General features: G+C 48.4%; 6 protein-coding genes and 1 long non-coding RNA gene across 14 annotated transcripts; 2 read left to right on the forward strand and 5 right to left on the reverse strand.

Annotated features, from left to right (window-relative positions):
- Window positions 1-4,901: 4,901 nt before the first annotated feature.
- On the forward strand, window positions 4,902-23,063 carry HMGCL (3-hydroxy-3-methylglutaryl-CoA lyase). Of its 3 annotated transcripts, XM_027520514.1 has the most exons (10): window positions 4,940-5,010; window positions 9,014-9,097; window positions 10,942-11,031; window positions 11,163-11,270; window positions 11,938-12,033; window positions 14,004-14,152; window positions 16,666-16,729; window positions 19,808-19,996; window positions 21,272-21,397; window positions 22,388-23,063. In XM_027520514.1, the coding sequence occupies exons 4-10, from the start codon at window positions 11,202-11,204 to the stop codon at window positions 22,487-22,489; spliced, it is 795 nt and encodes a 264-aa protein (XP_027376315.1). In that variant the 5' UTR covers window positions 4,940-5,010; window positions 9,014-9,097; window positions 10,942-11,031; window positions 11,163-11,201; the 3' UTR covers window positions 22,490-23,063. The 3 variants fall into 3 exon arrangements, with proteins under 3 accessions (XP_027376307.1, XP_027376324.1, XP_027376315.1); XM_027520506.1 differs by lacking the exon at window positions 10,942-11,031 and having other exon boundaries at window positions 4,902-5,010; XM_027520523.1 differs by lacking the exons at window positions 10,942-11,031; window positions 19,808-19,996 and having other exon boundaries at window positions 4,902-5,010.
- Window positions 23,064-24,610: 1,547 nt separating this feature from the next.
- GALE (UDP-galactose-4-epimerase) lies at window positions 24,611-29,223 on the forward strand. 3 transcript variants are annotated; one of them, XM_027520535.1, is made up of 11 exons: window positions 24,611-24,707; window positions 26,362-26,576; window positions 26,735-26,850; window positions 26,939-27,052; window positions 27,262-27,438; window positions 27,716-27,829; window positions 27,907-27,973; window positions 28,066-28,151; window positions 28,262-28,339; window positions 28,555-28,669; window positions 28,840-29,223. In XM_027520535.1, the coding sequence occupies exons 2-11, from the start codon at window positions 26,456-26,458 to the stop codon at window positions 28,896-28,898; spliced, it is 1,047 nt and encodes a 348-aa protein (XP_027376336.1). In that variant the 5' UTR covers window positions 24,611-24,707; window positions 26,362-26,455; the 3' UTR covers window positions 28,899-29,223. The 3 variants fall into 3 exon arrangements, with proteins under 3 accessions (XP_027376336.1, XP_027376330.1, XP_027376344.1); XM_027520529.1 differs by having other exon boundaries at window positions 24,631-24,731; XM_027520543.1 differs by having other exon boundaries at window positions 24,631-24,718.
- Window positions 29,224-29,276: 53 nt separating this feature from the next.
- LYPLA2 (lysophospholipase 2) lies at window positions 29,277-33,718 on the reverse strand. Of its 3 annotated transcripts, none has more exons than XM_027520570.1 (10): window positions 33,601-33,714; window positions 32,025-32,128; window positions 31,750-31,781; window positions 31,591-31,656; window positions 31,063-31,110; window positions 30,906-30,976; window positions 30,691-30,764; window positions 30,508-30,609; window positions 30,234-30,407; window positions 29,277-30,154 (listed from the first exon to the last, which is right to left on the reverse strand). In XM_027520570.1, the coding sequence occupies exons 2-10, from the start codon at window positions 32,100-32,102 to the stop codon at window positions 30,104-30,106; spliced, it is 696 nt and encodes a 231-aa protein (XP_027376371.1). In that variant the 5' UTR covers window positions 32,103-32,128; window positions 33,601-33,714; the 3' UTR covers window positions 29,277-30,103. The 3 variants fall into 3 exon arrangements, with proteins under 3 accessions (XP_027376371.1, XP_027376363.1, XP_027376357.1); XM_027520562.1 differs by having other exon boundaries at window positions 32,025-32,181; XM_027520556.1 differs by having other exon boundaries at window positions 30,691-30,976; window positions 33,601-33,718.
- A 2,570-nt stretch (window positions 33,719-36,288) lies between these two features.
- Window positions 36,289-44,032, reverse strand: PITHD1 (PITH domain containing 1). The gene is made up of 6 exons (XM_027520582.1): window positions 43,725-44,032; window positions 42,987-43,030; window positions 42,538-42,615; window positions 38,733-38,837; window positions 37,980-38,088; window positions 36,289-37,216 (listed from the first exon to the last, which is right to left on the reverse strand). Exons 1-6 carry the CDS (start codon window positions 43,920-43,922, stop codon window positions 37,115-37,117), a joined length of 636 nt encoding a protein of 211 aa, XP_027376383.1. The 5' UTR covers window positions 43,923-44,032; the 3' UTR covers window positions 36,289-37,114.
- Window positions 44,033-44,534: 502 nt separating this feature from the next.
- Window positions 44,535-52,046, reverse strand: LOC113879264. The gene is made up of 4 exons (XR_003507256.1): window positions 51,901-52,046; window positions 50,455-51,392; window positions 44,932-45,946; window positions 44,535-44,698 (listed from the first exon to the last, which is right to left on the reverse strand). It is a non-coding gene; the product is annotated as an uncharacterized LOC113879264 (long non-coding RNA).
- Window positions 52,047-52,848: 802 nt separating this feature from the next.
- Window positions 52,849-70,425, reverse strand: ELOA (elongin A). Its single transcript, XM_027520603.1, has 11 exons — window positions 69,238-70,425; window positions 63,087-63,143; window positions 61,991-62,097; window positions 60,136-61,321; window positions 59,675-59,789; window positions 58,507-58,662; window positions 58,316-58,413; window positions 57,317-57,497; window positions 56,904-57,015; window positions 56,177-56,358; window positions 52,849-55,267 (listed from the first exon to the last, which is right to left on the reverse strand). The coding sequence occupies exons 1-11, from the start codon at window positions 69,388-69,390 to the stop codon at window positions 55,206-55,208; spliced, it is 2,409 nt and encodes an 802-aa protein (XP_027376404.1). The 5' UTR covers window positions 69,391-70,425; the 3' UTR covers window positions 52,849-55,205.
- A 37,079-nt stretch (window positions 70,426-107,504) lies between these two features.
- On the reverse strand, window positions 107,505-111,327 carry RPL11 (ribosomal protein L11). Of its 2 annotated transcripts, XM_027520613.1 has the most exons (6): window positions 111,250-111,323; window positions 110,308-110,458; window positions 109,471-109,577; window positions 109,125-109,256; window positions 108,005-108,115; window positions 107,505-107,583 (listed from the first exon to the last, which is right to left on the reverse strand). In XM_027520613.1, exons 1-6 carry the CDS (start codon window positions 111,253-111,255, stop codon window positions 107,554-107,556), a joined length of 537 nt encoding a protein of 178 aa, XP_027376414.1. In that variant the 5' UTR covers window positions 111,256-111,323; the 3' UTR covers window positions 107,505-107,553. The 2 variants fall into 2 exon arrangements, with proteins under 2 accessions (XP_027376414.1, XP_027376413.1); XM_027520612.1 differs by lacking the exon at window positions 107,505-107,583 and having other exon boundaries at window positions 107,585-108,115; window positions 111,250-111,327.
- Window positions 111,328-139,918: the final 28,591 nt, after the last annotated feature.

A 139,918-nucleotide genomic window follows, 5' to 3' on the forward strand; every position in this document is an offset into this window, starting at 1 on the left:
CACTCTGTCCTCTTGTTTTATTCATGCTTTTTGTTGTGTGACCAATGTGGTCACATAATGTTGTCAGTTTTATTGGTCTCAAAGAGCCAGTATTCTTTTCTTGTTTTTTTAATTGGATGATCCTCTCTCAACTGTAATATTTTTCCTACGTCATTCAAATTTCTACCTTCTATTTTGTCCTTCATTCTACTTAAGAGTTTTCCAGTTGTTCTTTTTCTACATCTTGAATAAAAATAAGATTCTTCCTCACTCACTTCCCACAAACACTCCTTCTAGAACCCTGGTTGAAATGAGGCTTTTTGAAATATGGCTTAATAGAACAAAATCCATAAGAGATTTGACAGTACAGCATGGTATTGCCTTGTGGCTTATGTACCATAAATAAGGAATCTATAGAAACTTCTATATATAAAACAGATGATAAGTACCTACTGTACAGCACAGGGAACTCAATACTCTGCAGTGACCTATATGGGAAAAGAATCTAAAAAAAGAGTTGGTAGATGTATCTATATTACTGATTCACTTTGCTGTATACCTGAAACTAACGCAGCATTGTAAATCAACTGTACGCCAACAAAATGTATAAAAGTTTAAAAAGTGATAAAAAATAAAATGGTTCCAACTGCTAGTGACCCTAGACAGATTCTCATACATTTGCTAGTATTACTCTTAGGGTAAATAGTTAATGCTAACCATGTACCTGGTATTATGTATTCCACAGTGAATAATAGCCAGTTAAAGTCTTTGATCCATTTTGAGTTAATTTCTGTATATGGCGTCAGGAAAGAAGTCAACTTCATTTTTTTGCATGTGGTTATCCAACCTTCTCAGCAAAATTTGTTGAAAAGACTCTTTCCCTATTGAATGGTTTTGGCATTCTTGTTGAAAATTTTCTATCATATACGCAAGGGCTAATTTCTGAGCTTTCTAACCCCTTCCATTGGTCTGTATGTCATTTATGCCAGTATTACATTGTTTGAATTAATACAGGAAGTTTTGAAATCAGGAATTGTGAGTCTTTCAACTTAGTTCTTTTAAAGAACGTGTTGGCTATTCTGGGTCCTTGAGATCCCTTACAAATTGTTGTTATTGTTGTTCAGTCTCTCAGTCATGTCTGACTCTTTGCAACCCCATGGACTACAACACGCCAGGCTTCCCTGTCCTTCACTGTCTCCCAGAGTTTGCTCAAACTTATTCTAATAAATCAATAATGCCATACAACCATCTCATCCTCTGTCATCCCCTCCTCCTTCTGCCCTCAATCTTTCCCAGCATCACAATCTTTTCCAATGAGTCGGGTCTTCCCATCAGATAGCCAAAATATTGGAGCTTCAGCTTCAGCATTAGTCCTTCCAATGAATATTCAGTGTTAATTTCCTTTAGTATTGACTGGTTTGATCTCCTTGCTGTCCAAGGAGATTAAGAATTGTAGGATTTTTTTTTTTTCTGTTTCTGCCAAAATCATCACTGGGATTTAAATAGGGTGAATCTGTGTTCACCTTTGGGTAGTATTAACACCATGACAATATTAAATCTAATTCATGAACACAGATATCTTTTCATTTATTTATGTCTTCTTCAATTTCAGCAATGGTTTGTAGTTTTCAGTGTACAGGTCTTGAAAGTCATATTTATTTTATGAAAGTCATATTTATTTTATGAAAGTCATTTATTTTATGAAAGTCATATTTATTTTATGAAAGTCATATTTATTTTATGAAAGTCATTTATTTTATGAAAGTCGTATTTATTTTATGAAAGTCATATTTATTTTATGACTTTCAAGACCTGTACACTGAAAACTACAAACCATTGCTGAAATTGAAGAAGACATAAATAAATGAAAAGATATCTGTTTTCATGAATTAGAAGATTTAATATTGTCATGGTGTTAATACTACCCAAAGGTGATACACGGATTCACCCTATTTAAATCCCAGTGATGATTTTGGCAGAAATAGAAAAAAAAAAAAAAATCCTACAATTCTTAATCTCCTTGGACAGCAAGGAGATCAAACCAGTCAATACTAAAGGAAATTAACACTGAATATTCATTGGAAGGACTAATCAAGTGGGCCTTAGAAAGCATCACTACGAACAAAGCTAGTGGAGGTGATGGAATTCCAGTTGAACTATTCCAAATCCTGAAAAATGATGCTGTGAAAGTGCTGCACTCAATATGCCAGCAAGTTGGAAAACTCAGTAGTGGCCACAGGACTGGAAAAGGGCAGTTTTCATTCCAATCCCAAAGAAAGGCAATTCCAAAGAATGCTCAAACTACCGCACAATTGCACTCATCTCACACGCTAGTAAAGTAATGCTCAAAATTCTCCAAGCCAGGCTTCAGCAATATGTGAACTGTGAACTTCCTGATGTTCAAGCTGGTTTTAGAAAAGGCAGAGGAACCAGAGATCAAATTGCCAACATCCGCTGGATCATAGAAAAAGCAAGAGAGTTCCCGAAAAACATCTATTTCTGCTTTATTGACTATGCCAAAGCCTTTGACTGTGTGGATCACAATCAACTGTGGAAAATTCTGAAAGAGATGGGAATACCAGACCACCTGATCTGCCTCTTGAGAAATTTGTATGCAGGTCAGGAAGCAACAATTAGAACTGGACATGGAACAACAGACTGGTTCCAAATAGGAAAAGGAGTTTGTCAAGGCTGTATATTGTCACCCTGTTTATTTAACTTATATGCAGAGTACATCATGAGAAACGCTGGACTGGAAGAAACACAAACTGGAATCAAGATTTCCAGGAGAAATATCAATAACCTCATATATGCAGATGACACCACCCTTATGGCAGAAAGTGAAGAGGAACTCAAAAGCCTCTTGATGAAAGTGAAAGAGGAGAGTGAAAAAGTTGGCTTAAAGCTCAACATTCAGAAAACGAAGATCATGGCATCCGGTCCCATCACTTCATGGGAAATAGATGGGGAAACAGTGGAAACAGTGTCAGACTTTATTTTTGGGGGCTCCAAAATCACTGCAGATGGTGACTGCAGCCATGAAATTAAAAGACGCTTACTCCTTGGAAGGAAAGTTATGATCAACCTAGATAGCATATTCAAAAGCAGAGACATTACTTTGCCAACAAAAGTTCGTCTAGTCAAGGCTATGGTTTTTCCAGTGGTCATGGATGGATGTGAGAGTTGGACTGTGAAGAAGGCTGAGCACCAAAGAATTGATGCTTTTGAACTGTGGTGTTGGAGAAGACTCTTGAGAGTCCCTTGGACTGCAAGGAGATCCAACCAGTCCATTCTGAAGGAGATCAGCCCTGGGATTTCTTTGGAAGGACTGATGCTAAAGCTGAAACTCCAGTACTTTGGCCACCTCATTCGAAGAGTTGATTCATTGGAAAAGACCCTGATGCTGGGAGGGATTGGGGGCAGGAGGAGAAGGGGACGACAGAGGATGAGATGGCCGGATGGCATCACTGACTCGATGGACGTGAGTCTCAGTGGACTCCCGGAGTTGGTGATGGACAGGGAGGCCTGGCGTGCTGCAATTCATGGGGTCGCAAAGAGTCGGACACGACTGAGCGACTGATCTGATCTGATCTGATCTGACTTTGGGGTCTCAGACAGTAAAGAATCTGCCTGCAATGCAGGAGACCTAGGTTTGATCCCTGGGTGGGGAAGATCCCCTGGAGAAGGGAATGACTACCCACTCCAGTATTCTTGACTGGAGAATTCCATGGATAGGGAAGCCTGGCAGGCTACAGTCCTTAGGGTTGAAAAGAGTCAGACAGGACTGAGTGACTAACACTTTTCACTCTCAGCCTCTAGCTGCAGGCTTGAGGATTCTGGCAGTTCTCTAACTGCTATGATGGAGGAAATTTGGGGGGCTGTGGAAGCATAACTAAACACTTATCATGCCTTGTTTTCTCCTTAGCTAAAATCTGAGTCCCTTGAAAACAAGGACAGTGCCTTCTCTGCCTCCCCCAAGAATGCCAGTCAGTGAGCGTTCTTACCCAGCCAGGAGCCTCAGTGCCTGTTTGCACAATGTGTATCTTCCTGCTTAAAATCCTTCCAATGCGTTGCTATTAAGATAGCTGTTATTAAGGAGTTAGCCAAAGCCCTGTGGTATAGTCCCTGCCAGTATCTCCCATCTGAGTAGGAAGACCTCTTCTTTCTGCCTGCTCTCTAGTCATTCTGGCCTTTTTTTCATCTTTCTAAAACAATGTTTTCAAACATTTCTAATTGCAGCGTACAGTAAGAAATGTATTTTACAGTGAAACCAAGTTTGTTTTGTAATGACAAACAGAGGCTCTGTAAAGCATTACTTAGCTTTCCTGCTTATACAAGGCACTCTGATATTTTGTTTCTTTTAAAAAGTACCGACTAAATTGATATTATTTTGAAAAACACCGCTCTTACGCATTCAATTTCTTTGCTTCGGGGCCTTTGCGTACACTGTGCTCTCTCTGAAAAGTTTTTCCTGTATCCTCTTTACCTGGGTAGAGTTTACTTATTCTTCAAGGTATGTAATCAAAGGATGCTTCTCTCTCCGGAGTCGACCGCCTGCATTTAAGTCCTTAAGACTGTGATGAATGAGTTAATACATGCAAATATCTCAGAACAGCGCATGGCAAAATAGTAATGCTTGGTCTCATTATTGCAGAAGGTGCGTGTGATTGTTCACATCTGTCTTTCCACACCTCCCAGATTACAAAAACTCATTAAGTCAGAGACTGTGGTGAATTTTTGTTCATCTTTATAGAGTCCTCACTTGCCCTTCGCACACAAAAAGCGCTCATAAATGAGGGCTAAGGAAACTGCCGAGAAGGAATAGAAACGTCGACAGGCTGGGGGCGGAGCCACCGCATGGCGTCACTACGGCGCTCCAGAGGCCCCGCCCCGTGGGCGGGGCTACGCCCACCTAGCCGTCAGTGTCACGTGGGACTCCGCTGAAGCGGCCGCATTGGAAGCTGGGCGGAGATGGCGACAGTGAAGAAGGTGCTCCCGCGGAGGCTGGTGGGCTTGGCGACCCTCCGGGCTGTAAGTGCCCCGTCACGTCCAGGGCCGGTCTTGAAGGCACCGTGAGGGTCAGGGTCTAGGACTTGGCCCCTAGCGGCTGCTCCCGTAGAGGCAGAGCCTAGGACTTCCCTGGTGGTTCAGCGGGTTAAGACTCCGCGCTGCCAGTGCGGGGTGCAAGGGTTTGATCCCTGGTGGGGCAACTGAGATCCCACGGGCAGTTCTGGGCAACCAAATGATTAAAAAAAAAAATCGATACCATTTCTCTGAGAGGCAAAGCCGGACAGCTCTTTAGGCCAGAGTTGGGAGGTCTTTGAAGTCTTGGACACCACTCTCTGACTCGCCCAGATGCCTTGAGAGGCATGGGAAACTGACCCTCAGAGAAGGGGAGCGACTCTCCCGGGTCGTGGAGACTTGGAACGCCATCCTAGGCGTCCTGCTTCCCTGGCTAGGGCTCTTCTTGCGGACCCTGGCATTTTTCTATCATAGGGCTTCAGACTTCTTGAAGTTCCTCCTTAATGAAAGTCATGAATACTCAAGAATACCCTGCCAGTTCGAGTGGAAAAAGCCAGGACATCCCCCTCTGTTGTTCTCCATTTCTAGTTCTTGTTGCGTTTGGGGACACTTGGTCCCAGCTAGATGAGCAGGACTTGGATCGCGTGTTGCTGGATGTGATTCCCCTGGAGTTGTACTTTGGGCTAGTTCGATCCTGATGTTCCGCCTTCTCTCCCATGCTCAGTGAGTGGAGGGAAAGTGTAGGAGGCCTAACTGGGTAAAGAGTTGAATACATTGTGTTGGTTAAAGCTCAAGCTGTGATGCCCCAGCGGTTCTGAAGCTACTTTTTAGGTTGAGTGACAAATCTCTAAATTCCAGTCATATTGACCTTTAACATGGAAAAAAAGAAAATCCTCAGGGTTGGTTTGGAGGTTCAGGAAAATGGAACTAAAGCATTTGACATTTTTCTAGCTCTTAGTAAGTGATAGGTCAGTTGTTGCTTTAGAGTTTAGAAGGAGTTAAAACTGTGTGCTGCTGCTACTGCTAAGTCACTTCAGTCGTGTCCGACTCTGTGTGACCCCATAGACGGCAGCCCACCAGGCTCCCCCGTCCCTGGGATTCTCCAGGCAAGAACACTGGAGTGGGTTGCCATTTCCTTCTCCAATGCATGAAAGTGAAAAGTGAAAGTGAAGTCACTCAGTCATGCCCGACCCTCAGCGACCCCATGGACTTCAGCCCACCAGGCTCCTCCGTCCATGGGATTTTCCAGGCAAGAGTACTGGAGTGGGGTGCCATTGCCTTCTCCGTAAAACTGTGTAGTGGTAAAAATTACATTGTCTTGGCAGTGGGGAAGTGGGTAGGGGGCTCTCAAAAAGCCACTTCAGTGTCTACTGGACCACCCTCCCCCGCCAGTTGCTCATTGCAAATAAATCCGTGAAGTCCAACTTGAAAAGTTAAGAAAATTAAATGAGATGGTGAATGTCAGTGTTTGAAAAAACTCCTCTTGCAATGAGATGGTAGTGGTAGGCATTCCATGGAGTTACTAGCATAGACTTGATATGAGAACCAGACAGTTAAGTGCAAACTTCCTCACTTCTAGCTGTGTGATTTGGGGTCCTTCTGAGGTCATTTCTTCCCCTGTGGAGTCGGGAGAGTAATACATGATAGTCCCTCATCGTATTGAAGCGACTTAGCAGCAGCAGCAGCATCATAGCATCATATAAGGACTAAAGGAAGTGCTGATGGCTGCAGCGCTGGCCTTTAGCCAGTGTTAGCTGTTGACATAGGTACCATAGCTCAGGAGGCTGTGGCTCAGGATTTGTGTGGTTAGAGGGGATTATTTCTATGCAGAACTGTACAAAGGGAATTAACTAGGTGTTTAACCCAGGCAACCCAGAGTAGCTCAAACTGTAAAGGATGTGCCTGCAATGCGGGAGACCTGGGTTTGGTCCCTGGGTTGGGAAGATCCCCTGAAGAGCAACCCATTCCGCTATTCTTGCCTGGAGAACTCCATGGACAGAGGAGCCTGGTGAGCTACAGTCCATGGGGTCACAAAGAGTCAGATACAGCTGAGCAATAGCACTTAACCCAGGCAAGAGAAAACGGGGGGGACCAGAGGGTGGCAGAGATAATGTGGCCTAGGGGTTAAGAGCGTGCATTCTAGATCCACACTGCTGGGTTCAGATATGGGCTCAGTAACTAGCTAACCATGTGACCTTGGGAAAATTACTTAATCTTCTTGAACTTCATATCTCTCATAGTAAAATGGGGACTTTAACAGTTCCTACCTAATAAGGTGTTGAGAGGATCGTATGGGTTAATATGTAAAAGGCTCTTTTATGTGCCTAAAAAATAGTAGATGCTTCATAAATGTGAATTGTTTTGTTAGTATATGAAGAGTTGTTATGAAGAAGTGTGTTATAGAATCAAGTTGATTCTGTTCTCATAAAAGGAACTTGAAACAATTCTTTCAACAACATTTACCAGTTATTTATTGAGTCCCTGTTAGGTCTCAGGGCCTCAGGGAAATATAACAATTAATAAAACAGAGTTCCTGCCTCTTGGAGCTTACATTCCAGTGGGATCCTTTTAGGGTAATGTACCAGCAGAAGCTGAACATCCCAACTGGAGGGAGATTCAGTTTGCAGGGACCTTCCAACCTAGCCTGTTGACTTCATGAAATTCAGTGGCTCATCACCTTAGCCTCTAGGAAGCTTTGTTGGCTAAAACCAAGGCCAGTTTGGGCAAGTTAAGTTCCGGCTGTTTGATAGCCAGGAATATTTCCTTCCTTAAGGGTTTTGGGAATGGGGATCCTTAGCAGATTGCTAGGGTCTTCCCTCATAGCTCAGTCAGTAAAGAATCTGCCTGCAATGCAGGAGACCTGGGTTCAATTCCTGGGTCAGGAAGATCCTCTAGAGAAGGAAATGGCAACCGACTCCAGTACTCTTGCCTGAAGAATCCCATGGACTGAGAAGCCAGGTGGGCTACAGTCCGTGGGGTCGCAAGAGTTTGGGCACAACTTAGCAACTAAGCCTCCACCACTAAGTAGATTGCCGGTACCCCTGCCCCTTGCCCTCCTGCAGTGTGTTCATCCAGATTAAATCTGGTGAAATGAAATTAATTTCAACAGTAATAAGTAGTACTAAGAACAATAGAGGAAAGGGAGAAAAAAGCCTTGTATTACTTGGTGGTGAGGAGGGGAAGATTTTCTATAGAAGACTATATATAGGGCAGACTTTATACAGAGGCGACTCCAGGCCGTTGTTTTAATATCTTCAAATGCTGAAGGTTTCATCTCCTCTCAGACTCACTCCCCTTGTCACCACCCACCCTGTAATCATAACAGAGCAGAGCCTCTTCCATCCCTGCCACCCCACATAGTCCAAGACGACTCCTCTCCACACTTGGCAGTTGTCCTCCTCTGGGGCAGCTGTGCCCCGGGTGTGTGTGCTAAGTCACTTCAGTCGTGGCCGACTCCGTGCGACCCTGTGGACTGTAGCTCACCAGGCTCCTCTGTCCACGGGATTCTCCAGGCAAGAGTACTGGAGTGGGCTGCCGTTTCCTTCTCCAGCAGATTTTCCTGACCCAGGGATCGAACCACGTCTTTTAGGTCTCCTGCATTGATTGGCAGGGTTCTTAACCACGGGAAGGGTTCAGTACCACCTGGGAAGGTTCAAGTTAAACTAGGCTTTAGGAGAAATCAGTTCTGTTTGGGGACTTCTAAGTTTGAGAAGTACAAATAGGTTTGTTTAAAGAACAGTCTAAATGCCCAGTTGCCAGGTGGTTGGAAATGAGTCTGGATTTCAGGGGAGTTGCAAATGGTCCATACTGCAAGCATGAATCTCTTACTCTGTTCTTAAGTGAAATGTTCTTTTTGTTCTTGATTCTAAAACAGAGCAAATATGGATTAAAGGGTGAGAAATACTGCTTCTAGTCTCAGTATTGAGGATGGATACATTCTTTCTGATTTGTCCCCATGGAGAACTGTGACACTCTCTTCCTGTTACTTTTTGTTCCCTCTTTTAAACCACAGGTCAGCACCTCATCTGTGGGTACGTTCCCAAAGCAAGTGAAAATTGTGGAAGTTGGTCCTCGAGACGGACTACAAAATGAAAAGGTAAACGTGGAAATCAACCAAAAGATATTTCACAGGTACTGAGCGCTCCATGTCACTGATGCCGAGCTGTGCCTGACTTTGGGCCCGTCTGGGAGGCCAGGCAGGCACCTGTGACAGTTCAGCCCCAAGTGTTGTGATCCTGGGTCCCTCTCAAGGGCCTGTGGGGCGGGGTGGATGGTGAGAGCTGCAGGAGTGAGGGGGAAAGGTGAGGGCGTGCCTCATCCAGCAGCGACACGTCAGGGGATTCGGCCAGAGGAAGTTATGAAGGTCACATGCCAAGATTTAGCTTGGGAATGTCCCTTACAACCCTGGTGTAAGAGCAGGACAGTTGCAAATAACCAACATGTTCAGTATGAGGAAAAGTAGATCAAATACATTAATGACTTCATAAAATGTAATACTGTGAAGCTGTTAATGATATAGGAGTATATTAAGTGATGTAAGCAGATTATACAATACTGTATATATAATTACATACGTATTTATATATTAATATACATTTAATCTTATATATAAACAAAAAAGTTTGTATATGTGTGGAAGCATCTTCCGAGAAAAGGATCTTAGAACAGTGCTGTGTGATAGAACTTTCTATGAAGATGGAAATGTTGTAGATTTGAGCTGTCCCATACAGTAGCCACTAGATACATGTGGCTGTTAAGCACTTGAATTGTGGCTTGTATGGCTGGGGAATTGAATTTTTAAAATGTAGTTTCAGTTAGTTTAAATTTAAATAACCACATATGGCTCATGTGTAATGTACTGGACTGCACAGATCTAAAAAGTTACCTACCAGGGTATTAAGAGTGTTATCTCTGGCAGGTGTTAGGGTGGTTTTCTTTTGTTTGGGGTGTGTTTTTCTGAAATAATCATGTGTTAATTATTTTTTAAATTAAAAAAAAAACCTTAAAATCTTAAAACATGCTTGCTGCTGCTGCTAAGTCGCTTCAGTCGTGTCCGACTCTGTGCAACCCCATAGACGGCAGCCCACCAGGCTCCCCCGTCCCTGGGATTCTCCAGGCAAGAACACTGGAGTGGGTTGCCATTTCCTTCTCCAATGCATGAAACTGAAAAGTGAACGTGAAGACACTCAGTCATGTCCGACTCTTAGCGACCCCATGGACTGCAGCCCACCAGGCTCCTCTGTCCGTGGGATTTTCCTGGCAAGAGTACTGGAGCATGCTTAGTCTACCTTTAATAATGAATGTTGGTTGTAAAAGACAGTTGTAAGGTCTCTGAGGGCAGGATCGTGTCTGTTCTGCTCACCACTGTATCTGTAGCTCCTAGCACATTCCTTGGAGCAGGGTGAGCCCTTCAATGGATTAAATTAAAACAGAGGGAGAGAAATTGGGGGTGGAAGAGGCTGGTGAGAAGGATTTGGGAGTTTTAGGATTTTGGACCCAATCTTGTAAGGACTAGGCAGCCAGGGGAAGCTTTTGAGCAGGAGGGTGAGATAATAGAGACTGTGTTTTAGAAGGATTCCTGTGTGGGATGAATTGGTAGAGGAAGATCATGGCGTAATAGACATGGGATGATAGTAGATTTGGAAATAGGAATCCACAGAGGCTGGTGAGCAGCCAGACAGGGTGTGGCGGGGGGAGAAAGAAGTAGTGGAGCATGTGAGGATGAGATCCTGTGCCACCTGAGACGGAAGGAGGAAGGTGTGGCCTGTTGGAGGCCATGTCTCATAGGATCCAGAGGGTTAGTCATCTCCGCCCTTTCAGGCCATGGCTCACTGGTCTCAATCTGTTTTTGATGGGGTCATAAAGTAACAGAGCTTTAGTTTAAAAGCCCGTATGACGGGCAAATACTGTTTCCATTGTAAGTATTAACTCCTTTTCAAGTGAGAAACTGCTTTCACTGCAAAATGCTCTCTGTGGAACTGGAAGACAAGCCTGTACTGCACCTATTGGCAGGATTACATGTGAATTCAGGTTAGTGTCTGACAGTGGAGACAGTGAAGCGGGTGCTGTAGAAAAAGCTTTGAACTGACTGCATTCTGAGACCATTTCGTGACTCACTTGGCCAGCCTGTCTTTTTCTGGTGTTTTCTCTTTGCATTACAGAATATTGTACCTACTCCAGTGAAAATCAAGCTAATAGACATGCTTTCCGAAGCAGGACTCCCTGTGGTAGAAGCCACCAGCTTCGTGTCTCCCAAATGGGTTCCACAGGTGAGCCCCGGCCTGCAGGCACATCTCAGATGCATTGGAAGTAAGTGGAGGTCAGGATGTAGGTTTCCAGGTCCTCACTTTTGTGAGCTCTCAGTGCTTCATAGTAACATGTACAGCAAAGGAGGGTGACTTGGGAGGAAGACTCGGTCTTGGCTGTGCCCTGCCTTGCCTGGTGAGGCCTTCCCCTCCCCAGGTTCAAGGTGATGTCTCTGGCTCTAGAAGCCTAGAATCTCTAGGCCTGTCTAGAGATGTGGCTTCTGTGTTTGTCGAAAGGGGAAGCTGGACAGCTCCTGCATCACAGAGACAGCCAAATGGGAAGAAAGATCCTGGTCCAGCTGAGTGTTAGGTGACAGGGAGCTGAGCCCAGGGTCGGACTCAGAGCACGTTCTCAACCAGTGGCTAGAAGTATCATTGCTGCTGGTGCGGCTCATGTAGAGTCGACAGTGTTAGCCACATGGAGAAACTGGGGTTCTCACCCATGCTAGGGAGCCTTCTGGCTCATCAGCCGTCAAACAAGTAGTGAAAGCCTTGGGGAGACTCAGCTCTGCAAAAGGCCTCTTTTCTCCAAGGGTCCTGGAGAACAGAGATTTTGTGCTAAAAAGGCTTTCTCTACCTGAGCTCTCTGCCGCCTTGGTGGTGAATTGGCAATGTCTCCTTTGGCTCCCAGATGGCTGACCATGCTGAAGTCTTGAAAGGCATCCAGAAATTTCCTGGCGTCAACTACCCAGTCCTGACCCCAAACTTCAAAGGCTTCCAGGCAGCGGTAAGAGACTCATTTTTGGTTGGGGAGTGCCCCTGAAAAGAGATGGATGGCATGGGCCCCTGTCTTGTCCCTGAGCCTCAGTCTCTGTCCCAGGATTCTGTCCGAACGACTTGTCTCCAGCGGTGGTGGGCATCGTCAGACAGACCCGGGGAGGGGGTCCTGGCCCCGCCACTCTCAGCTCTCTGATTTGACAAGCTGTTAAACCTCTTTGAGCCTCAGGTTCTGCCCATGAAATAAGGTTAATGGTAGTACCTACCATTGTGAGGATTTCAGAGGACAGGATGCACATAAATTGCTTAGTAAGAGCCTGGTAGAAGGTGAGTACTTAATAAATGTTCACTCCTGTTCCTGTCGCCCATCTCCTCTTGAGAGGTAAGCAAGCTGTCCACAAATTTAGAGGTAGTTGCTAGTATCTAACTTTTTTATCATTTCAGATGAGAATTTCTTTGGAGATGTTGATTCTGAATTTAGGCCACAAGGGACTTCCGGGGTGGTGCCGGCAGCAGCACTGTGGGTCCTTGGGGGAAGGCCAAGGCTTCTTTGTTTGGGGATATGATTCACTGTATTAATTTCCTACGGCTGCCATTACACGATACCAAACACTCGGTGAAAGGTGAAAGAGAACAGAAACGTTCTCTCTCCCAGTCAGCAGGCTGCAAGTCCGCACAGGGTGGCAGCAGGTTCCTTCGGAGGGCCCTGAGAGGGCGGCGTTCCCGCCTCTCGGCCGGTTTCCGGCGATGATTAGCAGTCCTCAGCGTTCCTCAGCCTGTGGGCGCATCACTTCAGGGTCCACCTCTACCTTTGCCGGCCTTTCCTCTATCTTCACACGAGCGCCTTCTTATTTCGGAGTGGAGACCAATGTGACCTCATCTTAACCCTATACATCTATCTACAGTGATCCTGCTATCAAACAGGGTCACATTCTGAGGTTCTGGGGGTTGTTGTTGTTGTTCAGTCACCCAGTCGTGTCCAACTCTTTGTGACCCCATGGACTGCAGCACATCAGGCCTCCCTGTCCCTCACCATCTCCTGAAGTTTGTCCAAGTTCATGTCCATTGCATCAGTGATGCCATCCAGCTGTCTCATCCTCTGACGCCCTGTTCTTCTGCCCTCAGTCTTTCCCAGCATCAGGGACTTTTCCAGTGAGTCTGCTGTTCGCATCAAATGACTAAAATCCTGGAGCTTCAGCTTCCACATCAGTCCTTCCAGTGACTATTAAGATTGACTAGTTTGATCTCCTTGCTGTCCAGGGGACTTGCAGGAGTCTCCTCCAGCACCACAGTTTGAAGGCATCAATTCTTTGGCGTTCTGCCTTCTTACAGTCCAGCTCTCACAACTGTACATGACCACTGGGAAGACCATAGCCTTGACTATACGGACCTCTGTTGGCAGAATAATGTCTCTGCTTTTGAACATACTGTCTAGGCCTGTCATGGCTTTCCTGCCAAGAAGCAATCATCTTCTGACTTAATGGCTGCAGTCACCATCTGCAGTGACTTTAGAGCCCAAGAAGAGGAAATCCGTCACTACTTCCACCTTTTCCCCTTCTATTTGCCATGCAGTCATGGGGCTGGATGCCATGATCTTATTTTTTTTAATTTAGTTTTAGGCCGGCTCTTTCACTCTCCTTCATGCTCATCAAAAGGCTCTTTAGTTCCTTTTCGCTTTCTGCCATTAGAGTGGTATCATCCGCAGATCTGAGGTTATTGGTGTTTCTCCCGCCTATCTTAAGACTTTAAGCATGACCTTCCTCACATGGGAGATGAGTTCAATTGTCCAGTGGTTAACACATTCTTTTAGTACTACCCTTTTTGGGAATTGGGTTGAGGATTGACCTTTTCCAGGATAGTACTGGGGGTAGGAGGGACACAGTTCAACTTATAGTAGTACTCATATGTCATAAAATTCACTCTGGGTGGGTATTCCATCAAGAGAAAATCGCTGAAAGGAATTCACCTGGCTGTTGGCAGGTTGCTGCCGGAGCCAAGGAAGTGGCCATCTTTGGAGCCGCCTCTGAACTCTTCACCAAGAAGAACATCAACTGCTCCATAGATGAGAGTTTGCAGCGGTTTGATGAAATCTTGAAGGCAGCTCGGGCAGCCGGTATCTCTGTGCGGGGGTGAGTCTGGCTACGCTGGTGCTGCCTCCTTTCCTCAGAGCATTCTGGAACAGGGCCAGCCTCTGACTCCAGCGACCTCCCTCACAGGCTCCTTATCCTGGGTGCAGGGAGCCAGAGCTCCACACCCAGACGTCTTTTCCCAAGTAAAACAGGGTCAGAAGAAATCCTGGCAAGTGCTTTCTCCAAACCTGATTTTTGGATCCTTTCACCCCACGAATCTAGCAGGACAGGGTCCTAAACAGGGCTTGTGGAGGTCAGCGTAACCCTGGCTCCACCACCAGCTCGTCACACGTCCCTGAGGAATCCCCTCGGCCTTTGAGGTGTCTCCAGCATCACATCTTTAATGGCAGCAGTGCCAGGTGTTGTCCACATATTATCTGAAGGTAGCCTCTCAGGCACCCAGCACGGAGGGCACTCTCCCCGCTTCCAGGTGATGAAACTGAGGCTCCAGAAGGATGAAGAGTCTGCTGTAAAGTCACAACCGACTGCAGCCAGAATACGCATCCGATCACATCGCCGCCTGGTTGAACGTCTGCCAGTGCTCGTCAACTGCAGACTTCAGCGGGTTTACAGCCCCTGCGCAGCTCAGCCCCTGCCGCTCTCTGCAGCTCACGTCTCCCCTCTGGCCCCGTCTCCTCTGCACACTGCATTCAGCCAGTGGAAACCTCTTTCCGTCTGTCACACGGGCCAGTTCTCTCCTGCCCCTGGGCCTTTGCATGTGCTTTCCGTAGACTCAGACCACCCTTCCTTCTACATCCTACTTGCCAGGGCTCACTCCTGCTCACCTTCAGATCCTCTCCTGGTGCCAGTTTCTCCAAGAAGCTTGCTTCTCTTCCCTCAGGTGGAGTTGGCGCCCCTTCTCTGGGCTCCCAGAGTCCCCTGGACATCCTCTGACATAGCACTTACCGCTTGTTACATTCTCCGCTGCCTCCCACCTCCCACTAGACTCTGTGTTCTGTGAAGGCAGAGCCCACATCTCCGTCGGTCCCTGGCATGTGCTGTCTCCCGTCTCTGGGCCTAGCACATAGTAGGTGCTCAGAAACCGATGGGCAGATGGATGGATGGGAAAGCAAGGACGTGTCAGGTCTGCCTGACTCCCAAGTCTGTGCTCTTTCCTCAGGATTTCTTTTAGCTTTTCCATGCTCAGCAGTGATTGGAGAGTAAGGAGAATGAAGATGGCAAAATACACTGAGTTGTTTGAGTCTGAAATTATTTATCCAGCAAACATTTATTCTGCCTCTTAATATGCAGCATCATTTGTTAGACTCTAAAAGATTTAATGGAGCCTCTGCCTCAGTGGGATGAGTGGGCTCAGAAAGCATCTAAACTCAAGATCCAGACTCCTCACCACAGCTCAACGAGCCCCCATGATCAGGATGGTGGCCGCCTCTCCAGCCCCCTGTTGTAGCCCTTTGCCCCTTGCTCCCCACACCTGTTTTTCTGTCCTTTGTTGTATGTTTTGAGCACACCTCCTCTTTCATCGGACTTCCCTGGTGGCTCAGTGGTGGAGAATCTGCCTGCCAGTGCAGGAGCTGCAGGTTCAATCTCTGGGTCAGGAAGATCCCCTGGAGAAGGAAATGACCACCCACTCCAGTATTCTTGCCTGGAGAATCCCAAGGACAGAGGAACCTGGCAGGCTACAGTCCATGGGGTCGCAAAGAGTCAGACATAACTGAGCGACTGAACAGCTCTTCCACCTTGGGGCCTCTGCACTGGTCCTTTGCCTGGAATGTGGCTGTCCCCGCCACCTCAGTCAAGTGTCACATCCTCACAAGATCTACCTGGGCCATCCTAGCTGCGGTTGGCCTCCGGTGCTCCTGCCACACTTCCCTTGTCTCTCCTTCACAGCACATCACTTTCTGAGATTACCTCCTTTCCCTACTAGATCTGATTTATCATCTGTCTCCCTAACTTGAAACCTTAAGCTCTGTGGCGGTGGGGACCTGCTTGGCCTTGCTCACTGCCCTTCTCCAGTGCCTGGCGCACTGTGGGCAGCTCAGTAAACCTCAGTCGAATAAATGAGTGTATGCGCCCCCTGGCAGCCCGCCAGTGCCACTGACCCCTCGGGCCTCAGGCCAGCCCAGCTTTCTTGTGCCCGCTTCAGTTTCATGTACCCTTCCTTGGTTCTTTCCTGAGGGGAGCCCCACCCGGGCCCACGTTCTGCTCTCCTCACCCCGTGCAGTCAGCTGGCTGCTCATAGAGCTCCTCCTCCTCCGTGGCTGGTCTCTGGTTGCCTCTCCTGAGACCTGGGCATCATTGGCCTCCTCACCCACAGGCCTGTTGGCTTCTTCCCTTCCCTGCGTGGCGCTGCACTGCCCACTCCTGGCGCTGAGCGGCACTGCCATCGTCTGGCTCACCAGCATGGAATTAGCCTTTGCCCCGGGCCCTCAGCCTCCTGCCCGGCCTCAGGTTTGGGTGGGGCTGACCAGGGCGATGTGTCAAACAGCCAACCTGCCCCAGCCCTGTTAGCCAGAGAGCCCAGGTGCACTGACACCATTCCTGTTTTCCCACAGGTACGTCTCCTGTGTGCTTGGATGTCCCTACGAAGGGAAGATCTCCCCGGCTAAAGTCGCTGAGGTCTGTGTGTGTGTGTGTCCGGCAGGGGAGGGCCGGGTTCACGAGGTTTGGCTTCCATGCCGGTCCCTGAGTGTGCAGGTTACTCTCGCCACCCTTTCCTGGTGGGTCACTGATTTCATTTGTTAACTCAGCTCCTTCCTTAAGACCCTGTGAGAGCACAGCCCTGCACTCACCCCAGTGGGGGGCCACTCCTAGCCTGGCAAGGAGTCTCTGAAGCCCCTGCCCTCTACCCCAGAGCAGAAGCCTCTGACTCAGTTCCCAGGCTGGTCAGTGAAAGGTGATGACTGAGGTGAGGATCCTCTGCAGAGGGCTCCCTTCTTGTGCTTGGGGAGACATCCTGGAATGCGAAGTCAAGTGGGCCTTAGAAAGCACTGCTACGAACAAAGCTAGTGGAGGTGATGGAATTCCAGTTGAGCTATTTCAAATCTTAAAAGATGATGCTGTGAAAGTGCTGCACTCAGTACGTCAGCAAATTTGGAAAACTCAGCAGTGGCCACAGGACAGGAAAAGGTCAATTTTCATTCCAATCCCAAAGAAAGGCAATGCCAAAGAATGTTCAAACTACTGCACAATTGCACTCATCTCACACACTAGCAAAGTAATGCTCAAAATTCTCCAAGCCAGGCTTCAACAGTACACAAACTGTGAACTTCCAGATGTTCAAGCTGGTTTTAGAAAAGGCAGAGGAACCAGAGATCAAATTGCCAACATCTGTTGGATCATTGAAAAAACAAGAGAGTTCCAGAAAAACATCTACTTCTGTTTTATTGACTATGCCAAAGCTTTGTGTAGATCACCACAAACTGTGGGAAATTCTTCAAGAGATGGGAATTCCAGACCACCTGACCTGCCTCCTGAGAAATCTGTATGCAGGTCAAGAAGCAACAGTTATAACTGGACATGGAACAACAGACTGGTTCCAAATTGGGAAAGGAGTACATCAAGGCTATATATTGACACCCTGCTTATTTAACTTATATGCAGAGTACCTCATGCGAAATGCTGGGCTGGATGAAGCACAAGCTGGAATCAAGATTTCCAGGAAAAATATTAATAACCTCAGATATGCAGATGATACCACCCTTATGGCAGAAAGCTAAGATGAACTAAAGAGCCTCTTGATGAAAGTGGAAGAGGAGAGTGAAAAAGTTGGCTTAAAACTCAACATTCAGAAAACTAAGATCATGGCATTCAGTCCCATCACTTCATGGCAAATAGATGGGGAAACAATGGAAACAGTGAGAGACTTTATTTTGGGGGCTCCAAAATCACTGCAGATGGTGACTGCAGCCATGAAATTAAAAGATGCTTGCTCCTTGGAAGAAAAGTTATGACCAACCTAGATGGCATATTAAGAAGCAGAGACATTACTTTGCCAATAAAAGTCCATCTAGTCAAAGCTATGGTTTTTCCAGTAGTCATGTATGGATGTGAGAGTTGAACTATAAAGAAAGCTGAGTGCCAAAAAATTGATGCTTTTGAACTGTGGTGTTGGAGAAGACTCTTCAGAGTCCCTTGGACTGCAAGGAGATCCAACTAGTCCATCCTAAAGGAAATCGGTCCTGAATATTCATTGGAAGGACTGATGTTGAAGCTGCAACTCCAGTACTTTGGCCACCTGATGTGAAGAACTGACTCAATGGAAAAGACCCTGCTGCTGGGAAAGACTGAAGGTGGGAGGAGAAGAAGATGACAGAGGATGAGATGGTTGGATGGCATCACCAACTTGATGGACATGAGTTTGAGCAAGCTCTGGGAGTTGGTGATGGACAGGGAAGCCTGGCATCTTGCAGTCCATGGTGTCACAAAGAGTCAGGACACGACTGAGCAATTGAACTGAGAAGAACACAGGGCAGGAAATGAGTTCGAGCAGCCCAAGAGCTTGTGTCATTTTGTCCTCAAAGCCACCCTGCAGGAAATTCCTTGGTTAGAACTCTATGCTCTCAATGCCATGGGCCCAGGGTTCGATCCCTGGTTGGGGAACTAAGATCCTGCATGTGGCACAGAGCGGCCAAAACAAAACAAACAGATCACCCTGCACTTCTGGAGTTCTTGTTATTCCAATTTACGGTTAAGGAAACTGACACTGACTGACTTGCATGCAGGTTGCATGTGGAGAAAGCAGGTCTCAGCCCATGTCTGTCTGCCTCCAGTGCCCTCCTGCTCTTCCTGCACGCCAGGTAGCAGCCAGAAACGAGTGGTGGCTAACAGGAGCCACTGCTTCCTGAGAGTGGCCGCTGCAGTCCAGACCTTAGCCTCCTATTCCCCCAGTCCTCCCCAAAGGCTCGTCCTCATTTTTCAGGAGCAGAGATTGAAGCTCAGGAAAGTGAGGTCCGCTGCCAAGGTTCCCCAGCCAGTGAGCAGCAGGACTGGGGCATTACTTCAGCATCATGTCACTCCGCCACCCGCCGCCTTTGCTGCATCCTCTCCCGCCCACTGGCTGCCACGGGCTCCTTGTCACCCTGCCTGCGTGGGCAGTGGAGGAGGGGCCCACCATTTCCTTCATCCCACAGACCACTGTTGAGTATCGAGTATCGTTTCCGTCCTTGGCCCTGCCACATCCTTCCTCCCCCTTCTCCCCAGAGCAGTGGAGGGCAGCATCTCATGGAGCAGATCCCGCTCTGGTTCTGCCATGATCTTAGCAGTTTATGGACGGGCTTCTGAATTTTTCATAGCCAGGTCCTTCTCTTAAAAATAGAGAACTAGCACTTCAGACCCCTGACTTCACACATCTGCTTACCAAGGATAGAGCCACGTGAAGGGAATCTGTTCTCCTGATTCCCGCCCCAGGTCTGACACCGTGGGTGAAGGTGGTAAGGGAAGGATCAGCTGGAGTCTGAGACCCTCGGAGGAAAGCCGCAGGGGTTAGAGCCCGGGGCCTGCACCGATGGCCAGCGCTGCTCCTCACGTCTGTCTCCCAGTGAGCAGAGTGAGGAATCAGTCCCACTCACAGAGTTAGTTGTAAGGAGTCTCTGGTCCAAGAGGAGCTTGGTGCCTCGGACATGGAGGTGTTCTGCGGAGGCCAAGGACCCCGGCTTGAGGAATCCGGGTCCTCCAAGAGCCTGCTTGTCTCCCCAGGTCACCAAGAAGCTGTACTCCATGGGCTGCTACGAGATCTCCCTGGGGGACACCATCGGCGTGGGCACCCCTGGGGCCATGAAGGACATGCTGTCTGCTGTCCTGCAGGAGGTGCCAGTGACAGCCCTGGCCGTCCACTGCCATGACACCTACGGCCAGGCCCTGGCCAACACCTTGACGGCCCTGCAGGTAATCAGGGCATGTCCTCGGATAGAGGCACACGTCCATTCTCCCACAGGGCAGGGCAGCAGGACAGCTGTGTTTCGTTTATTCTTTGAGCAAGCCTTCACTGTGTGCCCACACCTGTGTGCCAGGCCCCGGGCTGGCCACGGTGGACACAGACATGCCACCCTGCCCTGAAAGTGCCTGCATCTGTCTGTCAGGAAAGACAGTGGAGAGTTAGGTGACAATCCTAACGCACTGTGACAATGTCATGGGGACTGAGGATGGTCCCCATCCCAGCTGGGGGTGGGGGAGGGCAGAGAGGATTCGCCAGAGAAGGCCTCAGCGAGGCTTGAAGGACATGAAGCTGAGCAGTTGAAAAAGGGAAGCAGAAAGGTGACCAGGCAGCACTGCATTGTAAACAAGACTAAGGCGGGCTCAGGAGGACTGGGGTGCGCTGGCCCCACCACGGCATGCAGGGCTGTGAGTGCGAATGCGTGCACCAGTGAGGGGTGGGGGGGATCCTTTGATGCTCTTTGCCCAAAGACTGGACCAAGACCTCAGACTGAGTTTCTCTTGAGGTTAGCTTCTTGTGGGTTGGCCCAGAACAAGGGTCCAATGGCCCAAGAGTCCCTTAGAAAGTTCTGCGTGTCTGACCACAGGCTGCCTTGCTGCAGGAAGTCTAGTGTAGTGTTTAGGTTAGTAGAGCAACCCTGCGCCGTCTTTTTTTACCCATTTTTATCTCTCACGTTACCTCCTTGAGGCTCATGTCTTTAATCCAAATGATTCTATGACTTTCTGGGTCTTATTTTCTCAGAGTTGAGGCTTAAGGAGAGAGAAAATGAAACAGTCATCTCGGAAAGTGGGAGCAACTGATCGAGAGAAGTGGGATCAATCCAGAGAAGCGACCTTGGGGTCAGAGGCCTGACGTGGGGTGCAGGAGAGGGGGTGGTAAACGAGTACAGGAAAACAACGGGGGTCTGAAACCTCAGCAGTTGGGAGGAGTTACTTTAGGTGAGCCATCAGGAAGGGCGTCTCTGAGGAGGTGGCTTTTAGGCTGAGAAGGAGAAGTTGAGGAGCCAACCATGAAAGGAAGGAGGAAAGATTCCTGGCAGAGGAAACTGTAGTAAAAAAGACTCACACTGTTTTAGGAACCAAAAAGAGGAACAGTTTCTTTCAGTGGGATTTTCATAAACTGAAGGAATGAATAATTTGAGTGGAATTTCAGGCAGCCACTGAGAGGGAGTTGGTAGGCTCAGACCCCCCACAGTGACAGCCATATTCCACCATCCTTGTTTTCAGATGGGAGTGAGTGTCATGGACTCTTCCGTGGCAGGACTGGGAGGCTGTCCCTATGCACAGGGGGCGTCGGGAAACTTGGCCACCGAGGACCTGGTCTACATGCTGGCCGGCCTGGGCATTCACACGGTAAGCCCGCCTGCCCCCTGGTGGTGACGGCCCCGAGCTGACCGGAGCTCTGCCTGAAGCCGGAGCTGCTGGGTTTGTTCTGGGTTTTTGTGGTGGCGTTGGTGCAGTTAGGAGGAGAAGGGCGCCACGGGACTAAGGCTTTTCTGTCATATGATTTGAGATAACAGAGCGTGGTCGATGGGGGCTATGAGAAGGCCAGGCCCTTGGCGCGGGTTTGAGAGTTCCATCTGAGGCGGCACCAAGAGCCCTGGAAGGGGCAAGGCCATGGCCTGAAATGAGTCGGTTCTCTCTGGACCTTTGTTTTCTCCTCTGGAAAAAATGAGGGCAATAGAACTGCACGCCCTCCCCTCCCGCTCCCTGGGCTCTGCCAGAGTCAGTGAGGGCCCGCAGCGTGGGCTGGAAACACTATAGCATCTGTGCTTTGAGATCAGACAGACTGGGTTTAAAACCTAGTCCTGCCACTCAGGCTGTGTGACCTGACAGATGACTTCAGCACTTTGGGCCTTAAGAAATGGGAATAAATAATAGCACTTATCTCATAGGATAAGAAAGAAAATGTAGCCCAGAGCTAAGCAAATAGTACACAGCAGTAAATAGGAGCTTGTTGTTAATATAAAGAGGTTTCAGTGTGGCCTTTTTAGCTGGTGTTTCTACCCCTGCTGCTCTGCCTTCGTTACCCTGACTTCATACGCAGCGTTTCACCACTGTGGGCCCAGCCTGTGCTAGACCCTGGAGTACCGAACAGGACTACTGGCTCCCTTCTGGGGTGCGGCACCTCAAACCATGTCACACACTGAGGGCAGTCAGAGGGGAACCCCATGTGCCAGGAGGACACCACCTCACAGACAGCCGGCAGTTGTTTTAGGGGAACAAGAGCATGATTGTCTTCACCTTCACTTTCTCAGCAGCAGTTTTCTGTCCAGTCGGATGTTTCCCTGGGTGTTGAAGGCAGGTTGTGACTTAACGCATCCTCTGACTTGTTTCTCAAAGGGTGTGAACCTCCAGAAGCTCCTAGAAGCTGGGGCCTTCATCTGTCAAGCCCTGAACAGAAGAACCAACTCCAAAGTGGCTCAGGCTACCTGTAAACTGTGAGCCACTGGGTCCCTGAGCCCTGGGGACCGTGTGGGAATAGGGACAGCTGTGGATGAATCATGGATGGGCACGTGGAAATGGGAATGCAGTTAACCGGAGCAGGCACTTCACTGTCAGCTCTGCACGTGGGTCTCTCCTGGAAGGAAGGAGGTGGACAGGAGTTGCCTGGCTGCAGGCCCTCCCTGCCTGACCTGAGTATGAGTGAGAGGTTTGGGTAGCTGGAGGTCTCCTTCCACCTGGACCCAAAGGCCCAGGAGTTGAAAGCCTGAGGGCTCTTGGGAACCCAATTCTCTGGCCTGGGTTGATCCTCAAGTCTCATCTCTGGGTGAAACCTGCCAGCTGGCCACTCTCCACAACTTGCTGCTGTCATATTCTTGAGGGCCATCGCTCTGACTTTGTAGGGCAAAGGGGCCTGGAGGAATTTTTCCCTCAGCTGGCAGAGGGCACTTGGTGAAGGGGTGAGGGCTGAGCAGCTGTGGTGGCCACCTGCCAACTCCAGCACCTCTGCAAAACCTCCACTTTGAACATGATTGTTGAAAACAGATGACATAATTAAAGGTTTAATGACAACCATTCCAGTGTTCTCTTGTGCAGGTGTGTGTATACATGAGACGGAGCGGAAAGCATCTTTACATTTCCTCTGAGAGGAAAATGGAGGCTTCAGTTTATTAACCTCTGAGTTTTCTCTCTCCTCCTCCTCAGAATTGGGGAAATCGGTGGTAATGACTTACTCAGCACTGACCAGGGAACCCTGGAGAGGTTGTTTTTGAGGCTGTTGGCTCTGTGACCAGGACTGTTTGTGGCACAAGGTCCTCTGGGCCAGGGCAGGCGGAGCTCTAGGCGCCCTGGGGACCAGGGGACCAGTCAGCATCCCTGGTGGACTCCAGCAGGCCCAGGGCACTCCAGGCTGTGGGACGCCCATGTGCCTTTCTTCCTCTGCTCCGGTTTCCTCATTCAGTATGTGTGTATGTTAGTGGCTCTGCTGCTGCTGCTGCTGCTAAGTCACTTCAGTCGTGTCCGACTCTGTGCGACCTCAGAGATGGCAGCCCACCAGGCTCCCCCGCCCCTGGGATTCTCCAGGCAAGAACACTGGAGTGGGTTGCCATTTCCTTCTCCAATGCATATAAGTGAAAAGTGAAAGGGAAGTCGCTCAGTCGTGTCCAACTCTTAGCGACCCCATGGACTGCAGCCCACCAGGCTCCTCCATCCATGGGATTTTCCAGGCAAGAGTACTGGACTGGGATGCCATTGCCTTCTCCTAATGTTAGTGGCTCAGTCGTGTCCAGTCGTGTCCAACTCTGCAACCCCACGGACTGCAGGCCACCAGGTTCCTCTGTCCATCAAAGAATACTGGAGTGGGTTGCCATATCCTTTTCCAGGAGAGTCTTCCCGACCCAGGGATGGAAATGGGGTCTCCTGAATTGCAGGCAGATTCTTTACCATCTGAGCCACCAGGGAAGCTCCTCATTCAGTATGTCACACCTTTATACCCACCATTCCTTAGCCCTCCCTTTATTTTAGAGAAACAGAACACTATTTTCTAGCCTACTATGGTAGGCAAGGTACAAACCGTTCCGCGAGGTTGGGGGCCACGGTGTGCGTGAAGGCTGAGCGCAGTCGGCGCTGTAATTCGTGTTTTAGTCTCAGGGCTCCCTCCAGCCCTTTGGCGGGGTTTTTAAACTAGATTTTCCAGAACGGCAGCCTATGAGAGACCCCGACCCACTGTTTTCCATCGGCGCCGCCCCTCCTGCCTCTCCCTTAAAGGGAGCCATCTACTTCACGCCAGGCTTACTAACAAAAGGTGGGAAACCTGGGGCGAGCGTGGAGCTGCGGTCTTCCGCGCCGCGCCCGGCTGTGGCTCCCACTGCAGGATGGCTGCCGGGCACCGCCGACGAGCCGCATCTCCCGAGGCGCAGCGCCTGCTTCCAGGGATCGGGACGGGGGAGCACGCCAGGTCTCGAGGGCCCGGGTGCCGACCGCGCCTTCCTCCGCCCACCGCCCGGGCACCGGTCACTACCGTCCTCTGCGGACTGTGCCGCGCAAGCGTCCTGGAGCCGCGGCGCTCTTGGTCCACCCGGCTCCCCGTACTGCCGGCTCCCGACCGACACGTTTCTTGGGGGCGTGACGGGGGTCGGGTCCAGGGCGGAGCGTCGGCTCTTAAAGGGACCGGTCACGGAGCACGGGAGGCGGCGCCGTTCGAGACTGCGCGGGGCGCGTGGTGCGGAGCAGGTTTGGGAAGCTGGTGAGGGGTGGGGCCGAGCGGGTTTGCGAGGGGCCGGGTGGTCCGCTGGGAGCGAGGGGGGAGTCTCGGGGGTCCGGGCTGCGTTCTGGGCAGAGTTCCGCCTACGCGGGCTCGCGCCCGCGGCTCCTAGCTCTCGCTGCCTTGGCCGGGGCGGCTAGGATTCATTCATTCCCGGCCGGGGGCCTCCTAGTTCTGCCCCCATTCAGCCACCGCCCGAATCCCCGGCCTGAGACTCTAGGGCACTCGAGCGCCCAAGGCCCTGCGCCCCCTCCCTTCCATTTTACGGATGGGGAAGACTGAGGCGACAGCTGACCATAGATCACCCCCGCGTGTCGGAGGGAGAGCAACCTCATTGGCCTTCCTGCCTCCCTGGAGGCCCCCGCCACCATTTTCGGGGGGCTTGCACACTGCTGGGTGCTCGGTGGGGCGGGGGCGGGGGCGGCTTCAAAGCCTAGGGCAAAGTCCGGCGGGAACCAGTGGGGGCAGGGGGCGAACTGCTCGGGGAGGGGCGGGACTAGGTCCAGATTCTAAACCCGCCGTCACTGGCTATGTGACTTACGCGTTACTTAACCTCTCTGACCTTAGTATCCTTCTCTGTAAACTAGCAGTAATAACACCTGCCTCTTTAGGACGTTGGAGGAATTCAGGGAGATAATGCAAAAGTGCCCAATACAGAGCCTGGCACGTAGCGGGATGAGTTCAGTCTAGTGGGTTAGGAGCTGTATGAACCCAGAACAGGATTAAGGCTGCTTGGAGGAAGGCGGCTGCGGGCCAGGCGGCCCCAGTGAAAGGCCTCACTGTCTGGACTTCCTCCCCTGCCAATCCCCCCCCCACCCCGCCCACCGTCTCTGCCCGCAGTTTGTTCAGGGCGGCGGTGCACACCTGGCAGTGAAATCTGGGGCCAAAGCCACGTCTACACCACCGTGTTGAGTGCCGCCTACAATTAGGCGGGATTCTTACCGCCAGGCCAGGAGTGGCATCCGCACTGGCTAAACCAGCCTGACCGACCTGGGGGTGGGGCCCACTCCAGGACTACAGTGCTGCAACCCCAGAGCTGGGCTCAGCCGCCGGGCAGAGGACCTACCCTGAGGCCATCTGCTGTATTTCCTGCCTCTCCCAGTTGACCTTTGTGGGAGAGGGTGCTTGGGGGGGGGGAGGGGGGCGTTGGGCAGGGAAAGCTGCTTACCCCAGGAGGTGTTAGTCACTGAACCAAGGAGCCAGTTTGTACCCAGTGGTGGCAGAGGGACTGGGGAGGTCTGGGTCTGAGCAGACAGACCTCTTCCTGGGCTCTTGCGAGTCCACTGCTGCTACCTCGATTCCTTCTGTCCAGAATTGTCCCATCTCCAGACGCCTCAGGGGAGCAATGTGGAGACTCGGGTTCCACCTTCCCAACCCCCAGTTAGGGCTGGAAGTTATGGCGCCTGTGCGTCCATCTCCACCTGTACCACAGGACGGACCTTTAGAATCTCGTCTGACCCGTACACGACCACATACTCATACAGCTATAAACTCCCTGTTACAGAGACGGAAACTAGGGCCAGGAGAGAACTGGTCTCCGAGGCCTAAGGCCAGAAAGTGATGCTCTCTGACCTTGGACCAGGGCTGACTCCAGACCCACCCTATTAACTAGGACACACCAGTCTCGGACGCCAGTTTCCAGGTTGAAGGAGGCTCTGAGCAGACAGCATCGGCCACTTCTGAGTCTCTCTCCTGAGCCAGGCATAATGGCAGAGAAGGTGCTGGTAACAGGTGGGGCTGGCTACATTGGCAGCCACACCGTCCTGGAGCTGCTGGAGGCGGGCTATTCGCCCATGGTCATTGACAACTTTCATAACGCCATTCGTGGTAAGTGGGGCAATGGGAGGGGGCCTGGGGCTCCAGGGCGGATGGAAGGGAAACCCTGGTTTCTAAATCCACCTCCAAGGGGTGTATGCCTGGCCAGTCCCTTGGGAACCCAGCTCCCCATCGCCTCTGATTTTGATGGCCTCCGTGTGCCCAACCAGGAGGGGGCTCCATGCCTGAGAGCCTGCGGCGGGTTCAGGATCTGACAGGCCGCTCTGTGGAGTTTGAGGAGATGGACATCTTGGACCAGGCAGCTCTACAACGTCTCTTTAAGAAGGTGGGCGCTTGGCAGGAAGGCAAGCAGTGAGCATTTCCAAGGGCCGGGCCTGTAAGCCACATCTGATCCCAGCTTTGCCACCCTGCAGCACAGCTTCATGGCAGTCATCCACTTTGCGGGGCTCAAGGCTGTGGGTGAGTCAGTGCAGAAGCCCCTGGATTATTACAGAGTCAACCTGACAGGAACCATCCAGCTTCTGGAGGTGAGACCTGGGCCAGGGCCAGACCCCGGGAGGGCCCGGGGCCAGGCAGGCAGTACCAAACACGGTAGCAGAGTCCAAGCTGGCTCACACACTGGACACGTCTTCAGCTCTCAGCCACAGTCTCCCCTTCTGTAAACGGGAACTTACACCTCAGCCCCCTCCACGTGTGGGGCAGGCAGGGGCCACTGACACCTCTCCTCTGTGGGCAGATCATGAGGGCCCATGGGGTGAAGAACCTGGTGTTCAGCAGCTCGGCCACCGTGTACGGGAACCCCCAATACCTGCCCCTGGACGAGGCCCACCCCACAGGTGGCTGTACCAACCCCTATGGCAAGTCCAAGTTCTTCATCGAGGAAATGATCCGGGACCTGTGCCAGGCAGACAAGGTAAGGGCCCCTTTTGCCTCAGCCTGGGCCCCACTCTTGGGCCCCTCACAGCCTGCCCCCTGAGCCCGAGGATGGGGTCCTGAGCCACCCTCCCTGAGGCCAAAGCTGGGGCTCAGGAAGCAGTGGTGACTTCAGGCCTTTTGGGGAGGGCTGGATCCCCTGCTCCTTTCTAAGGACAGAGAACGAGCAAGGTGGGGAGGTGGGGGAGGCAGCTCTGGATTCAGGTGGGCCATACAGCTTGCACCCCAATCCCGTCTGCCTGACTTGCATCCCACAGGCCTGGAATGCAGTGCTGCTGCGGTATTTCAACCCCATAGGCGCCCATGCCTCAGGCTGTATCGGCGAGGATCCGCAGGGCATCCCCAATAACCTCATGCCCTACGTCTCCCAGGTAAGGGAGAAGGGAAAGGAAGTGGGTGGGCTCCAGGGGTGAGGGCCAGGGAAGGGCTAACCTGACCTCCACCCCAGGTGGCAATTGGGCGACGGGAGGTACTGAATGTCTTTGGCAACGACTATGACACGGAGGATGGCACAGGTGAGTCCAGGAGCCGGAGGAGCCATGAGGGAGGCTGAGGTGGGACAGAGACTGTAATGGACCCCTCCCTGCAACCACTTCCTCCTCTGCAGGCGTCCGGGATTACATCCACGTCGTGGATCTGGCCAAAGGCCACATCGCAGCCTTGAGGAAGCTGAAGGAGCAGTGTGGCTGCCGGGTAGGGGAGAAGGGAAAAGTGGGGGAGACGAGACAGAGGCCAGGACCGATGGGGCCCAGAGGGAAGTCCGTCCACCCCCACCACAATCTCTGCCCTCCTTTCCTGGGCAGATCTACAACCTGGGCACGGGCACAGGCTATTCGGTGCTACAGATGGTCCAGGCCATGGAGAAGGCCTCTGGGAAGAAGGTAGGCTGGCAGCCCACCCTGCCCCACCCCCAGCCCCTCACACTGACATACCTGATGGGCACCTGAGTCCCGCTGTCTACTCGAGCCTGCCTGAGGCCTTGACGCCTGAGAGCGAGACCCTGCTCCACGCCTCCATTTCTGGAGGGCTGGTCAGCAACTTGGTGGCTTATGCCAGGGCTGGTTCAGCTAGGCTACACCCGCCCCCTCTCCTGCAGATCCCGTACAAGGTGGTGGCCCGGCGTGAAGGCGATGTGGCTGCCTGTTATGCCAACCCCAGCCTAGCCCTCAAGGAGCTGGGCTGGTCAGCAGCCCTAGGGCTGGACAGGATGTGTGAGTGCTCGCCCTAATCCCCGACCCTGGGTGCTTACCTGACCGCCGGGAGAGACTCGGGGGCCAGGAAAGGGCTACTGGGGTCCGGGCTGGCCCATCCTGGGCTGCCCAAGACGCTGCGGGCCCTGCACTCAGTGTGGCCCCTGAGTACGGACCTCGTCCCGTTCCAGGTGAAGATCTATGGCGCTGGCAGAAGCAGAATCCTTCAGGCTTTGGCACGCAGGCCTGAGACCCTGGCCTCCCACGGACCAGAAAAGGGAGAGAAGCAACTGCCTGCTCTCTAGCCTCTGGCAGGAACCCGGGGGCCCCAGAGGCTCCGCTACCTCGGACCCCAGCTGGGTCCACTGAGCCCGCCAGGCACAAGGCCAAGGTCTCCACTGACCAGGTATTGGGTCTATGTGCCACAGGGGCCAGGAACCCATGCAGACCACCAAGGCTGAGCGGTGTCAGCAGAGCCTTAAGACACGCCGAAGCCCCTCCTCCCAGGCGCTAATTTATACTGCTATGAAGGAGCATCCCAAAGTATTTAAAATAAACAGTTTTCTTACACTGGAGCAGATACTTGCACGTGGTCACACTCTACCCCTTGGATAGAATCGCCCAGGCCTGAGAGTTGAAGCAGTTTCTTTAATTTTATCGGAATCCAGGACACGACCAGAAAAACACCCGAAACTACATGGAGACAGAAGACGAGACACAAGACTCCTCCCAGCTCCCCAGACCTAGCGTGGGGACAACGTGGGGTGAAGCGGCTGGGGCAGACCTTGAGCCCCAGTCCAGCCCGGCAGGCTCCAGGCCCGCAGGTGGCAGAGGGTAATGGGGAGGCAGGGCCCAGCCCCCACATCAGAACGGCTGAGGGGAGGCCCCCTCGAAAGACTTGGCCCCGTCACCCACACTCCTGCGCAGGGGCAGGGAGCCCACAGCGGCCAGGGGTTGGGTCATGGACACATTCATGATTGAGAAGCAGCTAAAGTGGAGGCAGGAGACACACGATTATCTGGGCAGAATCAGTTGGGGAGAGGTGGAAGGAGGTGGGGCCTGGGAGGGCCCCATGGGCCAAACCCTGAGGTCACCGGAGGGGGCCCAAAGCGGGGCTAGTGAGTGAGGTCCTGAGTGAGTGGGTCAGCGGCTGGGTCCCTTTCTCCCGCTGCCTACAGCCCCTCCAATACTGCTGCCCGGGGGGTGGCCCCCACCTCCAGGGAAATGGGATAAGAAAGCAGCCCAGCCCCTGCAGCAGACAGCCAGGGGTCTGAAGCCAGGAAGGAGGGCCTGGCCAGGCTTTGGCCTGTCTGCCCCAGAGGCCTGTGAGAAGAGGGGATGGGTCCAGGAGGGTGAGAAAGGGGCTCGACCGGCTCAGATCCAAGATGGTGCCACGCGTGCCAAGTCCCCCCGCCCCGTGAGCGGGGGGACTGTGCTGGGGGACAGCAACTCTGGTTAGACAGGAGGCAGCAGCTTCTCGAGAAACTCCTTCACAGCTGCCATCTCCTGGGGGTGAGGAGGACTATGAGATGCGCCTGGCCAGAGGGAGATGGGCAGGGAGAGGAAGGAGCCCCTGCACACTGACCTGGGGACAGGAGCTGTGCATGACCCCTGGGTACGTCTTGAACTGGACCCTGGCAGGTGTGACAACGGACCGCAGCTTCTCGGCTGTCAGGGCCCCAAACCGTACAGGAACCATGGGGTCCAGCTCCCCATGGCACTGAAGGATGGTCAGGTCCTTGGCACTGCCGTTGGCTGCCTGTGGGCCAGACAGGAGGGCAAAATCCGGGGCTTGGGCACGATCCCCTCCCCAGCCCCAAGGAGACAGAGGGCAGGAACAGGGTCGTGGAGACACTCACCTGGGGGAAGGCCCGATGCAGAGGTAGCCAACAGCTCAATGCCACGATGCCAGCTAGAGGGTGGGGGCAGGTGAGGGCTGTGTAGAGGGACAGAGCTCCACCCTGGAGAAAGAAGAGAATGAGGGGTCACGAAGGGCACAGCTCAGCACCCATCATTCACCCCTGCCCTCTCTCTCCCCTCACCTGTGAAAAGCCTCCCAGGACGATCCGATTGGCAGGGATCCCGTTCTTCATCTCATGCTCAATCAAGGCCTTGACTGGGGGGAGGGGCATAACCAGGTCGGGGGAAAGCTGCTGGAGGGACTCCAGGAAGGGAACCAGACAAGAGGTTCTGCCCAGCACTTTCCTGGGGGGCCAAGGGGGAGAGGGAAGATGCCGAGGAGGGGCTGGGGCCTTACTGTTCTCTGCTGCTTTCTTGATGCCAGCCTCATCTTCTGGTGCGTCTGGACTCAGCCCCATCAGGTCAAACCTGGAGTAGAGGAGTTGGCAGCCACTGGGAGACCTAGGCTGGCCCCGGGCAGCTCCCTTGGCTCCTGTTCCCCTCCCCAAGCTCACCAGGAGGGCATCACCATCTTCATGTTGAGTGTCACAGGGATCCGAGGCCTGCGGAGGGGCAGCAAGGAGGACCGTCACGTGCAGGAAGGATGAGGCAGCCACAGCAGACAGCCCGGGAGGGGGCAGGGCAGCCCCTGGGGAACCCTCCCAGCGGGCAGGGCCTGTGTTTAAGGTGTTGCCAGGCAACCTGCCACGTAGGGCTGAAAGCTGTGGTTGGGGCATCAGCAGTAGCGATGGAGAAGCAGAGCCCAGCACTCGGTGTGACAGGGTTCCAGCTCAGTGGGTAAGTACTTGGGGAAGGGGAGCAGGGGGATCCTGGTCCTAGGAGTCTCGGGTCTAGGAGGCCCTGGGTTGGGGGCTGGGGCTGGACCCCGTTCCTGGGGGGTTCCACAGGAATGAAGGCTGAAAAGGGCCTTTTGGACCGCTCTGGGCCCCAGGCCCCAGCATGCAGCTGGCAGCAGAGAAGAGGCCTGGGACCACAGGACCACCCCCCTTCCTTCACCCCTCCCATGCTGCGGTGACACTCACGCATGGGGACAGATGTACTTGACGTGAGGGAGCCGGATGGTGGAGAGGGCGTCAGCCCAGCTGTGCCTGTAGGAGGGAAGGGAGAAAAGGCACCGATGTGGAGAGGGAAGGAGGAGGGCGCGGGCCTCCCCAGAAACACCCCCTCCCCAGCTCACTCACCCTGTGTCTCCAAGTCCATGTAAAAAAATAACCTGGAAGAGTTGGAGATGGGGAAGAGGGCAGTCATCATCCTGCCATCGCTCTCACTCTGCCCTCCAACCTCTGGTCACCCCTCTGTCACCCCCAAGGATCTGGGAGGGGGGGCACTGAGGGAGCAGCCCCCTGTCTCGCGGGGCTACTCCCCTCTCATCACTGCCACCTCCATTCTCCCCACACCCACTCCAGCCAGTTCCCAGGCGGCCTGGGGGCTGCGTGGGGTAGGAGAGGACCCTTACCGCAGCTGTTTCCCGCTCAGCTCCAGACACAGTGGCAGCGTCGGTGAGCAGGGGCACAGACATGGTGTTACCACACATACACTGCAGGGCTCCACGGCTGGGGCCTGTGCAAATGCCGGGCAGTGGTCAAGGGCAAGGCCAGGCAGCAGAGAGCATCCTGACCCAGGAGCAGAAACACAAACCAGGGCCATGAGCCCCTCAAGCGCCCTAGATGCTAGCTCCTGGACACAAAGGAAAGGCAGGCAGAAAAGTCCTGGGGCCAAGCGGGGAGAAAGTGTGCCTTCATTCCAGGGCAGAACAGCAGAGGCAGCCACCCCGGCAGCCCTAGGTCTGGCCCCCCACACAGCCTGAGCTTGGGCTGGAGGTGGGCAGAGGCTGGGCTCAGGAGCCTTGGTGGGAGGGGAGCCAGGGTCTCCCTGCAGCCTTCTCCCCACCCGACAGCCCTCAGCAGGTGACTGCCTCCTCTCCCTACTCTACAGCCATCTCCCTTCTCTAGAGAGCCCTGGATCCCCTTCTCCCAGCCCTACTGGGAAATGAAGGGGAGAAAAATGCCAGGGAAGGAGGCTTCGGGCCCCTACCCTCAACCCCACACACGATTTTGTCCAACCCCCTCCCATCCAGTCCTCCTCAACCATCTGAGAGCCCCTGGGGCTGCCCGTGTCCCCAGGAGGCACACGAACTCTGATCCACCGCCCACCCGCTAAATGACGCCCTCCATGCCCCTCCTGAAAGAGGCTACCTGCTGCTGCCCACCACTCCCAAACAGGTCCCCCCCACCCAGCTCGACCACGCTCCGGGATTCCCAAACACACAAAAGAATGTCAAGCTGGCGGGCTCCTCCCCATCCTTAGCATCCTCCAAACTCCCGGGAAGCTTCTGCTACCGGAGCCTAAGTGCCTACCCTTCCCGCCTGTGTCCACCCCTCCCACCCTACCAAAGGGCTTCCACCTTCCCCCTCGGACCTCCGAGTGCCCCTCTTCACAGGAGGATCCCTCCTCACCTCTGACCCCGGGGTCCCTCTGCCCACACAGGAATTCATCTTTTGCCCCAAGCTGGGATTCCCTTCCTTCCCCCCAACTGAGCAACTTCCAGCCCTCACCCTAGGTCGTTCCTCTCAGAGTGGTGCCTTCCCCCCTCGCAACCCCCGCGACCTGGGGTCTTCCACCCCACTAAAAACTTCCACCCTGATTCAGAGTCTCCCACTCCCCACAGTGGGAACTTCTGTTCTGACCGAGGGTCGCCCGCCTCACAGTGACATTCTGTATCCTGATCCCGGACCCACTTCTGCCCACACAGGGGCGTTCCACTTTTGACCCTGGAGAACACCCCCACCCCGCCCCACAGTGGGATTCTCCAATTTCCGACCCTGAAGCCCCTCTCGGCATACCCAGACCCCACCTTCTTCCCCGTCTCTACCCCGAAACTCCCCAAGACCGGCCGGCGCCTCTTCGCACCTCACTCCCCACCCCCATCCCTCACAATTGCGGTTGCCCCTCCTCTCTCGCCAGGACCCTCGTGGTGAAGCCGAGGCCACCCCAGTGCCCTTCCCCCGCCTGCTGGCCCCGGACCAGGGTACCTCCACTCCCTGGGGGGTTTCAAGACCTCTCGGGCGATTTTCTCCTCTTTCTCCGGCACAGACACACACACTCTTCCCCTCCTCGGCCGCCCCCGCCGGAACTTCCGTTCGAGTCCCGGGAACCCTGCCATCGCGCTGCCGGAAGTAGCCTGGCCAGCGCTACGGATCCCGGAAGTGGGCGTCAGGGTTTCTTCGGATGAGGGCTGCCATGTTGGGTACGGTGGGACGACTCCCCGTGATTAGGCCACGGAGTTTCCTCAGGGTCTAGACGACGCACCCGTGATTCCCACTTGCTACCACCACCCATGCGTCGGTCTCCTGAAGGAAACCTTCCTGAAGGAGAGGCATTCTTCCTGAGGCTAGAGGCATTCTCAAGCGTTGTTTCCCGCCTTCCCATCCATTATGGTCTTGGGGTACGCACCACTGGTCCTATTCCAGGATCATGGAGTCATACACTCCAGCTGACAAGACCCTTTGAGACTGTCTGGTCTTCCGGTCTTACTTTTAAAGATAAGAAAACAGGCTCAGGGGAGGGAAGTAAACAGCAATCTCAGGATTACTCTAATGCTGCCTCTGCACCTGCTTCCTGAGCTATAAAACGGCGGTAATAACCACCCTGCTTGCTTCGCAGCTTTGCTAAGGCTCAAATGAGGTCGTGTGGAAATGCTTTATAGTGTAAAATCACAGTGTGAGGACTTAATGACTCTAAAAAGGACCCTGGGAAAAGAAGGAACACTGGCATCAGCAGTGTCCGGGGCAACTGGTGAGGAATCGGAAGTGTTATCTTAGCTCTGTCCTCGGCAAGCTATGGCATGCAGACGGTGCACAAAATACTACCGTCGGGAGGCTCCAGTTGTTAACAAAAAGGGTTTCAGTTAGGGACCGCTGCGGTCGCTCTTTGCTCCTTGTTGCACCGGTAAAATGCAACGGGACTCAGGGCCCACATAAAGGCTGGAAGGGGTGGGAAGCTGAGTTGAAGGACCACGTCCCTGACAGCCTGTGGACATCCGCACACAGGAAATGAGTCAGCCCTCAGCAGCTCAGGACTCACTTGCCCAGTGTAACCTATGCTGATTTGTCTTTGAACTGAAAGAAAATAGTATCTGAAAGCTCAGCAAAGCACTTTTTCCCAAGATGGGCTTTGGCTTTAAGCGCTCAGCAGGTCAGAGGTGGCCCTGAACAGGAAAACTTTTGGTCCAGAGGTCCACAGCAGACCAAGGACCCAGGACTGGAAGGGGAATGAGTGGATGAAGACAACACACCTGCCCCTCTCCCAGACTCCTGGCTGGGTCTGCTTGTGGAAAAATAAGCAATTCCTCCTGCACCCCAATCACTTCAGACACTGTGGCAACTGGAGCAAACTCTTCAAGTCAGTTCAGTTCAGTCTCTCAGTCGTGTCAGACTCTTTGCGACCCCATGAATCGCAGCACACCAGGCCTCCCTGTCCATCACCAACTCCTGGAGTTCACTCAGACTCAGTCCAACAAGTCAGTGATGCCATCCAGCCATCTCATCCTCTGTCGTCCCCTTCTCCTCCTGACCCCAATCCTTCCCAGCATCAGAGTCTTTTCCAATGAGTCAACTCTTTGCATGAGGTGGCCAAAGTACTGGAGTTTCAGCTTTAGCATCATTCCTTCCAAAAAAAATCCCAGGGCTGATCTCCTTTAGAATGGACTGGTTGGATCTCCTTGCAGTCCAAGGGACTCTCGAGAGTCTTCTCCAACACCACAGTTCAAAAGCATCAATTCTTCGGCGCTCAGCCTTCTTCACAGTCCAACTCCCACATCCATACATGATCACTGGAAAAACCATAGCCTTGACTCTCCAAAGGGAAGCTCAAATTCAGAGGCCTTGCCCCAGAGGCTACCTATGACCAGTGCTTTAATAAGTGGGATTAATGAAGGGCTAGTCTGCTCTAACGTTTCTATCTTTATTTTCCCCCATTCCAAATTAAACAGTCATTCTTTTTTATCTCCAAATGACCCAAGTGACATAGAAAGCCTGTGGCAGAGTGAGTACTATCCTTAGTGCATCAAGAATAATGTTTGCATTCTGGTTGATTTCAGACTGCATATTTAGAAATTCTGAGGATTGACAGGCGTGGTGGTGGCAGACTTTCCCCAGGACAGGCTGGAGAAACAGGCTAACAACTGTGTGGGCTGATTCAGAGGAATTGTCTCAAAAGGATCAAATTCAACACTAATTCCCATTATCAAGTGTTTCTATTTTCTGCAAGGGAGAAAATACCATTTCAAATCTCTTTTAAGATACTTAAGTCCAACTGGTGTACTGACTTTCAAAACTTAAGTCCAAAGTCTTGGGTCTACCTTCAGACTGTATCTGCTACTCACTGAATTTCCTCACTGTTTCTTCTGATGAACTCGAGAATCTGTTCTCCCTTATTTTTGTAAACTTCACCCCACAAGTTACTTCCTTACATGAGCAAGGAAATGTAAGGGTTTTAACCTCAGCTTCTTTACAAAATGTGGGTTAGTGGGTGTAGGAGTGTTTTTACCCTACTATACAGAATGCGGCCTGACCTTTCCTAGAGACACTAATCTAGTGTTGATACAATTGTGGCACTTATGATCTACCTAGTCCAAAATAACAAAGAGATTTCAAAATTTCATACAGTTCTCAACAAAGGCTTCATAATTACTACTAAGATCACAAACGAATATACAAACATTAAGTCTGGCAAGGATTTATTAGGAAGCTTATTAGTCACAGTGAATAAAAAGCCATGAACAGAAGAACTGAGATCTCCAAATTCTGCCATTGGGCTTACAACACTAGTTAAAAGCTGATAAACATTAAGGATGTCCCAAAGAGAAGCACATCAAAGTCCCAATCTTACCCTGACCAGGATACCCACACAGAAACAATGCTCTCCTCAGACTGCTTACCTGGGCAACAGGAAAAAAAGACCCTCCCAAGCTATTAAGCAACATCAGGAGATTTCTGCTCTTCAAGCTATAATACGGGACACTGGTGCATGACAGACAACTCCAAGCTGGGCAACTTGACAAGAATGTTGAAAGATGACAGGGAGAAGGAGCAAGCAAGGACAAGTATTTCTAGCTGGAGACCCTCCTGATGGTTAATACAAACACAATGCTTAGGCTTCAGAAAGTTTACTGCAGCCCAGGAATAGTTTCCATTTTAAAAACAAGTCACACAATAATCCTGCCACAAAGCAACAAGACACTTGGGATCCCATGGCCACATAAACTGGGAAGGCAGGCATTATCCACGGCCGCCAGGTACTGACCAGCCCAAGACCCAATTTCTAGGGGCCCTAGAGAACCACGATTGTTCCTTGGCACCCACACAACCCTTCCTGGGGGTGCGGTGTCTTCCATAGGCCAGGTTTTTGCAGCAAGCCCCAGAGACAAAGCTTGGTAGAGGCTGTGGCAGCCAACTCTCTTTGGAGCCCCATCTCTCTTTGTCCTTCCCAACAGGATGTCATACTTCTTCACCAACACAACACCTCTGTGGGAGTCGTGGCCAGCCCTTAGGAAATAAAGTGTGTCTGTGGGGTAACCTGATGGACCTTGTGGTCAGCTGGGTTGGCTGATGCTTCATAATTGCAGATGGTCACCTCATGTCGGCGAAGCTGCAAGAAAATTAAGAGGCTGGGTCAGCTGGCCACTTCCCAGACCATACACTGGAGTAGTCCTTATTCAGGTTCATTTCTAGACATCATCCTCTAATTTCATCCCCGTTCTGATGTTTTTTATCCTGAGAACTCTGCACTGTGTGCTCAGCTGCGTCTGACTCTTTGAGACCCTATGAACTGCATCATCCCACCAGGCTCCTCTGTCCATGGGATTTCCCAGGCAGAATACTGGAGTGGGTTGCCATTTCCTCCTCCAGGGGATCTTCCCGACTCAAGGACTGAACTCACGTCTCCTGAAGCTCCTACATTGGCAGGTGGATTCTTTACCACTGAGTCACCTGGGAAGCCCGTGAGAAGCCTGGATAAGATCAAATCACTGATTCACCCTGTAACTTAGAAGATTCATTTCTCCACTATAATGGAGGCACCATTAGAAGAAGAACGTGTCTATCTTGTTTATCGCCCTATCTCTGTTGCCTGGAACAAGAAAAGTTATTAACAATGTTAAATCAAGGAAAGAATTTTAAGGTGAAAAACCAAATTGATATCAACTGTTTTATTTCAACTCCCTTAAAATTCCTATAGCCTGTCAAATGAGATAGTTTACAGTGATGAAACCATGAAATATTATAGACTCAAAAAAATCAATGTCTCACTTGCTCTTTTTCCTTTCCTTCAAGCTCCTACTAACACAGCCTATAGCTACAAACACATATGTGCACATCATGGAAGGGCAAGAACATTTCCAACCCCATCTTACCTCAGTCCATTCTCCTCTCAGGCCAATATAAAAGACCTTTGTGGTATCGGCTCCAAAGTTTTTTGAAATATGAATTGAGAGATGATAGACATTTGAAAAACGAGAAATTCTAGAGGATGAAGGAGTAGAGAAAGAAGACAACAATTAGAGGTCAGTGAGCCTGCTCACCACCATGTTAAAAATGTCAATTCCAGCTCCATCTTGTGGTAAAACCCAGGCAAATGTCAGAGAATAATCTTGGGGTCTTACGTCTCATTCTTCTCCTCTGGACAAGCAATTAATACAGTGAACATTTACTGAAATCGGCCAGATCTGGTCCAAGGCAATAGGGACGAAAAATAATCAATACTGCCCCCACTGTGCGGTTACACAGGGATTTGAAAGCAAGCTCAAAAAAGAAATCAGTGAAGAGATATGTGGTCATATGTAACTTGGCTGCTGTAAGCCCACTATGCAAAGAGCAATTCTGAAAACATTTTTCCTAAGACCACCCTAGGAGCTCATTCAGATCTGTCAATTGATTCCAGGTTAACAAGTCTGTGGCTTGCACTGAAACTCTGCCAAAATTTGACCAAGCCTAGGATCAGGACTCTCCACCATTTTAACTTGTTTCTGATGCTAAGACAGCAGAAGACCAGCCAAAACCAAATCGCAAGCCCAGTAAGCACTAATGCACCGATGCTCCCTGCAAACAAGGGAGTACCTGCTATTCTCAGGAGAAGCCAGAGGGTGGAAAAGAGGCCCAGTGCTTACTTTGTAGCATACTCTAATTCCCCTGTAAGATCCCGGTTCAGACTAAAGGTCTGATCTGGCTCCCTGTCTGTATCATCAAAGGACATCTGTGGAATGTTCTTGTACCTGAGAAAGGAAAGGGGAGAAAAATCAAGAAATATGCATTATCACATTTTTCAGGTTCTCAAAACTTCCTACTGACTCCCCTCAGTTCTATCAAAAGGAGATAAAATTTTAGAAATGACATTTTACTGGCATTTATACACAAATATCTTTAACCCAGCAAGAAAAGAGCTGAGAACTGCAACACAAGCCAATAACATCTTTGAGTGGGTTAAGATCACATGAGAAGCAAAACACAAAGAGACAGCTCAAACTGGTCACAGGCAGCAAATGCATGGAGAAAATAAGCAACTCAGCACATTCGGACCAAGCTGAGGATGTTAAATAAAACAGCTTACTCATGGGGAAAAAAATACTTTGGCAGAAACATATTAAACACAGTTAAGAGATAAGATCAGGTAACCCAACATTCAGTCTTTCCTCTCTGTCCAAAATTATCCTATATACCGAGTCACCTTACAATTCTTAAAAAAAAAAAATACAACCAGGGGATTTCCATTCTGAAAAGGGTATAAAAGGCCATCAACTCACAAGGGGCTTTGGAAAGTCAAGTAAAACTGCTAATGAGGAAAAAAATTTTTTTTCAAAGACATATCTAAGGAAGACCAGTCTCCTCTGTAACTCACAAATTCTAAAAGACTGAGCCATACACCTCAATCTCTAGAGTGAACACACCCACATGGGATGGGTCTAGATATCAGCTACAGCAAAACGCATGCAATATAAGAAAGCAAATGTTTGCTTCAAAGTGTTTCTAAGAATGATGCACAGCATAGTACTACTACCAACAGTAAACATTTATAAGCAGCATTATGGGAGGCAGTGCTCTGAAGCCAGACTTCCCAAGTTTAAAGCCTGAGTCACTGACCAGCTGTGTAATTTTGGGCAAGTGATTTAACCTCTCTCTTAGTTCCTCATCTGTAAAATGGGATTAGTGATAGTGCATATCCCATACAGCTGACGTGGATGTTAAACTGAACCAGTTTTAAGAGACACGTTAAAAATTTCTACTACTGAAAATTTCAAACATACACAAAAATAGAGAGAAAAATATAATGAACCTTCATATACTTATTACTAAGTTTCAATAACCAACATTAAGCCAATTTTGCCTATCGCCCCCATTTTGTGTGCGCTTGATCCTTTTTTGAGGGGAGGAGTAAACTGTCAAATGATTGTTTTTTGGTGGGGCTTTTTTGTTATTGTTTTTTCCAACTTATTTATTTTTGGCTTCACTAAGTGGCACGTGGGAATCTTAGTTCCCTGACCAGGGATCAAACCCATGTCCCATGCAGTGGAAGTACCGATTCTTAACCACTGGACCACCAAGAAAATCCCTATGCTTGATATTTTAAAGCAATCCCAAACATATCATTTCACTCGTAAGTATTTTTGTATATATCTTTATAGAGTAAGGACTTCTTAAAAAACCTATGATCATTTCAGTTCAGTTCAGTCGCTCAGTTGTGTCCGACTCTTTGCGACCCCATGAATCGCAGCACACCAGGCCTCCCTGTCCATCACCAACTCCCGGAGTTCACTCAGACTCACGTCCATTGAGTCAGTGATGCCATCCAGCCATCTCATCCTCTGTCGTCCCCTTCTCCTCCTGACCCCAATCCCTCCCAGAATCAGAGTCTTTTCCAATGAGTCAACTCTTCGCATGAGATGGCCAAAGTACTGGAGTTTCAGCTTTAGCATCATTCCTACCAAAGAACACCCAGGACTGATCTCCTTTAGAATGGACTGGTTGGATCTCCTTGCAGTCCAAGGGACTCTCGAGAGTCTTCTCCAACACCACAGTTCAAAAGCATCAATTCTCTGGCGCTCAGCTTTCTTCACATCCAACTCTCACATCCATACATGACTACTGGAAAAACCACAGCCTTGACTAGACGGATCTTTTTTTGGCAAAGTAATGTCTCTGCTTTTTAATATGCTATCTAGGTCGGTCATAACTTTCCTTCCAGGAGTAAGCGTCTTTTAATTTCATGGCTGCAATCACCATCTGCAGTGATTACTATTTTACAATTAACAGTTTAACAATTAGCAATAATTCTTTAATATATCTAACAACTAGTCTGTGTTCAAATTTCACTGATTTAAGTCTGAATTTAACTTTTCTAGATGTGTCAATGACATGTCATAGTTGAACAGATGCTATGTATTTCTTTATCATTGGTTCACAAAATAATGGTGCATTTTATAATCAATGATATCTTAGATTTAATAAAGTACAAAGTGCTTAGAATGGAGGGCTATGTAAGTATTTGCACCTGGGGTGCAAGACTGGGGACATACTAGGGAATTCCCTGGTGGTCCAGTGGTTAGGATTCTGCGCTTTCACTGCCAAAGGCCTGGGTTCAATCCCAGATCTGGGAACTAAGATCCCATAAGCTGTGCGATGGAGCCCCCAAAATACCCCCCAACATACACCAGAAACAAAACTGGGCACATACTACCTTCCAGATTTCTTCTAAGCTCTTCATATGTTACAGCTCATTTCTCTCCACAATCTTAAGAGGTTCCAACTATTATTACCATTTTACATGTGAAAAAATGGAGATATAGAAAACTATACTGCCCAAAGACATGCAGCTAGCAAGTGGCACAGCCAGAATCTGAACTCCAGTTTATCCCAGAGCCCACTCTTAACCAGAATGCAGCACGGATGTCTAGTCTTGTCCAGCCAATCCATCTCCCAAGTAAATGAGTCTCAAAAAGCATCAACTCAAATCCACTTCATTTCCTTAAAATCATTAAATATGTGGGTTTGCTTTCCAATTCATGTTTCTAACATTCAAAAATAAGGTCCAGTTCTTAAATCTTTCACTTAAATTGATCGATTTTTCAGAAGAACTTCTTATGTAAAGTTCTTCTGATTTCTGTTTCTCCAGCACAAGTGGTGTCCCCCTTCTTCTAGAAAGGCTGCACTGAAATAAGGCAGCTTGTCAGAAAGGGAGTACTAGCTCTGGTATCAACTGATTCAGTGTTATAACGAGGTACATGTGTGTGTATACTTCATTTGCTCAGTCCTGTCCGACTCTTTGTGACACCATGGACTGTGTCCCACCAGGCTCCTCTGTCGATGGAATTTTCCAATCAAGAATCTGGAGTGGGTTGCCATTTGCTACTCTAGGGGGATCCTCCCAACCCAGGGATTAAATCAATGCGTCTGCTGCACTGGCAGGCAGATTCTTTACCACTATGCCACGTGGGAAGCTGCTACAAGAGTTATATTGAACTTTGCTAACTAAAGGCCACGCAAACTCAGCTGGAGTTATTCCATCTCAACAAAACACACAGAAAGATTGTAATTGTCTAAAACAGTAAGGGAAAACGTTGAGGCTAACCCCAAGAGTAGAGTCCTTAAAAATAATTTGAGATCTGCAGCTGGGTTATTAAGAAAATTGCAAAGTCATCAACAGCTGGCATTTAGAGGATGCTCTCTGAATGAATGGTGCCACAAGTACTTTGAAAAGAGACAAGCTGCTGGTCCAAAAGATACCTAATCTAAAAATGTCGTTAATTCAGAAAGAGATTAGTGTATTCTGATGCAGAACAAATATGACTTTTTTTTTAAGAGGAGGGGATATTTAACCCAGTAAAAAGAAAAAATTTTGCCAATCTGGAATAAAGCACTGTCAGAGACCAGAGAAAAAGGGACAGAAGCTTCTTGAGGGCCAAGACCCTTGCCACTTACAGTCTCATCTCAGAGGGGTGTGAGTCATCATCTTCTCCCATTATAATAATGCCTTTTAGCTTGACATTGCCTGTAAATCTGCCAGAATGCAAAAACAGAGGGTTGTCAACCTGGGTTAGAGTCTCTGCTGAGCTGCGTGACCCTGGGCAAGACCCTTCCCCTTTCTGGGCTTCAGTTTACTCCCCTGTCAGACTTGTACTAAATAATTTCTAAGATCCTGTCTGCCTCTGGCATTCTGCCGTTACCTTGACCTCTCAGTTATGTTTTAACAAATGTCTTTTTTTACACCAGGAAAAGTTTTGATCCTTTCCTACTCACACACCCACCTCAGTAACTTAGCCCATTTCTAGAAACAGATGTGTGCTCTCGATATAACTACTGAATGAATCCTGATAAAGCAACTGGGTTCAGCCTATTTAGCCTGAGGCAAGCACCAAGGAAATACTTACGGAATATTAAACAGAAGCTCTTCATCTGCATCACTTTCAACAAACTGGAGGGGAGAGGAGAAAGCAACAAATATTTGCTGAGCACCCACAATTTCAGGCATTTTCCACCCTGTTTTACAACTGGCATGCAATGCAAATAGTCAACCTCCCTCTGTTCTCCAGCACATACTAAATTCCAGGGCCGACTAGTCTCCTGAAATTGTGTGCAAAGATCTGTACCTCTGCGGTCAACAACTTTCAAATGGCTCTGCAACCCCACAATGTTACCATTATTACATTATTACATATTATTACATTATTACCATTATTACAATGTTACCATGCTCTAGATAGGATCACGTGCTTCATCTCCCAAAGACTGGTCTTTGGTCTTCATCAGGTGGTTAAGTTGATCAGGCAGCCATCGGGACCAGTGGTCAAACGATAAGGAACACGCCCTCGTGGACATGCTCCCTCACTAACCCCTCCCTAATCCCTGGAACTGCACGCTGGCCGTGTAAAAGCAAAGCGCCCCTTCCCGTCTCTGGTCCTCAGTTCCCCGACCTGCAAGATGGGGAGATTCAACCCTATTCCCCTCTCAAAGGGCTGGAAGGAGACGGGCATGGGAAAGCGCCTGGCAATCGGGCCGCGGTTATTTTTAACTTCAGGAACTAGGCTGACAGAGCAGCCGGGTGGCCTGAGGCCCCGCGCAGGTCTCTGCCTCGCCTCGGCCGCCCGCCCAGGCCCCCGAAGGCCCACCTTAGAACGGTCCGTCCGCTCCTCCCACGGCTTGAAGACGCCGCGGCCGCTGCCCTCGCGGCTCTCGTTGAGGCACTGCAGCCGCTCCAAGTCGATGCGTAGGTACAGGCCGTAGGCCAGGCCGCGCTGCTCGGGCGGCTCCTCCCGTTCTGCGGCGCAGTGGCAGCCGCCCCCGCCGTGGCTGTGACCGTGCGACATGGCGACACCACCGCCTGCGCGTCCCCTCGGCCCTGCAGCCGTCGCCGCCGCTCCCCGCGACTCGCTCTTTTCGCTCTGGCCGCCAAGCGCGCCGCTGCCGCCGCGTCGTAAAAGGCGCCCCTGAGCGGCGCATGCGCGTGGGAAGAAGAGGGCGGGGCTTGGAGAGGGCGGGGTTCGGAGAGGATGGACGTTCGCTTAAAGCGCTTCCCAGTTGAGTTCTGTCGCTCAGTCGTGTCCGACTCTTTGCGACCCCATGAGTTGCAGCACGCCAGGCCTCCCTGTCCATCACCAACTCCTGGAGTTCATTCAAACTCACGTCCATCGAGTCGGTGATGCCTTCCAGCCATCTCATCCTCTGTCGTCCCCTTCTCTTCCTGCCCCCAATCCCTCCCAGCATCAGAGTCTTTTCCAATGAGTCAACTCTTCTCATGAGGTGGCCAAAGTACTGGAGTTTCAGCTTCAGCATCATGCCTACCAAAGAAATCCCAGGGCTGATCTCCTTTAGAATGGACTGGTTGGATCTCCTTGCAATCCAAGGGACTCTCAAGAGTCTTCTCCAACACCACAGTTCAAAAGCATCGATTCTTCAGCGCTCAGCTTTCTTCACAGTCCAACTCTCACATCCATACATGACCACTGGAAAAACCATAGCCTTGACTAGACGGACCTTTGTTGGCAAAGTAACGTCCCTGCTTTTCAAGCCTGGGAAATTCACGTTGACTCTTTCAGTCCTGAAGATGGATGCTATTGCTCTCCCAGCTTCACAGATGTGGAAACTTGAGGGGGAAAAAAAAAGCAGAGAGATTATGCTGGTGTTCCGAGTAAATGGTGAGGTCGGGTTTCGAATCCTCCTCCTCCTCAGGCTACAATCTGTTCTCTTTTCGTTTTACCCACCAGCGTTTTTTGGAGGAGCTGGTGATAGCAGTGATAAGGCCCTGAAGAGTAGGGAACACAACCTTATCACTGCCTCACATGTGCAGGCTTAGGCGCTTAGAGCTCACAAACCTACATGATCACTTTCCTCACAGTGGGCTTCGTGTTGGAGACCACAGGCTTTATGGACAGCTGAATCTGAAACAAGTCCCGGGTCTGTTATTGACCTTGTTACAGCTGGAGTAAGTCACGGTCTGCATCCTGAGACTTCGTTCCTCGTCTGTAAAGTGGCATTAGTAATATCAATTTCATACGATCACAGTGAGCATTGAATGAAATACTGCACTTCAAGAAAGCGCAGTTGCTGACACATGGTAAGAATTCAGTAGTCAAGTCAAATCTTGGCTCAATCGAAGCTCTACCACTTACCAGTTGTGGGGCCTGGGCCAATTAATTTAACCTCTCTAAGTCTCAGTTTACCCTCTGTGAAGTAAAAGGATTGGACTAGATGACCTTTAAGTCCCCTCCTCATATGACATTTCAGAGCAGTTTTTTCAAACTGCTAGTTATGACCCATTAATGTCTTAAAATCTGTTTAGGAGGATTGTGACCAGCATTTAAAAAACTAAATTGAATAGAATTTAAAATTCAGAATGTATTACACATTTTAGCCTCAGTTTATAGAACTTTTGTTTCAGCTTCAGATTTGTATTCTCAGGTGCAAGTTAAAATGTTTTTCATCTTGTGAGTTTGTTACTGAACCCAGGTCCAGCTGATTGCTGCTCAGAAGTCATTATATAGGTTGGTGGAAAGGAAAGTTTGCTTTATTTTGGATGCCTGAAATGGAAGGCAGAGGGGTTTTACCAAATGCCTGTCCAAAGTCTGACTCCCCAGCTCCCCTGACACTTAAGGGGCCAGAGTTTTTCTAGACTGAGGGAGGGGGCTACATGCAGAAACAGTAGTCAGCCCTGACAGTCATCTTCAGATTGGTCATTGGTGGTCCAACCAGTATCATCTTGATAGTTTTAGGCACAGTTAATCTTCAGTTCTGAAGTCAGTTTGCATTTCTTGAGGCCAGTTCTTGGAATTATAGCCACTTATGTCATGGCATCGTGTAGTCAACTTCTTCCACCTGGTGGAGGCTTCAGTATCTGTAAGACAGATCACAGGATATGGCTCAGAATATTATCCGTAGCCCTTGAGAAGGAAGTAAAATGTCCTTGAATATGCTTCACGACTACACTATTACTATGTGGTCTCCTTTGACTGCTCTTTATTTCTGCGTTTTCTCACTTCTCTGATTAAACGTTTTCTTTGGCTAAAGTGTATTTCTACAGAAAAAAGCAGGCTGAGGACGTGGCAGGGGGCAAGGACTGTAGACCTGCTCTGTTTCAGGTTGAGATCAAGGGTGGGGAGCACTGTTTAGAGCTGGAGTAATTCTGGTTTTGGGGTAGGATGTGTGCTTATTCCTTGGTGGAGACAGGGAAAGATAGGATGCAGGGACAGTTAAGGGATACTGTGAATATCCCCTGCCCTTCACTTATGGCCTCAAAGTATCCAGATGAGACTGAGGGCAGCCACAAAATATCCATCTCCTCAAGTCCCATTCAGAAATATTTTGATGTCCTAGTTCAATTCTTTGTGAAGCAGGCAAGCTTGGTTCTGATTCAAATAGCTCAATGACATGACCTATTCCTGCTTTTACATTACAATTTCAGGGATCGGGCCCAGCATGTGCTAAACACTTAGCAAATACTTGTTTAATTGAATGATACACTCAGCAGTCCTTCTTTAGAAAGACTGTGTCCCACTTTGGGACTAACCCAGGCCTTACCCTGCCCTCTGCCCACTTTTGTCTTCTTTCCTGTCATTTACATCATTGTCACCCTTTACGATTTATCCTGTACCCTGTGCCATGCTAAGCACATTATGTAGTTTGTATGTGTGTGTGTCAAGTTGCTTCGCTCATGTCAGACACTTTGTGACTCCATGGACTGTAGCCCACCAGGCTCCTCCATCCATGGGGATTCTCCAGGCAAGCATACTGGAGTGGGTTGCCATGCCTTCCTTCAGGGGATCTTCCCAATCTAGGGATCAAACCCAGGTCTCTTCCATCTCCTGCCTTGGCTGCTGCTGCTGTTCAGTTGCTCAGTCGTGTCCAACTCTTTGCGACCCCATGAACTGCAGCACACCAGGCTTCCCTGTCCTTCACCATCTCCCTGAGTTTGTTCAAACTCATGTCCATTGATCGGTGATGCCATCCAACCATCTCATCCTCTGTTGTCCACTTCTCCTCCTGCCTTCAATCTTTCCCAGCATCAGGGTCTTTTCCAGTGAGTCAGCTCTTCGAATCAGGTGGCCAAAGTATGGGAGCCTCAGCATCAGTCCTTCCAGTGAATACTGGGTTCTTTACCACAAGCGCCCCCTGGGAAGCCCATGTAGTTCATGTGAAATGAAAGTCGGTCTGTTGTGTCCCACTCTGTGACCCCATGGACTCTACAGTTTATGGGATTCTCCAGGCCAGAATACTGGAGTAGGTAGCCTTTCCCTTCTCCAGGGGATCTTCCCAACCCAGGGATCGAACCCAGGTCTCCCACATTGCAGGCAGATTCTTTACAGGGTAGTTTATGTGGTTCATCTTAATCATTTGTCACATGATCTTTAAGAGATAGGGAGTATTGCCCAGTATTTTCTCCAGTTTGAAGGTGAGGAAAACTGAGGCTAAAAGAAGTGAATTAATTTGCCCAAGATCAGATAAGTCTGAGAAGAAACTAGGCTTTGAGCCTCCTTTGTTTTCCTGAAACAAAAAGGTATACATAAAGCAAACATGTTGTATCAATTAGCTTATACTGTGTAACAAATCACCCCAAAACCTAAAAGCTTTAAACAACAACATTTACTGTTTCTCATGGTTCTGCAGATCACCAGGGCAGTTGTTTTCTGGGCAAGTTGGCTGGGCTGATTAGTTTGGAATGGCCTCACTCACATGTCTTGTTGATACGAGCTGTTAGCGGAGGTGATGGCCAGGGGTCACCAGCAGGCTACCTGAGCTCACTCACATTGCTGCAGTTACTGAATTCCAGGAGCACAGGAGGGAAGGGCCAATTACACAAGCATTCGATAACCTCCGGCTTCTATCGTTTTTGTTAATGTTCCATCAGCCAAACCAAGATTTATTGGCCAAATCCAAATTCAAGAGTTGAGATATAGACTTTACCTTTTAATTGGAAGAACTGCAAAATATGGTGGCTTTCTCCCCTGCCCCCAGCGTACCCCTGTTCACCTTTTGTCATGTAACAAATCACCGCCAGATTTAATCTTAAGGCAACAATTGACCTTCATCTCACAATTGCTGCGAGCCAGGAACTTGGGAGTGGCTTTGCTTGGTGTGGGCAGGGGCGTCTGTCTCTTCTCTCATGAAACTCAAGTCTTCTGATGGCTTGACCGGGACTGGAGGATACACTTCCAAGATGGTGAACTTGCACGGCTGGCAAGTTGGTGCGGGCTGTTGGCACGAGACCCGAGTTCCTCCTGTGGACCACTCCATAGGACTGCTTGAGTGTCCTCTTGACATGGTGGCTGGCTTTCACCACAGCAAGTGATCCAAGAGAGGGAAAAATAGAAAATACAATATCTTTTATGACTTAACCTTAGAAATCGCATGTTGTTGACTCTGCAATATTCCATGGTTCCATACGTCAGCCATATTTCATGTGAGAGGAAACACCATAAGGCTGTGAATACCAAGAGGTAGAACCTATTAGAAGCCCTCTTGTAGGTGGCTACCATGCTACCGTGCGTCGGAAGTGACTCCTGAAAATGTCTTTAAACTTCCCTTACGTTTAATGGGTAGTTTGGATGAGGATGGAATCTCAAGATTTTGAAGGTGTTATTCTGTTTTCTCCCAGCTTTGAGAAATACAGTGTCATTCTTTGTGTGGATTTCCATTTCCTCCCTGGAAGCTTTTAAGATCTTCTCTTGGTCCCTAGTATTCTGAGATGTGATGCTGTGGCTCTTTCATCATTCACTGTGCTGGACACCTGATGGACCTTTTCAATTTAGAGACCCTACAGTAGAATGTGGGCATGCAGATGAGGACACCTGCACAGCTGTGCTCGAGCCCCCTTGCAGGGAAACATATTTAGGGTCTGAGAAGAGGGGTGGGGCTAGGGCCTTGCCTTTTCCCATTCCATGACCTTCTAGTGCAGAGCTCCAAAGGCTCAGAAATCTAAATGTGGCCCCCAGGTCATCGCGAAGGTATTTATTTGTCGAAGTAGCAGAATAGGCTGTATTTTTGGTTTGTTTGGCTATTTGGGGCCAGGCCATGAAGTCTGCGGGATCTTAGTTCCCCTACCAGGGATCAAACCCAGGCCCGCAGCAGTAAAAGCTTGGAGCCTTAACCAATGGACTGCCAGGGAATTCCCTAGGCTGTATTTTATTTAACAGCTCATTAGTTCCATTTATAACTTTTTTTGGGGAAGTCATATGGTCTTTATTAATTTGAAAAACTATAGGAAAATCTGCAGTCATCTATCAAAATTATACCCTACGAAGAATTTGAAAGGTATTTTAAAAAGATATGTTCACAGTCTGTCTAAATCAGATACAGAGCAGCATCTGTAGAAGCAAAAGCCAGACAATGAACACATGAGGGCAAATGATCGCATTGAAATCCACAGCCAGCACCTCAGACGCACTACTGTACTGGCTCCTCTACCCCATTGACTTTGAAGCTGTTCTGCTGCAAAGCTTCCTTATTTGTACTCTTGCCCCAGTCCTACAAATACTGGGTATGGCCTGTTGGGCAAGTCGCTTAGCTTCTCTAAATCTGTTATATAAGAAGAGTGCCTACCTTATAGTGTTTTACTATGAGGGCTTTATAAAATGATGTATGAGAAAGGTTCGAAACACCATCTGCTGGGTAGGAAGAGGTTAGATAGTGTTGATTACTTAGTGCTAACCAGACTGTCAGGCTCCCCAGGTGCCAGTGGTAAAGAATCTGCTTGCCAAAGCAAAAGGCAATTCAGAGCTAGGCTACCCTTCCAACAGCTGCTGCTGCTGCTGCTAAAGGTCACTTCAGTCGTGTCCGACTCTGTGCGACCCCATAGACGGCAGCTCACCAGGCTCCCCCGTCCCTGGGATTCTCCTGGTTTCCTCCAAATCCACCCCGCTTAGCAATTGCAATTTCCCATTGAACCAGGCGGTGGCGCTGAGCTGAAAGTCTGGTTGTGTGTGTGTGTGTGTGTGTGTGTATACACTCACGTGTGTGTGCTCGGTTGCTAAGTTGTGTCCGACTCTTTCTGACCGCATGGACTGTACCCTGCCAGGCTCCTCTGTCCATGGCATTTTCCAAGAAAGGATACTGGAGTGCGTTGCCATTTCCTCCTCCAGAAGATCTTCCTGACCTGGGGATGGTCTCCTGCATTGGCAGGAGGATTCTTTTACCACTGTGCGACGTGGGAAATCCTTCCATGTTGGGTACTTCCCCTAATTCATCATCAATCTCCTGGCTAACATGCTTTGAGCTCTTTTTATGTGCCAGGCCCTATTCTAGGCACTTGACATATTTTTATCTCATTAAATCATTATATGATAGCTCTATAAGGTTGGTGTATTGTCCTCATTTTTGGAGGAAAATATTGAGACACAGAGAGCTTACCTGGAAGAGTGGGATCCAAAGTTGGGTGGGCTTGTGGATTACCCAAGAGTCCAGGCTACTATGATTGCCTTTGGAGTTAGCAAATATTTCTGGTGCCCTGCATCAAGGTATATGGATGAATTGCACTTCCCTTGAGTTCTGGTGCAGCCAGTGAAATATGATGGAAATGATGGATGTATCCTCTGGACACAGCTTAGGGTCCAGTGCAGTATTCCGCACTTACTTGGAAAGGCCTCCCTAAGGGACACTGAGTAACAAACTTTTATTTTTTAATATTTACTTTTCTGCCTCAGATCTCAGTTTCAGCACATTGGACCTTCATTGTGTCATGCAAGATCTTTCATTGTGGTGCATGGACTCTCTAGTTGTGGTACCAGGCTTCAGTAGTTGCAGCGTATGGGCTTTGTTGCCCCAGGGCACATGGGATCTTAGTTCCTGGACCAGGGATCAAACCAGCGTCCTCTGCATTGCCAGGTGGATTCTTAAGCACCAGACCACCAGGGAAGTCCCCAAAGCTTAGTTGTTTTGAGTCACTGGGATTTTAGTTGTTACTGTACCATAGCCAAGCCCCAGGTTCCCCAAGCTCTTCTCTCTTTGCTTTGCAGTAGTTTAAGTGGCCTTGGTATTATCCGATCTTTAAGGCTGAAAGAATTCCCCTAGGACATCTTGGGTCTGGAGCTTTTTTTATAGGGCAAGCACTGCAACCACTTTCTCTATTTCTTCTATGGTAATTAGTCTGTTTAGATTTGCCATTTCTATAGGGGTCATTTTGATAAGTTCTATTTCTGGAGAATCATCCACTTCATATATAGGTTTTCTGAAGTATCGCAGAGTTGTGACGCAGGGTTTTAGAAACTGGGGGACTTTACACATGCATCTCGATTCCTGTCTTCTATTTAAAACCCCTAAGATGCGGCAACACTGGACCCGCCGTCTACCTGGAAACAATCAAGTGGAGCTGGTTAGTAGCTCATTTTCCTCCGTTCCCACCACTTCCGTCTTACACCAAATTCCTGGTATTTGTGATTCCTGAGATAACAAGAAATTAGGTAGTGGCTGCCTTTTTGGTGGTTGTTGCGGGCTATGGTTTAAGGGACCTGGAAGAGATAGGAGTCTAAAACAGAGAAGTTGAACTAATCTATCTGGGGCAGCAGGGGCTAAGATTTCAGTTATCAGGAAGGGCTGACTGACCTCAGAATAGTGCTTAGCTTGTGACCCTAAAGCTTTAATTCCTGTCAATTGGAAACAAAACTTTGCCTTTCATTCCACCTTTGGAGAGAATGAAGGACATTAAAACTTATTGAGCTCTACTTCTTTCATTTAATCCTTGTAAGAATTCCTGCGAGGTGTCATTATTCCCATTTCATAGATGAGGAAGCCGAGGCTCAGAGAGATTTCACAAAGCTAGAGTGGTGGAGCCAGGATTTAAACCTGAATCTGACTTACTCCAAAGTTCATGCGTTGTCCTCCCACTGTACTGCTGCTGCTAAGTCGCTTCAGTTGTGTCCGACTCTGTGCGACCCCAGAGACGGCAGCCCACCAGGCTCCCCGGTCCCTGGGATTCTCCAGGCAAGAACACTGGAGTGGGTTGCCATTTCCTTCTCCAATGCATGAATGTGAAAAGTGAAAGTGAAGTCGCTCAGTCGTGTCCGACTCTTAGCGACCCCATGGACTGCAGCCTACTGGGCTCCTCTGTCCATGGGATTTTCCAGGCAAGAGTACTGGAGTGGGGTGCCATTGCCTTCTTTGTCCCACTGTACTAGGCATTCCCAAACCAGGCTACTCATGCCAACTCATTGAGGGAGGCCTATGAAAAAGTACCTTTTTCCAGATCATACTTCTGACCAATTCAGATTTCTGTAGTGGGGCCCAAAAATCTGTATTTTAAACAATGATTTTGGGAATTCCCTGGCAGTCCAGTGGTTGGGACTCTGCACTTTTAACTGCTAAGGAGCTGGGTTCAATTCCTGGCTAGGGAACTGAGATCCTACAAGCTATGTGGTGCAGCCAGAAAAGAAAAACACAAACTATTTGTGTTGTTATTTCATCACTGTCTCCCCTACTAGATGCTGCTGCATGAAGGCAGGGCCGTGTCTGTCTGACACAGCAACAACATAAGAATTTGCTGTGAATATGCAAGTTCCCCAGCTCAGCCAAGAGTTTTTAAACTAAGTGCTCATTTGTATCTGAGTTGCCTTGCTTTGCTCACAGGGTTCTCCCCGCTGGGAGTCCCCCTTCCCCAGAACAGCTGTGCTACAATACAGACAGAAATTCATCCTTTACGGCCCAGCCCAGGGATTAAGATCTCTGCCTCCAGCCCAGGAACCAGACACTGTGACCGACTACCATTCTGACACAATAAGGGAGAACGGAAGAAAGACAACAGAATATGGGTATTGTTTTTTTTTTATTTAGACATGGAATTTTCCTTTCTTTTCATATAACTTATCTAATTAAAATATTCATCTTGGTAGTTACCACAAAAAAGTAACATAGAAAATCGTATTTACATTTTGGGACCAAAATACAAATGAAGAGCAAGATAATACCTTGCTCCTTTCCCTCCCACTTCCCAGAAAGAAAGAAAAAGCCCCAAAGAAACTGTTCATTACACCAAGGATCACAATGGGTTAATTTGCAATTTGGTGATTTGTGTGTAGTGTAGCACAGAAAAAAGGAATTGCACAAGTTTTCACAAATGAGACCAAAGGTTCAACATCAACCTGTGTCTGCTCTGCAGCCATTTCAACAATCCAGGAGAGGCGGTCGTTTGGAAACTCGGCTTCTCCTCTTCCCTCACCCTTCCCGCCAAGTCATACCCTGATGCAGACACTCTTAGAGGGAGCGGGAGGAAGATCTGGCTCTATGTAAACGGGTGATCCAAAGATGGGGAGTGATGCTGGGGTGTGTCTTTTATTCCCTCCCTGCTCAAAGACTCCTAATGAAGGAAATTAAATCACACACAACTGAATCAAATATGGAAAACTGGTTTCAGTGGCAGAGACTTCAACACACAGGTAAAGAGACAAATTCAAGGTGTGGACACTGAGAGGAAGCTGTCCCAGGTGCTCATGTGGTTTTAGAGAAGAGGCTTCCTAGTATCACATTTGGGGAGCGGGCTGGGGGACTGGTGGAATGGTAATACATATGATCAAGAGAAAGAATGCTTTTACCCAGTTCAAAAATACAGCAAATTAAAACACAGCAATACTTGCGTCCCTCAGGCACCTTGCACAGCAATGCACACTGAACAACGCAGCTTTTGCTGCACAGACTTCTTGCTGTGTTGCTCTGCAATCTTCAGAATTAGCCTGAGGTCTACAGGATGGTTAAAAACAGTGGGCTCCATACTGTGAGCTTTGAGTGACCTTGTCAAAGGGACTACCAACTGCCAAGCTCCATGGGCTGCCACACTAACCACACCCTCAATCTGCTTCTCAGATTTCTAAAGGATGGGCATCTCCAATTTATAGTATCTACTTCTACCAGGGTCATGACTAAGGGGGTTCCTACTAGGTCACTGCCCTTCAACAGCCAAGAACACTGATGCTGTCCTCCTAGTTCTAATCTTTCGTCCTATGTCAACTCCAAAGTGAGATTCTCCCTTCCAAACCTGTGGATGCCCCTGTGGCTCAAACCCTTTCCTTAAACTGGTCCTTTCCTACAAATTCTGGCTTAAAAACTCAAAGGTAGAGAGAGTTTCAAGCTGCAGAGTTCTCTACAAAACATAGCAAATTGTGCTCTTTCAATCACATGATCTTAAAGAAAGGCAAAAACAAAACCGATTTCCAACATAGCATTACTTTTTAAAACCATTCAGCGATTCACAGGGAGTAAGAGATTAAAGTGCTGGTTTTTAAGTTGCATTGGGGGCCTACAAAAAGCCCCTCCAGGTGTTTGTCTTCTGCCCCATGCCAGTGGGGAGAGGGAAAAGTCAGGGAGGAAAAGGAGCCCCAAGTTTTGAATTAGAAACTGGAAACTGTAAAAATACTGGGGTTCTGTGTCCTCAAGTTAAGCCTCAAAAGAAGTGGGACCTGGCAAAAAGAATGGTGGGGCGGGGGGAAGACTCTAGAACGTCCCTTAATAAATACTATGTGATGAGTAGGGAAGAGATGCACCTGTGCAGGACCGCAGCGTGACACTGAGACGGGTTCCCAGAGGGAGGGGGCCGCCCTGAACACGCCAGTCTCCAGGCCAGGCTCCCCTTCCAGCACAGGCAACCCGCAGCGCAGCGTGCCCCGCACAGGCTCCGGGGACACGCAGTCCTCTCTCCGGACCAGAGTCCGCTCAGGAGAGATGAACCGGGACAGGAGAAAGACTTCCACTAGGCTTCTAACAAAGAGCCCTGAAAATAAAAGGCTAAGTGTGTGGGAGAGGACCAAAACAGAACAGAACAGAAAAATTGGGGGCAGGGGGAGGTAATATAAATACAATCTGGGGGCAATATTTATTAATTAAAACTATGTCTTATAGTTTACAAAGAAGCTAATTAACAACAAAGGTACAATCGACCTTAAAATCCTCAGTGAGAGCGAAGCTTCACGTCTTCAGAACTCTGAAGTGCTCGCCAGGCAAGGAGGCAGCGGCTGCGGACACCGGCTCGGGCACACGCCCGCTGACGGCGCAGGACTCGGGGACCAAAAGCTTCCACGGAGTGAAAGGCTCTGGTCTCCTGTGGAAGTTCCATTCCCCAACCCCCACCGTCCTTGTATTCCTCCCCCCAGATTTCATTTCCAAGGTAAGTCCTCGATTTATCGTCGGGAGAACCTGTTCTTGAAAGCTTTAATCGTCTTGGCCATCATTGGGGCAATTTCTGTGAAGAGAGACAAGGCAGTTGTTTCAGATCCACAGCAGTTTGGACACCAGACACCAGTGGTTTAGGCAAACCCAAGGCCTGCTACTCTTGGCTCTACGCAGCCAGATGAACCGATGCAAGTAGCAGCCCAAAGCGAATGCTTTCCAAGCACCCGCCAGGGGCCCGGACAATCACTCCCTCTAAGTCTCTCGGGCTGGCCCCTGGCTAAGTGACAGAAATGGGCTTCAATCCCTGCCAGACTCTAAAGGCCATTCTGAGCCGCAATTTAACTCTGCTTCACCAACATCCAAACCAGCAAAAAGCACCCACTCTCATACCTGTCCTGTGCAGCAACAGGTCTGAGATGAGCTAAATGCAAATACCACCTAAGAAGGACTAGCCTGCTTCTAAATGGGTTAGCCTGAGCCCAGCCAAAGCTCCCACACTCCTGCGAGCTCTGAAGTCAATACAGAATAATGCTTAAGTCAGGACACCCCTGTAGAATACTTAGGATCGTCTATGGTAATAAAGTTAGTGAGACACAAACTAGATCCAACTAGATATAAAAAATAAATACTTGGAAGCTGGGGTTATAAAACTTCAACAAAATCATTCAGCTGTTAACTCCATGTTGCTGCCTAGAGAAGCAAGTTTACATTTAAGCTGAAAAAACAAAAACAAAAAAACAACAAGCAGAGCACCAGAATGAATATTCACTACACTCAAAATGTAAACGATGCACACAACACACATATGAAGGAGGCAGAGGAAGGAGGCGCTGATGTTTAGACCGGCCACGGGCAAGGCCTCACGCACGCCGCACCTAACACACACGGGCACTGCTGGTGCCGCGCTAATGACGTTAGAGGGGCGCAGACGCTCGTGGGAACTAGCTGAGGTATCTGAGCAGAGCCCCAAGGTACTTACTCTTCACGGCTGGTTTCCTAGGATCGTAGGAAACGGTGCTGCTGACCACTGGAGCTGGGTGGGCGCCACTGGTGCTCGGGCCGTCGTAGGCCGGCTCCTCGGGGCTGGCGTTAAAGCTGTTGCTGCTGCCGCTGCTGAAGGAAGCGCGGCTGCTTCCTGTGGGGTACGGCGCTGGCTTGATCCTGGAACACAGAGCAAAGGTGAAAGTCAAAAGCAGGAAAAACCGACCCTCGGCACCAACAGCCTGAAGTGGGCTGGCCTGCGGACTCGGTTCTGTGGCTATGAACAGTGGACCGGCTACCTAGATTTTGCTCATAGCTTGGAAGTGACATGGTAGTCTTTGGGATGAATGATAATCTTGACTAACGTTTCACTGTTTCGGTGTAAATCTGTATTTTGAAAATGCAAACATACTTAGATAACATAATCATTGCAGTAACATGTTTTCTGTTTAAGCAGAGAAAGGGAAAGCCTTAGGGAATGAGTCCCAGAGGCAGGCCCTGTTCTCCATGTAATCCTGACCTCTCTGAGGGGCAGGGGTCATTATCCGGGCCATAGTGCAGCCATGGAAGCTGTGGCTCAGGGAGCTAGGGCCCAGTGGGTCAAGGTCAGCCTTCAGAACCCATTCTGGCCTCAGGCTCCCCCCTCCCCTAGACAAAATGAATCGCTTCCTGCCCTAGGGCTCTCTCCCTGAGCAGGCAGAACCACAGAGGAGCAGAGGTCTTACCTGATTTTTTCAGGCACAGCTGCTCCTCCTGTTCCAAATTTCTCCTGCCTCCTTCGAACATCACGAGGTGGCTTGGCCACAGAGTTGACAAAGGCCATTTTTGCTTGTCGGCCTGTGGATAAATGGAGGTTAATACCTGCCTTCTTGAGCTGAGAGCTATTGTTAATAATCTATGCTGTTAAGAGACAAAGGCTTTTCAAGGGCCTCCCAAGGTAGTGGATCATCGACCAGCCCTGGAAAGCTCTCTGTAGGGCAGCACGGGCAGTGGCAGCACACACACCTTCCCTCCGCCCACTTGTGCAAACGCGAGCGCTAGGGGCGAGGTGAGCTGAGCCCGCCACAGCCGTGACAGGACCAGAGCCAGCGCTCACCCTTCTGCCAGTCCCGGCCCGCATCCCGGCCCGCAGTCTTACCTTTGGGCTTATTGGCGTGTGCAGACCGGATGTTCTTTGTGAGGACTCGCAGCCGCTGCTCTCGTGCATCCTGCAGCCGCAGGTACATCTCCCGCCATGACTCGTACTCTTCCGGCCTTTCATCCTTGAAGTCTCGGTGACAGTGAACTTTCCATAATTGATCCGTTTCTTCAATTAATACCTAAAATCAGAACCAGGATGTCATTTACATGCACGCACTCCTGCATGCCTCTTTTCCGTCCTCAATCACCCACGGTGGCCGGTTTCCTAACAATATTTTGGTCTGCACAGTAACAGTAGTAGTACTGTAAAACACCATAGTTCTAGGAAAAACCGAATCCCTGAATTAAAATATTAAGTGCAAGGCACTGCTAACTGCTGCTGGGGGCTGAGGGGCTAGGAGAGAAGACAACACCAAATTAGCTTCAGATCAGTCTTTTCCTGTGCAGGGAAGGAACTGAAGTCCAGTCCAAGCATTCCTCCAGCACCACACTGAACCGCCATGGCCAGGGGCCGCCTGAGGAGGAGATGCCACAGATCCTTTGAACCAGAGAGGGACAGCTCACGAAATCAAATGAGTGTCTCTGGCCTTAGGAGGACTGGGGGATAGATCTGTTTGCCTCTAGAAGACACTCAGTCAATCTTCCATATTGACACTCAGGTGTCTGGTGAACAAAGCTCAATCCCTGCCTTGGATCCCATGGGCTGTGCTTCTAGAATTTTCCCTTGACTTCTGAATCTAGGAAAGTGCAAGGGACGTGTGGGAAGTGGTCCACCTCTCCCCGCTCCCACCTTTTAATCCCACCTTGATTCTAGCCTAAGAGGCCTACTTAAGATGCTAGGGGCAGGGGCTAACACTGGTATTTAAAGGCCCATAGGCAAACCCAGAACAGCGCCCTGACTGCTGCCTGCCCATCACTGTGGCGAATCAGAGACAAACCTAGTTTTTCAGACACAAGCCAGCAAACTGCCCTCCTGCCACCCAAGCAGGACACTCACGTGATTGTACTCTTCTATTCGATACAACTGATCAGGTGTGCACCTCTCCAAAACAGGTTCAAGGACAGAATATGGGACGCCTCCCACTTCAAAGATCGCTGCAGAGGATCGAGAGTAAAAGGGACTGAGTAGCGGTCAAATCACCCAGTGACCCAACGTGCCAGGGAGCAGAAGAGAAGCACGTGACTTACAGTCGATGTTGTTTTTAAGCACCCGGATGCACTGCTCGTGCAAGGTCATCATTTTGGGGAGATAGGCACACTTGGAACCAGAATAGACCTGCATCTTAGAATTCATTCTTCTTCCGGTGAATCCAGCTTCTTCCTCTTCCTGGGGTGAGGAGAGTGCTGCAAGACAAGAAAAACAGAAATGTAAGTTATAAAAGGCACTAAGCTGGGCCTCCCTACTGGTCCAGTGGTTAAGACTCTGAGCTGCCAATGCAGGGGGCGCAGGTTCAACCCCTGGTGGGGGAACTAAGACCTCACAGGCCATGTGCTGCCATCAAAAGATTTTTTAAAAAATTTTAAAAAGGCACTGGCTCTTCAATGAAAACTCTCCTTCCACCCCATTCTTCAGCCTCTCAGTTCCCTTTCTGAGGCAACCAATGCCTCTGAGAAAGCAAAAGAATTAGACAGTTTCTTATGTCCTTCCAGAAAGTCTATGCAGAAACAAGCTAATATTTTATTCCTTTTAATCAATAACATACTATCATTTTGTCATTTACTGAATTTTAGAAATCACCTCAATACATAGATTTTTCCACTTAAAAAAAAAAAAAGTGGCACAGGATGCGATGGTGTGGATGAGCCATGATCCATCTGTGAGCCTCTTACTAAGGAACACCTGCTGCTTCTGCTGCTGCTGCTAAGTCGCTTCAGTCGTGTCCGACTCTGTGTGACCCCATAGACAAAGGAACACCTATGTAGTGTCTAATTCTTTTGCTATTAAAACTAACCTTAAAAAAAAAAAAACCAAAACCAGAAAAAACCTAGACCTTTTTTTAAGCTCCTGTGCAATGTACAGACCAGAAGGCTGCTAGTAATAGCAGCTGCTAAGATTTAATGAACACTTACTCTGTGTAAAAACCCAGAGCTCAGAGCTTTATGAGCATTATCACTTTCAATCTACCTCATAGGCAGACACCACTATTTCATCCATTTACAGAGTATGAAACTGAAGCCCAAGAAAATTAAGTTATTGCCCAAGATCATATAACTTGGAGTAGAGGCCAGACCTGGGATTCAAACCTAAGCCATAAAACTCTAGAACCTGCACTCTTAGAAAATGCACCATTCATGATGTCAGATCATAAATTTTTTAAATCACTTTTTCCTTAAAAAAAAAAGACAAGCAAATTACCTTTTCGCTTTGGTTGGAAAGATGACATCAATTCAGGGGAAGGAAGTGGACGGTAATTGGCCTGGATCACAGGTAATGGGAGGTCAGGTAATACTGGCAACACATCGCTGGGGACCTGCAGAGAAGAGACCAGTGACTGGAGAGCCCCTTTCTACCAGCACAGCTCCTTCCCACAGTCGATGCCCAGCGGTGCTGACGTAGCAGTAACTTCACAGGCAGCCTGGAGGACAGGCAGCAGCCATGCCTGATACCACCTAAGTCAGGAGACACACAGATGGGCCCAGCGCGATGGAATGCCTCAGAAAAAGTTTTCTCGGGTTCTACCGACCCTGGTGGCCAGAGAGGCCAGGAGGAAATTATTTCAGACTGAAATTCAGCAAGTCACGGAAAAGCCAGCCAAGCAAATCAGCAGTGGGGTTGCAGGCCCAGGTGCTCTGGGTGGAAGGGGCCGCAGGGGTTACCTTTTTCAGCTTGGCTGAGTCGGCTCCAACTGGCGGAAGCTTCTCAGGCTTGTTTTCATTCACCTTAGGTAATTTGTGAACTGAGTCCAAGTTTTTACTAGTGCTTTTTGAATCATTTTTTTTAAGTCCCTTTTCTCCGGGAGTCGTGGTTGAAGTTTTCACAATCTTTTTCTTTTTCTTCCGGGGCTGGTCATAGCTGAGGTATGACTCAAAAGACATGGTGGGTTTCTCGAATTCATCATCCGAATCTGCCTCCTCACCTTTAGGGAAGGAAGCCACCGACTTTCTATCTGAATGCGAAAGTTTGACTTTCCCTTCTTGAGTCTTCAGGTTGTTAGAAACCTTCTCTTTTGCCTTGGGCAACAGGTCTCCTGCCCCCTTGCCCATGTCTGAGTTTTCTAGACTGTGCTTGTTTTTGTCTGATTTGGTTTTCTCGGAGTCTCTAGGTTTGGGCTTTTTAAGGTGGTTGTCTGAAGCCACCTCCAAGGCGGGTAAGACCTTCTTCTTGGCGCTGCCCTCCTTCTCCTTCTCTTTCCTGACACCAGAGGGCGGTTTCTCCTTTGTGCCGTCCCCAGAGGTCGGCCTCCGGTTTTCCTCTTTGGAGACGACCTTGTGTGACTTTTCTTTGATCAGAGAAGACTTCTCGTCTCCTCTGGCATCTGCCGGACGTTTTTCTTTATGGGAAGATCTGTGCTCCTTGCTCTGACTCGTGCTTTCTCTCCCCTGGGCTTCCCCCAGGTGTCGCTCTTGACTGACCCCCAGTCTGTCCTGAAAGGCGTTACTATGGCCTTTGCCAGGCTTCTGGTGGGGAACAAAGGGCTCATGGTCCTCCTCCAGGGGTCTGTAATGGTCCAAAGACATGTGATGAGGGCTGGTGGATGGTGGAGGGGACTGAACATGGCCGTAATCGGAAGACTCATGGTCTGAAGAGTAAACTGGAGAAGCTCTGTGGTACCTCTTTCTTTCATCTCTCCTCCCATGACTGTGAGATACTTTGTGAGGCCGCTCGAGCTCTGGGAGTTTTCTGTGCTTTTTCTGTCTATTATCAGGACTGCATGACTGGCTGCTGGAGGCTTTCCAGCTTTCTGGGTAGTCCCCCTCTATCTCTGCCTCCTCCCTCAGGGCATCCCTGGGGCGCTTCCGAGAACTGCTCTTCTCAAAGTTCTGTTCCTCAGGCTCTGTGGTTCTAAAACAAAAGGAAAAAACCGAGAAAAAGTTCAGGGTAATCCTTGATCACAGGACAAAGTCACAGAACCTGAACACAACAAAAGATGGAAGAGTTTACATAGTTAGAAACATGGGCTTGGGAAGAAGGTTCTGCTCAAAGATACTCAACTAGGTTTTAAAACTGGGAAAACTCAAATATTCCATAAATGGAACATGATGAGTTTAACTACAGGCTACAAAGAAGATCAAGTATCTTGTGTACGTGAAAAAAGCTTTTCAACACAGGGAAATATTGGATTTGTTACATTAAAAAGGGGCAGTAATTTATGTCAGTTTATTCACAACTGTATAAAAATGACTTTTAAGACCAGCTTAGAAAGAAACATTCCAAAATGTCAATAATGCTGATCTCTGGAGGGTACAATTTAGAAATTTTTATTCTTTCGAGTTCCCTGGTGGCCTAGTGGTGAGGATTCTGGGCTTTCACTACTGTGGCCCAAGGTTCAATCCCTGGTCAGGGAACTGAGATCCCATAAGCCATGAGGCAGTACCAAAAAGAGAAATTTATTCTTCTACTTTTTAAATATTTTATAATATTCTTTAATGATCATGGCTTATTTTTTATAATTGAGGCAGAATAAACATTTTAAATAAGAAGGCAGAGAAGGAATAAGAGAACTTTTCCTACCGTTCTACAGGAACCAGCTTCTTCCACTGGGCCACCAGGTCCCTGGCAAAGTTTCCGACGTGCTCGTGTTTTCGCAAGCTGTTTACCGTTTTCCCAACTCCAGTCTCCTACAAAGTTGACAAAGGAATCGTTAGAAGGTTGTGGAACTAGGCTCATAATTTTCTAAAGAAATAAAGCCTCCTGCGTTCCAACAAACCAATACTTCATCCAAAAACATACAAGTCTGAGTACAAAGTTAGTTTGTGTCAGTGAGCCAAACCTCTAACGACGCACAGTGGCAAAGCATACCAAATTGAGAAGAGGAAAACACTAAATTAGAACACCTCTGGAGGGACTGCCCTGCTAGTCCGGCGGTTAAGAATCAGCCTGCTGGTGCAAGGAGCACAGGCTCAATTCCTGGTCCCAAAGATTCCACATGCCTCGCGGTGACTCAGCCCATGTGTCACAACTCCTGAAGCCCACTCGCCCTAGAGTCTGTGCGCCACAACAAGAAAAGCCACTGCGATGAGAAGCCTGCTCGTGGCAACTAAAAACGCCTGTGCACAGCAATAAAAACCCAGAACGGCAAAAATACAGTAAAAAAAAAAAAAAAAAAAAAATCAAGCCCATGGTTTATAAGACATAAAACACTTCTAGAACTTTAAAAATAATAACAAGAGTGATTATGGCAGGTGTCAGATCCTGACCTAAGAGTATTGCATCTGGTGTCTGAGTTAATACTTTTTTTTGGCCACACTGTGTGACTTGTGGAAACTTAATTCCCCAAACCAGGGATTGAACCCAGGCCCATGGCAGTGGAAGCACAAAGTTCTAACCACTGATCCACCAAGGAACTCCCTGAATTAATGCTTTAGAACGGTTTCATCACCCTAAAAGGAAACCCAGTTCCTCCCACCCCTGGTAATCACTAATCTACTTTCTGTCTGTGGATCTGCCTACTCTAGACATTTCATATCAATAAAACCACACAATATGTGACCTTGTGTCTGGTTTCCTTCACTTCTAGAGCCCATGGTCTTAACCTTACTGTATAATCTCTCCGATTGCAAAGGAGATGGATACAGTTGTATAATACATAAAATTACACAGCTCTTACCGCAAGAATGTCTACTGTAATGGGCAGGGCGGAGAGTTTCTTCAAATATTTCAATAGCTGCAGAGAGAAATTAAATACACATTAATTTTTATAAAATCATAATCATTCCCTGAACAAATATCAAAGAATAATATCTAATGGCAAAGTGCTTACCCTGTGTTATACAATATTAAGTCTGGTTATTATCCTATTTACAAGAGCGAAAACAGACTCAATCAAGTTAAGTTACTTGTCCCAGGATGCATGTAGGGCAAGATGCACTCAGCTCTGGGGCTTCAGACTCCGTGCTTTCAACCACTATGCGACACCAAAGGAAGACCTATCAGTTCTAATAAAAGTCATCAACAACTACCGCTCTGCCCCAGTTAGAATTTCTGAGAAAGGTGCCGAATGTAGGAAATTACTCATGGAGGAAAGTAAAAAGAAGAGGTCTCTACCGGAAAAGGGAATCACATTTCCAGAGAAAGTGTGTTTAACAGAATTGGGGTTTTTGTTTGTTTGCTTTTTGATGTTAAGTGGGAAGCCAAGACCAATTTCAAGTTGCTAGAATAGGCACTTTGCATTGCAAATGGTGAACGAAAATGTCTGGGTAGACTGGAGAAGCAATCTGGGTCTGGCCACATTTCTTTTCTATAGTATAGTCTCTTGAACTTGATCAAAATCAGGATAGCAGAGCTGTTAAGATAGAGTCTCAGTCAAAGACAGGCTTCAGTGTGCCCCTGCCACTTTCTTGTGGGGTGATCTTGTGCAAGTCACTAACCTCTCTGAGCCCCAGTTACTTCATCTGCAAAACAGAACTGAATCCTGTCTCTACTTCACAGGTTGTGAGGATTCAAACCATGTCTGTAGCCCTAGTGCCTGGAATGCTATACAAGCTCAGTAAGTGCTTATTAATCATTTCATTCATCAACTGACCATTCGTTAAACAGCTACCCATAATCTTCTACCAGATATTCTCAGCCAGTTCCTACTTGCTCCACTTCTAACCAAAGTTATGACTGCTATGCCATTCTCTAGGAAAGGTTTATGTATATACAAATAAATTTACATTCTGCTGCTGCTGCTGCTAAGTCACTTCAGTCGTGTCTGACTCTGTGCGACCCCAGAGACGGCAGCCCACCAGGCTCCCCCGTCCCTGGGATTCTCCAGGCAAGAACACCGGAGTGGGTTGCCATTTCCTTCTCCAATGCGTGACACTGAAAAGTGAAAGTGAAGTCCCTCAGTCGTGTCCGACTCTTAGCGACCCCATGGACGGCAGCCCACCAGGCTCCTCCGCCCATGGGATTTTCCAGGCAAGAGTACTGGAGTGGGGTGCCATTGCCTTCTCCAAATTTACATTCAAGGAGTGCCAAAAAGTACAGGTTGTTCAAAACAGATTAACTATGACTGCCTTTATATTTAAATGTCTGATAACAGGATCTGTTCTTTTTACATGTGTAGCCCAGGCTATACTTAGTATGCCATATTACTACCAGGTGGAGTAGCAAGTATGTTTTTCTGGTCATTCTACTTCAATAATTACTGAACACGGTCGCTAGGCAGAGCAACTGGATCACATGTGATCATCTTGTTTGACTGGGAACAACTGAGAAGCCAAGTAGTGTATCTATGGAAAACTATGCTCCACTTCCAATTCAATCACCACCATCATCCAACTCAGGACAGAGTATATGTGTGTTTCTTGTCACCCAAGTGATGGGTGCAAAGATTCCTGCCAAATCCTCTTCTTAAAAAAGAAAATTTAGACTATCTGAAAAGATAAAAAACAGATTGTCTCCTCTAACACCATTCTCTGGAAGGCATTTATATATTGAATACTATTTATTGTGCATTGGCTACTACGTTAAGCTCTTACACCTGTTAGCTCATTTCATTCTCGTTAACCAACTCTATAAAATGGATTTTATGTTCCCCATTTTACAAATACTGAAATTGAGCTCAGTGAGATTAAGGTAACTTGCCTAACAAGCAAGTCAGTCAAGTGTGTTTAACACAGCAGGCTCTGGGTTGGTAAAATGTTACAGAAAAACCCCTTTGGCCAACTTAATACTACAAAGCCACATAAAAAAACAACAGCAACAACAACAACAACAACAACAAAACACTGTCCTTAGAAGAGAGGAAATGAAAATGTTCCTCTTAGAACACGTGACACAAAGCAGAAGAGTCCCTCCTTAGTGTCACAATGTCAGACAGTTTAGAATCTGCAGAGGAAAAGTCACTACCAGGACCTCTATAAAGGCCACATATAAGATAGGGCTAGAAGTCACTGATGGTGTGTCATCTTGAAGCCTAGCGCTAACTTGAAGTGTAAATCCTGTCTTTCTGCTTCATTTTGGGTTAGAAGGGGCAACTTCAAAGCAGACAAAACTAAAACCCAGGAGATATTCAAACCAATTTAGCCATAGCCAAGAGAAACACGGCTTCAGAGCCTCTCTATTTTCAATGAGATTCAAAGAAGAACAAAGCACTAAAAAGGTAAAGCTCTTTTGGCATCCTCAAATCAGATCAGTTGCTCAGTCACGTCTGACTCTTTGCGACCCCATGAATCACAGCACGCCAGGCCTCCCTGTCCATCACCAACTCCCGGAGTTCACTCAGACTCACGTCCATTGAGTCAGTGATGCCATCCAGCCATCTCATCCTCTGTTGTCCCCTTCTCCTCTTGTCCCCAATCCCTCCCAGCATCAGAGTCTTTTTCAATGAGTCAACTCTTCGAATGAGGTGGCCAAAGTACTGGAGTTTCAGCTTTAGCATCATTCCTTCCAAAGAAATCCCATGGCTGATCTCCTTCAGAATGGACTGGTTGGATCTCCTTGCAGTCCAAGGGACTCTCAAGAGTCTTCTCCAACACCACAGTTCAAAAGCATCAATTCTTCAGTGCTCAGCCTTCTTCACAGTCCAACTCTCACATCCATACATGACCACTGGAAAAACCATAGCCTTGACGAGACGGACCTTTGTTGGCAAAGTAATGTCTTTGCTTTTGAATATGCTGTCTAGGTTGGTCATAACTTTCCTTCCAAGGAGTAAACGTCTTTTAATTTCATGGCTGCAATCACCATCTGCAGTGATTTTGGAGCCCCCAAAAATAAAGTCTGACACTGTTTCCCCATCTATTTCCCATGAAGTGATGGGACCGGATGCCATGATCTTCGTTTTCTGAATGTTGAGCTTTAAGCCAACTTTTTCACTCTCCACTTTCACTTTCATCAAGAGGCTTTTGAGTTCCTCTTCACTTTCTGCCATAAGGGTGGTGTCATCTGCATATCTGAGGTTATTGATATTTCTCCCAGCAATCTTAATTCCAGCTTGTTTCTTCCAGTTGAGCATTTCTCATGATGTACTCTGCATATAAGTTAAATAAACAGGGTGACAATATACAGCCTTGACGAACTCCTTTTCCTATTTGGAACCAGTCTGTTGTTCCATGTCCAGTTCTAACTGTTGCTTCCTGACCTGCATACAGGTTTCTCAAGAGGCAGATCAGGTGGTCTGGTATTCCCATCTCTTTCAGAATTTTCCACAGTTTATTGTGATCCACACAAAGGCTTTGGCATAGTCAATAAAGCAGAAATAGATGTTTTTCTGGAACTCTCTTGCTTTTTCCATGATCCAGCGGATGTTGGCATTTGATCTCTGGTTCCTCTGCCTTTTCTAAAACCAGCTTCAGGTAGGTGGAAACTTGCTGTTACCAAACTGAGGGACCAGTAGTAGTTTGCAAGAACTGTTAACAAGTCATTGAGAAATGGAAAACGTTTGCACAGTCCATGCTTAAGAATCTCAGTTGTCCTTTGCACACTACTGCATCCCAAAGAGCCAAAGATGTTCATAGTGTTGACCCCTTGTTCTCCACTTGCCTTCAAACTGTGTTCCTGGTAGTTTCCATGTTCAAACGATAACATGTGACAAGTAACTTGACCAGCCATGAAAACTGTTTCCACTTAAATAGTAGGAACCAAGTGACCCTGGTTTGCCTCATACATTTCCCCCCAAGTAAGCTAGATTATACATGGGCTTAAAGTGAAAACAGAGTTATAGTTAAACATCTGTATGTTTAACACTGGAAAATCCATGCACAGAGGTGTACGATCAACCCTTTGGCTAATAATGGTTTGAAATCAAGATTTAGTTTCAAATTTCAATACTGCTATATAATCATCTTGCAATTTCAAGAACAACCTGTGGGAGCTTGTTGGGTTAACAGAAGGTTGAGAAGGCCGGGGTGCCAGCTTGCAGTTTTCCCTCTGCATTAGCTCATTTGTGAATGCCAACTATTGTGCCCTTTGCAAAAATGATCTTCATAATGCAACGTCAGAAGTTTAGGGTGACTGTCTGTGCCCAGATACTCACAATCACTCCTAGCTGGAATAGGTTGAGAAGTCAAACAAACCTTTTTTTACTTTTAAATTTCATGCACATCAACAACTAGAAAAGCTACTTCAAAATTCAAGCTCTAGTGGGGAAATGGCTACATATACTACATGGTGCTTTTTTTTTTCTTTTTTTAAACCCAATGGAAGATGAAACTGGGGAGATAAGGGGATTTACATAATGTTGTTTTAAGGTTTTAAAGTCAGTAGCAAACCTACAGTGTCCGGGAAAACAAGCTAGTACTCAGAAATAATGACCATTGATTAGAAGCCCACAAAGGGTTATTGTAAAAAGAAACTTGTAAATATGCCTGTCCACTAGGTATTGAAGCCAGGATAGAAAATATAACACAAAACAAGTGAAAGCATTTCAGTTTTCACAGACTTAAAGCTCAAATGTCGTCCTGAAGTTGATCTTTGAGCTAGGTATGCATGAGAAGCAAGTGCTCTGATAATGAGATATAGCCTTTAGAAACAGAAAAAAACCTCACCTATGACAGAGAGCAAGGTGAAGAGAAAGGGATCCATCAAGAAAAACTGTAAAGAGTGGAGATTAACATCTACTGAGCACTTCCGCCTTTTAGTGCTGTCCTAGAAGAAGCAGGTGAGGAAACTGGCTTAGCAAGGAACACCCCCCCCCCCACCCCCGCAATGTCCATGGCTAGCAAATAAATTAGAACTCAAATCTCCTCACCATTTTATCTCTAATGACTCCCTGGATTATTTCCTCTTTAAAAGGCACTCTGGGATTTACAGATCCAACTCTTAAGGACTGTACACAGCAGCTATAATGCTGACAGAAATGTCAAGCACCTTGAGTGTTTTTATCACTGTATTTCAATAATTAAAAAACCACTAACATCCACCGGACCCTCTCCCAGTCACTGAGAAGCTGAATGGAAGAAAAGTCGGAGGAAAAAAAAAAACCCAAAAAAACATGCATTTAACTTATGAAAACAGTTAAGGAGGGGGAACAAAACTCGCCGAGCACAATTAAAAATGGTTGCCCATCAATCGCAGCTGCCAGAAACGGTAGCCCTTACCTTTCCAGCAATGCCAGAAGAAAAATCTAGCTGCAACCTCTAACCCTGTTTCTCCCCTCCTCTTCCAATTACAACCTAAGTTTTTAGTTAGGGTGACATGAGGTTTATTTTTGCTTTGAAAGAGATTTACTGAGAAAGCAAAAAAAGAGTCCACGTTCTAATTATCAAGGCGGAAAGGAATTAAAAAACGTCTTAAGGACGCAGGGACCACACACCGAGCCTAGGTTCCATCAGGCGCATGCAGAGAACCCCCCCCCCCCCGCCCCCCGCGCCGCTACCCTACCCTCTTCTCTCCAACAAACATCAAAAAGACGGGAAGAAATCAGGGGACGGATCGCGCAGGGCGAGTAGCTGAGCGGGCAGGAGTTAACTCCGGGCGGGGAGCTCTCCCGACAGGAAAACAGCTGGCCCGGGACGCCCGGGGGAGGACTCCGCGAGCCCCGCCGGCACGCGGCGTCCGCGCGGAGCGCGCCCCGGCCCCGCCGCAGCCCGCGGGCGCCCGGGGCCGGCAGAAGCCGAGGCCCCGGCCCGTCGAGGCCGGCCGCCCTGCGGGCCCCACCGCATGGGCAGCGGCCGGACGGCCACGAAGTTCCCCGCCGCAGGCCGCAGCCCGGCGGGGACCGCGCCGCGGGTCCGAGCCCACCACGGCCGCGCCCGGGCCCGCGACCGTTACCGGGCCGCGCCGCGCCCAACGCCCGCCCCACGCCGCACCCGCCCGGCCGCCAGCTCGCTCACCTTCTTCGGGTCTGCGTTCGTGGCCAGGCGCGCCTGCAGCTTCTCCACAACTTGCAGCGCCGACTCCGCCGCCATCGCTGTCACTGGCGCGGCCTCCTCGCCGGAACTGGGCTCGCGTCGCGTCCTCGGGCTGCGGCTCCGCCCTCCGTGCATCCCCGACGGAGACGGAAGCAAGACCGGTCCCTTCCGGGCCTCGGCGAAGTCGGGGGGCGGGGAGGGCGGGGTGCGTCGGGGCCGCCGCTCGGCCGCAGGCCCCGCCCCCGCGGCCGGGAACCCGGGTCCGCTGAGCGCACCCGGGCGGCCGAGCGCTCCAGAAGCCGGGGAGTCGCTTAGTCTCGGCGCGCCGGGTGCTCCGCACTGGTCGCCGCTGGGCAGCCCCGCTTCTGGTCCTCGGGGGCGCGGAGCCAAGGCCCGAAAAGACCACGCTCCGATGTCCAGCCGAGGCGGAATGTAGATCGCAGCGCCGGACCCTGGTTTTATAAATCCGGGCCGGTCCCTTGCGCTGTTAGCCACGCCCTAAATAACACCTGTGTGTGGTTCCTGAGTGGGTCTGCGGCTAATGAAATCAGCAGGGATTAACGCTAGTGACCACTCTTGATTGGGCGCACTGAAGCCCAGTGATTGCGTTTGCTTAATTTCACTCTCAGTACAACCCAATGAAACGAGTCATATTATCCCCATTTTACAGATGAGGAACCCGTAGCTCAGGGGGATGAAGTTAACTTGCCTGTGGTCACATAACAGCAAAGAAGTGATGCTGGAATTTGAATCTAAACAGTCAAGGTTCACGGTGAACGCACATCTCTGAATAGGTCGATTTGAGACCCAGAGAGTGAAAGGGATTCGTTAAGTCAAACAATTTAGCTACAAGCGGTAACAGCCCATGTCTCACTTTCACCCCAGAACGCTGCCTGGTACCCGAGTACCAAATAAATACTTCTTGAATGAACCAATGGCTGTTTCCTCTAAACCAGTAGGGCCTGAATCAGACCAGTCCAAGACACCATCCCTGAGAGTTCTTACCCTCATCCCAGAAGCACTAAATTTTACTATTAATAAACTATTATCATGGCTAGAAAGAGCTACTAAACAGTTGAAGGGGCTTCACTGGTAGTTAGCTGGTAAAGAATCTGCCTGCAATGCAGAAGACCCTGATTTGATTCCTGAGTCAGGAAGATCCCCTAGAGAAGCGATAGGCTACCCACTCCAGTATTCTGGCCTGGAGAATTCCACAGACAGAGGAACCTGGCAGGCTACAGTCCATGGGGTCGCAAAAGAGTTTGACACGACTGAGCAACTTTCACTTCAAACGGTTGAAAATTGGTTTAAAATACCAGCATTGATTACATCTTGTTTGATTAGATCAGATCGGATTACAGAGTAATCTGATCACCATCAGCAATTCCCCAATGTACCCAGCCTGACTCCTCACCCAACCTGGAAAAGCCTAGTAGCTCTCCGGGTCTCTGCTCCAGGAAAAGTAAAAGAAATGACACAAATTGTTTCTTCCAATGAGCTTTCATTCACTAAATTGAGAAGCCCTCCACCCCTCTGCTCCAGGCCCTTTTCTCTGCAACTAACCCTTTTGGGGCGTAAATTGTCAATTTATTCTTCTGTTTTGTCACTGGGCTGTTTATTTAGCACAAAATGCAGGTGACTGACCTGACCAACTTTATTTAAGCTGCACCGTGCAGCTTGAGGGAACTTAGATCCCCAACCTGGGGCTGAACCCAGCCTCATGGCAGTGAAAGTGCACAGCCTTAACCACTGGACCTCCAACAAAAGGGAATTCCTTGAGCTGTCCAACTTTAAATCTCTGTTGCCCAGCAGAATCCAATCCATATAGTCAGCAATGGATAAAAAATCCATGAAGATTAATACTCATTCGGTGCTCTAGAACTCAATCACAGGGTGTAAGGAAAAACACATCAAACTGGTGTAAGGAGCCTTGCATTCTAGTCCCAGGCCTAAAAGCTCCCTCTCCTGCACAGGAAATGCTTAATTTGTATTTACATTTTAGATGCATTCCGTTTTGAAAATGTAACATTGGTATAATGGATACATGGGCTCATTCCTGAAGCAGAATTGCTGACTAACTGACCTGGCATATACTTAGGGCACTGGAACAGGATCTACCCAGGGAGAGATCTCACCCCATCTATCTTAGCCGGAGGCAGGGCCACCTGCAAAGTAAAGAACTCTTACACTTGAATACTGGTCTACTTCTCAGATCAGTTAATTACGTTGTCATTCTGATTAAAAAGAGCGTTTTAACCTGTTTTAAATATGATACTCCATATATGTTCACTGGGGGGTTACCAACTCACCCTTGGTTTAAGGAACAGAGTGAGTTCCTTAAAGTCTGCCCTTGTTTTGTCCACCTTGGATCAGCAACACCTAGCATACAGGTGATGTCCCTGTAAATTGAGCTAACTACTATTCAACTTAAGGCCAGTCCAGAGTGTCATCTGAAAACCTGAGGGGGTTAGAGCACTCAGGTTAGATCCCTTTGAGAGAGAACGTAAAAGACCCATCTTGTAAAACAGCAACAAAACATGTTCTGAAGGCACATTTAAAGCTATATTGGGGGAGAAAAATGGGTATGGGGACTCTCATCTTCTGCTATGCGCATTTTTGACTTTTTGTAACAAATATGTTCTACTTTTCAACAAACACAATTTAAAGGTCTTTTAATTTTGGAAAAGAGCAACCTCAGGCTGGTTGGCAGTGGAGTCATTTTAAACACCGAAAGACAAGAGGAAAACGGAAAAATAACAAAAAATAAAAACCAACCAGTTTGTCTTCGACAGCAGAAAGGGGCTCTTGCCTTTCATGGAAAAAGGTCCAGTGGGATTCCCTGGGATGGACTTGCGTGCTGGGTGAGGAATCCTGGTGGACGGAGGGCTTTCCCTGGACCTCTTCTGGCCTGGGCTCTGCCGCTCCTCTGTCTTACCAAGTGGGCAGCATCTTAGGTTTGTGGGGTGGTGAGTGTAAAGGACACTGGGTGGGGCTCAGACAATCTGAGCTCCAATCCCCACCTCTACCAATGCTGGCCGTAGTCAAGTTACTTAAACTGGCTGAAATTGTTTCCTTATAGATTTTCTCATTAATATGTCATATTAAGTAACTGACATACAGAAGGTATTTTTTAAGCAGAAATTATTAGAGAAAAACCATGGCCTTGGTAAAGAGAATATTACGTTCTGCTGTAAAGGGAACATCAAACCCTCCCTCTTGGCAGTTTTGTTCTGCACAGCTGTAGCCACTGTTCTCTTCCTCAATGGGCTCATTTTTCTGAACTGACTACATTCACCTTTGTTTCACATCCTTCAGACATGTTCAGTTGGTGATTTTACTTAGGCATGGCATCTTTCTGAGTTTCACAGACTGGATTTGCCCTCCTCAAATGTGGTGATGCAAGTGAAGACCGCCAGCTCCAGGGAATGGTGTCTGAGATCCAAAGTCCACACCTTTCATAGACTTGCCTTGAAATCTGATTCAATTAAACTCTCTATTAACTAAGGCTATTAACTGAGGCCTTCTTGTCTAAGAGAGCAAGCTCAAGCATTCTATAATGCCCTTGAAGAGCAGTCCACTGAGAATCTGTATGTAATAGGAGGAAAAAAGCTACCATAAAAATTAAAAAAAAATTTTTAATTAAAAAGTAATAAGGATATACTTTGATACTCTTATACTATGAATTTATACAATCTGTATCCAGGTAGAAACCTAAACACCTTCCCTTAGCTCTTGTTCACATTTGTTACATCATCTATCACAATTTGAAACTGCCTTATTTAGTGGTTCATGTTTTTATAGTCTCTTCCCACTATGTAAGCTCCATGAGGCATCACTGTGGCTAAAGCTACTTAGAACATAGTACGCATTCAATATTGACTGAGTTGAATGAAAGATCTACTTCATGAATTTACTGTTTGGACTTAATGAGACTATGTGTGAACATACCTGGCAAAGTGCTATTAACCAACAATGTTTTCTTAACCCTCACCATTTTACTTTCATTCAATGCTTTCGAACTGTGTTGTTGGAGAAGACTCTTGAGAGTCCCTTGGACTGCAAGGAGATCAAACCAGTCAATCCTAAAGGCAATCAGTCTTGAACATTCATTGGAAAGACTGATGCTGAAGCTCCAATACTTTGGCCACATGATGTGAAGAACCAACTCACTGGAAAAGGTCCCGATGCTGGGAAAGATTGAAGGCAGGAGGAGAAGGGGATGACAGAGGATGAGATGGTTGGGTGGCATCACTGACTCAGTGGACATGAGTTTGAACAAACTCCAGAAGATAGTGCAGGATAGGGAAGCCTGGCATGCTGCAGTGTATGGGGCTGCAAAGACTCAGACACAACTGAGCAACTGAACAACAACAAATCCATTTTACAGATAAGGAAATTCATGCTTTGGAAACTTAAGGGACACCATGCCCTTAGCCCCAGAAACTGGGAGTGTGGGTGTGGTCTTTGCTGAAAATGCCCTTGGAAGGAAGTTGTAAGATCTGAGAATGCCCTTGGAAGGAAGTTGTTAGAAAAAGTGTGAGATAAATAAAGGCAGCTTGCCAGGAACACATAGGGCTGTACAATAAAGAGAAGGAAAAGAGAAGAGGGAGGGAGGAGAAGGAGAGATTGATTGGATTCAGTCTGGATCTATTAAATTTTCACCCCCACTATTAGCAAAGGTTTAGGAACCTTCTGAGTTTGGGTATCCACAGATTCTCAAAGGGGTCCATGTCTCCCTTATCTCTTTGAGAAAACAAACTAACCAACCACTGGGTTAAGTAGAGAAGAAAGCAGCACCACAGCCAAGGTGGGGAGAACTGCTGCTTGTTGAGTGCCTTCTAAGCGGCCCTGCTCTCTGCTACCTTCATGTGTCCTCTCTCCACTTTCCAACCATCTCAGGAGGCATTTTAAGGATGGAGAACCCAAGGCTCAGAGAGGCCAAGCAACTAGTTCAAACATAGTAAATGACAAACCCAAAACGTGGGCCAAGGTCTCCTCAGCTCGGAAGCTCATACTTACACGCCATGGCTGAACACCTGGTGCTGGTGACCTCTCCCTTCTCTGACGCACTGCTCACCTCTGGTGAGGCCTGCTTCCTCATCTGTTAACTGAGGAGGCCCGATGTATCAAAGCAATGATAACAACAACAGGGGTGGTAACATTACTCCCATTTCTTGGTGCTTACAATGTGCCAGATAGTATGCTAATCAATTTGCAATAACTATCAACTCTACCTAAAAACAATCTTGCAATATGGATATCATATCATCTCCATTTCACAGATAAGGAAACAGGATGTGTGACCTACCCAAAGTCAGAGAACCTGTAAGCAGCACAGCCAGCAATCAAAGCCAGGTTTGTCCAGCACCAAAGCTCAAGCCCTCTGACCTTAAGCTGCCTGCTTTCCCTTGCCAATGAGGCCACTTGGCAGGACACCACCCAAGCAACACACTTCATTCATTCATTCACTTCAGCATTGGTGTTGGAATGGACCCAGAAAGGGGGAAGACAGTACTAGATGAGTTTTGTGAGGAAGGCAGGGGGCAGATTATGGAGGGTTTTAGAGACCATGGTAAGGACTTCGTATTTTATTGTTGGGTAGGGGGATGGTAAAACCTATCAATTAATTATTTGAACACTATAGACAATATATCAAGAATTAAGGACTATAATTTATTTGATAGTCTGCTTTAAAACAAACTTAACAATCCCTTATGACAGCCATTTGATCAGAGACTTTAATCATCTTATATACGACAGTGCACACACACACGCACACACACCCACACACCTTTGTTTTTCTTCAAAGCACTTATCAAGACCTAATAGACAGTTGATCCTTAAACAACACTGGAAGGTTAGGGGTGCCAACATCCCTCAAAAATCTGTGTATAACCTTACAGTCAGCCCTCTGTATCCATGGCTCCCCATTTGTGAATTCAAACAGCCTTGCATGGCAAACAGGGCAGTGTAAGTATGGGAAAAGTCTGCCTGTAAGTGGACCCACGCAGGTCACACCCATGACGTTCAGGGCTCAACTCTATTTTATATAGTGTCTGCCTCTCCATCCCTAGAATATAAACCCCATGTTCGCTGTTTTATTCATCATCACCTACCACAGTGGCTGGCACACAGCCGGCAGTCAGTAGATATTTACTGCATGAACAAATAACAAAGGTATGTCATACGCCCCCTGCAGAGACAGTCTACGTTCGCTGTCTATGCTCGTTCATCTCCTCAATCAATATGAATGCTAGTTTCTATTCTCACCACTTTACTGAAAATAACTTTTCCAAGGTGATCAGTAAAATCCCAATTGCAACGCCTGAAGGTGTCTTCCCTGTGGCGGACCTCTCTGCTTTTTCTGACACTGGTGATTTCTCCCTTCTGGGCAACTCTGCTTGTTGGCTTCCTTGACACTTCCTCTCCTGATTAACTCCGAAGGTTTCTGACTGTTCCTTTTCTGTCTCGTTAATGGCTTCCTTTCCTACTTTTCCCAGGTTCAGTCCTGGGCCCACGACTATTACGGTACTACACTGTCTTTGGGCATTCATGGTTTCCATCACCAGCTATTGACTGGTGATTCCCAAATATAGTCCCAAACTTTAGACTGCCTGAATGGAGAGCAGGATCTATGTGGACAGACATCCCCCATGGCCCCACGGCTCAGCAGATTCAAGACGGAACTTGCCATCTTCGCCTCCTTTCCTCTGGTGAGCTAGGAGCTGCTGAGACCAAGATGACTGGGAACACTGATACCCCAGGACTTCCGCCTACTCCTTCCTAGAGGAGGGCAAAGATGGGTGTTTAGCCTGGGAGGAAATGCCGGGAAGCACCAACACCAAGACGGCTGCCCCGTAGCTGGTCTATTAGAGGCTCAGGCCCTCAGTCTCGAGGACTGCATGTGCCCATCGGCTCTGCTCTGAGCCCTCATCCTGGCTGTTTGTTGAGCATCTCCATCTAGGCGGCCCCAAGGGCATCTCAAATGCAAAATGTGCAAAACTGGCCTCATTGTCCTTCTTCCTCATCCTTTCCCACATCTACATCCAGTGCCATCACCAGTTTCCAGGAGAGAAACTGGAAAGTCCTTCCTGACTCTTCTTTTCTCTCCTGTCACATTTAATTAATCCTGGTGATTTTTATTCCCTAATATCTGTTGATTCCATCTACTCCTCTAAAATTCTATTGCCCTGAACCCTTCTGGGCTCCTAAAAGACATCTGTTCTCTCAGACTCTCTGAACACTTCTCTAACAATTGCCTAGACTCCTTTTATTTGTGGAAAGGGACATTTTTATGCAGAGCAAGGACCTAGCAAGAGTTTTCTTTTCATTGAGTTTCTTTGTACAGCTAACTTCTTTTTATGTCAAGTAATAATATTTTTAAATTTTGATATGAAGTTTCATTTCCTTCTAAATAAATTTACTTAAGTAAAAAAAAAAAAAGTGAATCTCTTTACATAAAAATTAACTGGGTATTTAGTAGTATCTACTTGGGCTTCCCACGTGGCTCAGTGGTAAAGAATCTGCCTGCTAATGCAGGAGATACAGGAGACACAGTTTCAATCCCTGGGTCGAGAAGATTCCCTGGAGGAGGAAATGGCAACCCACTCCAGCATTCTTGCCTGGAGAATCCCAAGTACAGAGGAGCCTGGCGGGTTACAGTCCATAAGGTCAAAAACAGTTGGACATGACTGAGTGACTGAACACACACGGTAGTAAAAATCATGAAGGTAGTTTAAGAATGTCAGAAGTGGAGAAAACACTAGGATCCAAAACCCAACAGGGAACATATTAGCTGGAGCCATATGAAACTGATGGTATCTATTTTTGTTTTGACCTACAAAAATGACAATTTCATATGGCTCAGCCTACAAAGTCCTGGGAATTTCCTGGTAGTCCAGTGGTTAGGACTCCAGGCTTTCACTGCCAAGGGCATGCATTCAATCTCTAGTCAGGGAATTAAGATCCCACAAACCTCAGCACGGAGCTAAAAACAAACAAAAATAACCTTAGAAAGCGTTATGCTTTCTAGCCCCTGCCTATGTTCCAGCACAACCAACTGCTTGCCACTGTTCTGCACATAGCACGTCATCCATCAACTCTGTGCCTTTGCCCAAGCCAGTCCTTCCACCTGGACACCCCCACACTCTTAGGGCTCAGATGTCACCACCCTCGGGAACCTCCCTTGCCGTCTGCCCCCTGAAGCATGGGAGGCGCTCCCCCTCAGTGCTTCCCCGATGCAGTCAGCATGTGTCTGCACATTTGGGTCTGTCTCTCCAGCTAGTCTATGAACTCCTTTAGGGCAAGGACTCTTCTTAAATGAAACTCTGTAGCCTCTGCCTGGCACACAGTAGCCCCTCAGTTAATCTGCAACCAACCAAGTGAGTGAGTAAGCGGAGATCTATAAAGAAGGGAGGCCTAATTCTACCTAGAAGGCCAGAAGAAGCTTCAGAGAGGAATCATTTGACATAGACCTCCTTGAAGGATGAAAAGGAAGGAATTTACTAGGTGAGGAGTGAGTGCAAAGACACTGCAGGTAAGGCAATAGCAGGCATAAAGGGACTGGAGGTCTGAGAGAGTCCACAGTACTGGAGGAAATGCAAGGATGGCTCCAGCGGAGGGTGAAGGGAGGAGAGACGAGGGAACAGGCGGTACTCAGAGTGTATACACCCCCGCACCCAATTTTGGTCAAGGTATCCCAAACTGATAAACACATCCACCAGTTCTTCCCATGGCTGTTGTTTAAAGGGGTGTGAGGCTGGCGCATTTCTCTACCTTGAAGACAAAAAAGATCATCTGAGCACAGAAGCAGAACCAGCCGTGCAGAACTACCCTGTTCAAACCAGCGTGACCGCCCTGCAGCCCTCAAGGAACTCACTCTCTAGAAAAGCAGCTGTGTAACCAAGAATCAGAGAGACCGCCACCACAGAGACCAGACTGGACGGGCAAATCCACAGGAAGACCACTCCTGGGAACAGAGTTGCCCAAGACAGGCAGATTGATTCAGAGACATTAGATCCTCTACCACCAGATAAGACATCCCTTCACCTAGCAGGAAGGCAGACTAGTTATGGCAAACACAACAAAAACCAAATGGGAATCTTAGTATTGTTAGGAGAAATGAATGTTTTAAATATTTTCTCATTTAAAGGACAGCCTTTTTTATTACTGTCCCCACTTGACAGAAAAAGAAGCTGAGTTTTGGTGAGGCAATGAGAACCACTGGGACTGAAATCCAGGTCTCTGACTATGAAAACAATGCTTTTCCCACTTGAACACAAAAGAGGCTTCACTTCAAAACTGAAACCAGTGAAGAAGGGAGGGGAGGACCCTGTGACTCGGGGAAGAGGGTACGTTCAATTCCACATATTAACATGATGTGCACAGACTACCAAGTGAGCACTCAGACCTCAGGCTTATGGTCCTCAGCCTCCGGTCAGGATAATTCCTAAGAAGCTGGCTATCAGAGTTCCAATCTCTCCCCCTTTTAAGCTCCAGTACCTCCTTCAGCAAACATTCCCCTAATCACCTACAAGAATCACTGTTCCCTCAAGGCAAGTCTTTTTACTCGTTTCTAAGTTCCTCTTTTTACTTCCTGGTTTTAAAGGGGCAAAACACAGACAAATCTCTCTTGGTTTGTATTTGCACCAGATTGGGGGTGGTGTGCCTTGAATAAGTTGATAGCTAAATCAATACTACTTGTGCTTGGAACTGCAAAATAAAGAAACATCACACACTGGAAACAGGGCTTGATTCATTCAAACCCTTACTGAGTTCCTACTCTGTGTGTAGCAGGCAGTGTGCTTGGTGCTGGCCCCCTCAGGTGTGCTGCTGCTGCTGCTAAGTCGCTTCAGTCGTGTCCGACTTTGTGCGACCCCATAGATGGCAGCCCACCAGGCTCCCCCGTCCCTGGGATTCTCCAGGCAAGAACACTGGAGTGGGTTGCCATTTCCTTCTCCAATGCATGAAAGTGAAAAGTGAAAGTGAAGTCGCTCAGTCGTGTCTAACTCTTCGAGACCCCATGGACTGCAGCCCACCAGGCTCCTCCAGCCATGGGATGCAGACAGCCTCAAAGCTATAAGGAGTCCAGTCTAGTGGGTGCGATGTTATTCAAAAGAAAGATTCCATTCAGTTCAGTTCAGTTCAGTCGCTCAGTCGTGTCCAACTCTTTGCAACCCCATGAATTGCAGCACACCAGGCCTCCCTGTCCATCACCAACTCCTGGAGTTCACCCACACTCAGGTCCATCGAGTTGGTGATGCCATCCAGCCATCTCATCCTCTGTTGTCCCCTTCTCCTCCTGCCCCCAATCCCTCCCAGCATCAGGGTCTTTTCCAATGAGTCAACTCTTCGCACGAGGTGGCTAAAGTATTGGAGTTTTAGCCTCAGCATCAGTCCTTCCAATGAACACCCAGGACTGATCTCCTTTAGTATGGACTGGTTGGATCTCCTTGCAGTCCAAGGGACTCTCAAGAGTCTTCAGCACCACAGTTCAAAAGCATCAATTCTTTGGTGCTCAGCTTTCTTCACAGTCCAACTCTCATATCCATATATGATCACTGGAAAAACCATAGCCTTGACTAGACGGACCTTTGTTGGCAAAGTAATATCTCTGCTTTTTAATATGCTATCTAGGTTGGTCATAACTTTCTTTCCAAGGAGTAAGCATCTTTTAATTTCATGGCTGCAATCACCATCTGCAGTGATTTTGGAGCCCCCAAAAATAAAGATTCCATTAGGGAAGCCCTAAAACTATCAGTGACTACAGCCTGATCTGAAAACTTGAAACAAAAATTCTGAGAAAGAAAAAACTTCTATAGATACATAAAGAGATGTTCAACCTCAGTAGTAATCAGGGAAATGCAAATTAAAACCACAATGAAATACCATTTCAAACCCACCAGATCGAATTAGTACCTGATAGCAATACCCCCATGGACTGCAGTCCACCAGGCTTCTCTGTCCATGGGATTCTCCAGGCAAGGATCCCGGAGAGGGTTGCCATGCCCTCCTCCAGAGCAATACGAGGCCAGCAGACCTGAGGCTGCAGAACAGTACGCTTGGCCAGGTGCTGAGGAGCACAGGTGGAGCAGGCGTTTAGTAAATGTTTTGCTAATCCAAGAACAGAAAAGCTGGAGCAAAGATAGCAAAGCGGCAGCTCATGGGCTACATCTGGTCTGCTGCCATGCTTTGTTTACCCTCGTAGTGTTTACAAAATTGAGCTAATTGCCAAGAGTTAAAAATCAGAGATTTCATAACTTCTCTTGAAAACTGGTTAACAGCTAACCGTGCTTGGCCAGTCCAGCAGTAGCTGAACCCCATCTCCCACCGCATACCCTCACTCTCCCACCCTCCGGCAGGGGGGCTGCTGCACCCGCTTCCATCACTTCAAGCCCCGAAGCATGCTCCCCCTCAACTGAATATCAAAGGAGACACATGCCCAGGCAGAAGATCCAGCAACTGGTATTACCAACTCTGCAACGGGGCCAGGATCCACATCCAGAGACAATCTCCTCAGCAAGATATTTACATACCATTAATCTAAATCCTTGGTGGTTCAGACAGCAAAGAATCTTCCTGCAGTGCGGGAGACCCAGGTTTGATGCCTGGGTTGGGAGAATTCCATGGACAGAGGAGCCTGGCGAGCTACATCCAATGGGGTCGCAAAGAGTTGGAGATGACTGAGCGACTAAAATACAACACAACCCAAATCCTTACAACCCTATTAGAAACCAGAACTCAGAGAAGTTAAGAAATTTGCCCAAAGTGTGGCAAAGCTGGAATGGAAACTCAGGAATCTCTGATTTAGCTAGTATTGATTAAGCACACTTGCATACTTAAGCAATTTTAAGGGTCGTACATGAACTAATAATTCTCACTGCAACCCTATGAAATAGGAACAGTTATTATTTCCATTTTACTTATGAGAAAATGGAGGCACAGAAAGGCCATGGCTTGTCAAAGGCCACACAGGTAGTAAGAGGCAGAACAGGGGTTTGAACCTGGTCATTCATTGAAGAGCCTGAATCTCAGGGCAAGGCTGACAGGCCTCTGGAGCACCGTGAGAACAAACCCTCACGTCCCAGATCCTGGGCCTCACCAACGCACAGTTTAGGGCCTCCCTTTCGAGACAAACATTTAGTGCTGGCCTTTAAGAAGAAAATGGAATACCACATACCATCCTGTCAAGTATTACCCCCACTTACCAATATACCATGGAGCTCTTTCCAAATGAGCATGGTCTCCCATGTCTATGAACATGTCCTGGTTTGCTTCATTTATCTCCCTATAAGCATCAGTCTCCAGTTTTTCCTTACTTAAAAAAAAAAAAAAAAATTGATATAGCAAAGATCCTTGTCCACCTAAATTTGTGCATTCTGAGTAGAATTACCAGGTTAAGGTCATGCATGAATAAGGTTTTGACAGATATTGTCAAGTTGCCCTCCAGAGAGGCTCGATTAACGCACATTCCCAATACCATACTAGCACCTGTTCTCCACGGCCTTCCCTCCACTGGGTGTATTTCTTCTACTGCTTTCTGGGCACCATTCTCAAGCTGTCTTTCTTAAGCTGCTTCATTATTTTTATGAATCAGTTTATGAACCAGTGTGATTATAACTATTAAAAGAACATAACAAAATAATCTATGTCCAGCCAAAAAAGGGGAAGGGGTCAGGAAACATACCCAAATGATGGCAGTGACTGGATCTGTGTGGGCATGATTAAATTTTCCCAGTATTTCCCAAATGTTCTTAAATGAGTGTTACTTTGATAGTAAGGGAAAACTTCTCCCCTATTCTTTTACCATGCTCCACTCTAATTTCTTTATTTTTTTTAGGCCTAGATTATGTCTCTGGGGCAGCATGGAGGAAAGGAACTAAAGAGACATGCCAGCAGTCAGATTTTGTGGAAGAAGTGTGGTCTACCCCTCCCCGCAAGCTCAGGTGGACAGTGAAGGTGGGAAAGAAGAAAGTAGCTAGAATTCCTCAGGGCCTGAGGCAAGATGCGAGGAGATTAGGGAAGTCAGAAGGCCAGTAAAGGAGCAGACAGCTGTTTATAGAGGCTCGTTAGGTTTACAACGGGAGAAGGCAATGGCAACCCACTCCAGTCCTCTTGCCTGGAAAATCCCATGGACGGAAGAGCCTGGAAGGCTGCAGTCCATGGTGTCGCTGAGGGTCAGACACGACTGAGCGACTTCACTTTCACTTTCATGCACTGGAGAAGGAAATGGCAACCAACTCCAGTGTTCTTGCCTGGAGAATCCCAGGGACAGGATAGCCTGATGGGCTGCTGTCTATGGGGTCACACAGTCAGACACAACTGAAGTGACTTAGCAGCAGCAGCAGGTTTACAAGGCCAGGGAAGTGAAAGTGAAGTGAAAGTGAAGTTGCTCAGTCGTGTCTGACTCTTTTCGATCCCGTGGACTATACAGTCCACGGAATTCTCCAGGCCAGAATACTGGAGTGGGTAGCCTTTCCCTTCTCCAGGGGATCTTCCCAACCCAGGGCTCAAACCCAGGTCTCCCACATTGCAGGCGGATTCTTTACCAGCTGAGCCACAAGGGAAGCCCTTCCTAAAGCTGCGCCTGCCAGTATTTCAGATTCCAGGAAACAGCCCCAGTATTCACCTAAGTTTTTCAAACCTGAAGTGAGGAGGCCATACTAGATTCTCACGTGTCCATCCCAGCCACCAGATCTTATTGACTGTATCTTCCTAATCTCTCCAAATCCATTTACTTCTCACATCACGCTAGCTGCGGCTCTCACTGTCTCTCACCTGGATCGTTAAACTGTCAATACTACCACCTCTAAACCCAATCTCACTCATTTCCCGTCAAGTTGTCAATTCAAAGCATTTCCGACCCACTAGTATGATTTGGGGAGAACATTTTCATGGAGTGTGGCCTGTAGCCCTGATTCTTAGTCTGGGCTACACATTTAAATCACCCAGGGAATTTTTTTAGGTGATTTCAATGCACCAAGTGCCCACATCCTGAGATTCAGACTAAACTGGTTCAGGGTAGGGCCCTAAAAACTACGGATTTTTAGTTTTTAAAGCTCCCCCAGGGACTCCCTTGGCAGTTCAATGGTTAAGACTCCGAACTTCCACTGCAGGGCCAGGAGTCCAATCCCTGGTATGTGTGTGTGTGGGGGCGGGGGGATGGGGGGAGTGTGTGTGGAGGGGGAGTGGGGTGTGGAGGGTGGGAGCTTCCCCAATTGATTTTAATGTGCAGCCAGGGCTGAAACTTGCTGGCCTCCAGGTTCCCCTGTATGGTGTTGAGGAACTCCAAGTCATTCAATCTTCCAGCAAATACTGAGCATTTGCTATGTATTAGATGCCTCACTGGCACGGAGGCCGAGTGAAGAATAACATGTGCTCCTCATGAAACCTACGGTCTATCAGGGTCAATCTGGGGCACTTAGTATTCTAAGCCCTCGTTCTGCCTCCTCCCACCTCCCACTCTTTGTTCTAGTCATCTTGTCTGATTCGGGATTCCCCAAACTTGCCCTCTACAGCTTCAGGGCCTATGAATATGCCACTGTCTCAACCCAAAAATCTAGGCCCCAGCCTCCTGGCCTAGTTGAGACTCTGTTTGAGAACCACTTCCTCTGAAAAGCTTCTACCAAACCCCAGGTCTGCCCAGATTAGCAATGCACTCAGCTCTGTATCCACAGTCGCCATGGCCCATTTCATTCTCTGGCACCCTCACTAGACTGTGAGCTCCTTGACGCCAAGGTTAGTGACTACACTATCTCTGTATCCCCAGTGGAGGTGCTAATTAATTGTTTGGTCAATACATAAATGAGTGAACTTGAATGATGAGAGGAGGGTCTTTATAAGAGGTACCCACCTAAGACAAAGTTTGGTATGAACAAGGTATGAGCAGATAGGAGGCTACTTAGAGGAGGTTTACAGCTTCAGAGGCTTCCGCTTCAAGGAAGCCAGGCTCTGGATGAAAGTGAATGTGAAGTCGCTCAGCCGTGTCCGACTCTTTGCGACCCCATGGATTGTAGCCTACCAGGCTCCTCCCTCCATGGGATTCTCCAGGCAAGAGTACTGGAGTGGGTTGCCATTTCCAAGTTCAAAAATAGACAGCTTTGCAACCACCAGGGAGTCAGATAGATACATGACATAGTATCAAAAGTGAGTACAAAAAAAAAAAAAGCCAGTGGTAGTTGACTTTTCCCTTACTTCTCTTGGAAGAAGTGGCCTGTGTGGACAATACAAAGGTTTAAGAGAGGATCTGTGTTCTAACCTGGCCCTTCCCTTGTTATGTGACTGTGGGTTAGGTCTACCCTCAGTATGTGTAGGGCCAGTAGCAGGAGTGCAAATGGAGGCCCACACTGGTTCGTTTAGTCACTAAGTCGTGTCCAACTCTGAGACCCCGTGGACTATAGCCCGCTAGGCTCCGCTGTCCATGGGCTTTTCCAGGCAAGAATACTGGAGCGGGTTGCCATTTCCTTCTCCAGGGGATCTCCCCAACCCATGTCTTCTGCGTCTCTTACACTGCAGATTCTTTACCACTGAGCCGCCTGGGAAGCCCAAATATCTAAACGTTATCAATTAAACTAATAGACCATTTAAATACAGTCTCTATTCTATTCTCCTATTTTGATAAATACATCTTCATAATGACCTAGAAGCCTAGGTTTGAATTTTGAATTCTCAAGTGTTCTTGGGAATACACTGGCACAAGAAGAACTGTTTCTCTTCCCACCAGTGGTGGGCAGAATAATTTCCCAAGATGTCCACAGCCTAATCTCTGGAGCCTATGAACAGGGTATCTTACATGACAAAGGGAATTAAGGCTGCTGATCACCAGACCTCCAGATAGGGAAATTATCCTGGTGGGCCTAATGTAATCACAAGGATCCTTCCAAGTGAAAGAGAGAGAATCAGAGTCACAGAAGATGTGATGATGGAAGCGACAGGACTGCTGGCTTTGAAGACAGATGGAGCCGGCCACAAGCCAAGAAACATGGGTGGCCTCTGGAAGCTGGAAAAGGCAAGTAAGGGGATTCTGCTTTAAAGCCTGCAGAAAGGAGTACAGCCCTGCAGACACCTGGATTGTAGCTCAATGAGACCCATTTCCGGATTCTGGCCTCCAGAAATGTGAGAGGATACGTTTGTGACAACTTTTTACAGCAGCAACAGGAAACTACTCAACGGTCTAGGCGCTGCCGTGATCCAGGAGGCCTCACGTTCACCTGCGGGCCACACCAGTCACAAGTCCTAAGTGGCTGCCCCTTGGCCACTGCAACACACCAGTGTTCTCTGGAGGAGGGACCCAGGAAAGAGGCTCTAGAAGAGAGCTGGGGCCATTTAAGCAAGGAAGTGTGGGTTTTCTGTACTTGTGGTTGGCCTGGAAGCAGGTATGGGCTCTGGGATGAGAGTTCCTGGGTCGAGTGGGGAGGCCCACAGCTCCTAGAGGGGTCCAGTGAAGGAGCCTTTAAAGCACAGAGGCCCCGCAAGCAGTACTGTCTTGAGTCAACTGGCTTCCCCTCCCTGAGCCTCATCTGGAACATCAACCTTCAGATCATTACTGCGCACCTCTGTGCCAAGTGTTACACTTAGAGACAGTGGAATGGTAGATAAGGAGGTGGCTGGCACAGAACAATCCCTCGATAAGCTTTAATTTCCTTCCCTTTCTATTTAATCTCATCTGAAACAATAGCCTTGCAAACTGAAAATAAAAACCTGTTGCTTAAGTCCTTTGGTGGCTTCCATTTGCTCTTGAGAGGAGCCTGAAATCCTCTGCAAACCCTGCAAGTCCAACCTTGCCTTCCCATTCTGCCGCCTCTCTGCTCCACACACAAACCTTCTGCTTCCTCAGCTGCACCAAGGGCCTTCACTGCTCCTGGTCCTCCCCTGCTGTTCCTTCCGTCTGCAACACTCTGTCCTCCAAACATGCTCACCCCACTTTCACCAAGCTGACTCTTTCAGGGCTCGGTTTCAATGCTGTTCTCTTGAGTAAGCCCTGCCCTGTTCCCTAACTCCGCTAACCAGAGCAGGTTCTCTTCTCTCCCAACTCTAGGGAGCACCCTCTGCAGCACTTAACATGACGACCATCATATGACTATCTGTATTATCTTATTTTGGTTAAATATAAGATGAATCTATTTTCTTAATTTTTCATTTCATTTTCTTCAAGATAAAGTCCAAAATGCATTACTTTTTATTGTGGTAAAATGTACATAAAATTTACCATTGTAGCCATTTTTAAGTGTATGATTCAGTGGGATTAAGGACATTTGCCATACAACCAGTACTACTGTCCATCTCCAGAACTTTGGATTATCTAAAACCGAAACGCAATACCCATTAAACAATAACTCCTCATTTCCCCTCTCCCCAGCCCTTGGTGACTGCTCTTCTTTCTATCTCTATGAATTGACTATTCCAGGTACTTTATATAAGTGGAATCATACAATATTTGTCCTTCTGTGTCTGGCTTATTTCACTAAGCATAATGTCCTCACGCTTCGTTCACGTTGTTGTATGTGTCAGAACTTCCTGTTTAGGGCTGAATAATATTCCATCGTATGGATGTACCACATCTTGGTTATCCATTCACCCACTGATGGACACTTGAGCTGCCTCCACCTCTGGCTAGTGTGAATAATGCTGCTTTGAACACTGGAGTATAAATATTAGTTGCCCTGCTTCCCATTCTTTTGTGTATATACCCAGAAATGGAATTTCTGGATCCAGTGGTGAAAAACTGAGAAGTGTTAGTTCCTCAGTCATGTCCAACTCTCTGCAACCCCATGGACTGCAGCCCGCCAGACTCCTCTGTCCATGGAATTCTCTAGGCAAGAATACTAGAGTGAGTTGCCATTTCTTTCTCCAGGGAATCTTTCCAACCCAGGGATCAAAGCCAGGTCTCTTGAATTGCAGGCAGATTCTTTACCATCTGAGCCACCAGGGAGGCCCAGATCAAGTGGTCACACTGTGTGGTACACACTGCTTTCCTCCATTCTTTCACACTCTCCCTGCCCTCTTCCTTACCACAGACTTTAGCACCATGAAGAGAGGAACTCTGTCTGTCTTACTCCTGGGACCAGCACAAGCTGGCGTTTCAATCGGTGTTTATTAAATGAATGAATGACTTGCAATTTAGGTGACTTGGGTGAAACAGACGGAAACGGAAGAAAAGCAACAGCAGTTCCTCAGGGGTCTGAGCTCCTAGAAGTCCCAAGGAGCGCGCCTAAGGCTCTTTAGGTTTTCACACCTTTCTACAGGGCTCACCCTGACTATGGCTTTACACCTGAAGTTATTAGGTAGAAATATATGAATATATAAAACTACATCCAAGTGTCTGTGGTTCACTCACAGGGCCATGGGAGCACACTGGGAACTGCTGCTTTGAGTCAGAGGAGCAGGGTGAGAATCCAAGCTCCACGATCTCCTGGGGTTTACTCTTGAGCCTCTCTCCTCACCTGTAAAATGGGAATATTATGTGATTCACAGGAATGGGAGCATTACATTACTCATCAGGCAACTGCGAGGAGTATCTCAAGTGTATAAAGGGCCTGGAACCGAAGAGGCGCTGCCAATGGAATGTTCCTTCTCCCTTCTCTCCTCGCAGTGTGTGCTCACCTGACAGGCATGATCGTCTGTTTTGGAAAGCCTTTATGGTTTTGATCACCATGGGGGCAATTTGTAGAACAAAGACCAAACAAAACATATTCTAGAGCACAGAGGAATTCATTATACTCCACACATTCTCCCCACAGAGGCTCAGTCCACTATTAGAGCTGACAGTCTCCTTACAATTCCCAGTTCTGAAAAGCTTAGGCACATTGACAAACACTGACCACAGGTGAAATGATGACGATGGGAATGCCTCGCAAAGACAGACAAACTGTGTTGGGGTTTGCATGACACTGCCATGTATATTATCTTTTTCAAGCCAGGCAGCATACAGAAGGAGAGCTGAGGCTGAAAGGCGGGTCTAAGGTTCCACAGCCTGCATATGGCAGTAGAGTATAACACAAAGCATTCAGGAGATCTGAGTTCATATTCTGACTCTGCCATTCACTCATGCTGTGATTTTAGACAAGATAAAGTGAATCCCTGGTGGCTTAGAGGGTAAAGCATCTGCCTGCAATGAGGGAGACCCAGGTTCAATCCCTGAGTCGGGAAGATCCCCTGGAGAAGGAAATGGCAACCCTCTCCAGTACTCTTGCCTGGAAAATCCCATGGAGGGAGGAGCCTGGTGGGCTACAGTCCATGGGGTCACAAAGAGTCAGACACGCCTGAGCAACTTCACTTTGACAAAGTGCATCAGGAGCTTCCCTGGTGGCTCAGCAGTAAAGAATCCGCTTGCCAAACAGGAGATGTGGGTTCAATCCCTGGGTTGGGGAAGACTCCTGGAGAAGGAAATGGCAACTCACTCCAATATTCTTGCCTGGGAAATCACAGGGACAGAGGAGGCTGGCGGACTAAAGTCCACGGGGTCACAAAGAGTCGGACGTGACTTAACAACTAAACAACAACAAAGTCAATGAGACTCACATTACTTGATTTTTTAAAAAAATAAATAATGATTACTTGAGGCATATGACTTCTTGACATTTGTCCTCCAGAGTATGATATTTTGCCTTCTTACAGACAGGAAGGAAAAACTGAACACAGAGGGGAAAAGGCCAGCACCAAGTTCTGCTCAGAGTGTGCTTGGAAGACCAGCAGCCTCAGCATCACTGGCTGAATTGTTAGAAATGCAAATTCTTGACTCCATCAAGCAGCTACTAAATCAGCATCCCTGGGAGGCCCAGGAATACATTATTTAATAAACTCTCTAGGAGACTTGTAAACCCACTAAAGTGTGAGAAGCACTTTGCTACACACACTGAATAAACTGATTCATTCTATATCCTAGTTAACTCCCAAGTTTATATCAATTTCCCCCATTGATCCAACTGCTTATGTGACTTCTCCATTTGGATGACTAAAAGACATCGAAAATGAAAATGTGTCTAAAACCAAACTCTTGATTTTTCTCTCTCTGAACCTGTTGCATCTGCAGTCTTTTCCCACTGGGAACAAACACAGCTACTGACCCAGCTCTTCAAGCCAAAAACCTAGATGGAATTCTTGATGCCATTCTCTCTCAGGCCCCGTATCCGATCCAATCCATCAACAGATGCTGCCCATCCAATCTTCAAACAGCCAGAATCCCATCCTGCCCACCATGGATGTCTTGACCACTGCCAACCTAGTCCCTGCCCTCTCATCCCAAGGGCCTCCACAGCCGTTCCGTGTTCTACGCTTGCTCTCCGCACAGCTAACGCTGATGCTCATCTTTTTTTTCTTTTTGGCTGCATCGGGTCTTAGTTGCACAACACAAGATCTTTCACTGTGGCACATGGGCTTAGCTGCTCCACGGCATGTGGAATCTTAGTTCCCTGACCAGGGGTCGAACCCATGTCCCCTGCATTGCAAGGTGGACTCTTAGCAACTGGACCACTGGGGAAGTTCCCTGGTGACGTTAATCTTAATTGCTTGGTTTAGGTGGTGTTACTGGGATGTTCCTTTTTCTAGGCCTTCTCAGTAGAAAGAGCTAGAAAATACACGTGTTTAAACTAAGTCATGTATCCACACATATTTATCTCTGTTTTGAGCTCCAACCAATATTTCAAACTTCAAGCCAGCACCACAGGGATCATTCTAGCATTTAGTTCCCTTCTGCTTACTGGTAATTCTTCTGGTCACTTCTTTTTCAACACTGAGAAACTTGGTTCTCGTTATCTACCATATATCACTTATTGTTCAATCCTAGAATAAATATCAAATAGTTTCAGAGCTGCTAATTCACACTTCTCTTCTTCCTCTCTCCCCCTCTCCCACCAACTAGTGCAACGCTGGTGTACAGAGCTTTGTGTCGTCAGCCTTATAATTTACAGTCGGACGCTACTGGCCAAAGTTACTTATGTCAGATGTTTTCATCCTCTACCTCTCTGAATGTGCCAACTCTATTCCTCTCCAAACGTATTAACCTCAATCTAATCGTGAGATAACAGCAGACAGTCCCAAGGTGAGGGACACATTCTACATAGGAACCAATTAGTACTCTTCAAAAATATCCATGATTCTACACAGTAACCGATCAGTACTCTTCAAAAATATCAAAGTCGAGAAAGACAAGGAAAGATTAACAACTCCCACAGACTAAGGACAGACAGCAACTAAATGCAACGTGGCGTCTGGACTGGATACTGGAATAGAAAGACTGGTGCAATCCAACTAATGTCTGCAGTCTACTTCTATCAGTATTAACTTCTAAGTTTGGAGATCATTGTGCTCTGGTTCCATAAGATGTTAGTATCAGGAGAACCTAGATGAAGGATCTATAGGCACTCTCCACTATTTAATTGAAAATTTTGAGATAATTGTAGATTCACATGCAGTTGTAAAAAATAATGTAGATCTCTTGTACTCTTCATCCAGTTTCTCCCAATAGTAATATTTTGCAAAATGAGAGTACAACATAACAATCAGGATACTAATATTGATACAATCTACCCATCTTCTCCATTTTACTTGTATTCATTTGTGCATCTGTGACATCTATTTTTTTGGAAGTCTAAAATCAATCCAAAATAAAAAAGATATTTTAAAAAAGGTTGATGAATTGGCACAATTGAGATTCCCCATCCCCACTTCCTCTGAGAAAGTGTCCACCACCACACCTGCTTCACCCATCTCTTTACTCGTAGCCCCTACAGGGATTTAAATATATGAACCCTGGGGCATGTAATTTTTAGGGACCATTCCAACAAGAATCCTGTGTAATATAGCATTATTGCTATTTTGCAAATAAGAAAACTGAAGCTCACAGAGGTTAATGCACATGCTCAAGTTCAACAGTACAAGGCAGGTCTGAATTTAAAGCCTTTTTATTTCATCTCTAACAGCTGTTATGGTTCAAGGGAAGTCAATCTAGGCTGAAGCCACTGGCCTTGACAATTATTCACTTCTAGGTTAGATGACGGAGAAGGCAATGGCACCCCACTCCAGTACTCTTGCCTGGAAAATCCCACGGACGGACAGAGGAGCCTGGTAGGCTGCAGTCCATGGGGTCGCTAAGAGTCAGACACGACTGAGCGACTTCACTTTCACTTTTCACACTCATGCACTGGAGAAGGAAACGGCAACCCACTCCAGTGTTCTTGCCTGGAGAATCCCAGGGACGGGGGAGCCTAGTGGGCTGCCGTCTATGGGGTCACACAGAGTCAGACACGACTGAAGCGACATAGCAGCAGCAACAGGTTAGATGAAGGAGTTGTATTTGCACAAAAGATCTCAGACAGTCTAGACATCTTTTATATTTTATTCCTGGAGGCCCTCCTTGGACCTTATTTTGTCAAAACTTCCAAATTGACCCCAGCCTTCCACATATGCTGGAGAAGGGAAAGGCTACCCACTCCACTATTCTGGCCTGGAGAATTCCAAGGACTATACATTCCATGGGTTCGCAAAGAGTCGGACACGACTGAGCGACTTTGACGATCACTTTCCACATATGTTGTGGTCAGTGGCATATATTTTGAAAGACTGGACCTGGATACTGGATTAACATATCTCAAACTAAGCTCCGTGACCTGAATCACTTTTCAGAATCAATCAGTTAGTGATTGATTCTCACTGACTTCATTTGTTGCTGCCATCCTTGAAAACATGAGAATAGTATAGCCTTGAAAATTATAGGCCAAAGCCTGTCAGTGCTACAGAGAACACGATATTCTGGAAAGATAAGAGATTTTTAAGATTTCCCCAAATTCAGACTTCCATATAATTGCCTCCAAAATATGATATAAGGTATACCTGGGGGGAAAAAGCCCCAAAACCCCTTAGATACCTACTGGTCACATAAATCCAGGACAATGGTGCTTTATAGAGCTATTAAATATGTCAACTTTTATCTGACCTTTCCCTTCTCTTTGGATGAGTAACTTTTCTCATGAATGAAAATGAGGAAAACAGATGGCTTTTCCTCTCTGCTGCAGAGTACACAGCATTCTGCCCATATGGAGGGCACCTCACAGGGTGGGTGCAAGACCGCCGAATCTGACCTCCACTCTTTTCCCCCTTGGGTTTGTGTCACTGAAACCAACTTTCCTGAGAGCACATCATTTTCTCTTCACCTCCATCACCCCCACTGGCAAGTCATTTTCCTAACAGATACCCCCAAGGGTGTCCCAGGAAAACTACAAATTAAAATCTGCTACAGATTTTCACGTTTGCTTGCAAAGAGCTGCAATCCTGACTAAAATTCATAAACGCCAGACACCCTCAGCTATCCCTACTTGCCATCCCCTTTCCAACTGCCTCTTCAACTCAGGTCACGTCTTCTCACATCAGGAGTGTGGTAAACACCCCTGGGGCTTCTGTGTCTGGCTAGTTTTGGTGCCCGGTGGTTCTGATGCTCCTGGCTGCTGGGAAGAGCTTTCTAAACACAAAGGACGCTGATAATAACTTGAACGTTTGGGTCATAATAACTTCACTTACAGGATTTTCACTTTTGATAATAACCAAGTTAGACAGGCCTTATCTATTCCTATTTATCAAGGAAACTAAATTCAGAGAAATCAAGAAATTCACCAAGGGCAGAGGGTGAGCAAAGCCAGGGGTGGGATTCCATTCTTGGTCTCTGTGGCTCCGGAGCCGGTGCCCTCCCCATCACAGCCAGCGGATTCCCAGGCCTTCCTGTCATGCCCCAGACACTGCTCTTAGCTCCAGACGAAAATAACTCAACATCCTCCTTGCAGCATCCGTATCTCAGAGATCAATACTGCCTCGTCCAAAATGATTTTCCTCAGCCCTTTTCTTTGCCTGGTTCGCGCTGACATTTAAATCATGTGAGTTTTTCTGTCATTACCAACACCCCTCCCTCCTCACTCGCATCGCGCCCCCACTCCGCCACCCCACACCTGACCCGACACAAGCAGTCACAGAACGGCTGGAGCAAACCTCTGGTGCACCAGCCATCGGTCTTCTAGCCTGCTGTATCCTCAAGTGTGGGATGGGTATACGGACACGATACTAAATAATATAGTAAATCACAAAGTGAGAAAGTTATTCCCTTTCCAATGCTTTTCCAGTCTCTGACTACAAGGAGGAAGTTTCAAAGCAGAGATAGTTATCAGATGGTGGCAAAGGGCATGGACCCTGGAGCCAGCCTGCCTGCGTTCAATCCCTGCTGTGCTAGCTAATAGCCAGTTGACTTCTCTGTGCTTCTTCACCTGTGCTATACAGATTAGAGTACAAATGGGGTCGCTCCAAGGGTTAAGAGAGTTAATAACATATTACCTGCTCAGGGTAGGTGCTCAGGAGCAGATAATTATTATAGTTCTCCTTGCTTGCATGCTAAGTCGCTTCAGTCATGTCTGATGCTTTGCAACCCTATGGACTATAGCCCGCCAGGCTCCTCTGTCCACGGGATTCTCTAGGTAAGAATATTGGAGTGGGTTGCCATGCCCTCCTCCAGGGGACCTTTCCGACCCAGGGATCAAACCTGTCTCTTCCGTCTCCTGCGCTGGCAGGCAGCTTCTTTACCACTAGCACCACCTTGGAAGCCTAACAGTTCTCTTTCGCTCCTTTAACTACTGCTCTTTACTCTAGGAAGCCAAGAAACGCCTGGAGTAACAGGCAAATTTGGCCTTGGAATATGGAATGAAGTAGGGCAAAGACTAATAGAGTTTTGCCAAGAAAATGCACTGGTCATAACAAACACCCTCTTCCAGCAACACAAGAGAAGACTCTATACATGGACATCACCAGACGGTCAACACCGAAATCAGATTGATTATATTCTTTGCAGCCAAAGATGGAGAAACTCTATACAGTCAGCAAAAACAAGACCGGGAGCTGACTGTGGCTCAGACCATGAACTCCTTATTGCCAAATTCAGACTTAAATTGAAGAAAGTAGGGAAAACCACTAGACCATTCAGGTATGACCTAAATCAAATCCCTTATGATTATACAGTGGAAGTGAGAAATCGATTTAAGGGCCTAGATCTGATAGATAGAGTGCCTGATGAACTATGGAATGAGGTTCGTGACACTGTACAGGAGACAGGGATCAAGACCATCCCCATGGAAAACAAATGCAAAAAAGCAAAATGGCTGTCTGGGGAGGCCTTACAAATAGCTGTGAAAAGAAGGGAAGTGAAAAGCAAAGGAGAAAAGGAAAGATATAAACATCTGAATGCAGAGTTCCAAAGAATAGCAAGAAGAGATAAGAAAGCCTTCCTCAGCGATCAATGCATAGAAATAGAGGAAAACAACAGAATGGGAAAGACTAGAGATCTCTTCAAGAAAATCAGAGATACCAAAGGAACATTTCATGCAAAGATGGGCTCGATAAAGGACAGAAATGGTATGGACCTAACAGAAGCAGAAGATATTAAGAAGAGATGGCAAGAATACACAGAAGAACTGTACAAAAAAGATCTTCACGACCCAGATAATCACTATGGTGTGATCACTCACCTAGAGCCAGACATCCTGGAATGTGAAGTCAAGTGGGCCTTAGAAAGCATCACTACGAACAAAGCTAGTGGAGGTGATAGAATTCCAGTTAAGCTATTCCAAATCCTGAAAGATGATGCTGTGAATGTGCTGCACTCAATATGCCAGCAAATTTGGAAAACTCAGCAGTGGCCACAGGACTGGAAAAGGGCAGTTTTCATTCCAATCCCAAAGAAAGGCAATGCCAAAGAATGCTCAAACTACAGCACAATTGCACTCATCTCACACGCTAGTAAAGTAATGCTCAAAATTCTCCAAGCCAGGCTTCAGCAATATGTGAACCGTGAACTTCCTGATGTTCGAGCTGGTTTTAGAAAGGGCAGAGGAACCAGAGATCAAATTGCCAACATCTGCTGGATCATGGAAAAAGCAAGAGAGTTCCAGAAAAACATCTATTTCTGATTTATTGACTATGCCAAAGCCTTTGACTGTGTGGATCACAATCAACTGTGGAAAATTCTGAAAGAGATGGGAATACCAGACCACCTGATCTGCCTCTTGAGAAATCTGTATGCAGGTCCGGAAGCAACAGTTAGAACTGGACATGGAACAACAGACTGGTTCCAAATAGGAAAAGGAGTATGTCAAGGCTGTATATTATCACCGTGCTTGTTTAACTTATATGCAGAGTATATCATGAGAAACGCTGGACTGGAAGAAACACAAGCTGGAATCAAGATTGCCGGGAGAAATATCAATCACCTCAGATATGCAGATGATACCACCCTTATGGCAGAAAGTGAAGAGGAACTAAAAAGCCTCTTGATGAAAGTGAAAGTGGAGAGTGAAAAAGCTGGCTTAAAGCTCAACATTCAGAAAACGAAGATCATGGCATCCGGTCCCATCACTTCATGGGAAATAGATGGGGAAACAGTGGAAACAGTGTCAGACTTTATTTTTGGGGGCTCCAAAATCACTGCAGATGGTGACTGCAGCCATGAAATTAAAAGACGCTTACTCCTTGGAAGGAAAGTTATGACCAACATAGATAGCATATTCAAAAGCAGAGACATTACTTTGCCAACAAAGGTTCGTCTAGTCAAGGCTATGGTTTTCCCTGTGGTCATGGATGGATGTGAGAGTTGGACTGTGAAGAAGGCTGAGCGCCGAAGAATTGATGCTTTTGAACTGTGGTGTTGGAGAAGACTCTTGAGAGTCCCTTGGACTGCAAGGAGATCCAACCAGTCCATTCTGAAGGAGATCAGCCCTGGGATTTCTTTGGAAGGACTGATGGCTAAAGCTGAAACTCCAGCACTTTGGCCACCTCATGCGAAGAGTTGACTCATTGGAAAAGACTCTGATGCTGGGAGGGATTGGGGGCAAGAGGAGAAGGGGACAACAGAGGATGAGATGGCTGGATGGCATCACTGACTCGATGGGCGTGAGTCTGAGTGAACTCTGGGAGTTGGTGATGGACAGGGAGGCCTGGTGTGCTGCGATTCATAGGGTCGCAAAGAGTCAGACACGACTGAGCGACTGATCTGATCTGATTTACTCTTGAATAGTGCAAGCCTCAGGCCCAGGACCTTTAGTAGGCAACAGAATCTAAGCAGCTAGTGATACTGATGTTCCTTTTAAAATAGCAATCAGAGACATGGGCTTCCCAGGTGATGCTAGTGGTAAAGAACATGCCTGCCAGTCCGAGAGACATGGGTTCAATCCCTGGGTCAGGAAGATCCCCTGGAGAAGGGCATGGCAACCCATTCTAGTATTCTTTCCTGGAGAATCCCTTGGACAGAGGGGCCTAGCAGGCTACAGTCCATGGGGTCGCAAAGAGCTGGACACGACTGAAGCAACTTAGCATGCAAGCACGCACACAAAAAGAGGTATGGGAAGCCCTGGTGGCTCAGCAATAAAGAATCCGCCTGCAATGTAGGAAATGTGGTTCACCCACTGGGTCGGGAAGATTCTGGGTCTTCCCCTGGAGAAGGAAATGGCAACCCACTCCAGTATTCTTGACTGGGAAATCCCATGGACAGAGGAGCCTGGTAGGCTACAGTCCATGGGGTCACAAGAGTCAAACGCGACTTAGTAACTAAACAATAATAGATAAATTAACAACTGAGTCCACTTAAACATTAGGTAACTACCTCGATATGGCCAAAAAACCCCAAAACAAACAGTAAAAGCAGCGTCGGAACAAAGTTAAAGAAGTATATGCAAGTGTTCTCACGCACACAAAAAAAGACAGCTCTATGAGGTGATAGCTGTGCTAGTTAACTTGACTGTAGTAATAATGTCACAATTATACATTAATCAAATAATGACATTATATACTCTAAATACGTAGGCTTCCCTGGTTGCACAGTGGCAAAGAATCTGTTTGCCAAGCAGAAGATGCAGGTTCAATTCCTGGGTCAGGAAGGTCTCCTAGAGGAGGGAATGGCTACCCACTCCAGTACTCTTACCTGGGAAATCCCATGACAGAGGAGCCTGGGGGGCTACAGTCCATGGGGTTGCAGAGAGTCGGACCCAACTTAGTGACTACACGACAACGCTCCTCTGCTCTGCTGCTCAATCACTCAGTCCTGTCCGACTCTTCGTGACCTCATGGGCTGTAGCCCACCAGGCTGCTCTATCCATAGGATTTCCCAGGCAAGAATACTGGAGTGGGTAGCCATTCCCTACTCCATGGGATCTTCCCAACCCAGGGATGGAACCCAGGTCTCCCCCATTGCAGGTAGATTCTTTACCATCAGAGTCACCACTCAGCCCCAACACTCCTCGAAATAGATAAGATTTTATTTGTCAATTATAAGTCAATAAAGCTGAGGGAAACAAGCCATGGAAGTATATTGATGATTTCCTCACTTGTCTCCCCAACTAAACTCTGAGCTCCTAGGGGATAGAGACTGTCTTCATTGCTGTATCCCCAAGACCCCAATACACACTGCAAGCCCACAGTATACATTTGCTGAATGAATGAGTTACAGAGACATACAGAGGCCGGTCCAGTGGTTCTCAAAGAATGATTCTTGAGTCAGTAGCCTCAGTTATCACCTGGGAACTTAGAAACACAAATTTTCAGACACCACCCCAGATCTACTGAATCAGAAACTCTTGAGGATGGGGTCCTAGCAAACTGGTGTTACAGGAGATTCTTACAGTCTTACAGGCACACTTAGGTCTGATCACCTCTGATCTGTAGGACAAAGATACAGAGCAGGACTGGAAGACAGCCAAGACAGAATCCAGAGACCAAAAGCAGCGATGAGAGAGAGCTGCTCGCACGACAGACAGCACTCTGCAGCAGGACAGACCGGCAGGCTGAGATGCTGCCAAGGAGAGCAGAGTCTATCATGGAAAAGACAGTTCCTCGCCGATCTACCAAGTCTCAGGCCAGGTGACCCGGCAATCTGGGTTGGGCTTGGCTCTGCCTTTCACCAGCTGTGTGACCTTGAACGTGATCCATTAGCTCTCAACCTGTTTCTTCACTCACCAGTGCTTCGTTGAGAGGGCCCTGCCCTTCAGGAGCGTTGCCCTGTGTTTGGTGTGGGACTCTCCCAGGTGGCTCTTTCTCTCCTTCTCTAATGCCTAACACCTCTCCCCCGCCCACCGACCCTTACTCTCCTACCTCACTGAGGAAATAGAAGCTCAACCACAAGAGACCATCCACGGAGTTCCATCCCACATCCTACCACCTACCAACATCTACACCCGCACACTCAGCCTCCTGACTTACCAACCACGATTCTATCCAAACCGAACCCTTCCACTTTGTGCTAGAAGCAACCCCTCTCACGTATTCAAAGGTACTGCCACAGCATGTCCCCTCTCTCTCACATCAATTCCCCCACCCCCACTGGACTTTTCCAATCACCAGAATAGAAGTTATTTCACCCATCTTTGCTCCCCCTGACAGCAAAATGGTCTGCAAGCACTGTCTATACCAGCTGTCTCCGGTCACTCTGCTCAGGCTGTCACCTCTGCCATCCTTCCAGCACTGCTCTGGTCAAGGTCACTAGTGGCCTCCGCACTGAGAAATCCAGCGGTCTCAGTGCTCACCTGACTTGACCCCCATCAGCAGTGCTTTCGAGTTCATCATGCCTTCCCTGCACACTCTCTCTCCTGGCTTCCAGGGCACCAAGCTCGTCTGTTTTTCCTCCCACTTTAGGGGTCCCTCCTTCTGAATCTTCTTTGTCAATATCTCTTCTTTTTCCAGACCTCTTCCTACTGAAGTAATCCAAGGTTCAGTCCTGGACTGCCCTTCCATCACTCACTCTACTGTGATTTCATCCAGTCTCAAGACATTAAACATGGATATCTTGATGCTGAAGACCCCTCAACACACATTGGCAGCCAAGACTCCAGACTCTGGCTGCCTCTTCCACGTCTCCCCTTGGATGATTAGTGGACATCTTAAATACGTTTAAAATGGAATTCTTAGTTTCCAGTTGAACCGGCTCCAAACACAGCCTTCCCTGTTTAAATTCATAGCAACTCCATACTTTCTGCTGCTTGGGTCAGAAATTTTAATCGTTCTTGATTTTTCTCTCATATCCCTTCTCCATTCATTCAAAGAAGTCATGCTGGTTTGCCTTCAAAACCCATTATCTGACCATTTCTCCCCACCCTCAGCACTGTTGCCTCACTCAACATGATTGCCTGGATTACCACAATCCTTTCCAACAGGCTTTCCTGCTTCTACGCACGCCCTCGTATCCCAGGCTTAACACAGCAGAGCCAGCTATAAAATGGAAGTCAGCTCATGTGACGCCTCTGCTCTGACTCTGCAGAGTGATTCATTTCATTCGCAGAGAAGGCCAGCGGTCTACCAGGCCAGCAGCTCCCCCCGCCCCAACCTCTCTGACCTCAGCCCCTCCTCGCTCCCCCTCACTCTCCCTGGCTCAACCGGGCCATGGGCTCCATGTCCTTCTGGGGGAGGGCCTTTGCTCAAGCTGTTCCCTCTCTGGAAAGCTCTACCTCACAGACCCATTCGGCCAATCCTTACCTCCTTCAAGCCCTCTCAGGTCTCGCCGAGGCCCCACCCTGACCACCTTCCCCATCACCCTCACCCTCCACTACTTTTTCTTTTCTCCACCGTGCACATCGTTTTATAGCATATAAAGTGTATAATTTACTTGTGCATTATTACCCATCTCCTTCCAAAAAGTTAAAAGCTCTGCGAAGGCAGAAATCTTTGTTTTTGTTTGCTGATGTATCCTAAGAACTGTAAACAGTGTTGGGCAGAGTGGGCACTCAAAAAGTTTACAGAATAAGTGACTTAAGCAGGACACATTTCTTAAAGACAGTCACCTATCTATTTAGTATATTATTATAAAAGTAGCGGAGTTCCCTGGCGGTCCAGTGGTTAGGACTTGGCACTTTCCCTGCCATGGTCCTCGGTTCAATCCCTGGTCGGGGAACGAAAATCCCACAAGCCTCACAGAGCAGCCAAAAAAGAAAAAAAAAAAAGGACTAAAAATATATCAAGTAATAAATATATGAAACCTGTAAATTCAGTGACAGGTTCTTTTATGAGTTTTAAAGAAAATATCTGGTAACCAACAGTACTTCAGAAATTATTTAAAGTGGTTTACAAATTGAGATGGCAACCCACTCCAGTATTCTTGCCTGGAGAATCCAGTGGACAGAGGATCCTGGTGGGCTACAGTTCATGGGGTCGCAAAGAGTCGGACACGACTGAAGCGACTTAGCAGCAGTAGCAGCAGCAGCAGCAGTCCTATATATACACACAGGCAAATTCAAATCCTCTCATTCTGGAGAGCCTTCACACATAAGGGTCACATACTAGAACTTTCAAACCTGACTCTGCACACAAATCATCTCAGAAGCTTGCTATATTAAAACAAAACAAACAAAAAGCCTATATCCTACTCTAAACTCTTTAGGGTTGGGGCTGGAATTTATATTTTAAACAAATGTCTCATGTGATTCTCCTGTAACCAGTCCAGTATTGGACAAGGATTAAGGCTCAGATAACCTCTGAGGACTCTCCTAGCTCTGAAGTTCTGACTTTGTGATTGAAACACAGCTGACTACCCTGGAAAGCAGGGCTTTTCAAATTGCGGATTTACTGGGCTAAAACTAGCATCAGGAGAAAAAAGAATACAAATTAACAGAACAGACCATAAACTGAGAATGCGTTACCTGTAGTAAAGGTTATTGTTTCATGACATATTTTCCAGAGGTGAGTATACATGTAAGTAATAAGTGGTAATATTAAAATACTTTTGTGGTCAAAAAAACTCTGAAAGAGAACAATGAGTCTCAACTTTCAGTGTTGTAAGAGCGTGAACTTCTGAGCCCCAGCAAGTTCAAATCTCTGAGTGGAGTTCAGCAATCTGCATTTTTCATGGCCCTAGACCACACTTAACTGAGCTCTGTGAACGCAAAGCTACCTCCAGAAGCCATCTCATGCGGCGCTTTTCAGTACTGGGGGAGGGGGAAGAAGAGGGCTGGAATGCCCTTGGGAGGAGCAATTCCCATCCCTCCATGTTTCCGGTGGTGCTAAGGGATGGTCTGGAAAAGCACAGCTCCTACCACTGTACCGCAGTACTGGGGAGGAACCCTATTCTGTTATCTATAACATTAAGGAAGGACACTGGGTTTTTTTCTAAAAAGTGCAGCGAGGAGAAACATGCACTTTTGGTCCACTTCACAGAAAGGACGGTTACCTGTCTGGCTCCATGTCACGCTTCAGGTAGCTAAGCACTTGAGCACTTGCTGAATGCATGACGAGAGAGAGAAATGCTGAGCTGAGACAACAGGAAGCTGCGCCTGGCTGCTCTGCAAGCTGTTGTCATTCTCAAGGCCCACTTCTCTGAAAATAACCCCGAGTCTGAGCTTGCTCAGTGCCTTTACAGCGAATAACCACCATCCTCATCTCCTTCCCTTTCCCAGGAAAGAGAAAGAGAAAGGGCCCTTAAGTCGCAGAACAAAAGCTCTCACACTGAAGCCTACCACAGGCCACAGATATACATTCCATAAACATGTAATACTTACATCCTGGTAACAGCTCTGCGATCTGCATATACTCCCTTTAATTCTTGAAAATAACCCTGGAAGGTAGGTGTTGCCCTACTTTACACAAAACCTTAAGCCCAGAGAGGTTGGCTGACTTGCCTAAGGGCTCACCCTGGCAGTCGGGGGCAGTGTCGCTGGCTGGCTGTGCCCCATCTGAGCAACAAGCCGGTCTTGATGGCCAGACACTGGGAGCAAGCACATGGTGAGACAGCCTCGAGTCTGAGGTTACAGAATACCAGCTACAAAATGCACACATCCGGCAATTTGAAGACCTTTCTTCCTTTAATTACGACTAAGCTGTGAGTTGGGCGTTTGTCCCTATAGACCCAGTCTTTGAAAAGTAGAGACCAACTCCGTTTCTATGACTGTCAGCCCTCTAGGGGACTTGGAAAATGTAGGCCAGCATTTTGTTGGTTGGTCAACCTAATTTAAAGAAAACTTAGATACGAGCATATGTCAAGGGGCAGATGTGTGGTTTAACCTTATTGCAACAGAAGCTGCAGAAAGGCTTCACCTTATTACCAGAGCTATGAAACTGTGCGAGCAGACAGCTGGCCTCAAGGCTCTGGAGTCTGACTGCCTTTGTCTGAGACTGGTTCTGCCACTACTACTTGTGACTTTGGGTAATTAAGACCCTTCTCTATGTCCTCATCACTGTAACAGCTCACAGAGTTACGAAAACTAAATGAGTTAATATGTGTGTCAGGAAAGAATCCCAACCAGTATCTGGGAAAGCATGCTCCTCCCCTGGTGTGTGCCTGGACCACTACTCAGAATAACAACTATTACACAGCTATTTCCTAAATTGAGAGTTGGAAAAGGGTTGAAGTAGCAGCCATTGGGACTCTTTGTGGAAAACAAGCCTATACTATCTGCCAGGGACCTGCAAGGGATTTGACAGGCTTAAATTCCAAATTCTGTGCTCCAATCCACTCTGAGGAACCATGAATGATTAAGTAGAACCAGTCTCCCCGCCCCCCAATAGATGCTTATTTGGGGGAGCTGTGCCACACAGCATGTGGGAACTCAGTCCTCTGACCAGGAATCGAACCCATGCTCCCTGCAGCGGACCACCAGGAAGTCCCTCAATAGGTGGTTTTTAATTACTGTTTTCAGTAATTTTGGAGTACAGTAAGAAATTTGGAATTCTGAAAATAGAGATTATGTAAACCGTATTTCCTCATAGAATTACACTGTTTTACTGTTTTACTATGTGCAAAAAACACATAGATTCATAAAAAGTTGCACACGCTAAAAGCAACACAGGAAACAGAATCAAAAAACAGAAATACTATTTTACAGAAATACTATGATAGGGAAAATACTTCCAGAGGCAGTCATCGTAGTATTAAAGGGTCATGTTATCAAAGCAATGTGTTAGCAGGGTAACTGCTGCTGCCTCTAAGTCGCTTCAGTCATGTCCAACTCTGTGCGACCCCATAGACGGCAGCCCACCAGGCTCCCCCGTCCCTGGGATTCTCCAGGCAAGAACATTGGAGTGGGTTGCCATTTCCTTCTCCAATGCATGAAAGTGAAAAGTGAAAGTGAAGTCGCTCAGACGTATCTGACTCTTAGCGACCCCATGGACTGCAGCCCACCAGGCTCCTCCGTCCATGGGATTTTCCAGGCAAGAGTACTGGAGTGGGGTGCCATTGCCTTCTCTGAGCAGGGTAACTGGGGGGAGTCTAAAATGTCACTTCTGCTTAATTTGTCAAGTATCTTTTTCCCTTTTCAGGTTTTTCTAACTATTGAAATACTTATCATATAACAAATCACATCAATAGTGATATATAATTATGAAACAGAATCCTAGAATCATGTTATGTAAGGTCCTTAATTGGTACAATCACACATCATTTTGTTCAAATTTGTAAAAACACAAGCCATCTGCATTTGTTTCCTAAGCTCTCTTGCACCTGCACCCTGAACAGTCAAGTTCAGTCCTCCTGGTGCCCCCAGGTGCCGCAGGCTGGATTCCCCCCTGACAACAGCAACTGCGGTTTCCATAACAAGCTGCGCTTAAAGTTGTTCTGTACCCCCGGGCACCAGCCAGGTCCCCAGTGGCAGGCAGCTTCAACTGTGGGTGGTTTCTGGGCCCTGACCTCACCACTCACCTAGACAGCAGGGGCCTTAACCCTTTAAGACTCAGACCCCTCTGACAGCCTATTCACTGCAGTCTTTACCCAACAGTTGGTTAGAGTCTCAGTGTATACGCAGAGTTTAACAGGTTGGGACTGATAAACTCCATGCGTGGGTAAGCTGCACACGTGGTGGTCAAGCTGCAGGAAAAGGCAAAAGCACAAAACCCAACAGGCTCTGCTATAAAGGACCAGGGAGGATAGCTTGCTGTTACTTGCCCCTGGTCACAGTGCTGGCAGGAGCATAAATTAAGTGCAGTCGTTTCAGTCGTGTCTGACTCTATGTGACCCTATGGATTTTAGCCCCCCAGGCTCCTCTGTCCCTGGAATTTTCTAGGCAAGAATACTGGAGTGGGTTGCCACTTCCTTCTCCAGGGGATCTTCCAGACCCAGGGATTGAACCCCCGTCTCTTATGTCTCCTCCATCGGCAGGTGGGTTCTTTACCACTAGCGCCCCCTGGGAAGCCCGTAAATTATACAACACTATCTAACAGCTTGAAGAGCCTCACACTCACTGGACGCAGGGCCAGGAAAACCGGACAAAAGCGCTTCCGCTGGGACAGTTCTATGGGAGGAAGCGACATTCCTGCATTTGGTGCTGGCCTCGTAGATTAGGGTAGTAGAGCCTATACATCTAACGGAATGGCATATTACGCAGCCACTAGGACGAGACACACGCAAAGAGGGAGAAAAAGCACAAATCAAAATTATACCTACAATTTCAGTTTGTGTCACAATTTTGTTATGCCATAACCCAGCTGGAGCCTCCAATGGCAGGCTCCTCGAAGGTCTGACTTGACCTATCCCCCTGCCCACCCTCGCTCTCTCTGGTTGTGGTGTTTCTCAACCAGACTAGGACCTTCTAGTGTTGGCACGGCAGACTCCACCACGCAGCCGAGGTCATCAGTAACCACCCTGTGCCTACCCCCCCAGTGCTCCACACATTTCTGTGATCGTCTCAAAGTGGGGCTTCCCTGGTAGCTCAGTTGGTAAAGAATCTGCCTGCAATGCAGGAGACCCCGGGTTTGATCCCAGGGTCAAGAAGACCACCCTGGAGAAGGGAATGGCAACCCACTCCAGCACCCTTGCCTGGAGAGGCTGGCAGGCCACATACAGTCCATGGGGTCACAAGAGTCCGTATACTGCTCTTGTAACACTTTTTCAAATGGTGGAACGTTTGATACCCTTCACCTCCGGGTACCAGAGCCAACAGCAGCTCTAGTTAACGTGATGAGCAAAAGCCTGCCTCCAACAAATACCCCTGGACGGGGACACAGCCAGATGCCCGCCAGGGACACCACCTTACTCTGCAGACAACCACATGTAGCACGGGGCGGTCACCTAACATCGAGGTAAGCTTTCACGGGGAGCAGCTGAGGAAATGAGAAAACAAACACAGCAGGAACCTTGGAAGACTAAATTTTATTAGAGAAACCTCCCCAGACGTTAGGCCTTCCCTCCCTCCGACGTTAGGATGTGGGGAGCGCTTCTACTCTGTAGGTCCATACACACCACCTGCAGGTCTTGTTAAAAGGAATCCAGGTCTCAGGTGGGGTCTAGCAGATCTGACCACTCCCCAGGCGATTCCAGCAAACACCAGTGCTTCAGACCCTGTGTGACGTGTTTGGAAGCCGAGTTTCTAACAAGGCTTCCCAGGCGGCTCAATGGTAAAGAATCCACTTGCCAATGCAGGAGACCCGGGTTCAATCCCTGGGTTGGGAAGATCCCCTGAATTAGCAAATGGCAACCCATTCCAGTCTTCTTGCCTGGGAATCCCCTGGATAGAGAGGAGCCCAGCGCGCTACAGCCTCAGGGTTGCAGTCTCGGCCACAACTGAGCACGCATGCACACGAGCCTCTAGCTAGAGGAGGGGCTGGGGGTGGCAGGCTTCCCTGCACCGCTGCTCTCAGCTGGCTAGGCACGTGTTCTCGCCTGTGCCAGCTCCCAAGGTGTTTAGTCACTCACCTAAAACATCACTGCTAGAGCTAGAAGCAAAACCCAGCTATTCCTCAAACTCCTGAGGGCCCGTGTTCCCTCTGGGCCAGAAGCCTAGGTAGTTTTTAAACGGGAAGTGAACAGATTTACAAGTCAGCAGGACCAAATGAAGGGTGGGCGCGTACACTGTCATTAAACTAAACAGGAAGTACATTAACTTAAAAACACAGCTACACACCAGTGGCTAACAGCCAAGTGCAGAGGATGGCAATACCATTAGAGACTTTCTACATTTCATTTTCCTGCAATGCTTTATTTAAACTAGTACACGCTGCTCCCATCACTAGAAAATATTCCAACTTCCACAGCACCCAGTACTAGCCAGCCAATGTATTCACCAAGAGTTAGTTTGTTCTCAAAGATGTTTATTTCAGTTGTAGTTAGTATAGAGATGTTAAACAGAGAGATCCCCCCACTATAAAAGTGAAGCTTCATCACAGGAATTGGGCTCCTTCACAAGTTGTTTACAAAGTGGGGTCCCACAGTAAAAGGTTGAGAAATGAATGCATGCTGATGGTTTAAGTGAAACAAAGCGTATGCTAACATATTTCATGATCCACCCCTTCAAGCACCTGGATCTGATGGAGAGGACTATCAGGAAAACAAAGCAAGCCATATTTTCATAAAAAGTTAGGTACACCAAATAACCTCCTTTAATAAGGTTGAAAAATACCTTACAAAGGCAGCCAAAAAATTAAAGACCCATTTAACAGCAATGAAAAGGTGGCCCAGGGACAACTGAACTCGTCGGTCACAAGTGACGATGCTGAGTTAACTCGTGCTAGAGCCACTGGCCAAGTGTTATGTCCAATAGAGAAATGGTGACTTTCGAAAGTCACTGCCTCGGTGACCTGGAAAAGCACAGGCAAAGGTCCCACTGTCACAGCAAAGGGCGCACTCTGGGAGCAGTCACATTTCTCACAGACAGTAACACAGAACTCATCCTTTCTGAGCACTATGTGCCTGGTGCAAGTTAAAGCCATCAAGAAACATTAAACGGCTGAACTGTGAAGGAGGTTAACTGTCACTGCCCCCACAATACAGATGGGGACGCTGACGCACATCTAAGGTATAACAGAGCTAATAAGATGCAGGGCGGGCAATCAAATCCAGCCAATGGGTCTCAAAGACCATCATCCCCTTCTCTACTTACATTCTCAGCAACCCTAGATTCTCATTTTAAAGGAAAAACCGAGTCCAGTGTTTCACCCCAAAGCACCACATCAAAGACTCTGATCCTTTCACACAGCAGGACTGGTAAAGCCTCTAGTGGACGGCAGCATCACTGAGCAGAGGGGAGCCCTGCACCCCACTTTAATCAAGGCGCTAAATTCAAACCCGGCCCCAACCACACCACCCACCGTACAATCAGCTTCCAGCGGGCCACACCGGGCCACGGCACCACAGCCTGCCAGCAGGGGGCGGTGAGCAGGGCAGTGCTGCGAAGCGCTCAGCCTGGGTCTGCCAGGAAGCACTGGCATCCGAGGGGAAGACAGGGTGGTTACCAGCTATTCCCATCGAAGCTTTAAGTGGCTCGAGGTCCAAGGACTTGAATATGGCCAGGCTCCTTGCACAGAACACACAACAGTAATTGTACATTTCATTGAAAATGTTTTATTGACCTTTTGGATAGAAACGGGAATTTATTTGCCAGGAAGGATGATCCCATCATACTGAAAGAGAAGAGATTTTATTTTTTCAGAACAGGAGGTAACAGTAATGACTGCAGCAATGGCTAACGTTCAAGAATTCAAATCAGATACATGAATTTTGGCTTGGAATCCCACATCCCTAGACAGGAAGCTGGCCAGTTTTAACAATCGCTCCACTATGCTCAACTGCACTGGACCCTGAGAAAACGGGGTTCCTATTAAAAGTCATATTCCTCCCCTTCCAGTTACCTGCATTCACAGGGCTGAGGAGAAGCCTGGTTCTGGGTGTTCTCTTAAACCACAAACCCTGGAAGCCCATTTGCCAAGCTGCCCAAATGTTCTACCTTTAAACAGCTACCCACCAGGCTTTGCATCCCCGCATCCCAAGTCAATTCACCAACACCACCTTCCGCCACTCCACCTGAGACAGGTCAAGCTTTACCTTCTGCTGGAACCAGCGCATGGCCTCCTCTTTGCTGATTCTGTGTTTGGCCCCAATGCAGCCTGTCCTGCGCTTCTTGTCTGCGATGCTGAAACCTGGCCTACCCAGCACCTGTCCCAGGAATAACCAACAGTCACCTAGCCAGCTCAGAGTCAAGAGCAGACGGACAAGACTCACACACTGGAGCAACTGATCTTCCAGAGTCACCTCGTAATTCTAGTGTGAGAGACCCATGACCCCAGGGTCTGATGGAACCAGCCTCCTGGACGACACACCGCCTCACGACAGGTTTGCTCAGGAGGCTGGCCTCCCAGCACCCCCCCTCTCCCCACACCTAACTCCCAGTGGTGGCTAAGGAGTCACCACTGCTCCCGTGTCCCAGAGTGCTATTATTTTAAAAAATAACAGATAAAAAAAATCTTACTTCAGCATGTGCATTCTATAAATCTTAAAATTTCAAGATGCACAAAGAAATAATTATATTTCTCTCCTCTGCTTTAGCTCAAAAGTGCTTCTAATTAAAGGTTTGTGGTGCCTGTGAGCGCCGAACTCAGTCTGTCTGGACATTGAAATCTAATAGTCCTTCATGTTCACACTAGTCAGGACTTCAGGGTTTTGCTACTGACTTGATTCTGGGGGCCCAAAACATCACAGTGACACAAACGGTCACGTCTGCATTAAACCCCCACCCCAAGCGAACAGTTCCATCATCAACCCTGCTTTCATGCCCCCAGATGGAAGCCACCCCATTCCCGAGGTCTGAGGGAAGCAGCAGGGAAAAGAGCAGCCAACCCCAACACCAAACGCAACCTCAATACCATCTCTCAAAATGTTAACTCAGTGGCTGGAGTCGTTTCCTTCCTCCACCTCTGAGCCACGTCACTGCTCACTAGACCCTAGACCCTAAGCACCACGACTATAGGAATCTTCGTCCAGCCACAGTCCATAGCCAGGGCTACACCCCCTCGCCTGCCACCAATGAGCTGCATCTTCCCCAGGGAGCGAAGACAGACAACACTCAAAGCCCCAATCCAACATGTGACCGCCAAGACAGCACAGACGAAAGAGAGGAGCAGCGCCCACTCTCACAGAGCGGGAGTGGGAGACTCGGTACTCATACCACGTAGAAGTCCAGGCCGTAGATACCGATGCTCGGGTCATACTTGATCCCCAGGTCAATGTGTTCTTGGATCCCAAAGCCAAAGTTTCCAGTATCTGAGAAGTTATTTTTTCTTAACTCGTACTCTCGCACCTGGGGAGAAAAATGCAGAAATCACTCCCTGTCAACTCAACACCCTGATATCTAGCTCAGCCTGCAACACTCAAGACCCCCAAACACGGTGCAGTGTAACTTGGCGAAGAACAACATCTCATTTCCCCAATACAGGGAAAAGCCCTTTAGAAGCTCTCCCCACCTCGGAAGATTGACTCAATCTACCATTCCCCCGTTTAGAGACAGGCCTCACCTTTAGACCTTTCTCCAGGATTTCTTCCGCCTTGGCCCCACGGACGGTGCAGTGGACGGCGATCTTTTCGTTTCTCCTGATGCCGAAGGACCTGACAGTGTATCTAGCTGCACATGGGGATAACAAGGAGTCAGCTGTCGTCACAGCTCCACTGCACTCCCCTCTCCACAACGTCATCTCCAAGATTCCGAAATAAATTAGCATTCCATAGCAACCAATATTTGCTAAAACTCTACTGTACCCTTACCCCCATTTTACAGAAGCAGCTGAGAGGCTACCTTGTACAGACCAGTTGGTAAGAAAGAGGCAGGCTGCGAACCCCCGTATTCCATTATCCCAAGGCAACGAAGCTCTAAACACAAAAAATGTAATGCCTGCATTGTGCCTGCTGGGCAGCAGGCATTTCAGATAACCCTGTCCATCCTCCACAATCTTATATATATAAACTATTATCATCCCCTGTATGCAAATAAGGAAGCTGAGGCCCAGAGGAAGAAATCAGACTTGCAAGTGATGGAGCCGGAATCTGAAGCAGGAAGCAGGTTAGTCTAGGTACGCAGCCTTGTTCTTACCCTCGCCTAGATTATCCTCACTGCTAATCTAATCAAATGCCATTCTCTGCATTCCCAACATTTCCACCTCACTGCATATCCTCCTTACTTGGAAAAAATCTCTACTTGGGCTAGTCTGAGCTCAATTTCGATTCACACAAAGCTCAGGAAAGCAATGCTTTTAAGAGATACCACCTGTCACCTCCCAACTGGGTACAAAACGGGCCTGACGTTTTTCGGGGGCATCCCCCAACAGTCAGCCCTCCAGCTGCCGACAACCACTCACCTTTGGAGAACACTGGGGTCTGGCCCGTGAGCTGCTCCAGCACCTTGGCTGCCCGGGTCAGCCTGTCTCCGCTCTCCCCAACGCAGATGTTGAGGCAGAGCTTGCGGATGCGAAGTTCCCGCATGGGGTTCTCCTTCTCACCTTGATCCTGCTGCAAAAAAAGAGAAGCGGCGGCGGTCAACACGCCTCAACCTCCCCCCGGCGGCCAGCCTAAATGCAGAGCGCCTTTCCGCTCATCCCCAAAGCAGTTTCTAATAGATTTAACAGCGATCGTCACCCTTTCTTTCATCTGGGAGCCACCAAGGAAGGCCTCTCGGGGGGGGGGGGGGGGGTCTTATCTCTCCTTCACCCACATTCGGAACGCGAGAAACAGGACAGGTACCGGGTGGTAAACTTACAGACGCTTGAGAGTGAACCCTCGGGGCTCAAAGTGTAGGGTAACGGAAGGCACCCCCTTTTTTCCGATGAGCGGGGGTGGGGGGGGGACCAGCCAGCACGTGGCTGTGCAGCGCCCCCCACCCCACTCGGAAACCGTCTAGAGGCTGCGACCGAAATCTGGGGTCGGCCCCGAGGGGAGAACCCGGCGGAGGCCTCCCCCAGCACCCGGCTGAAGTGTTGAGTCCCCGAGGCCAGAAGCCACAGGTCCCGGACCCCGCATCCCAGACCCCCCGTCCGATCGGTCCGCTGGCCACTCGCTGCAGCCTGCGGGCCGTGTTCCTGGGCCTCCGGCGGCTGCCCGGAGCCTACTCCTGGGGGGGTGGGGGGAGACAAGCGACTAGGTCCAGCTCCGCGCCCTCAGCGCGCACGGTTCTGCCGGCTTCGGCACGGCCGGCACTGTGGGCTCCGTTCTCCTCGGGCGGCGGGCGAGGTAACCCCCAGCGGCTCGGCCGGCCGTGGATGGAGGTGGATGAAGGACAGTTAACCCGGGAATCAGCTACTCACCGCCATGACGGGAAACAGGAAGAGAGGGCGAGACTTCCGACCCAGGGCCTTATGGGCCAGGAGGCGGGCTCATTTCCCAGGCCAGCGAGATGAAGGAGTGGAAGAGAGGCGCGCCTGAAGCCTCGTAGAGTCGGCTGCCCCTTCGTGGGCATAGATGGCAATTACAGGAGACCCTGGCAGTCCTGGGGCCGACCTGGGCTTTTTGCAACACCGGTTTTTTTAAAAGCTGAACGCTTTGATTTGCGTTTCTCTGATACTGAGTGATGTTGAGCATCTTTTCATGTGTTTGTTTAGAAAGATGGTAACGATGACCCTATGTGCGAGACAGCAAAAGAGACACAGATGTAAAGAACAGACTTTTGGATTCTGTGGGAGAAGGCGAGGGTGGGATGATTTGAGAGAATAGCACTGAAACATGGATATTACCATATGTGAAATAGATCGCCAGTCCAGGTTCGATGCATGAGACAGGGTGCTCAGGGCCGGTGGACTGGGACGACCCTGAGGGATGGGATGGGGAGGGAGGTGGGAGGGGGGTTCAGAATGGGGGACACATGTACACCCATGGCTGATTCATGTCAATGTACGGCAACAACCACTACAATATTGTAAAATAATTAGCCTCCAATTAAAATACAGAAATTAATTAAAGAAATTTTAATCACAGGAATGATATTAAACTTTAAGTTGAAAAAAAAAAGCTGAATGCTGTTCCCCCACTTACAGCCTCACGAACAAGTGGTTCTTGCGTCTTGAGAGGGGCCAGGACTACACTAAGTCAAGTAGGCAAATTATGAAGTGAGAGTTTTATTCTTTAACAGTGTAAACAAATGGAATTTAAATATTTAAGGAAATTCCCTGGCGGTCCACTGCTTAGGACTGTGTGCCCTCACTGCCGAATGCCTGAGTTCGAGTCCTTGTTGGGGAATGAAGAGCCCACCAGCAGCGCACCGTGTCTGTAAACAGATAAATAAATAGTAACTGAACAGCGTTGGCTTCAGAGTCTTGAGCTGTGAAGACAGATGTGGTCCTGTTTTGGCTACCTCAATAGCAATGAGATCTTGGGGGCAAGTTACTAATTATTAATAGATTGCCTTCAGCCTCAGTTTCCCTCAGATTTGTGTTTTTTAATTTTTAAAAATTTTTATTTATTTTTACAGCTGCACGGGGTCTTTGTTGCCGTGTGTGGGCTTTCTCTAGTTGTGGCAAGCAGAGGCTGCTCTCTGGTTGTGGTGTGTGGGCTTCTCATTGCAGTGGCTTCTTTTGTCGCAGGGCAGGGGGTCTCCGCACTCCAGCTCAATACTTGGAGTTCCCTGGCTCTAGAGAACAGGCTCAGTAGTTGCAGCACCCAGGCCTAGTTGTTCCACAGCATGTGGGATCTTCCTGGACCGGGGATTGAACCTGTTTCCCTTGCATTGCAAGACAGATTCTTAACCACTGGAAGTCCTTAACCAGGAAAGTCCTTTTTTTTTCAATCTTTAAAAATAATGTTATTTAATTATTTTTTTTTGCTGTACTGCATCTTTGGTGATGCTCAGGCTCTTGTGGCAAGCTGGGGCTACTAGCTGCTGTGTGCTGGCTTCTCATTGAGGTGGCTTCTCTTGTTGCAGAGCACGGGCTCTAGAGTACAGGCTCTGTAGTTGTGGCCCACAGTAAGTGGTTACTCCTATTAATAGAATGGAGAAGGAAATGGCAACCCACTCCCTATTCTTGTCTGGAAAATCCCATGGACCGAGGACCCTGACAGGCTACAGTCCATGGGGTCACAAAGAGTCAGACACGGCTGAGCGACTTCACTTTCTTTTTCTTTTCTTCCTATTAATATAAACCCACTTTATTCAAGCAACTCCCCCCACCCAAGAAATGTTAGACGTGGTACATACTTAAGAAAACGTCATCCTGCAGGCATGTAGCTTACAGATTAGTCTCTGACAGACAAGGACCCCAATCTCAGACAATAACTGACCCCCCCTTGGTTGGCACTAAATGCGCATCAGCAGGACCCAAGGAGGTGCCATGCCAGGAACCACAGTCCGGACGGGAGCTGGCCTTGAGTCAGAGAGTTTCTTTGACGGGGAGAAATAGAGAAAAGAGGACACACAGGGCTTTGGTGGAAAAAGAGTCGGGGGCTTTCTTCTACAGCCATAATTCCATCTCTCCTCTCTGGATGGGAGGTAGAATTCTCTAGGTTCTCCTTGTAGCATCCTTAGGGACAAAAGGACACTCCTGGGAAGCTGGGCTGATGGGAGAGAGCCAAGAGAAAAGGTACACCCTTTGAGCCTTCTCTTCCAAGCCCCCAGCACTAGCCCAGAGCAGGGGCCTCTGGCAGATCCCTAGAATGGGCAGAGCCAAGGAAGGGACTGCTCCGGAACTCCAGAGATAAGGCAGCTGAATGTAGCCCGTGATCTTGGATTTTCTCTTCCTATGAAGCACATTACTGGGACCACTGGCAAAATCTGTAGACTTAAAATGTCCGTATAGTAGTTTAATGCTTGACCTGATTATGGGAGCTTGGTTACGGAAGAGAATGTCTTTAGGCTTAAGAAATGCACATCCAGTATTTGGAGGAAAGGGGCCACATATCTGCAGTTAACTATCAAATGATTCAGAAAAAAGATGTTTATTTAGAGGGAAAAGGATAAAGCAAATGCAGTAAATTTAAGATTTGAAAAATCCAGATGAAGGTTACGTGAGACTTCTTGCAACTTCTCTGTAACTCTGAAATTGTCCAACTAGAGAAAATAACTTGAGGGAAACGTGAACTTGGGAAGATACATAAAAGCTTATCTTTGATAACCCCTGTCTCATTCCCTCCTGCAACAGTTCTTCTCCAGCCGCATCATTTGACAGCAGTACCCACACGTGGTAACGAGGAATAGCTAATTAATACCAATATACCATGCCCAGTGGTACCAGCTCATTCAACCTTCCACATCCCTGTGGAGGCAAATTCTATTTTACAGATGGGCCGACAAGGCACACAGAGGTTCAGTAACGTTTATAGACACTATTAGTATAGTGTAGTCAGGAGGTCTGACCCCAGAGTCCAGTCCTGTTCTAGGAGCTAATGAACGAAGCCAGGGCCAGAAGCTGCTCCAGGCTTTCCCAGTTTATGCCTTTTCCTCCCCACAACCCCAGCTCTCTGGGTCTTGCCCCAGTCAGGTCCCCAGGAGGAAGGCAGAGGGGCAGAATTAGACCCAGCCCCATTCTGCTTCTCCTTGCTGGAGGCATCCAGGTCAGTAGAAACAGAGGCCAGAAGACTTGTTGTGTTTTATTCCTGTGCCTGAAACTCTTCCATAAAAACAAGACCGAGTTAGCAGGGGCAGGTTTAGCACAGTTCAGGCATGAGAAAGGCAAGTTCTAGTCTTCTTGAGCCACTCTTTCCCGGGTGCAGCCCTGCCTGGCCGCCCCTGGCCTAGAGAGGTTGGGTAGCCATCACCTCTCACTTCTTTGCAGCTTTTATGGTCACTGTGGTGACTCTGCCTCTAGGAGCTGCCTTTTCTTTATGGCTATGATGACTGTGACGGCCACAGTCTGCCTCATGTCCTGTGTGGCAAATCGACCTAGGATACAGGATGTGGGGAAATGGTGGGGAACGCTGCCAGCAGACAAGTCATGGCACGATGGCACAAGGGGGTCATGTGAGCCAAATAAGTGATGGTTGTAGCTGTGCAGGGGCCTCCTAGGTGCCACTAGCGGTACAGAACCCGCCTGCCCATGCAGGAGACAGAAGAGACATGGGTTCGATCCCTGGGTCGGGAAGATCCTCTGGAGGAGGGCATGGCAACCCACACTCGTATCTTCCCTGGAGAATCCCGTGGACAGAGGAGCCTGGAGGCCTGCAGTCCATGGGGTCACAAAGAATCAGACACGACTGAAGCAACTTAGTACGCATGCAGAGTTGTACATACAAGCTCATTTAATTCTCCCAACAACTCACAGTAGATCTCATTGTCTCCATTTCACAGGTGGGGAAACAGGCAGAGAAGTTGGAGTTTACTTGGCTGTAATGGTTGGAAACCCAGAAGCCTCAGCACTTACATTCTTAGTTTCTCAAGTCTCCTGCTTCCATGAGTGAAAGACACAGGGAAAGTTTGCTCTGAGGCATCCGCCCCCCAACCGTTCGAAAGCCCCCGGCCTCCAGGCTAGTAGCACATTCTCTGTGCACATCACAACCCGCGGGATGGATTGCGTTTACATTCAGCGGTGACTCTGGCAGTTGCTTCTCTTGGGGGCTCTTGATTTCTCCCCCAGCTTCAGGTTGTGGAGGGCAAGGCTTTCGCAGCTGGCCTCAAGTCTCGTAGAATTTTTGGCAGATGGAGAAACTAATGCAGCGCTGAAGATTCAGGTGGCAGCCTCGGTGGCCCACTTCTAAAATTAGCCATTGGACTGTGCCCCTGAAGCTGTCACATTTTTTTCTTAATATGTATTTATTTTATTGGAGTGCAGTTGACTTACAGTGTTTCAGATGCACAGCAAGGTGATTCAGTTATACCTATACACATACGTTATTTTTGAAATTATTTTCCATTTTAGATTATTACAGGACTATAGTTATAGAGTGAACCTTTGTTGCTTGTTGCATATTTATTTATTTTTTCATTAGAAATCTAGCATTCTATTCATACCAAATAAAACAAGTGGAAACAAAATGTCATAAAATTTTTAGCTAGGCAAAAATTCACAAGCTTGCTAAAATATATATATTACACATATTATTTGTACATGGAGCTTCTCCCGTGGCTCAGTGGTAAAGAATCCACCTGCAATGCAGGAGGCTGGTAGGAGACACCAGATCGATTCCTGGATTAGGAAGATCCCCTAGAGAAGAAAACAGCAACCCACTCCAGTATTCTTGCCTGGGAAATACCATGGACAGAGGAGCGTGGTGGGTTACTGTCCATGGGGTCACAAAAGAGTCAGACACCACTTAGAGATTAAACAACAACATATAAAAGCTTTTCTACTGTGCTTGATAAAGGCTGGAGAAAGAACATGAAAAAAAAGAAGAGAGGGAGAAATTGGAAAACATAAACTAAATGAAATGGGAGTGCTGAATACGAAGTAGAAAAAGGGAAGCAAACTAGAGAGGAGGGAAAGATCATCCTATAGTCCAGTTGTTTTTAAACGTGACTGCTCATTAGAAACATACCTGGAGCTCTGGAGGGAAAAAAAAAGCAATACCTGAGCATTTGTATTTTTCAAAAATATTTCAAGATAATTCTGATATGCATCTGGATTTTAAAAAGTGATTACAGTCAAGAAGGAAATGGCAACCCACTCCAGTATTCTTGCCTGGAAAATCCTATAGATGGAGGAGCTTGGTGGACTACAGTCCATGGGGTCACAAGAGTCAGGCACAACTTAGTGACTAAACCACCAAAATGATTCTGTTCATTAAATTTCTGAGCACGGAATAAAAGCAGGGGGAATGCTCTGATGAAATGTGGAAGAATGCTTTTGTAAATCTAATACAGCTAAAATGTACATTTTTTCAGATTTGATCAATGGAAAAGATTAGAATTGGATTATGATATAAAATAAAAAGTTTTACTGACATAAAAAAGTGATTATGAGTTTTTCTATTAAATCATAGTTTGGGTGATATAGAATTCTATTATTTTGTTGACCAATCATGATACAATGATATTAAGTGAGTAATCATTACATAATCACAATAGAAACTATCACATTGTTAATCAGCTAGACTCCAATATAAAATAAAAAGTTAAAAAGAAAAACCTTAAGAAAAAAAATATAGCCATTTTAAGATCACTCCCTTCTCCAATAACTGGGAGACTCTGAGGGCAGGGGCTTGTTTATTTGTAAATATCTAACAGTTAGCACAGAGCCTAGCACAGAGTAGGAATTGCCTACTCACTATGGTTTGAGTCCAGAAAGTTCTAGAGGTTCAAGCCCAGCCATGCATAAGATACCTGGGGGATCTAAGCAATTGGAGAACGTGAGCCTCTGGGTTTAGGCTCCATCAGTGGTTCTGGTGATACACTAGCTTTGAAAACCACTGCATCAGAGAGTCAGGGAAGGGGAAAAAGTCCCTACTAATCTCTTTATGGCCCACCTCCTCCAGGTCAGTGCTTCTCAGACTTTGATGTGCACCCCAGTTGCCTGGGGATCTTGTTAAAATAAAGATTTGAATTCAGCAAGTCTGGCTGGAGCCTGAGATCCTGCATGTCTAACCAAGTCTCGGGGGATTCTCATACTGCTGGTGCATGGACCTCGCTTGGAGTTAGTAAGGCTCTGAAGTGGCCTCCCTGTGTGACACTAGGCAAGCTGCTTTCCCTTTCTGGGCCCTTCTAACCTGGCATGCAGATCCTCTGACCAGGGTCTGCTTGCTGGCTCAGGTGTGACACGTTGGCCAACCAGCTCCCTGGAGCTGGGAGGAGGAGGGCACAGTCCAGGCAGTCGATTGCTGCTGAAGCTTATACAGGGGTGGGCACTCAAGGAAGCTTCCCACACACACGGGCTTTCTCAGAATCATCTGGATGACGCCTGCCTCTCTAGACTTCAGGGCTTTGGGCTTGTCCTCTGGCTTCATGCCCGAGCGCCAGTCAAGCTTCTCTCTCTGCTCTGCAAACTTGCAGGTGATGTGGGTGGCGTGGTGGTCCAGAACGGATGAGTAGCCAGCTGCAGTGCTGCTAGGGTGGCTAAGGATGATCACGTGGAACCAGGGAGAAGGAGGTGGGTGGACTGGGGGAGGAGGAGGGCAGTAGCCAAGCATCCTTCAAAGGAGGTGGCTCTAACCAGCTAAGGGGTCTGCTGCCCTGGACACACGGTAAATTATAGTGAATGTTTATGGGGTGCACCAAGTTCTGTGCAAAGCAAATCTCATCCATTCCAGTTTAATTTTCACAGGAGGGAGTCTGAGAAAACCCAAATTTCTTATCCAGGATGTGGCAGAGTTGAGGCTAAATGGTATCTGTTAGTGATAGACAGTATTATATGTACTACCTCTCCTCACCTTTTAGAACAATGAATTATAATAATAGCAGCTGTCTAACTTGTTAGGTGGCCCCAGGCCAGCTGTTTCATACATCACCTCATTTAGTAATCCCAAGATTACTGCAAGGTAATCCTAGTCCTAGTCCATGCATAAGAAAGAAGGTACTAGACATTGCGTTAAGAAAAGGCTTCAGGGACTTTCTTGGTGGTCCAATGGTTAAGAATCCGCCTGCCAATTCAGGGGACATGGGTTCAATCCCTGGTCTGGGAAGATCTCACAAGCTGTGAGGCAGAGGCAGCCACAGGGGCTTGTCTGTAGGGCAGGCAGGAGGCTTGATGGAGTCTAGGGCTTCTAGTAGCGTTGTGCTTACCACATTCCCTTGCTTCCTAGTAATCTTCAGTCTCTCTGAACCAGGGCTCAATCTGGAATAAGCCACCCAAGGTGCAGCCCTGAGAAAATCCCAGGTACCAGCCTGTACTTAACATGGAACTTCAAGCAATTTGTTTATACATTCTGAGCCTGGGCTTCCTTAGCTATGAAATGGCAGTATCTGTGCCTATTTGCAGACCAATATAAAGACACAAAAGATCACATTCAGTCCACCAAGAGCAATACTTGACACATACTACGTACCCACTAAATAGTGGCAGTTACCATAAATCTCCGGAGAAGGCAATGGCACCCCACTCCAGTACTCTTGCCTGGAAAATCCCATGGATGGAGGAGCCTGGTGCACTGCAGTCCATGGGGTCACTAAGAGTCAGACACGACTGAGCGACTTCACTTTCACTTTTTAGTGTCATGCATTGGAGAAGGAAATGGCAACCCACTCCAGTGTTCTTGCCTGGAGAATCCCAGGGACGGGGGAGCCTGGTGGGCTGCCGTCTATGGCGTTGCACAGAGTCGGACACAACTGAAGTGACTTAGCAGCAGCAGCAGCAGCAGTCTAAATCTCAGAGGCATTGCCCCTGAGTTGAGCCCATACATTTTAGGAAGCAGAGATTCCTAGAATCTGAATAGCCCTTGATCTCATTCCATGTGCTCGTTACACAGATGGGAAAACTGAGGTCCAAAGAAGAGAAAGGACTTGTTAACACTCAGCAAAGTTAAGTAAGCATTGGGGATTTCCCTGGTGGTCCAGTGGTTCAGACTTCACCTTCCAATGTGGGGGTTGTGCGTTCAATCCCTGGTCCGGGAGTTAAAATCCCACGTTTTGTGGCCAAAAAACCAAAATATAAACAACAGAAGCAATATTGTAACAAATTCAATAAAGACTTTAAAAGTGGTCCTCGTCAAAAAACTTCTAAAAAAATGTTAATCAGGATAAGAAGGAGGACAAGTGTCAAGTACTCTAATACTCATACCTTCTAAAGACTAAGATGTTCTCCAACCAAGGTACCCCAAAGAATGTGCTGCAGTGTCTGAAAACCAAGGAAGCTGACTTATAAGCAAGGGATCATTACTGATGAAAGACCTTTCCAGAAGATGACTTTCAGTATGACAGTACATTGCATGCATGCCTTTTAGGCAGACGTTATATTTACTCCTCTAAAAACCCTACTCAAAGCTCATCAGAGGCATCACCTTTGCCCTCAAAGATGTATCAGTCAACTGGAAATCCAGGACAGAGGACACACGGAAAGAATCAAGGTGGTTGATATTAAGGGTCAGGTGGGCTGACCACGAGCTGGCCAGTACTTGGGCCATATAGATTGGGTAGACAATTGGAATCCTGGTAAAGGGCCTCCTTTTCAGCTATTGGTCTTTGAGCAAACCTCTAGGCCTCCAAACCTCAGTATCCCGTCCATATCAATTAAACACCAGCCCCCACCGCAGCACTATAGAGAGGTAGGTTCCCTGGTCCTGAGGTCACACATGGCAAGCTCTGCGAACAGTCACTCTCAGTGCTTGGTGAGACTCTCAGAAGGAGGGAGAGGTGCCAACTGCCGTGGGTGAAAGGGTTGGGAAAGGGGATCAGGAAAGGTTTTGGTGGATGGAGGAAAAGGTTCCAGTCAGAAGCCTTCTTCCATGGAGGAGAAGCAGAGCTGGGCCGGACAGAAGCCACAAAGAACCGTTAGCCTCGCGGACTCAAAAATGACTGACCTGAGGAAGGGAGCTACCATTTCTATTAATAAGTCAGAGGGTTGAGCTTCCCTGGTGGCTCAGAGAAGAATTTGCCTTCAGTGCAGGAGACCTGGGTTCAATCCCTGGGTTGGGAAGATCTGCTGTAGAAGGGAATGGCAACCTACTCCAGTATTCTTGCCTGGAGAATTCCATGGACAGAGGAGCCTGGAGGCTGGACGTGACTAACCATGGGGTCACAAGGAGCTGGACATGACTAAGAACAAGGACAAGAACAAGAGGGTGAGGAGAGGGGAGAGGTAAGAGGCTTTGAAAAAATTTAATAAGCAATTTTATATAAATAATTCAAACTTTTTAAAAAATTTCCTCTCTTTCTAAAGGGGATAACTAGGGGTAGAAGTATGTTGCCAAAGGACCAGTAACTGGCAGATGGCTAAACCAGGATAATGAAGTCAACTCTTCATCAAACACCAGTCTCCTCAATGAAGACAACCTCTTCAATTAACCTGATGAACTTGGCATACTCAGTTGGCTCTGTGCCAACTCACAGACCTGCACAACAAGCCCATGAGATCGGCATCATCCCCATCTTAAAGTGGGGGAAACCAAGGTCTCCAATGTAACAGATATTTCTTGAGAGCTGAGTCTAAATTCCAAGTCTACTAATCTAGTCCATTCATTGTTGTCACTCAATTGTGTTCAGCTCTTTGTGACCCCCATGGACTATAGCCCACCAGCTCCCCTGTCCATGGAATTTTCCAAGCAAGAATACTGGGGTGGGTTCTCAGTTCCTACTTTGGGGGATCTTGCTGCCCCAGGGATTGAACCCACAGCATCTTGCATCTCTTGCATTGGCAGGTGGATTCTATCTGGCTCACTGGCTGCATGCTTTGTGCTTTGTTCTTTTAGCATCTAGAACACGGTAGGTGCCTCAGCAGGACATAAGCATGAAACTCTCTTAGCTCACTAGCCAAAATGTGTGGGGAATCAGGCAGCAAGAGCTTCAGATTGGTCGTTTCAGATTAGTCTCTCTTGGCCACTGTTGCACTCATGCCTTGTCCCCTCAGCTTTTAGATTTTTCTAGCATTTGTCATCATCCACTATATTATCACTTACCTCCACCACACACACACACACACACACACACACAGGTCCCCAAGACTGCGAATGCCACGAGTACAGCTTCTTTTCCTTTACTGTGGTACCCTCAGCACCAAGGACAGTTCCTGGAGCGCAAAAGTTCAAATACCATCTAAAGGAACACATCGCCAATGGCAGTTCTAACCTTTCTCTCAAGGACCATTGGGCAGGATATGTCAGAAGACTCCAAAATAAGGCCTACCCACTCTGTTTCATTAGGAACTTATTCTAATCAAGTTATCGAGGACACATGCAAAAATTTATTTACCAAAATGCTTACAGCAATTTTTAATAAAATTAGAAACCATATTCCTAGAAGATTGTGACCTTGGGCTATCCTCAACTCTAAACTGTGTTCTAGTTTTCTTATTTCACATGGGAGTAAGGTGCCTGCTTCATGGGGTTCTGTGTGTGTAAAGAGCTTAGTCTGGTATCTATCACATAGTAATTTCTTCAATCATTCACCACCATTTTCATTTCTTTTTATTTATTTATTTATTTATTTTTTTACCATTTGGATATGCCCAAACAAACTACTGCACTTTCAGATTCAGTACAAAGCACTCATTAGCTCTTAAACATGTTTAAATGGCAAGGACATTTTATTTAGTTGGTTTTGGTTGCACTGGGTCTTTGTTGCTTTGCGGGGGCTTTCTCTACTTGCAGCAAGCAGGGAGCTATTCTCTCGTGGCTACTGTTGTTTGTGTTCCACAGGCTCTAGGCACATGGGCCTCAGCGGTTTCAGTGTGCAGGCTTAGTTGCTCTGGGGCACGTGGAATCTTCCCGGACCAGGGATTGAACCCATGTCCCCTGCATAGGCAGGCAGATTCTTATCCTCCGCACCACCAGGGAAGTTCCTGCAAAGACATTTTTAAAGGGTTCTAGAATAGTATGTTTAGTTTGAGTGCCGCTGTGAATATCTAGAAGAACTGCACGAAAAGTAGTTTATCTGTAGTAAAAGTGAAAGTTGCTCAGTCATGTCCCCTGAGACTTTGCAACCCCATAGACTACACAGTCCATGGAATTCTCTAGGCCAGAATGCTGGAGTGGGTAGCCTTTCCCTTCTCCAGGGAATCTTTCCAACGCAGGGATCGAACCCAGGTCTCCTGCATTGCAGGCGGATTCTTTACCAGCTGAGCCACAAGGGAAGCCCAAGAATACTGGAGTGGGTAGCCTATCCCTTCTCCAGGGGATCTTCCTGACCCAGGAATCAAACCAGGGTTTCCTGCATTGCAGGAGGATTCTTTACCAACTGAGCTATCAGGGAAGCCATAGGGATTTGCAGTTTAAGTTTCATATCTGCTGCAATGAAGAGTAGGCCCTGCTCCTTGCAACTAGAGAAAGTCTACGTGCAGCAAAGAAAGCCCCACACAGCCAAAAATAAATACATAAATAAATAAAATATATAGAAATGAGCTCTCATTCACAAAGATACTTCCATTTTTTCCTTGAAACATCTATCCCTCATTGGCTTCTGTTTTCTTATGTTTGATGGAATTTGGAGCATAGAGAAATACTTCCTAATGTGAAGACAACTTCAAGAACAGGATGAAAGGAGAATAAAATGTTACAAGACTATGTACAGTGTCCTCTAGGTGTTACACCTGGTTCTTCAAGGTGTTTCAAATTTCATAAAATCATTATTTGGGCCAAACTCAGACCTTATGAGCACTGAATTTGGCCTGTGGGTCCCAGTTTTGACCTCTGTTTGGGTTTTCTACTTTGGACCTCTTTTTTCCCATCAGAGCCTTCAACCAGCTGGGGGAGATGGACATGGTAAGGAGGAGACGGGAGAGGAAGGAAAGGCCTTGCCTGGGAGTGGAGAAGACTCATGAGAGTCCCTTGGACTGTAAGGAGATCCAACCAGTCCATCCTAAAGGAAATCACTCCTGAATATTCATTGGAAGGACTGATGCTGAAGCTGGAGCTCCAATACTTTGGCCACCTGATGTGAAGAACTGACTCATTGGAAAAGACCCTGATGCTGGGAAAGATTGAAGGTAGGAGGAGAAGACGACAGAGGATGAGATGGTTGGATGGCATCACCGACTCGATGGACATGAGTCTGAGAAAGCTCCAGGAGTTGTTGACGGACAGGGAGGCCTGGCGTGCTGCAGTCCATGGGGTGGCAAAGAATCGGACACAACTGAGTGACTGAACTGAACTGGGGTTGATATCCATCAGGCTCACCAAGAAGACAGAAAGGTCAAGGTCAAGGTCATGGAGAGAAAGATGCAGTACTGGTAACAGACTCACAGCCACAAGCAGCATGGAGGAGCCTAGCCCTCCTGGGGACAAGCTCCATCAAGGTGATCCTGTCCGGGGTGAGGCACTCTCCTGTCCCCTCTTTCAGTTCCCCTCCCCCATCCTTTCCCTGCCCTCCCGCCTTTTCCATCTTCTTCTCTGGTTCCCTCCCACCTTCCCTCTTCCACAGGGGTCAATGGGAAGCACTGGACCTAAGTTCAGATGTGCCACCATCCAGCTGGTGGGTGGACTTGGGCATGCCACTCCGCCTCAGCTTGCATCCACAGAGAGTGGGGACTGTGATGGAACCTCCCTCGCTAAGAACCTGACCTTGACCTTGAACTTGATCCATGGTGTCAGGAGACCTGAGTTCTGATTCCACTTCCGTTATTGGCTGGCTGGGGCGACAAACCACATACCTCTGGAGCTCTTTCCTTCTTTATAAAAAAAAAAAAGTTTTTTAATGTGGCTAGAGATTGGACTAGATAATATAGGAATCTCTTTCAAGCACTGAACTTCTGGGGTCAATTCTGCGCGCTCTGATTTCAATTTCTATTCACCTCCGCCCAATCTCTTGGAGAACTCACGCTCCACAGCTGGCCCAGTCTTTCCCTGCCTGTACAAAGCAGCTTTGATGAACTCATTTGCCCTCCAGCAGTGAATCACTGTATTTCTCAAGGGAGAACATCTGATTGGGATCTGAGATTTGAGTCAGCACCTGGTTTTGGAATTTAGGCTCAGTGAGTGAATCTGCACGTGGTTGAGACTCTAACTGGGAGAAGCAGTTGGTGGCCACAGTGGCAGAGAAAGCCAATCTCAAGGGAAGGAGGGGGAGAGGCAGAGAAGGGTACACAGCAGACCCACAGGGAGAAGCAGAGGAAAGAATCTCCATTTCAAGCTCTTGGGATCCGTGAGACACCCCTGAGTCTTTATAATGGATTCTCCTTTCTCCTTTTCTATTAAGCTCCAGTTAATTTCTGTTCCTTGTCACCAACGTTTTCTAATCCTTGTAGGTTGAAGCACAGCGGTTTGGTTTATTATTTTTCAAAAAAGCTGAGTATGTTTTCAGTAGATAAAAACAGAAAGCTTGGACTTCCCTGGTGGTCCAGTGGTTACGACTCCGCACTTCGAACTGTAGGGGGCGCAAGTTCAATCCCTGGTTGTGCTGTGCTTAGTCGCTCAGTTGTGTCTGATTCTTTGCAACCCCATGGACTGTGGCCCACCAGACTCCTCTGTTCATGGGATTCTCCAGGCAAGAATATCGGAGAAGGTTGCCATGCCCTCCTCCAGGGGATCTTCCCAACCCAGGGGTTGAATCCAGGTCTCCCGCATTGCAGTGGATTCTTTACCGTCTGAGGCACCAGGAAAGCCCAAGAATACTGGAGTGGGTAGCCTATGATTTCTCTGGGGGATCTTCCCAATCAGGGAATTGAACCGGGGTCTCCTGAATTCTAGGCAGATTCTTTACCAACTGAGCTCTCAAGGAAACCCCCAATCCACCCCTGCTTAGGGAACTAAGATCCCACATGCCGTGTGGTGTGGCCAAAAAAAAAAAAGAGAGAGAGAGAAAATCAAATAAGGATGCACACACCCCAAAAGAACAAACTGAAAGGAAAGCAATCATGAGTTATTAACTTAGCAGATGCTTTTGAGCAGCTGTACTCTGCCAAGCATTGTGTCCAGTGCCTTATACACACACTTTACCTCTAATCTTCGCCACTACCCTTGAGAAGTGGGCCATGTTTTCCCCATTTCAGAGGACATTGAGGCACAGAGAGGTCAAGGGACTCCTGTGAGGACACACAGCTGGGGAGGAGCAGAGACGCAGTGAGTCAGGGCTTGCTGAGATGACAAGAAGCTGGGTCTTACCTGGGTCAGCAGAACTCAAGAGTGAGGCGATCTCCTGGGTGGGAAACCATTTGGCCCAGGGGGTGTAGCAAGCCGGAAAGATCACACCCTTTCATGACTCAGTTATTCTGGCTACAAGAGAACATAGCAGTCTTTCCAGTTTGAAGCAGGGAGGGATAGACTGGAGAGGAAATTCTTCCAAAATAAAAAGCACTTGGCATCTCTCAGTAGCTCTTCTTTTCCATTTTCTCAAGATTCCTCCTATAAAAAGCCTTCCTGGGTTGGGCAAAAACGATTCCTCCCCTAGCTCCGTGGAGGACGTTAGAGCGAGTAGGAGAGGAACAGGCCATACTCAAATGAGGTTGGAATCAAGCATTTACTCTGCAGCTGCACCATTTTTTTTCCCCCCACAACGTGAGGCATGCAGGATCTTACTTCCACGACCAGGGATCGACTCTGGGCCCTGCGAGTGAAAGAGTCCTAACCACTGGACCACGAAGGAACTCCCTGCATCTCCTTTATATGCAAAGACTTCTCTTAGATCAATAAAAAGCAGGCTCTGTCAATGGCCAAGAAACCAAGAAAGGATAGTCAGCATTTCTAAGAATCAAAGAAATGCAAACTAAAGCAACATACCATTTTTACTTTCTGGGTTTTCAAGCATTAGAAAAAAATAAAGACTGTCCCTGGAGAAAGATGTGGGGAGACGGGCACTGCCGTACTTTCTTGGTGGGAATTTCAACTGACAAAATATTCTGCATTTTGAGAATATGCCTCTAAAGCCCTAGGGTGTGCATCCTTTTGACTCAGTGATTCAATTCTAGGTGTTTATCGAAAGGAAATATAATCACAGGGGTATTCTTTCTAGAATTATTTACAATAGTGGGAGGGTCTCTGGGGTGGGCTGAGGCTGCCAGGGTGCTCAGGGCATTCACGGGGCTTGGGGTAGCTGTTATCGATCCACCAGAGGTAAAATATTTTCATAGTTTGCCAACTGGTTCTGCCATATTGCCCATCTGTAATGCCAGTTTTAAAAACTATTTATTTTAAAGGTTTGTGTCTGCTTCTTATAAAATTGGAGTTGGAAGCTAGGGGTTTGGTTCTCGTTCTTCTACTTGAGCCCAGATCTGGGGGCCTGACTGTACCATTGCTCTGATGGGAAACGGCATGCGTGTTTGGGTATTCCTGGGTTTTAAGCATTTCTCAGTTTTCATTTTCAATACTGTTGTTGTTGTTTAGTCACTAAGTCATGTCCGACTCTTTTGCAACCCCGTAGACTGTTGCCCGCCAGGCTCCTCTGTCCTTGGAATTTCCCAGGCAAGAATACTAGGGTGGGTTGCCATTTCTTTCTCTAAGGGATTTTCCCAGCCCAGAGATTGCAACTGAATATCCTGCTTGGCAGGCAGATTCTTTACCACTGAGCCACCAGGGAAGTCCCATTTTCAATACAGCAGATACTAAAAAGAAATAATCCACATAAACAAAAGGTCTGTGGGGTCCTTGACAAAGCTCCCAAGACCAAACTGAGAATCACTAATCCACACAATTGGGTGTCAGGACCACATTCAAGATCTAAAAAATGGGGTGCGGGGTATGTGCAGGCTGTCCAGCCTCCCCAGCCAATGAGGAACAAAGCCTGCATTTATATCTCAGCTGTCTGAGTCCTCTCTCTCCTGCTCCTTACCCGGAAGACCCCCTTTCAGTGCAACAGAGTGACTCAGGTCTGTGGTTCTCCTGGTGGAGACCCAGGTGACTTCCTGCAGCATCCTAGCTCCTGGCCCAGGGCCCAGCCCTAACTGGGAGAGCAATGAATGTTTGTTGACTGAATGAGTAAGTCAGTAAGTAAATTCCAAGCGTCTCTAATTGAAATTCTCCCTGGGAGTGAAAGGTTAACCAAATTCTCTCTTTACAACCTCAGCCCGGCTCCTCCAAGCCCTCTTTTTTGGCCTCAAACCTCCTGCATAGCCGTGAAGGACAAGAGACTAGCAGACGCTTTAGACAGAGGGCTAGGCAGAATAAGTTCTGTACTCATGGAGGTCCTCAACTATGATGGCAGGCAGGAGAGGCCCAAAATATGGAGTGATGTGAGTGAGTCTTTCAGACAAGAGGGGGAGCATGGAAGGGGCTGTAGGGACAGGAAGGAGGGTTCCTCCTCTGCTGCCCACAGGTGGGGCAGGTCAAAGATAATTCACTTCTAAGCTGGACTGAAAGTAGAGCACAGGTTGGCCAGACGCAGAGGTGGAGAAGGCTGTTTCCAGCAGAGGAGGAGCCTGTTGGAAGACCCAGAGGAGAGAGAGTTTGTGGAGTCCCAGAGACAGGAAGGAAGGTGGTCTGGAGACTTCCCTGGTTGTCCAGTGGCTAAGACACCCGGCTCCCCATGCAGGGGGCTAGGGTTCGATCCCTGGTCAGGGAACTAGATCCCATACTCCGAAACTTGAGATCCCGTATGCCACAATGAAGATCCAAGATCCTGAGTGCTGCAGCCAGGACTCAGGTGCGGTCAAACAGATAAAAATAAATATTCAAAAGGAGAAGAAGATGACCTGGAGAAGTGGGTCCTGTGCACACAGGGCCACAGAGACCATGACCAGAGCTCAGAGGGAGGGAGCTGTGTCAGCTCAGAATGCCATAACAAGACACTCCAGACTCAATAACTTAAACAATAGAAATTGGTTTGCTTCCAGCTCTGGAGGCCCAACTTCAAGATCAAGGTGGCACTGATCAGTTTCATGCAAGGCTCTCTCCCTGGATTGGAGGCGGCCAGCATCTCCCTGGTCTTCACGTGGCCTTTTCTCTGTGCTTGCACTGGGGAGGGGGCGGAGGCAACGTCTCCTGTGTCTCTGTTGGATCAGGGAACTCACTCTTATGACCTCATTCAATCTGTGTTATCTCCTAAAGGTCCTATTTTCAAATACAGTCACACTGGGGGGTTAGAGAGTTAACACATGAAATTGGGGGGCAGAGAGGGCTCACAGTTCAGTTCACACGTATCTATGTGTGCTCAGTCGTGTCCGATTCTGTGTGACCCTGTGGACTGTAGCCCACCAGGCTCCTCTGTCCATGGGATTTCCCAGGCAAGAATACTGGAGTGGGTTGCCATTTCCTCCTCCAGGGGATCTTCCCAACCTAGGGATCAAACCCACGTCTTTTGTGTCTCCCGCATTGGCAGGCAGATTCTTTACCACCACGCCACCAACCCAGTTCACAGCAGACACGATTGAAGGTGTGTGGCAGGGAGATGTTAGGGTCAGACTGGTCTTCAGGGAGCTGTCAATGGCTACAGCGGGGAGCGTGGATCCACAGAAGTGAGACTTGAAGCTGTTTGAATGGGTGCTCTTGTCCACAGGTGAAAAGTGCTGCTTGGATCAGAGGGATGGCATTTGGGATAAGACGGGGCAGCCTTTTGGTGAACTTGAGTCTATCGGGTGGGGGTTGGGAGGGGAGAGGCCAAGGACGATTGGTCTCCAGCCTGGGTGATGGGTGGCTGCAGGGTCAACTTCACTGGCTTGTGACGGGCACAGTCCATACTCACAAGGGCCCAAGGCTGGTTCAATGCCCTGATGCCACAGTCCTGAGGGTATTAATAATTTTTTAAACAAGAGGCTCTGCATTTTCATTTTGCATTAGGCCCTGCCAATGAGGTAGCCTGTCTATGTGGGTGGGGTTCGTGGGCCAAGATGGGGAATCTGGAGGAGGAGGAGTTTGGGGAGAAAGATGGAGATTTCACCTCCTACCAATGTTCACAAGCTTTCCGGTCTTTTCTGCAGGCTTGCTTTTCCTGGGCAGCAGGGAGAGGTGGGCAGTGATCTCTGGGCGGGGGCGGGGGTGGGGGGCTTTCTCCTGTAGAGACCTTTCTCCTGCGGGGTTACCTGGCTAGGGGGAAGCCTGTCTTTCCGTCCTCCATCTGGGAAGTCTGTCCATGTCCTCCAGAGGGGTCCTCCAGGCTCTCCCTTCTTTCTCACAGGGCACCTCTTCTCCCCACGATCACTGAACGGGAGCAGGGCAGGAGCTGGCCCTGCAGTCCCAGGACACCTGTTCACCCTCTGACCTCTCTTCAGAGACGGCTGGATGACATCAGCTTACCTCTGCCAAGCAACCCCTCCTAATCCACGTGTGGGCGTGTGTGTATTTTGTCGCTCAGTCGTGTCTGACTCTTTGTGACCTTAGGAACTGTAGCCTGCTAGGCTCCTCTGTCCTTGGAATTTTCCAGGCAAGAATACTGGTGTGGGTTGCCATTTCCTCCTCCAGGGGATCTTCCCGACCTAGGAATCGAACTCATGTCTTTTGTATCTCTTGCATTGGCAGATGGATTCTTCCACCTGGGAAGCCCCTCCTAATCCACACCCCACAGCTACCAGCAGTTGAGGGCAAGGGCTTCAGAGCCTTTGAGTGAGTGTGCAAATCAGGTACTGAATTTAATCCCTCAGGACCTTTGAGAGCCTCAGTGCCCTTATCTGTGGCATCAGAGGAGAGTGAGAAACACTCATTGTGCTGGGACAATACCGCAAACTGGGACAGTCCCATGTAAATGGGGCATGCGGTCTCTCTCCTTATATGTAACATGAGATTAAGCAGAGCCAGGCACAGAAACGAGGGAGCACCAAGTGCCCAGTGAATAGCACCTATTATCATTGCTGCCCTCTCATTTGCTCATTGATCAATTACTGACCACCCACCACGTGTCAGGCGTGCAGTGCTGGTGCCTCTGATGTGAAGCTGTATTGTTTATTCATCTATTCAGCCAGCATTTCGTGAGCAGCTCTTAGATGCCAGGCTCTGGACTAGGTTCTGGGGAACACAAATGACACCCGTGGCCCGGCTGGGGCTTGCAGGCTTGCAGGGTGTAGAGGGCTGACTAGCATCTCCCCCTAAATTCACGCCCACCGGAAACCTCAGAATGTGACCTTATTTGGGTCTTTGCAGATATAATTAAAATAATGATGGAGATGAGATCACACTGGATTGCTGTGTGCTGTGCTGTTTTTAGTGGCTCATTTGTGTCCAACTCTCTGCAACCCCATGGACTGTAGCCTGCCAGGCTCCTTTGTTCATGGGATTCTCCAGGCAAGAATGCTGGAGTGGGTAGCCTTTCCCTTCTCCAGGGGATCTTCCCTACCCAGAGATCAAACCTAGGTCTCCCACATTGCAGGCAGATTCTTTACTGTCTGAGCCACCTGGGAAGCCCAAGAATACTGGAGTGGTTAGCCTATCCCTTCTCCAGGGGAACTTTCCTAACCAGGAATTGAAGCCGGATCTCCTTCATTGCAGGCGGATTCTTTACCAGCTGAGCTACCAGGGAAGCCCCAGACTGGATTGGGGGGGTGTGTGTGTGTGCCTAAATCCAATAAGAATGTTCTTGTAAAACAAAACAGGACTCAGAAAGGCACAGAGAAAAAGGCCTTGTGGAGGCAGGAGAGACTGGAGAGCAGTCACCTTCCCAGGGACACCAAGGGTTCTGCCAGAAGTCACCAGAAGCCAGGAGAGGGGCATGGAATGGGACCCCCCCACCCCTGAAAGAAACTTCAGAAGGAATCGACTCTGCCAACACCTTGATTTTGGACTTCTGGCCTCCAGAACTACGAGAGAATAAACTTCCGTTGTTTTAAATCACCAAGTTTGTGGTACTTCCTTAAGGCAGGAAAATAATGCATAAGGGATACCAGTGCTTTCCACGTGGATAACTAAAGAATTACCCAGTGGTAACCACCTGTGGGGAGAGGCAGTGGCTGGGAGGGGTGAGAAAGAGAAGATTCTGGGGTGGGGTGCTGGTCGTGCTTATCATGTTTGATTCTTCGTCTGGGCTTAGGCTAGGCTGGTAGGTTTATTTTGGGTCTATGCATTGAGCTGTACGCTTAGGGTTTGTGTTCTCTTGTGTGTGTTTATTATACTCCAAGAAAAAGTCAAAAAGACAAATTGCACAGATTGCCACATAACTCTATAAATGCTTTGAAACAAAACTCCAGGGTTATTGGAGACACTGGCTTTCTTCCCATGTTCCCTGGTTTTGGATGCTCCTGGGAGTTTAACACAAAACTGTGAACTTTGCCTTGAAGTTTGGGGGAGGAAAACTGTGTAAATAATTCAGCTTTGTTTATTCATTATGTCTGATCCACTGAGTTCCTTCCTCTCTTCTGGGATTCCATCTCTAGGAAGATTTGCTTGTTGCTTTTTTTTTTTTAAAGTATGTGTTTTACACATACTCATTGTACCAATAACTACTCTCATCTATCGAGCACTTTGTTTCAGGCACCTAACAGATATTACCTCATTTCACTCTCACTACAATCCTATGGGGAACTTCCCAGGTGGTTCAATGGTGAAGAATCCGCCTGCCAGCGCAGGACACCCGGGAGATGCAGGTTTGATCCCTGGGTTGGGAAAATGGCAACCCACTTCAGTATTCTTACCTGGGAAGTCCCACGGTCAGAAAAGCCTGGTGGGCTACAGTCCACAGGGTTGCAAAGAGTCAGGCATGACTGAGCAACAGAGCATGTGTGGGCATGCATGCACGTGTGCACACACACACACACACACAGTCCTATGGGGAAGTTTTTATTGTATCCCAATTTATAGAAAATGAAGTAGAGGCTCAGAGAAGTAAAGGAGCTTGCCCAAGTCCACACAGCTGGATTTTCAACCTTGCCTGGTAAGGACTGCCATTAGCTGCAGAGTCCAGAACCTGCCTCCTGTAAACATCCTCACACCACCCCTCCCCCTCTTTATGCTCCAGTTTTACTGCCTACTTTCTGCTCTGAGCCTCCCATGGGGTTTCATGCCCCCTTGCCTTTACACATGCTCTTCTCTCTCTCTGGAGTGTTCTTTCTCCTTGTTGGCCAAGCAAACGCCTATTCATCCTTCAAGACCCTGTTCAGCTTACATTCATTCTCTCTGAGCCAGTCATCCAGCTTTCAGTCAAATCTGTCCTCAGGTGAGTCTTTCCCTCCTCTGTGCCTTGTAGAAGCACTATCGTTGAACCCACCACTTGCTGGTGTGGATTTTCGTGTGTCTGTCTCACCAAGAGACAGAGAGACAGACTGAGAGCTCTCTGTGGCCCCCTTTTCTTTTTTAATATTTACTTATTTGTCTGCACCGGGCCTTAGTTGCAGCGTGCGTGATCTTCAGTCCTGGCAGGGAAACTCGATAAGTCGTGGCGTGGGGGATCTGGTTCCCTGACCAGGGATTGAACCTGGGGCCCCTTGTATTGGGAGCGGGGACTCTTAGCCTCTGGACCACCAGGGAAGTCTCTGTGGCCTCCCATTCCATCGCAGCACAGGGCCTGGCACCTGTGAGTGATCAGAAAATGCTGAGCTGAACCAACTGCAGCGAGTCTAAGATGCTGATCCTTCCTCATGACACAGCAAAGGGAAAGAGGCTGCTGACCAGATAATACAAGTATGTGCTGCGTGGTTAGGGACACCCGCTCTGTTGCCAGACTGTCTGGGTTCAAATCCCAGCTCCACCCCTTGTACCAGCTGTGTGCCCCGCTGTGTCAGAGATGCCTCTTCTTTATGACAAAACAGGCACAGCCTTGTATGAGGATTAAGGGATTAATGCTGGTGAAGTGTGAAGCATATCCCTGGCACACAGGAAGTACGATAAAGATTAAGTATTCATCCTGGGAGGGGCAGACGATGAGAGGGTGACTCTTCATTGTTTGGTATTAGTGGCATCGCTTACTGAACTGTGCTCCGGACCCCATGTAATCGCGCTGCAAACTCTGAAATAGATGCTATCGGTATCCTCCTTTCCAGATGAGGCGGCTGAGGCTCGCGTGCCTCTTACAGGTGAACAGTGGCATCCGTATGACTCTGTCCACTGCCTTCTCCCCACAGTCATTTTCTCCCTAAGCGTTCCTTCCCGATCGGGTATGGGAGTGGGGCTGGGGGGAGTGTTCTATTTCTATTGCCATTGTTCCCAAGGATGCTGCAGGTGACAGTCTCAAGAACAGTACCCAGCCAGGTGCTGGTGTGGTAGCCAGGCCCACGGCCCCAGGATGGGCTGCTGAACCTCCTCGGTTTCCCCAGGAAGGGGGTGGGCAAAGAGGGGCCCAGCCATCTGGGGTGGGCAGGGGAGAAGGGGGACCCACTTCTGGCCTCCTCCAGACTTTCCTTCCCAGCAGCCTTTCAGGGAAGCCAGCCCAGCGCAGAGGCGTGTCTCAGGGCCCCCAGATGCGCCCCACCCCATGCTACTCCAGGAGAGACCATTGCAGAGCGGACGATAAGTGTCCTGGTGGCTCCCTGCCACCACGTGGCCCAGTGCAGCTTGGGTCTCCTTGCCGCACGCCCTCAAACAAGCCTGGCCTCCCCAACCTGCACCCAAACCCACGAGCTTCATTCATTCACTCACTTTTTCAGCAGGTGTTTACCTGATGCCAGGACCACATGTGAGGTTTTGTGTAAAGTGTTGGGGAAACAGCAGGAGTCAAGACCATTATCTTGACCCTCACAGGCTGGAGAACAGGGTGGGAAGATGGATATGAAGCAGACCCAGTGGAACCTGGCTTGATAAAACTCCAATGTACCCACTTGAGGATTAACCACCACTCTCCATTTTCTCCGTAAAACCCACAGCCTGGAGCTCAGGAGACACTGAGTGTTCAAGGCCAGTGGGTCTCTCTGCCGTCTGTCCCACACGTCTAGTTTTATCTAGAGTTTTGGTACCTGTCCATTGCCAATCCCCACTGGGTCAGAGGCAGATTTGTATTTACTGATTTAAATATAAAGAGTTAAATATAAAAGTTATGACCAACCTAGACAGCATATTAAAAAGCAGAGACATTACTTTGCCAACAGAGGTCTGTCTAGTCAAAGCTATGGTTTTTCTAGTAGTCATGTATCAATGTGAACGTTAGACTATAAAGAAAGCTGAGTGCCAAAGAATTGATGCTTTTGAACTGTGATGTTGGAGAAGACTCTTGAGAGTCCCTTGGACTGCAAGGAGATCCAACCAGTCCATCCTAAAGGAGATCAGTCCTGAATATTCATTGGAAGGACTGATGCTGAAGCTGAAACTCCAATACTTTGGCCACCTGATACAAAGAACCGACTCACTAGAAAAGACCCTGATGCTGGGAAAGATTGAAGGCGGGAGGAGAAGGGGACAACAGAGGATGAAATAGTTGGATGGCATCACCAACTCAACGGACATGAATTTAAGTAGACTCCAGGAGTTGGTGATGGACAAGGAGGCCTGGCGTACTTCAGTCCATGGGGTTGCAAAGAGTCTGACATGACTGAGCGACAGAACTGAACCACCAACACACAGTATGAGTGCTCAACAGGAGAAATATTGCAAGCGTATAACATGGGGCTCTGATGCCATTTTAGCAATGCTGGAGGGCTTCCCAGAGGAGACGACTTTTTTTTTTTATTAAAAACATTATTTATTTTGGCTGTGCTGGGTCTTCGTCGCTGCGCCCAGGCTTTCTTTAGTTTCAGCGAGCAGGGGTTCCTCTCTAGTTGTGGTGCCAGGCTCCTCATTGTGGAGGCTTCTCTTGTTGCAGAGCAGGGCTCTGGGGTGCATGGGCCTCAGCATTTGCAGCACTCGGGCTCCGGAGCACTGGCTCAGCAGTTGTGGTGCACATGCTTAGCTGCCCTGTGGCACGCAGGATCTTCCTGGACCAGGGATTGAACCCGTGTCCCCTGCATCAGCAGGTGGATTCTTAACCCCTGGGCCACCAGGGAAGCCTGAGGAGGCAACTTTTAAGCTGAGCTGGGAAGGGTGATGAGGAGTCGGCCCAGGTGTGCGGCCTTTCAGGCCCCTCACCAAACCCACCTTGCTCAGCCACAGTCAGACAGCACATGCTCCAGGGCCGTCAACAAGGTGTGACAGCCGTCTCCCAGCCACTCTCCCTCCCCATCACACATTCAGACACACAGTAACAAGACCCCTCCTCCAGCAGCAGGACCATTTGCCCCCTGCTCCCAGCCTGACATCTGGATAGCCTGTCTGCTTTCCATCAATCCCTTTCTCCCGGAGTCACACTTCCTGTGTTCAGATTCCCATGTCAGACTCACTTGTGCATAACCTCGGGCAGGGCGCGTCACTCCAGCCCCCTGATAACTGCTGCTCCTTGGTGTAAATGAGGGGTAAGTCATCCTTCCCACCTCTCAGGGTCATCGAGAAGATTAAGGGTGATGTCCCTCCAATGCACCTACCTCCTGTCTGTCCCTCAACAGTGGTAGCTCAGCTTAGGGCCCTCGCTGTCTTTACCCCTCACGGCCTGGCTCTGACCACTCCTTTCTGCCTTCTGTAGGGCCTCTGTCTCTTCCTCCCCTCCTAGCTCACTGCCTGGCCCCTGCCCCCCACCACCTTCTACCCACCCTCCCTTCTTTTTCTCCCTTTCCTCCTTCCTAAACCTGAGACCAGAAGATCTGAGGGGTTGGGGAAGGAGGAAGGGACAGCCATTTCCCAAGGTGGAGGGGCTTCTTCCTAGAAAACCCCATGCAGACCCTGGGGTGACCTCTGCAAGGCGTCGTCCCACAGGGACAAACCTGGGCAGGCCGGGTCACTACCTGACTAGATTCCCATCTGTGAACCAGAAAGAGAGGGGATTGGCCTAGACGCCCTCCGGGGGACACTCCGGGAGCTAAGGCCACACGGGGGTGGAGGGAAGGGCAGCTGGGACGCGAAGGGCATCTCACGGACATGGATTTGAATCCAGGGTCCTCCTCTACTTCTCGGCGACATCTTGGAGAAGTCACTTTCCCTCTCTGAGCTCTGGGCTCCTCATGGTTAACTGGAGCCGGCCAACAATCCCTGCCCACTAGCCTCCCAGGAGGTTGGGAGGAAACAGTGCTGAGAAAGAAGGGCAGAAAAAGACTTGTGCTGGGAAGGAGCCAGTCAAGTTCCACGTTTGGCCAGCAGGTGGGGCCATCGTAGCGCCCGCCTCTCGGCCCCTCGCCTCCCTACAACCAGACTCCCGGGTCCCAGCCTAACGGCTGCCTGCCTCAGCTTGGATGGGGATGTTTGTTGAAACAGGCAAAACTGGATCTAGAGTGTTCGTTAAGAGTCAGACTTTGGAGCTGACAGATCCATACTGGACTGACTCAGTTCAGTTCTGTTCAGTCGTTCAATCGTGTCCAACTCTTTGCGACCTCTTGGACTGCAGCATGCCAGGCCTCCCTGTCCATCACCAATTCCTGGAGTTTACTCAAACTCATGTCCATCCAGTCGGTGATACCATCCAACCATCTCGTCCTCTGTTGTCCCCTTCTCTTCCCGCCCTCAATCTTTCCCAGCATCAGGGTCTTTTCCAATGAGTCAGTTTTTCACATCAGGTGGCCAAAGGACTGATTTTACCCCTTTAATCAAGGCAGTGTGACTTTGGGTAACTGGCTTAACCTCTCTGAACCTCAGTTTCCCCATCTATAGAATGCTGATGGCACCTTTCCTTCGGGGATTGCCTGATTCCATCAAGGATGACTGGTTGATTCCATCTAGGATTGATTCCAGCTAGGATGACTTGTTGATTCCATCTAGGATTGATTCCAGCTAGGATGAAAGAATTCTGCAGCACCTGCAGGGGGTCAGTGCTCAGCGATGTGATCAGTACAGCTGGCTTCAGAGAGGCGCCAGCTTCCCTTCCCTCCCAAGTGGCCCAGATCCAGCCACACTGTGTTACCTAGGTCCAGCTGCACCAGACTTCACTCCTGCCCTCTGTGTGGAATGTTCTTCCCATCCAGGTTTCCTGACTTCCTAAAAAATTTGAGACTTCCCCACCCCCCAACCATAACTATATGTTTAAACTTTATTGAGCTCTAATCTATATATCATAAAAATCTCACCATATTAAGTGTACAGTTTGATAATCTTTAGGAACTGTTTCCCCACCACCACCACAAACTTTGATTTTGTTATTAAATCTTTGAGTACAAGCTAGAGAAGTAAACAAAAAGCTGGATGACGTCTTCTCTTCCAAGGGAGGGATGCAAGGCAGCGCTCGAGATTTGATTTTCCAAGCCGTGTATCTCAAATTCGACCTCTCTCCAGAGTCCTGAACTTGCTCTCCAGAGCCCCACTGGACATCGCCACATGGCTACCCCGGTCCCTTTCATGCAGAGCACCCCTAGCCAAACTCATCATCGCCTCCCCCTCCTTCTCCTGTTTCATCATTTCCCACCTCTCTCTTCTTGGCTTCTTCAGACCAGCAATCCCACCTGTGTTCTTAGTACTTTGCTCAGGACCTGGCACTTAGTAGGTGCCCAACAGAAGTGTGCTCTCTGCATGAATAAAATAATCAGCATCTTTCAGTCCCTCAAGTTTGATTGCTCTACCCTCACATCCCGCCTGCCAGTCACCCTGTTGAATGGAACCTGGAACTGTCTGGTTGGGGTCTACCCCTGCCTAAGCCTTAGAGCTCCTGCCCTCCACTGTTCCAGTGGCCTCTCCCCTACCTGTCTCCCAATCCCCTCTGGCTTTTCTCCCTCTGTGGTCCTAGAGTGACTTTCAAAAAACCACATCTGATCTCAACATCCTCACCCTAAGAACATGCTACCTATTCTGCTAAATAAATTCAGATCCCCCAGCTGAACACAGGCAGCCCCCTTCAGGGTTTGGTCCCAGCCCATCTCTTTAGCCTCGGCCTCATCCTTCTTGCCTCTCCAACTCTTCCAGGCTCTAGTTACCCCAAACTACAAGAGCAGTTTGACACCATGGCCCCAAGGCAGCTCTGGAGTCAGCCTGGCTGGAGTTCACGCCTAGCAGCAGAGCTTCTTTGCGCCTCAGTGTTCTCATCTATAAAATGGGAGTGAGAATAGCTCCGATCTTGTAGCGCAGGAATAGGGATTAAATGAGGTGGTGAAGGTAAAGCCTTTGGAATAGTGCCAGGCCAACCGCCAGTAGTCAGCAAATGTTCGTTTCATTTCACGGCATGCCCACCATGCAAACGCACGCGTTTTGTTCCTTGGGTTCGTCCGCAGAGACTGTCTTTCCCTCGTCTCGCCACCAGGGACGCTGCAACCCGTTCCCTAGCCCGGAAAGATCCTCTCCACCTGCTCCAGGCCCCTTAAGTCCACTTTAATCAGAACTTCCTTGCTCACAGAGCTACTCACATTAGGCTTCCTCCTGCCACCTTCCCCAGGGCGAATCCAGTACCAAGTTATTTGCCTTCCGTACGGCTCTCACATCTCTCCCCCGGCCTCATCCCCAAGGCCACCGCCCTTACACCAGCCACCCTTGTGCCCACCCTGCCCCTTCAGAGTTCATGCCCAGGATGAAACAACTACCCTCACCGCCCCTCCCCTCAGGCCCTTCACTGGCTCCCAAGCAGGGTCCACCAGACCCTCTGGGCTCTGCCCTGCCCCCAACCACATAACATAGCCCATCTCTTCCGCCCACTGGGTTCCAGCCACTCTGGACTCAGGAGCGTTCCTCCCCCTCCCACCTCGGGCTTTGGGCACACGCTTTCTTCCAGCCGGACCCTCTTTCTGCACCCCTTCACCTCTTATTAAAACCCCGTCAGGTCCTCAGAGACTTCTCTGACCCTCCCACTGCCACTAGATCAAGATCCCTTACGATATGCCTTCATAGCACCCAGCGCTTCCTCCTCTTAACCTTATCGCAGTCAGTAATTATATATCTGGGTGGCTATTTGATGAATATCAGCCTCCCTCACTTCCTCTGAAAGCTTCCTGAGAGCGGAGGCTGTCTGGTTCCATTGCATCCCTAGTGACCTGGTAAATAGCAGTGGACAGGCCGAACGAAGTTGTCCAGTTCCCGGTGTCCCCGCTGCCCCCTAGCCAGGTTTCCTCTGCTCCCCTGTCCCCTTCCAAGGGGGCACAATCCAGGTCTGTATTTCCAGACAGACTCCTACCCCACCTTGGTCTGAAACACCAGAGAGGGTGAGTAAATGTCCCACGAATGAATGGTGACATGTTTTTCTAGCCTTCCTAAGGTTGATACTTTAATTCTGCTTAATATCCCTTGGGGGTTTCCCAGGTGGCTCAGTGGTAAAGAACCTGCCTGCCAATGCAGGAGACATTAGAGACGCATGTTCAGTCTTGGGTTGGGAAGATATCCTCTGGTGGAGGGCATAGCAACCCACTCTAATATTCTTGCCTGGAGAATCCCCATGGACAGAGGAGCCTGGGGGGTTCCAGTCCATGGGGTCGCAAAGAGTCAGACATGACTGAGCAACTAAAGAGCAACAACAGCAAAAAAAGAAACGTGGGGACTTCCCTGGTGGTCTAGTGTTTAAGCATCTGCCTTCCAATGCAAGGGGTGCAGGTTCAATCCCTGCTGGCTGAACTAAGATCCCACAGGCCGTGGGATAACTAAGCCCATTTGCTGCAACTACCAAGCCCAAGGGCCCCAACTAGGGAGAAGACAAAGGGCTGCAACAAGAAAAGCCTGCAGGCCGGAAGGAAAGGTCCCGCACGCTCAAGGAGTCTCAGA

This window comes from Bos indicus x Bos taurus, chromosome 2 (assembly GCF_003369695.1).
Source record: "Bos indicus x Bos taurus breed Angus x Brahman F1 hybrid chromosome 2, Bos_hybrid_MaternalHap_v2.0, whole genome shotgun sequence".
Classification (NCBI taxonomy): domain Eukaryota; kingdom Metazoa; phylum Chordata; class Mammalia; order Artiodactyla; family Bovidae; genus Bos; species Bos indicus x Bos taurus.

Excerpts from the sequence above, each read along its gene's own strand:
- HMGCL (XM_027520506.1), top strand. The coding sequence starts at position 4,951 with ATGGCGACAGTGAAGAAGGTGCTCCCGCGGAGGCTGGTGGGCTTGGCG. Across the intron at positions 11,271-11,937 it reads CTCCCAAATGGGTTCCACAG|ATGGCTGACCATGCTGAAGT; the intron begins GTGAGCCCCGGC and ends TTTGGCTCCCAG. Across the intron at positions 19,997-21,271 it reads ACACCTTGACGGCCCTGCAG|ATGGGAGTGAGTGTCATGGA; the intron begins GTAATCAGGGCA and ends CCTTGTTTTCAG.
- LYPLA2 (XM_027520556.1), bottom strand. The coding sequence starts at position 32,102 with ATGTGTGGTAACACCATGTCTGTGCCCCTGCTCACCGACGCTGCCACT. Across the intron at positions 31,782-32,024 it reads CTGAGCGGGAAACAGCTGCG|GTTATTTTTTTACATGGACT; the intron begins GTAAGGGTCCTC and ends CAACTCTTCCAG. Across the intron at positions 30,610-30,690 it reads TCCTGGGAGGCTTTTCACAG|GGTGGAGCTCTGTCCCTCTA; the intron begins GTGAGGGGAGAG and ends TTCTTTCTCCAG.
- GALE (XM_027520535.1), top strand. The coding sequence starts at position 26,456 with ATGGCAGAGAAGGTGCTGGTAACAGGTGGGGCTGGCTACATTGGCAGC. Across the intron at positions 26,577-26,734 it reads CTTTCATAACGCCATTCGTG|GAGGGGGCTCCATGCCTGAG; the intron begins GTAAGTGGGGCA and ends GTGCCCAACCAG. Across the intron at positions 28,152-28,261 it reads AGGAGCAGTGTGGCTGCCGG|ATCTACAACCTGGGCACGGG; the intron begins GTAGGGGAGAAG and ends TTTCCTGGGCAG.
- ELOA (XM_027520603.1), bottom strand. The coding sequence starts at position 69,390 with ATGCACGGAGGGCGGAGCCGCAGCCCGAGGACGCGACGCGAGCCCAGT. Across the intron at positions 63,144-69,237 it reads CGAACGCAGACCCGAAGAAG|CTATTGAAATATTTGAAGAA; the intron begins GTGAGCGAGCTG and ends TTCTCTCTGCAG. Across the intron at positions 58,663-59,674 it reads TTTCCAACCAAAGCGAAAAG|CACTCTCCTCACCCCAGGAA; the intron begins GTAATTTGCTTG and ends CTTGTCTTGCAG.
- RPL11 (XM_027520612.1), bottom strand. Across the intron at positions 109,257-109,470 it reads TCCTGGAGAAAGGTCTAAAG|GTGCGAGAGTACGAGTTAAG; the intron begins GTGAGGCCTGTC and ends TTTTCTCCCCAG. Across the intron at positions 108,116-109,124 it reads ACGGCCTGGACTTCTACGTG|GTGCTGGGTAGGCCAGGTTT; the intron begins GTATGAGTACCG and ends TTCCTGGGACAG.
- PITHD1 (XM_027520582.1), bottom strand. The coding sequence starts at position 43,922 with ATGTCGCACGGTCACAGCCACGGCGGGGGCGGCTGCCACTGCGCCGCA. Across the intron at positions 43,031-43,724 it reads AGCGGACGGACCGTTCTAAG|TTTGTTGAAAGTGATGCAGA; the intron begins GTGGGCCTTCGG and ends TCTCCCCTCCAG. Across the intron at positions 37,217-37,979 it reads TGAGAGGAGAATGGACTGAG|CTTCGCCGACATGAGGTGAC; the intron begins GTAAGATGGGGT and ends ATTTTCTTGCAG.